This window comes from Sciurus carolinensis, chromosome 10 (assembly GCF_902686445.1).
Source record: "Sciurus carolinensis chromosome 10, mSciCar1.2, whole genome shotgun sequence".
NCBI lineage: Eukaryota > Metazoa > Chordata > Mammalia > Rodentia > Sciuridae > Sciurus > Sciurus carolinensis.
In genome coordinates, this window is record NC_062222.1 from 106,627,480 (window position 1) to 106,761,073 (window position 133,594).

The 133,594-nt window shown below is 35.9% G+C and overlaps 1 protein-coding gene, 2 non-coding genes and 1 pseudogene across 3 annotated transcripts; all 4 read right to left on the reverse strand.

Moving 5' to 3' along the window:
* Positions 1 to 25,565: 25,565 nt before the first annotated feature.
* Slc30a9 (solute carrier family 30 member 9) lies at positions 25,566 to 110,974 on the reverse strand. Its single transcript, XM_047566109.1, has 18 exons — positions 110,728 to 110,974; positions 99,484 to 99,657; positions 88,052 to 88,111; positions 85,488 to 85,587; positions 83,582 to 83,674; positions 83,133 to 83,215; positions 74,428 to 74,486; positions 67,852 to 67,919; positions 64,975 to 65,077; positions 56,847 to 56,902; positions 54,418 to 54,553; positions 51,562 to 51,601; positions 50,627 to 50,698; positions 50,071 to 50,178; positions 47,466 to 47,631; positions 43,664 to 43,793; positions 35,338 to 35,451; positions 25,566 to 27,041 (listed from the first exon to the last, which is right to left on the reverse strand). The coding sequence occupies exons 1-18, from the start codon at positions 110,837 to 110,839 to the stop codon at positions 26,997 to 26,999; spliced, it is 1,719 nt and encodes a 572-aa protein (XP_047422065.1). The 5' UTR covers positions 110,840 to 110,974; the 3' UTR covers positions 25,566 to 26,996.
* Positions 30,165 to 31,649, reverse strand: LOC124994802 (U6 snRNA-associated Sm-like protein LSm8; annotated as a pseudogene).
* Positions 66,197 to 66,322, reverse strand: LOC124995163 (small nucleolar RNA SNORA38). The gene has a single exon (XR_007110638.1). It is a non-coding gene; the product is annotated as a small nucleolar RNA SNORA38 (small nucleolar RNA).
* Positions 78,738 to 78,876, reverse strand: LOC124995169 (U11 spliceosomal RNA). Its single transcript, XR_007110644.1, has one exon. It is a non-coding gene; the product is annotated as a U11 spliceosomal RNA (small nuclear RNA).
* Positions 110,975 to 133,594: the final 22,620 nt, after the last annotated feature.

Below are 133,594 nucleotides of genomic sequence, written 5' to 3' on the forward strand. Positions count from 1 at the left end.
CTTTGTAAAAGAATAAAAATATAAGCTACAGAATGAGAAAAAAATTGCAAAAGAATATATTTGCAACAGTACACAAAGAACTCTTAAAACTCAGCTATGAGAAAACAATCCAGTTTTTTTAATGGGCCAAAGACCTTAAAAGACACCTCACCAAAGATACACAGTTGGTAAATAAACTTAGGAACAGATACTCCCCATGAGAAGTTCATTACGGAAATGAAAACTGAAATAGCCAGGAGATGTCACTACTGACTCATAAGAATAAGCCGAATGCAGGACACCAAAGCCACCAGCTACTGGGGAGCGTGAGGTGCAGCAGAAGCTCTTAGGCATTGCTGGTGGAACTGCCAAGCGGTACAGCCACTTTGGTAAACCGTTTGGAATTTCTTACAAAACTAAACATACTCTTGCCCTTACAGGCATGCTCCTGAACATTTACCCAAATAAACGAAAACTCACCTTCACACAGCCTGCACACAAGTTATGCACAAATGTTCATAGTAGCATACGGGGGTACTTCACTGATGAGCTGCATCCTGGGCCTTTTTATTTTTACTTACTTACCAATAAATAAATTACCAGCCTGGGCTTGAACTTGAAATCCTCCTGCCTCAAGCCTCTGGGTTTTGCAGGAGTTCCAGGTGTGTGTCATCACACCTGGCTCTAGCACTTTTATTCTTAATTGCCCAAACTTGGAAGCAACCAAGATGTCCTTCAGTAGGTAAATGGACTGAAACTGTGATCTATTCCAGAAAATGGATTATCATTTAACATGAAAGGAAATGAACTATCAAGCGATAAAAAGTCATGGAGGGCTGGGTGTGGTGGCCCACACCTGTCATCCCAGTGGCTCGGGAGGCTGAGGCAAGAGGATGGAGAGTTCAAAGCCAGCCTCAGCAAAAGTGAGGCGCTAAGCAACTCAGTGAGACCCTGTCTCTAAATAAAATACAAAATAGGGCTGGGGATGTGACTCAGTGGTTGAGTGTCCCCGAGTCCAATCCCTGGTACCAAAAAAAAAGTCATGGAGGAAGCCTAAATACATAGGACAACGTGAAAGGAGATAATCTGAAAAGCCTCTGTGATTCCAACCATAATACATTATTATGTATTATTAACAGCAAAACTGCAGAGGCAGGAAAAGGGTGAGAGGTTTCTCAGGGGCTGAGATGAGAGAGGGAGGGATGGATAGGTGGAGCACAGAGGGGTTTTAGGGCACTGAAATTACTCTGTATGACACTCTTATGGTAGATGGCTATTCATTTGCCTTGGTAGTTTTGTGACAGTTTCAGAGTCTCGAATGTGCTTGATGAAAGAAGAAACAGCTCTTCACATTGGATATGTAGATAACAATGAATAAGTGCAAGAAAATGATGGAAATCTGAAAGGAAAACAGGTAACATAAGTAGGATCACAATTCTCTCAAATGTGTGTGGGGCAGGGGAATTCCTAGTTCTCGTATTGTTCCAGATAGATTATCCTATTTTTTTATCATGGTATTCCATTTCCTACATAGCACTTATGCAATGTTGGAATTTAATGTATTTGTGTGGTTCTTTTATTTTTTAAGACAGGGTCTTGCTATTTTCCTCAGTCTGTCCTCAAACTCAGAGGCTCAAGAGATCCTCCTGCCTCCGTCTCCCGAGCAGCCAGGACCACAGGTGCTGTTATGGTTTTGATGGAAGATGTCCCCCAAAATCTCATGTGTGAGAAAATGCAAGAAGGTTTAGAGGAGAAATGGTTGGGTTATGAGAGCCTTAACCCAATCAGTGAATTAACCCCCTGATGGGATTGAGTGAGTGGTAAGGCAGGTGTGGTGTGGCTGGAGGAGGTGGGTCATTTAGGGCATGCCTTTGGAGTATATATTTTGTATCTGGCAAGTGGAGTCTGGCTCTTTGCCTTCTGATCATCATGTGAGCTACTTCCCTCCACCACACTCCTCTGCCATGATGCTCAGCCTCACCTCAAGCCCCGAGGAATGCAGCCAGCTACCTGAGGATTGAGACCTCTGAAACTGTGAACCCCCAAATTTAGCTCTAGTTCAGTATTTGGAATATTGTGAAACATATTTTGGCTTGAATCTGGAATGTCCACCAAATGCTTGTGCATTGAAAGCATGGTTCCCAATGCAACGAAGTTCAGAGGTGGGACTGATTAGATGACCTCGTTATTGATCTAATGGATTAATCCATTGGTTGCTGAATGGACTACTGGAAGATGGGAGCTAGCTGGAGGAAGTCCTTCACTGGAAGAGCGCCCTGGGAGGACTTACCTTCTGCCCTGCTCCTTCCTCTCCCTCTTTCTCTGCTTTCCAACTGCCATTGGTGAGCAGCATTCCTCTGCCGTGCCCTTCCACCATGACGTTCTGCCATGCGTCCATGGACTGAGCCCCCTGTAACTATGAGCCAAAATAAACTTTTCCTCCTCCAAGTTGTTCTTGTCAGGTATTTTGGTCACAGCAACAAAAAACCAACTAACGCAGTGCTGTAGCATATTTCTAACATCTTCATAGTGCACTATACTCATGTGTATATGTGAAAAAAATGATGTACATAACAAAAAGCTTTTGAAGATTTGAAGAGATTTACCAGAAATGACTTAGACTGTTCTACCTGTGCTCAGTGGACGGTGTGACCCAGCAGCATTTCTGGCTCCTGACAGCATCTCACTCTAGTCCCTCACTGTGAAGAATCTAGGCATATCCTGACCTGTGAAGGAGGTCGAAGACAGATGGGGAAACACTCAAAGATAATTCTCTCATGTAGCTTCAATGTAATTTGAAAAGCAAAAATATTTTAATTAAATTGGCACTTGCAAATTTAAATGTCAGTCATATGCACAATCGATGAAGACAGGTTTAAATTTTTCTGCACAAACAGCTAAAATTCACACTTAGCGCACGTGCACACACATGCAGCAATACGTTCATCTTAAGGTGTGTAGAAGCTGAGAGACAGGGAACCTCAATTCAAATCCCAGTCCTAGTACATTCTGGTGTATCATCTTGGAAAAATTACTTAAAGCTCTCTAAATCGGTTTCCTTACCTGTAAAATGATTCCTACCTCTTCAAATCAATATGAGAAGTAAAACAAACATCTTCTTGTTTTTGTCTCTTCGTTCCATTTTTTCTTATTTATTGATTCATTTTGGATTTTTTCAGGATTGTGATGATTTCATTTTCTCTGTACTATTAACTCTGTATGTGTGTGTATGGTTGCTACATGATTGACAGTATACATCTTTAACTTATCCCAGTCTACCTTGAAATATAGTCTTACAACAATGCCCTCGGGGGCTCTGGCTCAATGGTAGAGTGCTTGCCTAGCACTTGTGAGGTACTGGGTTCAATTCTCAGCACTACATAAAAATAATAATAATAAACAAATAAAGTTATAAAAGGTTTTTAAAAAAACACAATGCCCTTCCATTTCCCCCTTCCTGTCCTTTGTGCCATTGTTGTTATATATTTTAATTATACATACATGTTACAGGTTTTTAATTCAATTTCATGGTGGTCAAAGAACATCTATGGTGTGATTTAAATCCTGTTAACTTCATTAAGACTTGTTTTTTTGGCCAAGCAGATAGTCTTTATTGGTAAATATTTGAAGTGCTTTTCAAAAGATTGTTCATTCTGCTGATTTGGGAATGAAGGTACCATAAACGTCAACTAGGTAAAATTAGTTGATAGTGTTGTTAGTTGATAACTGATAATTATTGTGAAATGGACTTTTTGTGGATTTATCTATTTTTCTTTTCAGTTCAATCACTTTTTGCTTTGTGTATTTTGAAACTCACTATTTAGATAGAAAAATACTTAGGATTATTATGACCTCCTAAAAACTTTACTCCTTTATCATGAAATAGTCTTTCTTTGCCCCTGTTAATTTAAAAAATGTATACTTTGATAATGATGTATATCCATTCCAACTTCCTTTTGGTTTGGAATGCTGTAAGTTGCTCTATCCTATTACTCTTATGAGCATCATTATAATTACCATGAACTTTTTATAGGCTTTGTATAATTGGGTCTAACTTTTTAAATCTAATGTAATTATCTCTGTTTTTAAGGGTTTAGGCCATTTATATTTAATGTGATTTTTCATAATTGTTAAGTTTAAATCTTCCATGTTGCTGTTGCTTTCCATTTGTTCCATCTCGTTTTGATTCCCTCTTTTAGTGTTTTTCTGCTTTGTTTTGGATTTTTTATCATTAAAATTTTTTTAATTGTTGATGGACCTTTATTTTATTCATTTATTTATATGTGGTGCTAAGAATTGAACCCAGTGCCTCACACATGTAAGGCAAGCACTCTACCACCAAGCCACAACCCCAGCCCTATTATTTCATTTTATGTCCTCTGTAGGCTTATTAGATATACCTAATTTTCTCTTTTTTTAGTGGCTACTTTATAGAGTTTATAGGTTTAGAGTGAATATCTTCAACTTATCACAGTTTACCTTCAAGTAATTGCATGCTGCTGTAGGTATAAAAGCCTCAGTGTACTATTTCCTTTCCTTTGGCATATTTCTCTTTTTAATAAACACCACCTATTATATCATTGTTAGTTTTGCTAATAAGGTAATTTTTAAATAAGAAAATATTTTTATATTTAATTGCATATTTCAGTGCCTTCATTCCTTTGTGTAGATCCAGATTCTCTTCTGGTTTTTAAAGATACCATTCCATTTTCCTCTGGCTTGCATAGTTTCTTTTCTCCCCCCGCCCCGCTCTCTTTCTCTCTCTCCCCCTTTCTTGTACTGGGGATTTAACCCAGGGCAAGTGCTCTAGCACTGAGCTATACCTCCCAGCCCTTTTTACATTTTATTAGACAGGATCCCACTAAGTTGCCCAGGCTGGCCTCAAATTTGTGATCCTTCTGCCTCAGTAGATACTGAGTAGCTGGGATTATACGCATGTGCCCCTGGAACCAGCATGGCTTGCAGAATTTCTAATGTGAAGTGTGAGTGCTAATTTTAGGTAGTCAACTGAATCAAGGAGTGAAGACCTAGGGGACTGGTAAAGCATAATTTCTCCATGTGTCTGTGAGGGTGTTTCCAGAAGAGATTGACTTGTGATTCAGTGAACTAAGTGGGAAAGATCTTAGGGGGGTGTCAATCAGCTACTAGTCCATATGGAACAAAAGGCAGAGAAAGACAAATTCTGTACCCTTTCTAGGAGCTGGGACACACTTCTGGTGCCTACAACATCAGAAGTCCAGGTTCTTAGACCTTAGAATTCTGGAATTTATACCATCAACCCCCAGAGTCTCAGGCCTCTGTCCTCTGAACAAGAGTTACACCATTGGCAGCCGAGTTCTGAGGTTTTCAGACTTGGACTGAGCCATGCTAAGAGCACCACAGGATCTCCAGCTTGCAGATGGTATGTTCTCAGACTTCTCAGCCTTCAAAACCATGTGAGCCAATTTCCCTAATAAATCACCTCTTATCAATCATCTATCTATATTCTATCATCTGCCTGACTAATACAGGAAGTTTCCTGTATTTCATATTTAAGGGTCTCTTTTCTGAGCTCCTCTGTACACATACTCTTTTTTTCTCTGACTGCTTTTAAGGTTCTCTCTTAATCCCTGTCTTTCAAGTTTCATTATGCTGTATCTTGGTGTGATTTTCTTTACATTTCTGCTTGGTATTTGAACTCTTGAATTGGTGGATCTATATTTGAACTCTTGAATTGGTGGATCTATATTTTTAATTATATTTGGAAAAAATTCCAGTCCATATTTTTTCAAAGTTGTTTTCTATCATGCCTTCCTTCTCCTCTCCTTCTGGCACTCCCCTTACAGATTGGAAGGCATCTTGGAAGTCTCTCCCAAGATGTCCACATGAGATCCCTGATTCTGGGGCTGTGTTGAAATACAGAGATGAGGACCTTGAAGCAGGGAGATTATTGGTGGTGATGATGGATCTGGCAGTGGAAGTGGTGGATTTGGTAATAGAAGGTTTTAAAAGCAGAAGAAGAGGGCTACAGTTTTTAGAAAGAGCTAGGAGTTGTGAGGGAGACTTCAGGTTTCTTTGAGAAAGTTGTTCCAAATGTTAGTTGGACTGCAAAAATTTGCTACAGAAAGAATAATGTTCCCCAGTCAGAAAAGTTACTGCAGCTTAAATAGGAAACCCTTTTTGTGCAGGACTGCAATAGCTAGTCTGCAAAAACATGCAACTGTTGATTAATGCAATGTAATGTCAGTTGATGTGTATTTCTGAGGTCTTTGATTGGTTGTAGCTTTTTGTCCTTTCCATTACATCATTTCATTTACTTGTAGATAGTGGTAGTAGTACCAGGAATTTTTTAAAGGAATATTATTATTATTACTTTGGTACCAGGGGCACTTAACCACTGAGCCACATTCCCAAGCCTTTTTACTTTAACCAAGTTGCTTAGGCCTGGCTAAATTGCTGAGGCTGGCTTTGAACTTGTGATCCTCCTGCCTCAGTCTCCTGAGCTGCTGGGATTATAGGTGTGCACCACTGTACCTGGCAAAAAAGGAATTTGTGACTTAAAAAAGAAAAAAAAGGCAGGAAGATTCTCCTGGAATATCTGGGTGGTCCCAATGTAATCATAAGGATTCTTAAAAGTGGAAGAGGGAAGCAAAAGAGAGGTCTGAGGAATAAAATGTGAGGTCTAGCCGTACTGTTGCTGATTTGAAAGATGGAGAAAAGAGTCACAAGAAAGGAGTGCATGCAGTCTCCAGCAGCTGGAAAAGGCAAGGCAATGGGCTCTTCCCTGGAGTCTTAAGAAATAAATGCAGCTCAGTGAAATCCACACCAGTGAAACTCTAGTTGGACATCTCACTTATTGAACTGTATGAGAATAAATTTGTGTTATTTTAAGCCACTACATTTGTTGTAACTTTTTAAAAAATATTTTTTAGTCATCAATGGACATTTATTTAATATTTATGTGCAATGCTGAGAATCGAACCCAGTGCCTCACACATGCTAGGCAAGTGCTCCACCACTGAGCCACGACTTCAGACCTGTTGTAATGTTTTATAGTAACCATAGCAAACTAACAACACACATATATTAGACTGATTATTTTCCCACAGGTCACATGGATTCTGCCATTTTTTTATATATGTGCTTTATTTTGGATAGTATGTATTGCTTCAAGTTTCACTCATCTTGTCTTTGCAGTGGCTAATTTGCAATTAATTCCATCCAGTGTATTTTTCTTTTCAGATATGGTATGTTTTAGTCAGTTTTTTATTTTTATTTTTTTTTTATTATTTTTTTATTTTTTGCTGCTGTGACTAGCACAACCGTAGAGGAGGAAAAGTTTATTTGTGAGCTCACAGTTTCAGAGTTCTCAGTCCATAAGTGACTGGCTCCCTTCCTGGGGCTCAAGGTGAGGAAGGAAATCATGGCAGCAGAGTGTGGTAGAGGGAAGCAGCTCACATGGTGATAAGGCGCAGAGAGACTACCCTCTCCAGATACAAAATATAGACCCCATAGCCGCGCCCCAAGAACCACTTCCCCCAGCCACACCCCACCCACCCGCAGTCACCACTCAGTTAATCCCGTCAGGGACTAATTTGCTGATTAGGTTAAGGCCTCCAAACCTTCTTGCATTGTCTCACATGTGAGCTTTTGGGGGACACCACATCTAAACCATAACATGGTATTTTTTATTTCTTGAAGTTCCATTTTGAAATTATTATAAAATATTTATATAAATATATGTATATATACACACACACACATACATGTATATACAACCCCATATATGTATGTATGTTTATTCACATGCAGAATAGAATTTGAAAACGAATATGCCTCAAAGCCCTAGCTATGTGCCCTCAAGAAGGATATTTATTTTATGGTGGAACAATAATTACAATGAGCCAAGATGATAAAATTTGAGACTGATTTCTTTAATCAGAAATTTATATCTTCAGGTAAGTATTATTCTTTTAAAAATTTTTTTATTATTTTATTTTTTTAGTATTATTCTTAAAAATAGTAATTACCTTGAAAGAACATGAATTTATTTTAATAATGTTCAAGAATTATTAGGGTTCCTCCTACGAAATGAGCTAATGAGCCATGAACAAAATAAATTTTGTCATAGTATTCCTTATTTTTAAAAAATTTTTAAATTTGTTCTAATTAGTTTTACATGACAGTAGAATGCATTTGATAAATCATACATAAATGGAGTGTAATTTCTCATTTTTCTGATTGTATATATTGTAGGATCACATCAGTCAGGCAATCAGTCATACACGTACATGAGGTAATAATGTCTGTTTCATTCTACTATCATTCCTACCACCATACCCCTCCCTCCCTTCACTCCCTTATACCTATTATAACGTAACTCTATTCTTCCCTAGCCCCCCACTTATTGTGAATTAGCATATCAGAGAAAATATTCGGTCTTTGGTTTTTTGGGTTTGGCTTATGTTGCTTAGCATGATATTCTCCAACTCCATCAATTTACCAGCAAATGCCATAATTTCATTCTTCTTTAAAGCTGAGTAATATTCTGTTGTATATATATACTACATTTCTTTATCCATTCATCTGTTGAAGGATATCTAGGTTGGTTCCATAGTTTAGCTATTGTGAGTCGGACTGCTATAAACATTGATGTGGCTGCGTCACTATAGTATGCTGATTTTAAGTCCTTTTGGTATAAACCTAGGACTGGGATAACTGGGTCAAATGGTGGTTCCATTCCATGTTTTCTGAGGCCCAAAATAACAACCCACTTACCCATCCACCACATCCATCAGTCTTAGATCCAACTAATTTTAACTGCTTTCAAAACATCAAATATGGAACTGAAGAAATAGCTCCTCTTGGAGAGCGCTTGCCTAGCATGTGCAATGGCCATGGTTCGAATCCCCGGCGCCTCAGAGAGAGAGGAAAAAAAAAAAAAAAAACAACCAAAACATCAAATATATCTTCAAAAAAATGAAGCTATCCATCATTTCATGGAGTCTCTTAAAAAAAAAAGATTCCAAATACTCATACTGCAGGTAATTCTTAAGCAAGTAGCAAGTCTCCTAAACATATCCTAAGGATGATAACATTATTAGAATAATAATTTTAAATATTTATTAAAATACTATTGACATTATTTTGTGGTCATACTTTGAATACAATTCCAGATTTATTCTAAAGTAAAGGAGGTAAGAATATATTCTTTTACAAGAGAATTTACAATGACTTTTCTTTACCAAGCTGCTTCAGTTTTACCATCACAATAATGATCCGTACATCTTTAGATCTATTGTAAAATATGAGATATTCCTGAGCCAGCACACTGAAAATAATCTTAGACCTTTGCAGACTAAGTGTGGTTCATGGGCCAGCAGCTTTAGAAGCATCAGTAATCATCAGGAATATAGGGTCTCTATACCTACGGAACCACAAAATCTGCATTTAGCAGGATTCTCAAGTGATTTGTATGCAGGTTAATATTTGAGAAGCAAAGCTCTAGAGAATCTCATGAAAAGACAATGTAATTTACAATGCCAAAGAAACAATAAGGACATTTTTTTCTGATAAATAAGAAGAACATCTTTTTAGATTTTTCTTTAATCCAGGAGCTCGTACATGCTAGGTACACACTCTACTGCTGAACAACATCTCCATACATTTTCATTTTTTTTTTTTTAAATTTTGAGGCAGGTTCTCCCTAAATTGCTGAGACTGGCCTCAAACTTGTAATCCTCCTGCCTCAGACTCCCAAATTGCTGGAATTACAGGTGTGCACCACCTTATCTGGCAATGACTATCTTTATTAAGGAAAAAGTTAATTCCAGAATTATTTTGTTATGTACATCTTCAAAAGGATTGTGGCATATAGTTGGATCAGAGATGGATATCATGAAATTAAGTAAATTGGACTCTAATCTGAGACATGGCTAAACCCTGAGGGTTGGTCCTATTGCAACATTAGACTGTCTTCAGGACACAGCAAGTCCCAAGGCCTCAGAAAAGCAGGGGGAACTGGAGATCCTGGGAGAAACCTTACAAGGTAAGGGCAGTTCCAGTTCCATGGAACAAAATAGGTAGAAGCAGCTGTGACATCCATTTCTTTCCTTCTGCAGGTCCAAACTTTTTCCACTTAAGAATAAATGGAGAAATTCTATATCAAATATGACTGCCTGTAACATTTTAAATTGCTTCAATCTTAGTTTAACAGCCACCTTGCCTTTCATCTCTTACCAAATCATCTTAAGGCTACAACTAAAATTCAATAAGAAAATTACAATAAAAATCAGTTTCAGAGTTTGCTCAGATTTATTTAATATTTCTACTGAGAATGAATAAATCACAATTCAGAACTCCAGCAAGGAACAGTATCTTGAAGCCACACTTAGAAGGAAACAAGTTAAATATGCTGAACCACCAGAGACACTATTTATACCATTTCAAAATGGGCATGAGATTCTTATCCATTGTGATTCTGTAGATCCAGCAGAAGTGGAGCAAAATGGAATTCCTTTGTTATTAAAGACTGGAGACAATTTGTTTTATTTAATACCAAGGGAGGGTCCTCAGGAATGAAAATACATTCTGATACTCCTGTTGGACTAAGATTCTATCAGCCTAATTAGACACAGCTATCAACTGAAAATTGGCAGTTATAGTTTGCACATACACTCTCCCTATTGCCTAGAACACTCCACTCCTGTCCTTTCGTTGTGCCTGGCCTTATAAAGGGCACTACCTCAAGGTGACTTTCTACCCTTAATGCCTAGGTAGTTATCAGGTAGTGCTATGCCTAGTGGCTCGTAAAAAAATTATGTTGAGTGAATGCAATAATTGAAGACTAAGTCCAAGTGTTTTTCAGTTTGCATTTCAGATTACATAAAGAGTCAAGCAGATGACCATGTCAGGTTTCAACAATGTATGCCCTTATTTACCAGAGTTGGAAATCACCACGGGAGGCTTTAAAGTCTCATGGTAGTAAAAACAAAGTTTAAAGTGAAAGCACCCAGAAACCACTCCGGACATGGGAACTCATGCAAGAGATTGTATTGAGCGGACAGGCAGAGTGTGTGAGAGAGAGAGAGAAAATGAGAGAGAGCAAGAGAGGGAGCAAGAGTGAGGAGGAGAGAGAGAGAAAATGGCAGGGGAACCATTCTTAAAAGAAGTGGAATTTCACGGGCTAATAACAAAGGACCAATGGTTGGCCAGGAGGTTCCCAGGCTAACAATCTGGACCAATTGCTGGCTAGGAAGTTCGGGTGGGCTAACAAGCTGCGTTGTGAAGTGGTGTGGGGGAGGCAGAATAATGGTGGCAGCAAAATAGCAGATCTTATGCCAATACAAAGTACTTTAAGGAACCCTGTTCTTGTATTTTCCCTTCAAAACTTTTGGTTCTCAATGTCCAAGTGAAAGGAAGTAAAAATTAAGGCTCTAATTTGTAGATTCTCACACCTTAGTTTATGTTCCTCTAATGCTTTTATTTCCAGACTGAAAAATTCTCTGTCCATTCAAATTCTTATTATGATAAATAAGTTCATTGTAGGAAATCTGTAAATGATAGAGAAAAGAAAAACTGCCTATATATGAGCATTAGTAGTATTTAATATGTTTTCATGTTTTTCTATATACATAATTGGGATTATTGTGAAGATGCTAGTTATCTTCTTTTTATACTTTTACTAAAAATGAATCTTGAGTACTTTTTTAAATTAAAAAATAACTGCTCATAAAACTATTTCTTGGGGTCCTACTCCAATCCCAAAACTTACCAGTAACAACTTGTGTATTCTTACGTTTTTCTCTATCATAAGCATTTTGCCACAGTATTAAATGTTCTGCAAAAAAAATAAAAATAAAAATAAATGCTTACAAAGACTGCATCATAGAATAGCTTGCCTTCTCTATGTGGAATATGCTCCAAGTGCCCCTCATGGATGCTCAACCCTCAAGTCTTACCAACTCCTATATATACTGTTTTTTTCCCCATACATATACATGTCTATGATGAAGTTTAACATATGAATTTGGCAGAGAAAGAGATTAGCAAATAATAATATGGAATTACAACAATATGCTTTAATAAAATTGCCAGCATCATTACTCTTGTGCTTTGGGACCATTATGGAGTAAAGCAGGGTTTCTTGAACACAAGCACTGTGATACTGCGACTGTGGATCTGATTACCAAGATGGCTGCTGGCTAATGAGGGGTTTCAGTGTACAAAGCATGGATATGCTGGCCAAATGGATGATTCACACACCAGGTGGAACAAAGCTTGAAGAGTGATGTCATCATGAAATGTGATTTCATTCCGCTACTCACAATAGCACTACTTAAAACTCATGGCTTATTCCTGGAATTTTCCACTTAAAATTATTGGTCAATATTTTTGGAAAACCAAACCACAAATAAGAGGGGACTAGGGTATTCTGTCATACCAATATGCCCTAATTTATTCAACTATTCTCCTAAATTTTGACATAGTGAAGCAACTCTATCTTATTAGGCTTTGTTTCTAGAGGTGAATGACTAGATCAAGGGGTTAGAGCTATTTTCCAGGGTCTTAATATCTACCGCAAAAATACCCTCCAGGTAGGTGGCCCCAACTCAGCAGTTATGGGAGTGTCTATCTCATAAATCTGCTTTCACTGTGTGAAAATTAATCCACTTAAATGATAATCTGAAAAATGTGCTGTATTGTAATCATTTGTATGGTCCCTTCTTGTCAACTATGGAGACTGTGAGTGCCTCTATAGGCCAAGTCAGCTTTTTTTATCTTTATACTCTCTAGAGTCTAACATCATGCATGAACCACTCAATAACTTGTTGAGCAGTTATTGAAGGCCTACTATGCATCTTGTTTCTGGAAATCCACTCTTAGGGAACTTAGCCAAGATAAATATAAAATAAACAAAAGTATGGCATGCCAGGTAATAAATGCTATGGTCAAAAATAAAGCAAGGAAGCTGTGTATAGTGGCACATGCCTGTAATCCCAGTAGCTCAAGAGGGTGAGGCAGGAAGACTGTGAGTTCAAAGCCAGCCTCAGCAAAAGCGAGGTTCTTTCTCTAAATAAAGCACAAAATAGGGCTGGGGATGTGGCTCAGTCATTGAGTGTCCCAGAGTTCAATTCCTGGTTACTATCCCCCACCCAAACAAAAATAAAAAATTAAAAAATAAAGCAAGTAGAGAGGATTTGGGAGGTGAGAGTTGACGCGGTTTGCTGTTTCACACATGGTAGTGGAAAAGTCTGTTAGGGTAATGCTGGAACAGATAATTGACGAAATAAAGAAGCTTGCCGTGAGGGAAGAATATTTCAGGAAATGCAAAGGGCGTGAATTGAGAACATGCTTATAATATAGGAAAAGCAGAAATGAGGCCATTCTGGCTGGAACAATGAAGAAGAGTAGAAAATAAGGTCAGAGAGCAAAGGGAAGACTCATCATGGAGGATCTTGTAAGTCTGGCTGGTATTTTGTTATTCTGTATGAGATGAAAAGCCATAGGAGGTTTTTTGAGAAATGACATGGTTGGATATATTTTCAAAAGATCATGATCTGCTGTGCTGAAAATAGAATATGTGGGCGAGGATCATGATGGAAACCAGTTAAGAGATTATTTCAATGGTTCAGGGAAGAAATGATGATAACTGGCATTAAGATAATAGAGACAATGAGAACCATTTTGGAGGTAGAGCCAGTGAATTTTGCTAAGGTGTCAAACTTCCACTGCATGAGAATCGGAGAGGATCCAACCATGAATCCAAGGTTTTGGGCCAATGAAAGAATGAAGAGGCCACTTACTAGGAGGAAAAAGTTTTGGAAAAGGAAGTGTTTTGGAAGGGGAGGTGAGAAAATTGGCAGCTTTTCTTTTGGCTATGTCAAGTTTGACATAAGTCTGCCCCAGAACTAATGCTCAATGGCACTGTTTGGGGGTTGGTCATTTCATGTCTTTCATTCAGGCATCTAGGCTGAAAGAACAGCCCCTCTTTAAAACACACCATTCTCATAGAACTGCAAAAATACTAATGGTAGAATTATACAATAGTTCTCAAAACATCTGCTCAGATGTATATATGTCACTTATGCCCACATGCTGTTGGACAAAGTCTGTTGTGTGACTAAACCCAATGTCAATGGGGCAAATGAGTTATTTTGCCCACAGGGAGTTAACTGCAAATCATATGGCAATGAGATGATTATAAGACAGAAGTATATTTTTAACTAAGGACAGTGAATAATTGGGAACAATTATATAATAGAGCCCATCACCCAACAGATGTCAAGTAGGCGACAGGTGGAGAATTCACTTAGTGAATGAATACAAAGAGATAGAGCACCGGGTCACTCTAATGTTTGGAGGTAGAGAGAATGAGGGACTCGCAAGAGACTGAAAAGGAGTAGCCGGAGAGGTAGGTGGAGAGCCCAGAAAACAAATTGCAGGAAACCAAAGATTTGCTATGTCAAATGTTGCTGTCAAGCAGAAAGAGAATTTAAGATTGACCATTGTATTTAATAGCTGGGAAGTCAAGGACAGGTTAGTGGAGGGGCACTGACAAAAACCAGATTGGAGTGGGCTTCAGAGAAAATGGAAGGAAAAAAGGAAGAGGAGCAGCAAGTATAGACGACTCTTTTTTGTGTTTTGCTATAAGGGCAAGCACATAAATAGAAAAGTAAATGGAAGACATTATTGCTTTTTAGTTTTCTTTAAATAATTTTTTGTTCTTTTTTTTCTTTTGGTGGGGGAAGGAGATTGTTGTTTTTAGTTTGTCTTTCAAAGATGTAAGGAATAACAATGTTTATTAAAATACAGGAATTCTGTGAAGATCTACATAATCAAAATTAGGAAGCTTAAGTGAACCTGGAAAAGCAAATGCAAATTAGTTTTTTTATGGACATTGCCCGGGATACTTCCCAATAAGTAGTTTCGAATTATGACTGCAACGTCTTCACTACCAGAAATAGCCTGGCCATCTCTGGTCTGTGATGAATTAACGATTGCTTTGTTCTGAGCCAGGCAGGTGTTAGAGATCCCCAGGCCAAGGGGTGAAGTAACACTGCTGATCATGATGGGACATTCAGCCCCTTGATCATCAGGGATAACTCAGCTCTGTCATCAGTTTCCTTCTTCCAGAGGTTTTCAACTGGCATCTAAAGGAAATCCCAGCTGGGATTCTGACCCAGGTTTGTTAATACATAGGGAGGGTGTTGGAAGAAAATTGGATCGATTTGAGTAATTCCTTGGAAGTTCAAGTGGAGTCTATGTCAGGCCACCTATCACCCAATCCCTTAATTCTTTACTAACCACAACATGGTCTACTACTTCCAGGAATAAGCTAGAGTCAACTTCTTTTAAACAGAACTTAAAAACAGATACCAGCACACTTAGTACAGAAGGATTTCTCTAGATTGTAAACTCCTTTAACCTTTAAAAATATAGATTTAGAAATACTTACACTTCCAGGAATTTATTTCTTGTGATAAACTTGAAGCCTCTTCCTTTCTTACCACTGGGACCCACCGAGCCCAGATTTTCATCTTGAAGCCTTTTGGTAATGAATGATTTCATGCTTATTCAGCCCTTTGCTCAACCACCTAGCAAACTAACATGAACACTCAGAATCACGTAATTTATCAATCTAGGTAAGAATTTTTGATGGCTCAATAACACTTTTAGGGTTGACTTGTTTCTTAAATATTCAGTATGTTGATTATGAGAGATGAACTCAAGTTTGAACACTTCAATTTCGAGATGAGAAATTCACTTTTTACTAACTAGTTGGTAACCTTACGTTACAGCTCAAGAACTAATTATCTATATCAATAATTTCTGAAGAGCTAAGCTATAATTTCTTCCCCTGCCTCCAACGACAAAATCTAGGCACTATTTTTTGTTGTACACTCTAAAGATGCTCTCAAATATTAGATTATGATTACTTTAATCTACCACATCAAAAGTCCTAAAGAGATAACAGAAATGTTCTATATCTGCACAGTCCAACATAGTAGTCCCTAGCCATGGATTGCTGCTGAGCACATGAAAATATGGTTAATGCAATTGAGGAACTAGATTTTTATTTAACAAAGTGGCAAAGCGTAACACTATAATATACACCTTCTTGAAGTTACTAAAATATTAGTAACTTCAAGTGAATGCAAAAATCTGGAAATTGTGTTCTTTTTAATTACGAGGAAGGTATTGGCAATGTAGCTCAGAAGAAAAGCACTTGCCTATCATGCATGAGGCTGAGTTTGATCCCCAGCACTGCAAAGTGAATTACAAAGTTTATTAATGTGTATTTTGTCATCTTTATAGAACAGGGAAAATACACGTGTGATAAACATGAGAATATAGATGTCAAGTATTTGCAGGGATACATAACAAGCTTATAATATCAGTTGCCATTGGGTAAAGAAAATGGGGAGCTGAAGTCAGAGTTGGGACAATGTTCCCTACAAATGCTATAACTGTCTTAATTTTGAATCGTGAATGTTTTAGCCATACAAATACAATTTTAAAATATTTTTAAAAATTTGGGGGCTGTGGGTGTAGATCAGTGTGGGCTACTTGTTCAGCATGCATGAGGCCCTGAAATTAATCCTTAGCATCACAAAACTGCAAAAATGTTTGATTAATGCTATTTCACATCTTTCCTTAAATTTCTTTTGGTTCAAAACAATGACTGACAATTGAACTAAATCATCTTCAGCCTATGTTCTCTAAGATGGCCTATATATAATTCTTAAATGATTGGCAATACCTTACCTTCCATTAACATTTTGTTTCATATGCTTGTTGAGTAAGAGCCACACTGAATTCAAATTCTGACTTGTCCCATACTAGCTGAGTGGCCCCAGGCACTAACTATCTGTATCCTCATGTGCAAAAATGTGAACAGCAGCCCTTGGACTGGCTCTTGTGAAGATTAAATGTGTTGGTACACATAAAACAGGACCTGGCATAAAAAACTCAAATTATCCTATTGGTAACTATTTTAATACAAACAGGTATGTTTTTACTTTTAAGTCTATTTTAAAGCTTCTGTAAATACATACTCAAATACAAGGAATTCTGAATTTTGCTATACTAATTCTGAACTGTTATGCTTCTATTTTCAATAGATTTTGAATTTGAAGAGGGGATTATAGTCTCCCAAAATGCCAAATTACTTTGAATAATTAGTTTCTCTGGAAAAAATATATATAGTTGGAATTCCTACAGGTATAGAATCGAACTGTAGTAGAGGCTGTCTCTAGGCTGTACCTTTTGGTGTTTTTATCTAAATATATTAAACACATATCAGAAGAAATAGCTTTGTGGGCTGGGGGTAGCTCAGTGGGAGAGCACAAGCTCAGAATGTGAGGCCCTGGGCTGGTTCCCCAGCAACAAATACCCACAGCCTAAATAAAATATTAAGCAATCTAGTTTTGTCAAATTGTACAATATACATCACTAAAGGATATAACTTTCTGGACTTGTGTTTTACCAAACATATGATCTCCTAATAGTATATTAATACTTACAATGTGGTTTAAGAAAAACTTACAAATTAACAAGCATTCTGAATAACAAATTCTGTTCAAAAACATAGGCATGAGTTTTAGGGTAAAATGTACCACATAATACAGTTTAGTTTTTAGCACGTGAGGTAAAGATATGTCTATGTTTAACAAATATACATTTATGAGGGAGGAAAAATTCCAAATTAATAAGTGAGTTGCTCTTATTTACATATGATCTTTATTAAGGAAAAAAAGCATCCTGAGGGAGCAGGACCATCTTAATCTGCCAGTGAAATCAGACAGATGAAATACAATGTAATAGAAATGAAAATTTTCTTTTACCATAAAACCAAGTCTAGGGATGCAAGTAAAAAATGCAAATATAAAGGCTGTCACACCAATCTTCTGTATAAATGCCTTCCCAAGTTCCATTTCAAAGCAGGGATGAGGGATTTAGGGGAGACAATCTTTGAATCAACATTTTACCTTCAATTCTTTGCTTCACTGACTCCTGACAGTTTGGCAAATTGGGGGTCATCACATTTAAAAGAAATGCTGCCAAGGCTTGACAAATGCAATCTAAGAAGATAATATAAATTCCAAATGCCTTTGCAATTTTCTCTAGTTCCCAGCATTCTACCTCAAAAGTTATCAGATTTAAACTTAAGCCTTTCTTTAGAAGTTGTAGTTTTAGAACAAGCTCCGAGTCCCGGAGCCAGTGCAGCGCAGAGTACTCCGGCACGCAAGCAGCTTCAGGGACCAGGATAGGGCAGCCAGAGACTTCCCCAAGTAGCCTGGACCCCTGCGGTGGGAGGTGCCTTTCAAGGCTAGCTTCTCGGAGCAGACCGCCCAGTGAGAGGCTTTCTACATAGAACCAGCCACAAGCCCCCGAACCAACGGAGAGCTTCGTTCCGCAAGCAGCCTCTGGGATCAGGGCAGGGCAGCCAGAGACCTCTTCAGGCGGCTCTGCCCACTCCGGCTGCAGGCTCTCTTCACGGGGCGATCCAAGATGGCGGCCTAGAGGGAGACTGCACCCCCTGTCGCTCCAGAACCCAGGAGTTAAGAAGGGGAGGCATTGAGAGACTCGGACTGAAATAGAGCCACAGGTGAGTCTGCCCACTGGGTAAAGCTCGGCCCGGGTGGCAGGCCCAGATAGAGGTGGCTTATCGGAGCCGGGCAGGGCAGCTAGAGTCTTCCCAAGGTAGCCTTCCACACTCCGGCAGTGGGCTCCTCCCACACGGCCAGCTGCACGGTGCAGGCCCACAGTGAGAGCCTTTCCGCACAGAGCCAGTTCCAAACCGTGGAACCAGTAGGGGGCTAGGGGCAGTTTTCTTCGGATGCGCTGCTTTATCAGATTCCTCCAAGACATCAGGCTACTGAAGGCTGGGAGGTGATACACTGGAAATCTACCGGGACACTATAAGCCAATAGCGGAAAACTGCAATATCTCAGGGTCCCACTGACAGCTGACCAATATGAGAAAACAAGGGAAGAAAATGTCCCAAACAAACCTAGATACTACATCAATAAAACCCAATGACAGCACAGCAGAAGAAAGGTCAGAAAGGGAGTTCAGAATGTACGTAATTAAAACGATCAGGGAAGCTAATGAGGAGATGAAAGAGCAAATGCAGGCATTGAAGGAGGAGATGAAAGAGCAAATGCAGGCATTAAATGATCGCACCAATCAACAGTTAAAAGACCAAATACGGGAAGCAAGAGATCATTTCAATAAAGAGTTAGAGATACTGAAAAAAAAAAACAAACTGAAATACTTGAAGTGAAGGAAACAATAAACCAAGTTAAAAACTCCATAGAAAGCATAACCAATAGGATAGAACACCTGGAAGACAGAACCTCAGACATTGAAGACAAATTATTTAATCTTGAAAGCAAAGTTGGCCAAACAGAAAAGATGGTAAGAAATCATGAACAGAATCTACAAGAATTATGGGATATCATGAAAAGGCCAAATTTAAGAATTATTGGGATTGAGGAAGGCTTAGAGAAACAAACCAAAGGAATGAACAATCTATTCAATGAAATAATAACAGAAAATTTCCCAAATCTGAAGAACGAAATGGAAAACCAAGTACAAGAGGCTTATAGAACTCCAAACATACAAAATTACAACAGACCCACACCAAGGCACATTATTATGAAAATACCTAACATACAAAATAAAGACAGAATTTTAAAGGCCGCGAGAGAAAAGAATCAAATTACAATCAGAGGGAAACCAATAAGAATATCAGCAGATTTTTCAATCCAGACCCTAAAAGCTAGAAGGGCCTGGAACAACATATACCAAGCCCTGAAAGAAAACGGATGCCAACCAAGGATCTTATACCCAGCAAAATTTACCTTCAAATTTGACGATGAAATAAGATCCTTCCATGATAAACAAAAGCTAAAGGAATTTACAAAAAGAAAGCCAGCATTACAGAACATTCTCAGCAAAATATTCCATGAGGAAGAGATGAAAAACAACGATGCAAATCAGCAACAGGAGGCGCTAGCCTAAAGGAATAGCCAAATAAAGGAGAAACCAAATCATGTCAAAAACAAATATGAGTCAATTGACTGGGAATACAAATCATATCACAATAATAACCCTGAATGTTAATGGCCTGAATTCATCAATCAAAAGACACAGACTGACAGACTGGATTAAAAAGAAAAATCCAACAATATGCTGCCTGCAAGAGACTCATCTCATACAAAGAGACACCCAGAGACTAAAGGTGAAAGGATGGGGAAAAACATACCATGCACACGGACAAGCAAAAAAGCTGGAGTATCCATCCTCATCTCAGATAATGTGGACTTCAAACCAAAACTAGTCAGAAGGGATAAAGAAGGACATTACATGCTGCTTAAGGGAAGCATAAATCAGCAAGACATAACAATCATAAATATCTATGCCCCAAACATTGGCTCATCCACGTACATCAAACAAATCCTTCTCAATTCCAGAAATCAAATAGACCACAACACAATAATACTAGGCGATTTTAACACACCTCTCTCACCACTGGATAGATCGTCCAAACAAAAATTGAATAAAGAAACTATAGATCTCAACAACACAATCAACAATTTAGACTTAACGGACATATATAGAATATACCATCCAACAAAGAACGAATACACTTTCTTCTCAGCAGCACATGGATCCTTCTCTAAAATAGACCATATTTTATGCCACAAAGCTACTGTTAGCAAATACAAGAAGATAGAGATACTACCTTATACTCTATCAGATCATAATGGATTGAAATTAGAAATAAATGACAGAATAAAAAACAGAAACTTCTCCAATACCTGGAGACTAAATATTACACTATTATATGATGAATGGATAACAGAAGACATCAGGAGGGAAATAAAAAAATTCTTAGAAGTAAACGAGAACAAAGACACATCATATCAAAATCTCTGGGACACTATGAAAGCAGTACTTAGAGGAAGATTTATTTCATGGGGCGCATTCAAAAAAAGAAGTAGAAATCAACAAATAAACGACTTAACACTACAGCTCAAAGCGCTAGAAAAAGAAGAGCAGACCAATACCAAAAGTAGTAGAAGACAGGAAATAGTTAAAATCAGAGCCGAAATCAATGAAATCGAAACAAAAGAAACAATTGGAAAAATTAACAAAATAAATAGTTGGTTCTTTGAAAAAATAAATAAAATTGATAAACCCTTAGCCACACTAACAAAGAAAGAGGGAGAAAACTCAAATTACTAAAATTCGGAATGAACAAGGAAACATCACAACAGACACGAGTGAAATACAAAACATAATTAGAAGCTATTTCAAAAATCTATACTCCAACAAAACAGAAAACCTCGAAGACATCAACAAAATTCTAGAGACATATGAATTACCTAAACTGAACGAGGAGGACATACACAACTTAAATAAACCAATTTCAAGCAATGAAATAGAAGAGGTCATCAAAAGCCTACCAACAAAGAAAAGTCCGGGACCAGATGGGTTCTCAGCCGAGTTCTACAAAACCTTTAAAGAAGAGCTCATTCCAATACTCCTCAAACTATTCCATGAAATAGAAGACTCGTTCTATGAAGCCAATATCACCCTGATACCTAAACCAGACAGAGACACATCGAGGAAAGAAAATTTCAGACCAATATCCTTAATGAACATCGATGCAAAAATTCTCAACAAAATTTTAGCAAATCGCATACAAATATATATTAAAAAGATAGTGCACCACGATCAAGTGGGTTTTATCCCAGGGATGCAAGGTTGGTTCAACATTCGGAAATCAATAAATGTCATTCACCATATCAACAGACTTAAAGTTAAGAATCACATGATTATTTCAATAGATGCAGAAAAAGCATTCGATAAAATACAGCATCCCTTCATGCTCAAAACACTAGAAAAAATTGGGGTAGTGGGAACATTCCTTAACATTATAAAGGCAATCAACGCTAAGCCCATGGCTAATATCATTCTAAATGGTGAAAAACTGAAAGCGTTCCCCCTAAAAACTGGAACAAGGCAGGGATGCCCTCTTTCACCGCTTCTATTCAACATCGTCCTTGAGACTCTAGCCAGAGCAATCAGACAAACCAAAGAAATTAAAGGGATACGAATAGGAAAAGAAGAACCCAAACTATCCCTGTTCGCTGATGACATGATTATATATTTAGAGGAACCTGGAAATTCCACCAGAAAACTTTTAGAACTCATAAGTGAATTCAGTAAAGTAGCAGGTTACAAGATCAATGCTCATAAATCCAATACATTTTTATACATAAGTGATGAATCTTCAGAAAGAGAAATTAGGAAAACTACCCCATTCACAATAGCCTCAAAAAAAAAAAAAAAAAAACTTGGGAATCAATCTCACAAAAGAGGTGAAAGACCTCTACAATGAGAACTACAGAACACTAAAGAAAGAAATTAAAGAAAACCTTAGAAGATGGAAAGATCTCCCATGTTCCTGGATAGGCAGAATTAATATTGTCAAAATGGCTATACTACCTAAAGTGCTATACAGATTCAATGCAATTCCAATTAAAATCCCAATGATGTACCTTGCAGAAATAGAGCAAGCAATTATGAAATTCATCTGGAAGAATAAAAAACCTAGAATAGCTAAAGCAATCCTCAGTAGCAAGAGCGAAGCAGGGGGTATTGCAATACCAGATCTTCAACTCTACTACAAAGCAATAGTAACAAAAATGGCATGGTATTGGTACCAAAATAGACATGTAGATCAATGGTACAGAATAGAGGACATGGACACAAACCCAAATAAATACAATTTTCTCATACTAGACAAAGGTGCCAAAAATATGCAATGGAGAAAAGATAGCCTCACAACAAATGGTGCTGGGAAAACTGGAAAACCATATGCAATAGAATGAAATTAAACCCCTATCTCTCACCCTACACAAAAATCAACTCAAAATGGATCAAGGACCTCGGAATCAGACCAGAGACCCTGCATCTTATAGAAGAAAAAGTAGGTCCAAATCTTCAACTTGTTGGCTTAGGATCAGACTTCCTTAACAGGACTCCCATAGCACAAGAAATAAAAGCAAGAATCAACAACTGGGATAGATTCAAACTAAAAAGCTTTCTCTCAGCAAAGGAAACTATCAGAAATGTGAAGAGAGAGCCTACAGAGTGGGAGAATATCTTTGCCAACCATACCTCAGATAGAGCGCTAATTTCCAGAATCTATAAAGAACTCAAAAAAACTCTACACGAAGAATACAAATAATCCAATCAACAAATGGGCTAAGGAAATGAACAGACACTTCACAGAAGATGTACAAGTAATCAACAGACATATGAAAAAATGTTCAACATCCCTAGTAATAAGGGAAATGCAAATCAAAACCACCCTAAGATTTCATCTCACCCCAATTAGAATGGCGATTATCAAGAATACAAGCAACAATAGGTGTTGGCGAGGATGTGGTGAAAAAGGAACACTCATACATTGCTGGTGGGGTTGCAAATTAGTGCAGCCACTCTGGAAGGCAGTGTGGAGATTCCTCAGAAAGCTTGGAATGGAAACACCATTTGACCCAGCTATCCCACTCTTTGGCCTATACCCAAAGGACTTAAAAATCAGCATACTACAGAGATACAGCCACATCAATGTTCATTGCTGCTCAATTCACCATAGCCAGATTGTGGAACCAACCTAGATGCCCTTCAGTTGATGAATGGATAAAGAAACTGTGGCATATATATACAATGGAATATTACTCTGCAATGAAGGATGATAAAATTATGGCATTTGTAGGCAAATGTATGAAATTGGAGAATATCATGCTAAGTGAGATAAGCCAATCTCAAAAAACTAAAGGACGAATGATCTCGCTGATAAGTGGATGAGGACATATAATGGGGGGTGGGAGGGGTTAGCATTAGGTTTAGGGTTAGGTTTAGGGTTAGGGATAAGGAGAGCGGTAAGAATGAAGGAAAGAAGGACTGTATAGAGGGAAAAGAGGGGTGGGAGGGGTGGGGGGGAAGGGAAAAAAAAGTAAACATCATTGCCCTATGTAAACGTATGATTACACAAATGGTATGCCTTGACTCTATGTACAAATAGAGAAATAACATGTATCCCATTTGTATACAAAAAAAAAAAAACAAAGAAAAAAATAAAGAAGTTGTAGTTTTAGAAAAAGCATTATCCAAATTATGAGATAATTATGGGAACATTGAAAACGGTATGCTAAAAACTCCAAGACTTCCGACATTTTGTTATTTTGGGTGATTTGGGGCAAACGTGTACGTATAAAGGAAGGTATACAAGGATTTTGTTTTTGAAAAATTAAAAAGAATTTTCCAGTCTGATCCTAACTCACAGATTCCTCAGTCCTTAGTCCAGGAACATAGCTCTCTGAAATGGGATGCTAATGACCACCAAGATTTTTGGCTTAAAAATGGATCCCCACTTCTTATCTTCCCACTGCCATAGTCTGAAAATGTGCTTATAAAGTTTGGGGCTGGGCTGGAGATACAGCTCAGTTGGTAGAGGGCTTGCCTTGCAAGCACAAGGCCCTGGGTTCAATCCCCAGCACCGCAAAAAAATAAAATAAAAATTAAAGTTTGGGGCTGCTATGTGTAATTGACTAGAGATTGATTCACAGCCAAAGCTGAAAATAGGTATATCATATCTTGGGTCACAGACCCTTGACTGTTTCTCCATTCTGTCTGACATTACTTCTGTAATTATTCTCAAAGAATATTTCCCTTGAAAACGTTAAAAGTCATACACTTAAATGTTCAAATGCAATGGACCAGAGAAGGACTTAAAGCAAGAAATATGGAAAAAGACAAAGAAATTGGAAAAACGAGAGAAAGGCCCCAAATCCCCTGGTTTTAAATTTGGAATATGACTCTAGCTTAAATGATAAAAGGTAAAAGAAAAGGATAACACACATTTCACATTTCCTGATTTCACATCTAGTTATGTTAAGAGTAATTTTATTTGTCCGAAGCTGTATGTAATCTGGACTTTCCCATGTAGCAATGCCATGGAGAAACAAATGGCAAGTGAGAAGGGGATGGAGAAAGATGATAGAATGTATAGCATGGTACCCATAAAAAGGAAATAACAAAGATTAAAAAAAACAAAAAAAACCCTAGGGATGAGGAATCTGAAACTCTAAGAACCAACAATCAAATGATAAATGTCTGATATAATGTAAAACGTGTGTGTGTGTGTGTGTGTGTGTGTTTGTATTTATTTATTTTTTCCAGTGCTGGGAACTGAACCCAGGGCCTTATGCATGTTAGCAAGCACCTGACCACTAAGCTACATCCCAGCTCAACAATTTTTATATACTAAAATAAAACTGGAATATTACCTCATTTAAAATGTAGAGCATTGGGGCTGGGGTTGTGGCTCAGTGGTAGAGCACTTGCCTGGCATATGTGAGGTGCTGGGTTTGATCCTTAGCATCACATAAAAATAAATAAGATAAAGATATTGTGTCCATCTATAACTAAAAAAAAAAAATGTAGTACATTACTAAAAAAAGAACTATGCCAATTCTCACAATTTTCCAGTAAATGACATTTCTGGATTAAAAATTACCAAAACAAACCCTTTAATCAAAGATTTATTTTTTGTTTCCAGCATTACAATTTGTTATAATTTATAAACTTCATCTCAGTCAGTTGTAAGACCAGCCTCACACAGGTAGTTCAGTCTGCATGTCTCACCCAGCAAAGACCAGCAGCCACCACTCTGGCATGAGAAATGCTCACTGCTACCTGGACATTTTGAAGTGCATACGAGTTGTTCTGATGGAGACGGCTATATTTATTCACTAAAATTTTTAATTACCGAATTACATGCTTTTTTCACCTTGGTACCTTATGGTCATTAGAAAACTATTTACTTACAATATATGTTATAGCCAGTATATTATGCTGAATGCCCATTTGTAACTGCAAGAAACTCAGACACACTGATGACTACTCTATGATACAAAATCATGACACAAGTTTCAGTGTAAGAGATTTACTTCTCTCTCAAGCAAGAAATATCCCACAGTTCAAATTTACATAAGTAGTGCCTCCATTTAAATAAATTAAAAATGAAATGCTGCCCTGTCTGTAAAATTATAAATATTTCTAGTTCATTTTGCAGAATATTAAAATGCTTACAAATGCATTATCTCCCAAAAGATAAACATTATAGCACTGAAGCCAGTTTACCACCACCCACCCCTGCCAAAAAAAAAAAAAAAAAAAAAAAAAAAAAGAAGAAAGAGAGAGAAAAGAAAAGCAACAACCATTATACTGGCCCATGGAAATGTTTAGGATTATTTTATATCTCTTAACCTTAGAAAAATTAAACCAAATAAGGAAAAAAAGTTAAAAGAGAAATGAGAAATTTTACAAAATGGCAACTTCTATGATATAAAAAAGAGTACTGAAATGTCTTTACTTAATTCAGTAATAACTAAGCCATTTCTGGAATGAACATCTGGATAAAGAATTTAGGTTAGGAGAGCAAATCTCTTCTCAGTGCTTGGATCAAAATCACAAGGTGCATAGAAATAAATAATTTCTACATTGTATTAGGAAAGACAGATTTTGAAACATAGTGACTGTTTATAAATCCCAAACCACGATTTAGCCAGAATATTCAAGATTGGCAGATTTTGATGGAGTAAAATCTTCAGTAGGAATAAAATTAAAAGTTGTAATCCTATGGATGCCACTTATTTTTTACCAATGTGAAGAAAAGAAACATGATTGCAAGGTATAACACACTGACAGGCTAAAAAGAAATTATAAACAACTGAAGTAAACAAAATGTTCCCTACTGAAGCACAAAAACATGATTAGAAGAAAGTAGTTTTAGTTTTGTGGCCTGTTCAATTGCTGTTTACATAAAATATCTCCTCTGTCTTGAAAAAGGAAATGGCTTCTGAATGGCGCTGACTCCATTAGTATGGGAAGAAGCAGGAAAACGGGCTTTGTAGAGTGGCTTGACAAGCCTGTTTTCCAAGACTCCATCAAGGTTAAAGTATCTCCAAATCTACGTGCCGAACTTCAGGATTTCGTTTCTGGAAAGAAAAATGATGATGTTATTCACAGTAAAATAAAATTTCTATTTTTAAAAAATTCCTTTTGGTCACTAGAGCCACTGAAAACATTTGATCAAACTATTTTACTATAGCATACTAGAAAGAGAAATATTTGCGTAAGGGAAAAAGGTAAAGAGGTGAACATACATACAACAAACAGTACAGTAAATGGTTCTACCACCCAGAGTCTGTTCACGCATTGCCAAAACATTAGAAACACACTGTCTTTTGTGGTGAAAAGAAAATCACTGCAAAACAATAGTAATAAGAAACAATGAATTCATAACCACTCATCTGATATGTCAGTAACAATCCATACAGTCTTGGGGCAGGCACTGTGCTAGAAACTGAAGCTATGATCATTAAATATGACTTACTGACCCTGAAGGACTCAGATCAGCCATGGAGATAAGTGGAGCAATACCCACTTATGATATAAAGTATTACAACTAATAACAACATTCAATAACATTCGACATTTAGTAAGCACTAACTGACATCAAGTACTGTGCTAATGGCTGTATGTACAGATGTGTGCATTCTAAAATCCTCATTGTAACATTATTATTTCCACTTTATGCCTGGAAAAACTGAAGTTTGAAGAAATTAATTGAAGGTCACATACCTAGTGACAAAACTGGGGTAGATTCCAGGCCTGAATCCAGTCTCCTAACTATTAATAGTATACTAAACACTAGGAACAAAAATGAGAGTGCCATTAATTTTGCTCATGTAATCCAGAAAGATTTAACTGTGGATATAATATCTAAGTTAGGTTTGAATATGGTGAGTCTTCCAGACAGATGATTATGAGTGTTTAGGGAGAAAAATAAAAGAGCATGAGCAAAGACAGAGAGCCCAGAAAGTAGATATTGACACTATGGTAGAGTTGGCACAGAGGGCTCAAGAAGCACTAGAAAGACAGGCTGCAACCAGGTTGTTGAAAATCCCATATGCTAGGTTAAGGGATTTCAATTCTATATTAACAAACAGTATTTGTCTTCGATGGACTTATATTTAGTAAGGGATCTGGATAAATAAGCAGGCAAGTCAATACTCTGCTACCACAGAATAGAGTAAAGGTTCTGGGTTTCTTTCTCCTATGGGTAAATAAAGGAAGGACAGCCAACTCTATTTAGGGCACATAAGAATATAATCTAGTCTAAAACAAAATAGTAATATTGTGAGAGTGGAGGACAGAAAGGAGTACATAAAAGAACTATAGCTACACCGAGCAAAGAGGAAATAAATAATGTTAAATCAGGAAAAGCAGTATAAGACTTACATAGAAATATGGCATATAAACAAAAAGAAATACTATAAGTATTTTTTAAAAGCCATCTTAGAGAGTAGAATTAAAAAATAAGCAGAATGTACTTATCTCTGTTACAAGCGTCTCAGTTCTGTTTGGCTATGAACTTTGTGCATTATTTGATAAAAACTGTAAAACTAAATTAAAGAGGGGGGAAAGTGATCCCAATGATGAGTCAGGATTACTTTCTAGTTTAAAAAGTAATATCCTAGGGCCACCTGTATTACTTATCAACTAAAGGGATTCAGTTACAAAAATTAAAGTCTGAAGTGAACACTGGAGTTTAGCTCTGCCACAGCATTTTACTGACTGTACACAAGAATTTTTCTTGCAACAAAGTATTTGTTCAAGAGTGCCTAGGGGCACTTTCCTCTTGGATCCTAGGCTGAGAGTGGCCAGGGTCACCCAAACATGGAGAAGACTTTTGTTCTCAATTTTCTCCTTACCTGACACTATTCCCTGTCTCTAGAACTCCTTAAATGGAATAAAAAAATTTTTTTTCCCTCTAAACAAAAAAGAAACCCTTACCTATCCCAATATGATCTCAAACATTTAGCTGTTCACGAGAAGTCTGGCATCATTCTACCTAAAAACATTGTATAAAAAACATATACTAATAAAAATCTTATCTCAAGGAAAAGAACCTAAAAAGTTATTTCCTCTAATTTTTTTTTTTGGGGGGGGGTACTGGGGATTGAACTCAGGGGCACTTGACCACTGAGCCACATCCCCAGCCCTATTTTGTATTTTATTTAGAGGCAGGGTCTCAGTTGCTTAGCACCTCACCATTGCTGAGGCTGGCTCTGAACTCTCGATCCTCCTCTCTCAGCCTCTTAAGCCACTGGGATTACAGGCGTGGGCCACCACGTCCGGCAATTTCCTCTAATTTTTAAAATGAGGTTTTCAGACAGAAAACTAATCACATTTGTAAAAACTATGTGCACAATGCAAAACGTACACACACGGTTACTGAATGAATGCATAAAAAAAAAGTATTAATGTCCTTAAAATTCAGTGTTTACTTCCTAACAAGACATCCTGGGCATAACAGAAACTGGTATTTGTTACACAGAACTAAAGAATCAATAATTAGTGCCCCACTCACAATTTTCATTTTTTATTCAATAAATACTTTTGGAACTACTATGTCCCACATACAGCTCAATGTGAACTAGACCATTTTACTGATCAAATAATTTATTCAGACTTATACAGAGACAAGGTAGGTCATCATGTAGAACGCTTGCAGATCATGTGCAAGGGCCAGGGTTCGAATTCCCAGCACCGTGGAAGAAGGAAAAAAAAAAAAATTGTGTTTTTATTTGCAATGCTGCAGGCTGAAGTTAAAAAAAATTCTGTTAAGAGGATGCAACTAGAGGAGCACAGATAAAGGGCAGAGCATTTAACTGAAACATTACTTAAAGGAATATGCAAATGTTATGGCAGTCTCCCACTGAATTAATTCCAATAGAATTATTTCATCTCCTTAGCAGAAAAAAAAATCATTCCAAATATAAAAAACTTCATGAAGGGATAGGAAGAAAGGTCAATCCACACACTGAAATATAAAGGTAGGACAAAAGGAAAATTAAAGTGAATGGTTCAAAGAACTTCAAGATAATAAGATATTTTATAAAACAGTAAGATATATTTACAATTTTTTTCAATAAAAATGTAGAAATATTTTATTTGACATATTACAGTAAATCAATATGAAGTCAAAATTCACAATTACACATTCCTAAAAATTCCAAACATCTTCCTCAGAATAACTGGTTTCTGTACAAGATTTAGATGTCCAATGTATGTAGTTTTTCCTCAGTGTGCACAGAGTTTAGAGGTTCTGCTTGAATATTCCCCAAGTCAAGCGCAGAATCTAACTCTTGATCAATTTCTCCAATGACTGCAACATTGTCACCTCTCACAATGTAGAGCCCCAGTACCACTTGCTCTACTCCCTGTGAAGAGCTGAATACTCATTCATGGCTTTCATCCAAAATCAAATTAATAGTCTGGTCAAAACCTTTCAGTGTTCCCACAATCATTCTCCCATCAGAAGTAATAATAGCAACAGTTCGGTTGATGTAGTTCTCTAAGGCGGAAGTCATGTTACTCCGCCCGGAGGTTCCGGGCTATATTTTACAGTTTTATAAAAATTTTGTAACTCCCATTTTATAGTATCAGAATTTATAAATTAGCCTCTATTATTTAATATCTATATAAAATTGGGCAAGTTCCAGAATTTTTCTAAAAGTACATTTTAGTTGTAGACGGACACAGTACCTTTATTTATTTATATGTGGTGCTGAGGCTCAAACCCAGTGCCTCACACATGCTAGGCAAGTGCTCTACCACTGAGCTATAGTCGGAGCCCAAGTTCTAAAATTTTAAGCCAAAAATATCACCTATTCTAATACTTAACGGCATTACTCAGAAGAGATGGCTTATGGCTATGCAGAATTAGAGTATAAGGGGTTGGGGTTCTAACTCAGTGGCAGAATGCTTGCCTAGCATGCCTGAGGCACTGGGTTCAATTCTCAGCACCATACATAAATAAATAAAATGAAGTTCCATTGACAACTAAAAGGAAAAAAAATTAAAAGAGAAAAAGAATTAGAGTATTAAAGTATTCCTGAAGTTCAAACATTGAGCTTCAGTTGTCCCCTCTCCTTGGAGTCAAGACAAAGAAAGTAATTACTAACTAATAATTTGTTATTCAATAACATTAAGTAAATCAACAATAATTAAGAACTAAAATTAGAAGGAAACCACGAGATATTTAAAAAGATGGAATACACAATATACAAAACTTTAGTTTTCAAAAGAAAATCAGTTTATTTTCATGAGTAGGAAGAATTCTATTCATGTACTCCTTCTATTGAGTTGGCACCTCAACTGTGAAGAATTTTCCTCTGACTTAAGATTAATAATGCTGTGTTATCATAGCCAAAGATGGTTCCACCTGAACATGCAGGTTAAATTTGGCTGATTTGCAAGACTTATATAATTCCTGTTTTTTTTGGCAGTAGTGGGGAATGAAAGACTTATATAATTCAAGTACACAATTAATAATTTAATAGTGTTTAATTAAACTACAAAGTTAGCTAAACGAAAACAATAAGCTTTATCTTGCTATGATTACGAGTAAATAATACCTGGGAATGAACAATTTGTTAATTATTCTTAAATCTAACTTTTGATGTATTGTTTGAAGTATAAAGATTTAGTTTATTATTTTCCTTGCCATGTAACTAAAACTAAAGAAACAAAGTTTATTCTTTCTTGTGTTACCCTGCTCAATATAATCATAGTCCTACATTTTATAGAGAACAATGGTTCTCAAGGTCCAAGAATTGGTGGAGTCATGAGACCTTTGCAGGGCACTCTGTTAAGGTTTAGATGTGAGGTGTCCCCCAAAAGCTCACGTGTGAGACAGTGCAAGAAGGTTCAGAGGAGAAATGACCGGGTTGTAAGAGTCTTAACCCAAGAATCTTAACTGTGATTTAAATCCCCTGATAGGGATTAACTGAGTGGTAACTGAAGTGGTAAGGTGTGGCTGAAGGAGGTGGGAATTGGGGTATGGCTTTGGGTATATATTTTGTATCTGGAGAGTGGTTTCTCTCTCTGCTTACTGATCATGATGTGAGCTGCTTCTCTCTGTCACACTCCCCCACCATGATGTTCAGCCTTGCCTTGAGCCTGAAGGAGGGAGAGGCCTCCTATGGATTAAGACCTCTGAAACCACGAGCCCTCAAAAAACTTTTCCTCCTTTAAAATTGTTCTGGTCAGATCTTTTAGTCACAGCAGCAAAAAAGCTGAACTAAAGACACTTGTAAAGCTAAAACTATTTTCATAGTAAACAGTACATAACTAAAATGCTGATATTTCCTATGATGGCTTAAAAACAATGGCACCTTCATACAGTTCAAGGCAAATGGAACCAAACTGTACTAGTAGTCAATGTCAACGCACTTGGGGTGGTGGGGGAAGTCACTTTCACTTTAAAGTAGTAAAATGTGTCAATTATATTAAACCTCAACACTAGAGAGTATTTAAAAATACTGAGATAAAACTGAGACGTATAAAGCCCTCCTGTATCATCCTGGAGTATGTCACAAGGAAAGCACTCCTGTGATTGCTTGGGTTGTGAGTTGAATAAACTGATTGTTTTTTTTGTGTGTGTGTGTGTGGTGCTGGGGATTGAACCCAGGGCTTTGTGGGGATATACCAACTGAGCTATATCCCCAGCCCCGAAACTGATTTTTTTTAAAAATCACAATACCATTTGAAGGATCTGCATAAGTCATTATACCAATACTTTCCAAAATACCAATTTATGTTATAGAATCATGCACAGGTAAAAGATATATTTAGAGTACAAAGACAGACTGATGGATTTGAGTACAGCAATGCATACTAGAGAATTCTTCTTACCTTTAAAAAGAACTCTTTCTTTCCCTCAGTTATTGGGAGGTGGTTCCTAAACCCATGAATGTCCTAAGAGTGCCTTTGTTTATCTGGGGGTGTTGGTCATTTTGCAGTCTAACAATGAGACTTATGATGGGGACTTTTGGTCACACAGTATCTACTCTACCTCTGGTGGAGCTGGAGTCAACAGGTTCACTCAAGCACTCAACCATGGGCCCCAGTGAAATCTATGGACATAAGTCTCAGAAGAGCTTTCCTAGATGGCAGTACTCCATGCTGCCATCACATTCCATTGCGAGGAAAGTAATGCTGTCCATGACTCAACAAGAAGGAGACAACTGAAGCTCCAAGTTTGGAACTTTCCTAGACTCTCTGTCCTACGTCCATCTTCCCTTGTCTGATTTTAATCTGTATCCTTTCCCTACAATAAACCCTAACAATGGGGCTGGGGATGTAAATCAGGGATAATGTGTTTGCCTAGCAAACACCAGGCCATGAATTCTATCCCCAGTACCACCGCCACCACCACAATGAACCCCATAACTATGGAGGGTAACATCACTCCGTGCGTTCTGAGAGTCCTTCTAGTGAATTATCAAATCGTTGGGTAGTCCTGGATCACTCAAAAAACTCACAATTGGAATTTGGAAGCAAGGGTAGCCTTTATAGACTGTGCCCCTAACCGCACAAGTAACTTATGAGAAGTTCATTGATAAGGTTTCAGATTCCTCCAGGCTGCCAGATTTGGGTATAGCATCAAAAGAGGGGACATGGGAGTAGAAAGGATAGTAGAATGAATCAGACATTATTACCCTATGGACATATATAACTATACAACTGGTGAGATTCTAGATCATGTAAAACCAGAAGAATGAGAAATTATACTCCATTAAATATGATGTATCAAGTGCATTCTGCTGTCGTGTATAACTAATTAGAACAAAAAAAAAAATTTTTAAAAGACAATATTCCAATTATGTTAAGAGGCTATAAGAATATTTCTCCCTTTCTTCAAGTTCTTCAACCAAAATAATCAAATCACTACAGATTAAATACAGAGGCAGATATGGACTCTAGCTATCTTCTACTAGATCAGACATAGGGATTTTTTAAAAAATATAAAATAATATCACTCATTTACTTTTCTTCCCATTTTGGAAAAATTATTTTTCATTAAAATATTATGTGTATTAACATGGTTATGTAGAGGCAAATGGATAAATATTTATTACTTAGTTTTATGTACGATTTGCAAATATCAATAACTATAACTCAAACAAATAAAAGACCTTTGGGGTCCTCAATAATTTTTAAGAATGAAGAGTCCTAAGACCAAAATATTTGAGAAAAGCTCATTTACAAACTCTAAAAATTATGTCAAAGTTTGTTAACAAAGTCATCTCATTCAAAGTATTATTAATGTAATCAAATATCTAAATCCACAAAGAAAAGATAGTAAAGCAGAGTAGTTTTTTCTTAATTTTTTAACAAAACTAGAGAATGGTCAGTATCAACTTAAGAAAGTGCACTGCCTTCAACAACTATATTAAAGGTCATTTACAAGTGTTTATGCACTGCAAACAAACAGAACTCAAATGTCAATAAATGGCAATTTAAGAACACTGAGACATTTTTAGAGGCAACCTAATCAGATATTTCAGCAACATAACTAAAAGGTTGCAATAGTCTCCAAATGAATACAAATAAAAATATAAAATATCAGGTTACTAAAAGTAAGGTATATGTGTATTTTTAAGGTCATATTCTATTTGTTTTTAACTTCTGATCGCATTCCAAAGTGATCAGAAGTAATTAGTTGTTCTAATTAGTTATACATGACAGCAGATGTAGTCTGCATGTATTCTGACAGATTTGTTAAGGACTTTACTTTTAGTATGCTAGATACTAATCCTTCCTTATTTGTATCTATACAAATATCTTTCTTTAGTTTGTTATAGTACAATTTTCTTTTTGAGGCGGGGAACCAGGGATTGAACTCAGGGGCACTCAACCACTGAGCCACATCCCCAGCCCTACTTTTTGTATTTTATTTAGAGACAGGGTCTCTAAAAGTGCAGTGTATACATGCACTTTGTTTTCCTTCTATTTCTAGGAACTTTCAAAATGCTTATTTAAAAAGAAATAAAAAACCTTTGGCTGTTTTAGAAACTAAGCAAGGAGAATAGTGGTTAGAAGTACAGTATTTGGAACCGAATAACAAGTTCAAATCATAATTCCCCTACTTCCTTGGGTAGTTATCCAACTTTTCTAACCCAATCATTTTGCCTATAAATACTAACCAGTAAGGAGTTTCTGGGAGTAAAAGAGTGTGCATGTGGGGCTGGAGAGATAGCTCACTTGGTAGAGTGCTTGCCTCACAGGCACAAGGCTCTGGGTTCACTCCTGGGCCACAAAAAAAAAAAAAAAAAAAGTGTGTGTGCATGTGAAACATTTAGCCCAGAATATAATGCATAGTAAGTACTCAAAAAAAGTTGACATTATCAATACAATAATTTTATAACGAATATATCTTACTTTCAATTCCTTCTCAAGTCTATCTACTTCAGCTCCTAATGTATCAATAATATTTTCTCCATGTTTAAGCATAAAGGTCTCTAGCTCTTCAGGAGTTTTCACTTCTTGAATTTCCTATAAAGAAAATAAAAGCAGAAAAACAAAATAAAATTCAAAAACAATCATAGTGATACACTGATAATTCCTTTAAAAAAATTATAACGAACACCAGTAAGCTTAATGAAAAGTTTAAAAAACTTCAGGATACAGGCGATGGATCACCTATTTCAAAAACACTCAGTTCGGATCCAAGATGTCGCACTAGAGGGAGGCTGTGTTCCTTGTTGCTCTGTAACTCCAGCTTCAAGCAGAGGATATCTGTTTCTTGGTAAGGCAGTTTTTGCTGCTTATCGATCACCTGCTGTTTACCCCCTTTGTCTGCTGTGATCACCTGCAGTCTGCCAGCATATCGACACCTTTTTTGAGTGCAGACTGCTCACTGTCAGGCGCCTATCACCTGCCATTTGCCTGCCTCTCACCTGTCCATCGCCTGCCTTACACCTATCCATCGCCCAACGCACGAGGTTCACCTCCCGATCCTCCGACAACAGTCAGCAAACTGATTGCCGACCACCAGTGGAGCACCAGCTGCCTGCTGTTGCCTGGAAGTTCACTGTGACAGTAGCTGCAGGTTTGATTACACGGGGCTGCCGCCATTTTAAGACAACAGCCAGGTCCTGTAGGACCCCTGGCCGGACTGAGCCCCATCTCCAGGATGCCTCAGCCCGACCGATCACTCCCTGCCTCTGGGGCCCTCACATCCACTGACTGCTCCCTGCCACCAGGACACCCAGACCAACTGACTGCGCCCTATCACCAGGACTTCCAGACCAACTGATTGCAACTGGCCTCCAGGATCCCACAACCACACCAAACACACCCGATCTCCAGGACCCCTGCCTGACCAACTGCACCCCGCCTCCGGGACCTCCTGCTGAGCACCGCCATACCCTGAGATGCAGCTCCCCAACACATTTCAAAGCCAGAGCGGCCATCTTGGATAATCCTGGAAGCTGAAGCTCAATCTTTAGGTGGGGCAAAACCCATCGTGAGACATCTGCTGGAGGCTTGAAGCTCATTGTCAGGGGCTATTTGGTCTAGGATTGCATAGTGTCTGAATTGGGCACTACTAGTATTGATCTCCCCTTAAAGAAAGGGTTTTGGAAACCTATAGGGCCACTATAAGCCTATAGAGGGAAATCTGCAATACCCCAGATCTGCACTGCTAGAAGGGAAGATACATGAACAACATGAAAAAACAAGGGAAGAAAATGATCCAAACAAATCTAGATTCTATAGTAATAGAATCCAATGACAGTATGTTAGAAGAAATGTCAGAAAAGGACTTCAGATTATACATGATTAAGATGATTCGTGAAGCAAAGGATGAGACAAGAGAGCAAATGCAGGCAATGAATGATAATACCAATAAACTGAAAGAGCAACTGCAGGAAGCAAAAGATCATTTCAACAAAGAGATAGAGAATCTCAAAAAAAACCAAACGGAAATTCTTGGAATGAAGGAAACAATAAACCAAATAAAAAACTCAATGGAAAGCATCACCAACTGACTAGACCACTTGGAAGACAGAATCTCAGACAATGAAGAGAAAATATTGAATCTTGAAAATAAAGTTGCCCAAACAGAGAAGATGGTAAGAAATCATGAACAGAATCTCTAAGAACTATGGGACATCATGAAAAGATCAAATTTAAGATTTATTGGGATTGAGGAAGGCACAGAGATACAAACCAAAGGAATGAACAACCTATTCAATAAAATAATATCAGAAAATTTCCCAAACCTGAAGAATGAAATGGAAAACCAAATACAAGAGGCTTACAGAACACCAAATGCACAAAATCACAACAGATCCACACCAAGGCACATTATAATGAAAATGCCTAACATTCAAAATAAAGATAGGATTTTGAAGGCCGCAAGAGAAAAGCATCAGATTACATATAGGGGGAGACCAATACAGATAGCAGCCAACTTTTCAACCCAGACTCTAAAAGTTAGAAGGGCCTGGAACAACATATTTCAAGCTCTGAAAGAACATTGTTGCCACAACAGGTGTTGGCGAGGATGTGGGGAGAAAGGTACACTCATACATTGCTGGTGGGGCTGCAAATTAGCGCAGCCACTCTGGAAAGCAGTGTGGAGACTCCTTAGAAAACTTGGAATGGAACCACCATTTGACCCAGCTATCCCACTCCTTGGCCTATACCCAAAGGACTTAAAATCAGCATATTACAGAGATACACCCACATCAATGTTCATAGCTGCTCAGTTCACAATAGCCAGATTGTGGAACCAACCTAGATGTCCTTCAATTGATGAATGGATAAAGAAACTGTGGTATATATATACAATGGAATATTACTCAGCCACAAAGAATGATAAAATTATGGCATTTGCAGGCAAATGTATGAAATTGGAGAATATCATGCTAAGTGAGATAAGCCAATCTCAAAAAACCAAAGGACGAATGATATCGCTAATAAGTGGATGATGACACATAATGGGGAGTGGGAGGGGTTAGTGTTAGGGTTAGAGTTAGGGTTAGGGAGGGGGGCAAGAATGCAGGAAGGAAGGACTGTATAGAGGGAAAAGAGGGATGGGAGGGGTGGGAGGGAAGGGAAAAAAATAACAGAATGAATCAAACAACATTACCCTATGTAAATTTATGATTACACAAATGGTATGCCTTTATGCCATGTACAGAGAAACAACATGTATCCCATTTGTTTAAAACAAAACAAAAAAAAACAAATAAACAAAATATAACAGTACTGTTAAATAAAATAGAAATCAAAATTAAAAAAAAAAAAAAAAGAACATGGTTGCCAACCAAGAATCCTATACCCAGCAAAACTAACCTTCAGATTTGAAGATGAAATAAAATCCTTCCATGATAAACAAAAGTTAAAAGAATTTACAAATAGAAAGCCTGGCTACAGAATGTTCTCAACAAAATATTCCATGAAGAGAAAATGAAAAACAACAATGGAGGTCAGCAAAGGGAGGAACTACTTTAGAGAAAAACCACTCAAAGGAGAAACCAAGCCAACTTAAAAACCAAAAATAAGCCAAATGACTGGGAATACAAATCATATCTCAATAATAACCCTGAACATTAATGGCCTAAACTCATCAATCAAATGACATAGACTGGCAGAATGAATTAAAAAGAAAGACCCAACAATATGCTGCCTGCAAGAGACCCATCTCATAGAAAAAGACATCCACAGACTAAAGGTGAAAGGATGGGAAAAAACCTACCATGCACATGGACTCAGTAAAAAAGTGGGGGTTTCCATCCTTATATCAGATAAAGTGGACCTTCAAGCCAAAGTTAGTCAGAAGGGATAAAGAAGGACATTCATACTGCTTAAGGGAACCATAAATCAGGAAGACATAATGATAGTAAAAATTTATGCCCCAAACAATGGTGCATCCCTGTACATCAAACAAATCCTTCTCAATTTCAGGAATCCCACAGACCACAACACAATAATTCTGGGTGACTTTAATGCACCGCTGTCACCACTAGATAGATCTTCCAAACAAAATCCAACCAAAGAAACCATAGAACTCAATAACACAATCAATAACCTAGACTTAATAGACATATATAGAATATTCCATCCATCAATGAGTAGATTCACTTTCTTCTCAGCAGCACATGGAACCTTCTCAAAAATAGACCATATGTTATGCCACAAAGAAGCCCTTAGGAAATGCAAAAAAATAGAGATACTGCCTTGTGTTCTATAAGATCATAATGGACTGAGAATAGAAATCAATGACAAAATAAAAAACAGAAATTACTCCAACACCTGGAGACTAAATAATATGCTATTGAATGAAAAATGGATAACAAAAAACATCAGGGAGGAGATTAAGAAATTCTTAGAGGTCAATGAGAACGATGATACAACATATCAAAATCTCTGGGACGCTATGAAAGCGGTACTAAGAGGAAAATTCATTGCATGGAGCGCATTCCAGAAAAGAATGAAAAGTCAACAACTAAATGACCTAACATTACAGCTCAAAGCCCTAGAAAAAGAAGAACAGAATAACAGCAAAAGTAGTAGAAGACAGGAAATAATTAAAATCAGAGCTGAAATCAATGAAATTGAAACAAAAGAAACAATTCAAAAAATTGACAAAACAAAAAGTTGGTTCTTTGAGAAAGTAAACGAAATAGACAAACCCTTAGCCACACTAACAAAGAGAAGGAAAGAGAAGACTCAAATTACTAAAATTTGTGATGAAAAAGGAAATATCACGACAGACACCACTGAGATACAGAACATAATGAGAAGCTACTTTGAAAATCTGTATTCCAACAAAATAGAAACTACCGAAGACATTGACAAATTTCTAGAGACATATGCTCCTCCCAAACTGAACCAGGAGGACATACACGATTTAAACAGATCAATATCAAGCAATGAAATAGAAGAAGCCATTAAAAATCTACCATCCAAGAAAAGCCCAGGACCAGACAGATTCTCAGCCGAGTTCTACAAGACCTTCAAAGAAGAACTCATTCCAATACTTCTCAAAGTATTCCAGGAAATAGAAAAGGAGGGTACCCTACCGAACTCATTCTATGAAGCTAATATCACCCTCTTACCCAAACCAGGCAAAGACACATCAAGGAAAGAAAATTTTAGACCAATATCCTTGATGAATATAGATGCAAAGATCCTTAACAAAATATTGGCAAACTGTATCCAAAAACATATTAAGAAAATTGTGCACCACGATCAGGTGGGGTTCATCCCTGGAATGCAAGGATGGTTTAACATCTGTAAATCAATAAACGTAATCCATCATGTCAATAGACTTAAGGATAAGAATCATATGGTTATTTCAATTGATGCAGAAAAAGCGTTCGACAAAATACAACACCCCTTCATGCTCAAAACACTAGAAAAAATTGGGATAGTAGGGACATACCTGAACATTGTGAAGGCTATTTATGCTAAGCCCATGGCCAACATCATTCTTAATGGAGAAAAACTGAAACCATTCCCTTTAAAAATGGGAACAAGACAGGGATGTGCTCTTTCACCACTTCTATTCAACATTGTCCTCAAAACTCTAGCCAGAGCAATTAGGCAGACCAAAGAAATTAAAGGGATATAAATAGGAAAGAAGAACTTAAGCTGTCACTATTTGCTGATGATATGATTCCATATTTAGAGGATCCAAAAACCTCCTCCAGAAAACTTCTAGACCTCATCAATGAATTCAGCAAAACAGCAGGCTATAAAATCAACATGCATAAATCTAAAGCATTTTTATACGCAAGCGATGAAACAGCTGAAAGGGAAATGAGGAAAAAACAACTCCATTTGCAATAGCTTCAAAAAAAAAAAAAAAAAAAAAAAAAAAAAAAACAACTTGCAAATCAATCTAACCAAAGAGGTAAAAGATCTCTACAATGAAAACTACAAAACACTGAAGAAAGAAATTGAGGAAGACCTTAGAAGATGGAAAGATCTCCCGTGTTCTTGATTACGCAGAATTCATATTGTCAAAATGACCATACTACCAAAAGTGCTATACAGATTCAATGCAATTCCAATTAAAATCCCAATGACGTACCTTACAGAAATAGAGCAAGCAATCATGAAATTCATCTGGCAGAATAAGAAACCCAGAATAGCTAAAGCAATCCTTAGCAGGAACAATGAAGCAGGGGGTATCGCAATACCAGAACTTCAACTATACTACAAAGCAATAATAACAAAAACAGCATGGTATTGGCACCAACACAAACAGGTAGATCAATGGTACAGAATAGAGGACACGGACACAAACCCAAATAAATACAATTTTCTCATACTAGACAAAGGGGCCAAAAATATGCAATGGAGAAAAGATAGCCTCTTCAACAAATGGTGCTGGGAAAACTGGAAATCCATATGCAACAGAATGAAATTAAACCCCTATCTCTCACCCTGCACAAAAATCAACTCAAAATGGATCAAGGACCTCGGAATCAGACCAGAGACCCTGCATCTTATAGAAGAAAAAGTGGTCCAAATCTTCAACTTGTTGGCTTAGGATCAGACTTCCTTAACAGGACTCCCATAGCACAAGAAATAAAAGCAAGAATCAATAACAGGGATAGATTCTAACTAAATAGCTTTCTCTCAGCAAAGGAAACGATCAGCAATGTGAAGAGAGAGCCTACAGAGTGGGAGAATATCTTTGCCAACCATACCTCAGATAGAGCACTAATTTCCAGAATCTATAAAGAACTCAAAAAACTCTACACCAAGAATACAAATAACCCAATCAACAAATGGGCTACGGATATGAACAGATGCTTCCAGAAGAAGATCTACAAGCAATCAACAAACATATGAAAAAATGTTCACCATCTTTAGTAATAAGAGAAATGCAAATCAAAACCACCCTAAGATTCCATCTCACCCCAATCAGAATGGCGATTATCAAGAATACAAGCAACAATAGGTGTTGGCGAGGATGTGGGGAAAAAGGTACACTCATACATTGCTGGTGGGGTTGCAAATTAGTGCAGCCACTCTGGAAAGCAGCATGGAGATTCCTTAGAAAACTTGGAATGGACCCACCATTTGACCCAGCTATCCCACTCCTTGGCCTATACCCAAAGGACTTAAATCAGCATACTACAAAGATACAGCCACATCAATGTTCACAGCTGCTCAATTCACAATAGCCAGATTGTGGAACTAACCTAGATGTCCTTCAATTGATGAATGGATAAAGAAACTGTGGTATATATATATGTGTGTGTGTGTGTGTGTGTGTATATATATATATATATATATACACACAATGGAATATTACTCAGCTATAAAGAATAATAAAATTATGGCATTTGCAGGCAAATGGATGAAACTGGAGAATATCATGCTAAGAATGGAACCAGTCTTCTATGGACTAAGACCTCTTAAACTGTGAGAAAGAAAGAAAGAAAGTTAAACGAATAGTATAGGTTGAGCCTCCAAAAACCAAAATGCTATGAAATTGTTGAGTGGTGACACAATAGTCAAAAAGGCAATTCCGATTTTCACATTAGGGATAAAGCCATAAAGTTCACAAAGCCATAAAGTTCATGCAAATTATCTTAAAAACAAAAACAAAAAAACTCTGAAATCTGAAACATTTCTGAAATCTAAAATATTTGAGAAGGGATACTCAACCTATATAGCAAAATATTTTTATGTATTTTTTAGTTATTGATGAATCTTTATTTTATTTATTTATATGCAGTGCTGAGAATCGAACCCAGTGCCTCACACAAGCTAGGCAAGCGCTCTACCACTGAGCCACACAGCCCCATATAGCAAAACATTAATATTTAACAAAGGCATGTGGTGATATCTACACTGTTCATTATATTTTGTAAATTATATTTTAATCTACAGCAGTCACCCCTTATTTATTGGGTTACATTTCACGACCCCAGCAGATACAAGAAACTATATATATATATATATAAACTATATATATATAAATATATATATATATGTCTATGATAAAGTTTAACTTATTAAAGAATAACAACAAAACTAACAATGAAACAGAACAACTGTAACAACATACTGTAATAAAAATTATGTGAATGTGGCCCCCACCATCCCTCCCAACTGCCACAGTGGGGGTGGGTAGCATGTGTGGCATGTATCCATGCTGGATACAGGGATGATTCATGTCCCAGGAGGATGGCACAAGATTTCATCACACTACTCAGAAAAGCAAGTTAATGCTTATGAACTATTTATTTCTGGAACTTTCCATTTAATATTTCTGAACTATGGTTAACTGAAGTAAAAGCAAAACTGAAATAAGTGGGGGAGAAGACTACTGTATTCTTAAAAAAAAAAAAAAAAAAAAAGCACACGTTCTGTAGTCCGAGAGATCTAAATCCATACACAAGGCTCTGAAACTTTAGGCAAGTTAGTTAATCTCTGTCTTAATTTACTTATATTTTAAAATGAAAACTTTATTTCTTTACCTCTCAGGGTTAAGAATAAATGAGATAAAACAGGTAAAATGCCTGGCATATAACAAGCATTAACAATTTCACAAGTTTGCTCTTCTATTTCTTGCAACCTACTCTATAGTAAATAAAAGGTTCTCTGTCAAATTTTGGAATCTAATACACTGAGTTGAAATGACTTTAAGAGCTATAACAGAAAGATTTTATTTACTTAAAATGTAATTGTTCTAAGCATAGGCTATATAAGAAAATTATAGATAAAAAAAACTTACTTGTAGCATTTGGTCAAAATCTTGTTTTTCCAAATATGATCTTGTAACAACTCGTCCATCAAAATCTACTTCTGCCTTAAACCTCACTTTACCTAATCCCAGATCTGTGGCTTTAACATCATGAATTGCCCTGCAATCAATAACAATGCATACAAATTTATATACACATTTCACATACACACATATACACATATATGCTCTAATGGCAAAAAGTCTAGAATTCTTGATTTTTCACTACCCATGATGAATATGGACTAAGATAGCTTCAGAGAATTCACCACTAAGTATCACTTATTAAACTTCACTAGATGTTTAGGGGTTTTGTGCATAATTCCATACAGGCATACAATTATAACAAATATTTTATTATTTCCATACATATAAGTTATAAAGCTTATTAGGAATATCACCTCCAAACTGCTTTTCTAAAATGTTGCTGTTATCTCATAAACCTTTTGCTCCATAAATCCATTTAGTAGTAGTAGTAGTAGTAGTAGTAGTACTAACTTCAAGGCAGGCATTTTGAATGACTTTCATAAAACACAAGGCTATCTTCATTTTACAGATGATAAAACAGTCCCAGAGGTGCATAAGTAACATGCTCAAGGTAAGTCAGCGTGAACAACTGAACAGGATTCCCCTCCACTTTAGCTCTTTAGACACCCAAGCCTGAGTCTTTTTATTATACCACTCTGCCTCTCAGAAAGTAAAGTGGATGCTCAAGCATAACTACTTTTCATTCCTCCTGCCCTAACCCTTAAGAATTAAATCTTTCCTAGAAAACAGCTGGGAAAGTTTCTTCTTTCAATGGTGATCACCATAACATCTTTTCTTTACAGTACATACAAGAAATAACAAAACACTCAATGTTGAGTACACGGGTCTATTGGAGAACAAGCTTAAGTGAGACTTCAAGCACTTTGCACTTCACCCTAATTTCTGAGTGATCTTGAGCAAGTTAGTGAGTCCAAATTTTTTTGTTCACATAAAGAAGCTGTATTTATCAACGATCTAGGGTGAAATAAGAATAAATAATTTATAAAGTTACATAAACTCAAGTTAAAAATAAAACTTGTCCAGACTGGTAGGAGGTAATATGTAATTTATTAATTTATTTAAAAGGCACATCTACTTCAGTCCTCACAAAGTATTAATACATTTCATTATTTAGTTAAAACTTTAGTAGCTAGTGAATATATTCTGATTTTTTCCCCCTCATAATGTTCTGCACCCACCCCCTCAGTGCTAGTAATTAAACCCAGGGGTACTCTACCACTGAGCTACATCTCATCCCCTGCCCTTTTAAATTTCTGAGACAGGGTCCTGCTAAATTTGCTGAGGCTGGTCTTGAACTTGTGACCCTCCTGTCTCAGTTTCCCAAGTCACTGGTATTACAGGCATGTGTCAAAGCATCCAGTTCATTTCTCATGTTCTTACAACGTAACTAAATGCAGATAGAAAAGTGGGTCAGAGATGCTCCCCAAGGATAGAACCCCACCTCCTGTATCCTGTGCAATCCCCTCTCCTTGAATATGGGTTAGACCTAGTGACTTGCTTCTAACAAAGAGAATATGGCAAAGTGATGAGATGTCATTTCCAACAGTTGACTAATCTGTGACTTTTTTTCTGTTTCACATTCAATTCCTACTGCCTTATCAGCCTGCATGCAATGCTTAAGCCAGCTGGCATGCTGGGGAGGCCCATGTGGCAAAGAACTCAATCGTGCCAACAATTTCTAAGTAAGCAAGCCTAGAAGCAGCTCCTTCCCCAGGACACTGTGGTTATAATCTGAAAAAGTCTGAAGTAGAGAACCCATATAAGCAGTGCCTGAACTCCTGACTCATATAAAGAGTTAGATAATAAAGGCTTTTCAAACCACTTAGTGTTCAGTTAATTTGTCACACAGCAATAAATACTGCTACACTATTTTAAAAATTGCATGAGTTTTCTGTATTACTTTTATTTTTTCAGTTTAATCCAGATTTTCATTCTTGCAGAAATTTTCAGATTTGCCAATCTTTCAGATTATAGTCTTTTAGACATTAATTGTAAATAATATATGCAAAATTCTAAATGCATACATGCCAAACAATAGGGCACTGAAGTACATGAAACAAAAACAGAAATGAAGGGAGAAACAGACAATTCAACAATAATAACTAGAGACTTCAACCCTACTTGGATGGATAGAACAAATCAGGAAGATCAACAGGAAAACTAAAGTCTTGAACACTATAAACCAAATAAACCTAATAAACATCTATATATTCATTTTTCAAGTACACATAGAATATATCCAAGATAGAATATATAATAGGTCATAAAATAAGCCTCTATAACTTAGAAGAACAGAAATAATACGTATATTCTCTGATGACAACTGAATGAAATAAGAAATCAGTATAGGAAACTTTGGGAAACTCACAAATACTTAGAAATTAAATAACACACTCCTAAATAGCTCCACCCCAAACAAAATAAAAAACAAAAGGAAAGGCAGTATGTTGAAGAAGAGAAAACAACACCCCCTTTCTAATGTTCTGTAGCACAGTACAGTACCTGTAGTTGCCAATGATTGATTGTGTACTTCAAAATAGTTAATAGGTGTAGACATATAAGAAAATATCATATGTGTCCCATAAATATATATAATTATTACATGCCAATTAAAAATAAAAATACATGTCTTAAGAAAAAATTCAATTTATTAATTTTATTATTGTTCTAATTAGTTATACATAAGAGTAGAATGCATTTTGACACATGTACACAAATGGAAAAAAATTCAATTTAAAAAAAGGGGGGGAATAAGAAAGTACTTTGAGATAAATCAAAACAATGCAATATACCAAAATTTCTAGGATGCAGAGAAAGCAGTGTTTAGAGGAAAATGTATATCTATAAATATCTATATTAAAAAAAAGAAGTAACATATCAAATTAAAAATTTAACCTACCATCTTAACACACTGGGTGGAGGGAGAACAAATTAAACCTGGTGGTATTGGAGACTGAGCTCAGGCCTCATGAATACTAGGCAAATGTTCTACTACTGAGCTATAGGCCAAGCCCCCAAAATTAAGACTTTAAAGTTTTGTTTTTCCATTTCATTATCAAACCACTCTGCTGCAAAATTTCACTGAAAAAGCACCATGAGAACTCTTTATTATCTCTTCTGCTGGTCATCTCCTAAATCTTCAGTTCTTTAGTTTTACACAATTTAAAAGATAGGGATTTGGGTGAAAGCTCAGGGTAGACCACTTGCCTACCATGTGTGAGGCCCTGGGTTTAATACCTACCACTATAAAAAAAAATAAAATAAATAAGTAAATACATTAAAAACAAAAATATAAAAAGAGTATAAGGAAAAAAAATTTAAATACATTAAAAGTTCATTTTCCAAACCAATATAAATTACATTTACTTTGGTAATTATTTTCCCATGAACGAACATTATTTTACATTGAATGTATTCAATTTATAATTATAATACAAATATAAGGCAAATATAAAGGTTTGATATTAAGTTGTTCCACATTAAGGACCCAACTACTTTGCAAAACTTCTATTCTCATTAGATCATCTGACTATGCCTTATTTTAATAAAGACAGTACGAAATTTAAAAGGAAACTTATAAGAACTTTCCTAAGTGTTCTTGCTTCCTTTCAAGATAGTAATTCAGAAAAGTAATACATTAGAAAATTCCAAAGGTTACGAATCCAAAACTTCCTCTGGAAGCAAACATTCCATTTTTTTTCAATGTTTTTATAAGCTCCAACAACATTACTAGAATAAGGCTGACCTTACTGATGGGTCATTCTCCAGGAGTTCAGTAAGTCGCTGAACTTGCTCTGGTTGGATGGATCGTCCCAAGAGCGCTTCTGTGTTCGTGTAGATGAGAAATGCTGAGACCACACCTAATAAGGTGCCCACACCCAAAGAACCTAGGCTGTCATACAATGGATTGCCTAAATAAAGCACATAAGAAATCAGTGAATCAACATTTTCTATTATTTCAATGAACTTTAGAAAGCAAACAATCATAACTAATAAATTAAGGGATTTGAAATTAAATCCTAATTCCTTTAGTCACTTCTTCTAACAACTTCTAAAAGTTTTACTACACTACAAAATGGGGAATGATACAACCTGCTTTATATTACATAAGAGTATTGTGTAACTTAATTATCGAGGACCTGTTTCTTGCATCTGGTCATTATACAGGTCAGGGTTCAGAGTATTTTCAGAAGAGATACCATATACATAATAATATAATGAAGAGTTCATTTCTTTTAGATATATTGGTAGCACTTTGAAAAAAATGTTGTGGAATTAAATCTGAAAAAAACAAAAACTTCTTGTGTCTTCTTCCTATCAAAATCCTGTAAGAGAATTAAGCACTACAGAAAATGATATGGGTGACCCTTTTCTTATTCAACCAAGGATGATATATAGCTAGTACCATAAATAGTGGTTCTTAAAAGTTTGGTTCCTTTAACAGGTATATTGGTAGCACTTGAGAATTTGGTAGAAATAAAAATTCTCAGATGTCATCCCAGACCTTCTGAATCAAAAATTCTGAAGGTGAGGTTCAGCATTTTGTATTTCCCCAAGTTATCCAGTGTTGGTTTTTTTTTTTTTTTTTCAGTCAGTACTGGAAACTGAACCCAAGGAGTGCTCTACTACTGAGCCATATCCCAAGTCCTTTTATTTTTAATTCTAAGACAGGGTTTCACTAAGTTGCTGAGGATGACCTTGAACTTGCCATCCTCCTGCCTCAGCCTACTGAGCTGCTGGGATTACAAGCATGTACCAGCATTCCCAGCTATAGTTTAAAATCTTTATAAAAATTTTACCCACATGACTTCTATAAATTCTTTTTATTCCAGAGATAAAATATCATTGATACTATATTTAACAATTTTTGGGGGGAGAGGGTACTAGGGATTGAACTCAGGGGCACTGAGTCAAATCCCCAGTTCTATTTTGTATTTATTTAGAGACAGGGTCTCACTGAGTTGCTTAGTGCCTTGCATTTGCTGAGGCTGGCTTCAAACTCTCCATCCTCCTGCTTCAGTCTCCTGAGTTGCTGGGATTACAGGTGTGTGCTACCATGCCAGTATATACTTAACTTTTAATGCTTGAAAAAATGTGTTTATTTCACTAGAAATCTCAATTTATATACTAGTTTTATTAACATGTAGACAAAATATAACACGAAAAAGTAAACTCATTTATCTCTACTAAGTGTCTGATTCACATATAAAGCATAATCCATTGAGGTTTGTAGTTACAGAACTCAAGATCAAATACACTCTTTAGAAATCTAAACTTAAAGAATTATTTACTAATAATTTATGTTCAAAAAAAGTCCAAAACTATATAGGTTAGCCAGAAAAACAATCAACACTTTTAGAAATACTTTAGATCACAGTGAACGTAAGAAAATGCTTCTTTAGTCTCAAAATGAAACTAAAATGCATTCAAGTAGAAAGAACTATTTGTAGTTCAGACAACTTCAAGAAACACTGTAGAACTGGAAGCTAATCACCTAAAATTATTTTTCAAATGCAAGAACAAATGGAGAAAAATGGAAGAAGCTCCATTCTAAGAGAATTCCAACTCCACATATTAAGTTTTTCATACCAAATTTATTTTAATAGTTTTTCTGTCTTCTGACCTACCTGTATTGTACTAGCCCTTGAAAGACAACTAGCTATCAAAATGAGGATGGAACCAACTTATAATGAAGGAAATACAAAGGCAATTAGCACTTACTATTGACCAAGAACAGGAAAAAGACAAGCAAACAAGAGCCACAATATCTATTTGTTAGAACTTTAGAGTGGTTTTTTTTTTTTTTTTTTCAGTTCTCTCTCATATTATCTTAATAAACTAATGAAGTTACTAGGACAGATGTTTTTCATACTATTATAGGTCAAGTTACAGTCAGAAAGGTTTATAGTATAACAGAAATCTTTTACTAATACCTTTACTTGATTGACTGACTGCTACTGGGAATTGAACCCAGGGGTTTAACCACTGAACCACATCCCTAGTCCTTTTTAGTTTTTATTTTGAGATGGGGTCTTACAAAGCTGCTTAGGGTCTCACTAAGTTGCTGAGGCTGGTTTTGAACTTGTGATCCTCCTGCCTCAGCCTCTGTAGTCACTGAGATTACAGGAGTGTGCAACTGCACTGGCTTCCTTATTTTTAAATTAAAGAAACCTGCAACTCAGAGAAACCTGAACACTTTTATTGCCCAAACATCTTATATAAATAATTGGTTAGTATGGAATTAATATTTATAACTAGTCTAAATTTATTCAATGATATAAGAAAAAATCCCATATATGTGACAAATTAGTAGTACAAATAAAAATATCTGTAATTTAAGAAATCTTTACCTGTTATAGAAGTAAGGCCCATGCAAGTGGCTGCTATTGTCACTCCCAACACTGCGGCAGTATCCTCCAACAATATAACATTTGTACTAGGATCACGACTTTCCATTACTTAATCATTAAGGAAGACATAAGAAAATTTGTGAAATCTAACTTGATACTATCAGAGGACATTTTAGTAAGTATCTATTTAAAATCAAACTATAAATAAAGAGAAAAAACATAGCAGAACAAAATTTTAAAATCCTGTTTAATAAAAATATAATTTCTTTGGCTTAAATGTCAACAATAAATGATATGTAAAGTCAATTGACTTTTTCAGATTATGTAAGCATATACAGAAATACAGTAGTTCACTTAAGTCAAATTCAAATAGAAAGTACCCATATGTTCCAACTGCACAACATTTCTCCAAAGGGCTAATTTATTCAGTAAGAGTCACATAGGAAAAACACTGAGATATATTTTATATCCATCAATTTGGCACAAAGCAATAGTACTACATCAGTTTAAGCAAATAAACAAGTGGGGACTGATATGTGGCTTCTAAAACACATACCATACTTATAAAATGACATTCCTTTGGCCTGAGCACTCCTTCGAAGTTCATTTACAGCAACAAGAAGTGTTGCTGAAAGAAAAGCATTCATATCAGCAATGTAGAGGTTCCGTACCCCCAAACTTTAAAGATGGCATCTCAAAAGATAAATCAACAATAAGCACAACATTTTAATGGCAGGGTTGGCAACAAGGAAAAGTTGCATATTAACTAATTATCAAGACTCCAATTAATCATTATAATAAAATGAATCCCATATTTCTAAACCATAATCATAATATAATTAGTGTAACAACAGACTTAATTTACGGCACAGCCACTATTTGGCAGGCACCACCCAAGCACAGTCATTCTTGATCCTCTCAATCTTTTGAAGCAGGTGATTTTATCATCATTTTATAGTCCATCAAAGATGAGGGGCCCCCATAAGTACATATAAACATGATCTGTCAATTAAAACCTATATAATTTAAAAACCAGATGAAGAGAATGCTATGCATAGAAAGTGACAATGCTTCAGAGGTATAGCAGTGAATTAAGAAGTTGCATTTCATATTAGCATATGTCATAATACTGTTAGAGTTGTGTATTTCTGAAGTTTTAAATATTCTTATTGCAAAAAGAGACAATCTTCTGATTAATACTACTAAAAGCTAACTTTTTAAAACTCAGTATAATTATGTTTTTATATTCTACTTCCAAAGTTTTGAGCATTATTTGGTACTAAAGAACAAAATACACTTTCCTTTGTCCACATTCATTACAGGAACAATCATAGTACATTATACAAAGACTATTCTTCCTAAAAATAGACAAAGCTTAGATTCCTATTCCACAGTTTTCTTTAATCAACAGAACTTAGCAAATGATAGCAATGGAAGCTGAATATATATCACTAAATTGAGAATAAAGTGAGACTTTGTGATGGCACATACCTCCTTCAGACACCAATGATCCTGCTAAAATACAATATGCCTAGAAAATAAATATTAAAACATAAGTTCAGTATTTCACTAAAGAATCACAATTTTTCATGTATGAAGTTTGTAGTATCTAAAAGAGAAACAAATTTAAATTCAAGTTAGATGGTAAGGATCTTGATAGGAAACAATTCAAACAAGGGCAACGAAATATGACCACAAACACTGGAAAGCTGGAGCTGTGGACAGCAGATGCAGTTAAGATCCACACCCGTACTCAAGCAATTTCTGGATTTTGTTTGAATGTCCAGTATGAAAAGACTGCTGATTCAGAAAGGCAAGTAGTTATAAAAATTAATTATTTCTTTTGGTAGCAGTACTTCCTTAAAGTTCCAAGGCATTCTTAAATTTTTTAATGAAATTCAAACTGAACACCTATAGAATTTTCAACATACCTTTCTAGACATCTAGACATCTATTCCTGAAACAGAGGTTTTAAAAGTTTCAAACCTGGCCCAAAACTCTTATAATTCTGCTGTAGAAACTGGGATCTTCCAAGATTCAGAGACTTGATTGAGTATACAGAAAATGATAGAGTAAGAACAAAGGCCTTCCAGTCACAGATCTAGGCTCTTTCCACTGAATCTGATTGCCCACCTGAAATTAATTATTGCTACTATGGTTAAAATAGTGGCTAAACTTCCTAGTAACTCTTTTTTTGGGGTGGGTACCAGGGATTGAACTCAGGGGCATTCAACCACTGAGCCAGTCACATCCCCAGTCCTATTTTGTATTTTATTTAGAGACAGGGTCTGTTGAGTTGCTTAGTGCCTTGCTTTTGCTGAGGCTGGCTTTGAACTCTCACTCCTCCTGCCTTAGCCTCCCAAATTGCTGGGATTATAGGTGTGTGACACCGAGTCCAGCCCCAATAACTCTTCTTTTCTTTCACCTTCTTCTTGATTTAAGATATACTTATTACCCAATAAAATGAGAAAGCATATATCTGAGATAAGGATTCCAAAAGACCTAATAAACTAGTGCATGATGTGTTGAGTCTATTATTTATTTAACAAAGGGCCATAGTCTAATGTAACCCTATTTGGTTACTGAGAGAAACATGAGTTATCAGAAACTTTAAAATTTATACACAATTGAAAATATATCTAATTAATCTCTAACTTCAAAGGCTACTCTGCATCTATATAGTGATGCTGTATAAATTAGATGTTAGGACAAAGAGGCACTGTTACCTATAAAGTGGCCAAACCTTTGGAGGATATGTATGTTTGTTTACATTCATTGTATGAAAAGTATGGTAAGAAACTGACCAATAAAAACTGTGGGAAACTAGTCAATAAAAAATGTAAATAAGCCTAGTTTAGTAGGCTTCCTATTACATATCCTGTTTAATAGGCTTATTATTACACTGGTATAATAAGATGTTAAAGTGACACTGACTCTGTCCTAGTCTATGACCCAAAGTAGAAAAACAAAATAGGTTACAAGTATCCTGACATTCCAAATGAAGAACTGTAGCACCTCAGGCTTTGTACAGAAGGTGGACCTAATCTGGGGCCTCTATTCTCTGGACTACACCCTACACTAGCTCTATACCCACTTGACCATTTAAGAAGAGCTGGAAGTTAAGGATGCCAAAAGTCAAGATTTCTTTGGTATGGGCTGTTGAGATTACTCAGAAAACTTGGTATGTGTTCCCAGGAGTTGGAGATAGCAAATTATGTCTGAGGCTCACCCAAACAAGAAATCTGAAGGCAAGACTACTAACAGAAATTGGCTGTGTCAGCAGAGTAGGTGACTGTGTTTGGGGAAAAATTTGCACTCCAACAGAGGTGTGTTAAAAGATGTCTAGCTAGGTGTGGTGGCATACGCCTGTAATCCCAGCAATTTAGGAGGCTGAGGCAGGAAGATCACAGATTCAAAGCCAGCCTCCGCAATCTAGTGAGAATCTGTCTCAAAATAAAAAAAATAAAAACAGCTGTGGGGATGTAGCTCAGTGGTAAAATGTCCTGGGATTCAATCCCCAGTACCAAAAAAAAAAAAAAAAAGTTTAAACACAGGACCCAGACATGGAAAAAGATAAACTGCAACAAAGGTATTCTTGCCACATTCAGGTAACCTCAAGTATGTCTGAATTAGAGGGAATGCTATGTAATTTGTGCTTATCAGGGGAGCTAGTCAGAGTAGCCAAGCATTCTAATCCCCAGGAAATGCTCATGAAAGAAAAAGAAAGTTTTAAACATCTACAAAGGCCAGGGGAAATCAAAGTAAAATAGAACTGTTATGTCAGTACTTTTTTGTCCCCTATCCCAGCCTTGGACACTGCCTACGGGGAAGAGGAGAAGGGAAGGAGACATAGATAGGTAGGGCAATACAGAAGAGAAGGTGACTGTCCTTCTATCTTTCCAGTTCCTCAGTGCAGGCAGGCTTCCTACTGAATTGAGGCCTAGGAAGAGAAATGGAGATGTTTTAACTTTAAATGCAGTTCCAATTTATGACTAGTAACATGAGAGTGGATATTTTAATTATTGACATGAGACTATTCTTGAAACAGAATAGGTGTTTCTGTTCTTCAACAGCAAGTGGAGAAGTTAACAGAACTGCCAAAGATTCTAATCAATGAAGTCAAGCTTAAAAGTTTCCCATATAGAGATCCTTCTGTTCAATCACAAAATATGTAGATTTAGATGATTTGTTCTAAAAAAACACAGTGATATATTACCCTATATCACACAGTCAGAAAGGTATGTTATCCCTGTTCTTTAAGATCAATATGACGAAGGCATTCTACTGTGCTCAAGTCACTATGCCATATTACTTCAAAACTGAGGGGAAAAAAGAAAAGAGGATTACCCATAGAAGGGATTCCATTGGTTGAGGATGAAGCAATCCCATAACTCCATGGTACCAAGAGAGTCCTGCACCCATCATGAAAATACCAACACCACTAATTAGTGAAGAAATATAGCGCATATTTGAAAATCCATACCTGAAAAATTAAAAGAATATAGTTTGCAGAACTAAAAATGGTTTTCCTTCAAAATGTGCTTAATAGGTTGATGAAAAAGAAACAAAATTCTTAGAACATCAAAATGTTAAGAGTTTTATATTTAAACAAAATATAAGTGTCAAATGCAAAAAAGAAAAGCAATATATAAAGTGGGATCTTTGAAAACAATATAAAAGTAAAGAGAATGTAATTTAAATAAGATATTTTCTAATCCCTTTTCCATATAGTATATTTTGATTTACTAGGACTTCTTTACTATGTTTTTAAAATTAATTTTTGAAAAATACATTCTGATGTTTAATGTGGGATAACATTTAAATATCTTTGTAATAGAGCTTCTAATGGAATATTCTGGTCTTGTGGTGCAGCAATCTATGATTTATATTATCTGTAATTTGATGTTCCAAACTAAACAGTTTGGTACATACAATTTATTGCTGGTTCTGAATAGTTTAGCACACAGCAACTGTCAACTATTACTAGAACCAAGAGCTTCAGTTTTCTGGGTGGTTCCATGGCTAATTTCTTAAAATTGCAATTATTTTTCCAATTTTGTTTAAAATGTGCATTAATTTGTATGAGTGTAAGCATTAACACATGGAAGTTAAAAATATAACATACTATAGGAGAAAAAAGTCCCTTCTTCATAAGAATAATCCCTGGGAAGTTTACTCCCAAACTGAAATTTTATAGTACCCTTTTGGCTATGTAAATTCAAACAAAAATTCTTAATCAAAACTACTCTTGAAGTTTCTTTTTTTTGTAAAGAGTTAATCTTGCCATAGAAAAATTCCTAATTTTACCAGTTTGGTTAGAAAAATTTACTTCTAAAGTTTTCTACAAAGCAATATAGGATATACATATTTATTTAAGTTGAAGTAAATTAGGATCTGAATTAAATGGCATAACTTTTCCTTATTTTGGTACTGGGGGTTGAAACCAGAGCACTTAACCACTGAACCACATTCCCAGCTCTTTTTATATTTTATTGAGAGACAGGATCTCACTGAATTGCTTAGGGCCTTGCTAAATTGCTGAGGCTGGCTTTGAACTTTCAATCCTCCTGCCTCAGCCTCCCAAGCCACTGGAATTAAAGGCATGTGCCACTGTATCTGGCTAAATAGCGTAATTTCATTTAGGTGTTTTCAAGAAATTTCAGTGCCTTACTGAAAAATTTATCATGTAGACCTGCACTGTCCAATATGCTAAGTCATTAGCCACATGGTGGCTATTAAAATTAAAATTAAAATTAAATACGAGCTCAAACTTTAGTTATTCATTAGCACTGGCCTCATTTCCAGTGCTCAACAGTCACAAGTCGTGACTATCATACTGAACAGATATAAAACATTTTTATTACTGCAGAAAATTGTATTGGGCAGCACTAAAGTAGATTAAAAATAGCTTAAGAAGAAACTTTCATAAAAAAGTTTAAAATTTTTACCCTCTGATTTTAATCTTTGGCATATAACAATCGTTAGGAAAAAACTTTTGGAGATAGTAAAACATTATAATGATGTGTAATGCGCAGACTACAGAACTAGTTGTTCTCCATATTAGCTTACTGATAATTATAGCATATACAAAATGTTATTATTTAAAATAGGAGTGCTTGCTTTCAAGTAAGGAGGCATTTATAAAGTATAGATATGGACACCTTTATGGAAAGAAAAGTGCATTTTTTTTTCCTAAGACTGATAAAATTCTATTAATAAAGATTTTAGATGGTTGTTAGAAGAAACAGGAACAACTATCAAATAACTGATATGATTCAAAATAATATTTTAAGAAGTATACTCATTTTCAAATACATAATTTTGAAATATTAAAATATTTTAAAAATCACAATAAAAGGATTAAAATAAATATATATTTAATGAAAGGTATCAGCAAAACTTTAGACTGGGCAGCCTATTAGTCTAAATTTGAAATATGCTTCCTTGGACCAAAATAAAAGAGAACTCTTAAGGTCCAAATATTTGCTTTTTTAATCATCAAATGTGGAAAAGATCTTCGTGCTATGTTGCAAAGCATTAAAATAATTTAAACTCCATATTCAAATTGTACCTTGAATTTACTTAGGCACAACAGTAAGTCCTGCATTTTAGATACTACACTGGAAAAAAATGGATGGGATACATTGGATCTTTCAAACACTGCAGATAAATAAATTGCAGGAGGTTTCTGAAATTTAGTTCCTTTGATTTCAACAATTTGTCACCAAAAAAAAAAAAAAAAAAAAGAAGAAGAAAAAGAAAGGCAATATTCTTACGGATGAGTAGGATCTGGTGTTTGAACAGACTTACTGATGCCCAATGCTAGTAAACCCTATGGAGAAGAAAGAAAAGTGTAATTAACAAGTGGAAAATATTATATGACTAAGCCAATTTGGAGGGTGCAAGATGACAATAAGAAAACTCCCATAACATATGCATGTCCAAAGGTGCAGCAATTTTGATTTTCAGTATTCAGAAAAATAAATGAACCCAAAGGGGTTCAAAAATGACATTGTTTATAAAGATAAAAAACAGGAAAGCAACTTTAAAATCCATCAGTTTGGGAAAACAAGTGATAAACCTTAAATTACTTTTAAAACACTTTAAAAGAATGTGGATGGGGCAGAGCTTTTTATACTGACATGGAAAAAGCTTCTAGACATACCACAAAATGGAAGGGGGTAGAAAAGCAAGTTAGGCAGTAGAGTATAAAACAAACCATGTTCTGTAGTTTTTATAAACTACTTATAATATAAAGCGCAGAAAAAGGTCTGAAAGATACATTTAACTGTTTATAACTCAAGTTTGATTAGGATGGACTGTAGTATCTGATTTTTTACAAGATGAATACTTGTACAGCTGTATAAAAAACTGAGAAGTTTAGGCAGTATGCACTGTGTATACATGCATATATTTGTAGTAAAACTGTAAAACCATGCACAGGAAATACATCAAGGTACACAGGGCACTGATTATCTGGTGAGCAGAAGGGAAGGAATAAAAGATGAAGAACGTATTATAACTAAGATTATATATCTTGGCTGGTGGAGTAGCTCAGTGATAAGAGTATTTGCCTAGCATGTGCTAGGACCTGAATTCAATTCTCAGCATGCAACCACCACAAAATTTTATTTCTTAAAAACCAAAAACTATGCCTTTGCGCCATGTACAAACAGAGAAACAACATGTATCCCATTTGTTTACAATAAAAAAAAAAAAAACTAAACATGGTAAATTGCTAACATGTGTTTAATCCTAGTTGCCAGATTCCCAGACTCTCCCTCACTTCTTTAATTTCTGAATTTTATATATTGTTAAAGAGTTATCCACTGGAACCTCTCAATATAAGTATGCTTGCTTACAGTAAGTCTTGTCCATTCTACTTTGATGTGATTAGAAATCTATAAAAATATCTAACTTATTAGAACTATTTGTTTAGTAAGAAAGCCTCTACATGAATGCCCTATGTAATTTTATTTGACTGATTCAGGACCTTCCTTTTTTTCAGTATAGTACCAAATAATCAGATATATAAGGCTTCTAGATAACCAAATTCCTCATAGATGAGTCTTCCTTAAAAATTATGAAATATATTTTCATAATAAAATTTATAGAGAATAAACTACCTTGAAAATGGTTAAAACAAATAGACACTGGATTTTATGTTTTGATATTGGAAATCCTACCATAAATACATGGAATATTACAAGTTTTTTTTTTTTAACTGAATTCCCAAGGAAAGATGGGGTAAATTATCTAAAATACAAATGATGACTCTTCAGTATTTAAACAAAGAGAATGAAAGTAAATTAAAAGGAACATATAAATCTCTTAAATCTGTACATTAAAAGTGATTAATTCACATCATGCATATATGTGTATGTATATAATATAAACACACGTTTATAATATTTATGAAATATTTCATATAAGTATTTGATCATTTTAAAATCCTTAATATTTGGGTTGTCTACATAATGAAGTCTGGGATATCAATAATTACTTTATAAATCAAAACTTGTGCCACCTGTGTTATTTTAAAAATCAGACATCGTAGCTCATCTGTAATCCTGTTCTCCCTCAGAGGTAAGACAGAATCATAATAATGTTGGGTTAAGTGTCCTTCCAGACTTTTCCCTGCACATTTATCTCTCACACAAACACCCCTCACCTGTTAATGTATATATAACTAATACAACATCTATTTTGTTTACAACATAGTACTAAGATCTAGTGGCTAAGAAGCATCATCAGGGCTCACTGCTCCATAATCAAACCTTCCCTTAGACACTCCTTCATTACTTTACTATACAAGCAGCTGTTTAAATGCTGACTGGGCTGATCTTTCTAGTTGTTTTATGTGCATATAAAACAAGACAAAGAACTGTGCCTTCTTCTAAACACTTACTACAGGGCTGGGATTGTGGCTCAGTGGTAGAGCACTCGCCTCACACATGTGAGGCACTGGGTTCAATCCCCAGCACCACATAAAAAAATCAAAAAAATAAAGTTACCAATTTTCAATTTTCATTGAAAATTTCATGGGAGTTAATATTAAAAAATATTAAATAATGTGCTGCTAAATAATTTTAGCAGAAAAATTTTCAAAACAAACTATCAAAGAAATTGTGAAACTAAATTATCATTAGAGATACAGGTCTACTTTAAAGCTGGAGGTGTTCTGTTGCTCAAGAAGTGAACGGCATAAAAATACTGCAAATAATTAGATTTTCAGACATGTTATTATAGATATTAAAAGGAACAATTTTCAAAAGGATATGAGAAATACAATTTCCATCTACTGTGTGAGGCCTAATTAATATCTATTTCATTGAAGCCTTTTTGAAAAAACTAAGTCATATTCTTTACTCAGGAATACTCAAAGCACTTGATACCACATGGTCTGAAACTTTTTTTATTAATGTATGTACATATAAATAAAAATATGTATGTACATATATTTTAGTTGTTTAGTTTTCTTTATTTATTTACATGCAGTGCTGAGAATCAAATCCAGTGCCTCACACATGCTAGGCAAACACTCCACCACTGAGCCACAACCCCAGCCTTGTTTCAAACTTTTATTTACCTCTTGTTTATTCCTTTAAAAAAATTCACTTCTTTTTCTAGTTACAGAACTAATACTTGCTCATTTTAAAGAAATTTAAGCAGTACAGGAGAGGGTACTATTTAAGAGGTTGGAGCACATTTCAGACTATCTATCTATCTATCTATCTATCTTTTAATTTATCCATTTTTTATACTGGGTATTGAACCCTGGGATGATTTATCACTGAGTCACATCCCAAGTCCTTTTTATTTTGAGACAAAGTCTTGCTAAATTGCTGAGGCTGGACTCAAACTTGCAAGCCTCTTGACTCATTCTCCCACGTTGCTGGGATTACCAGTGAGCAGTCAGCTTCTATGTTGCTTTTGTGAATATGTTTGTGCCAGATTTCAGAAAAGGAGTGTGCATGCTTAAAGATTTGATCACAGTTTACATGTCTTTTTGCACTTTTTTTTTTTTTTTCCCCCAGTACTGGGGATTGAACACAGGGCCTTAAGCACTCTACCAACTGAGCTATATACCCAGCCCTGCACTTTATTTTTCTAGCATACAGACAGAGAGATGGATAAAACAAATCAAAAACCTGACAGACCATTTCGATAAACTCAATTCTTCCATTACTAAGCACCAACAACTATAAATACAGGAGCAAATCTATTTTATCTAATCCAAATCTATTTTCTCATAAATGTTTTAAGGTAAATTCCAAGCATCATACCATTTTGTCTTTAAAAATTTTGACTTTAAAAAGGACTTTTAGAAAATAAAGGCAGATTATATTTTGAAAAATTAATACTAATTCTAATATTAATGTTATCAAATATCTCCTCATAACATTTGTATATATGAAAAATTTTATTTTTTTTAATTTATATTTTTAAGGGGTACTAGTGATTGAACTGAGGGGTACTTTTCCACATCCCCAGTCTTTTTTATTTCTTATTTTGAGATGGGTCTTGCTGAGTTGCTGAGGCTGACTCAAACTTGTGATCCTCCTGCTTCAGCTTCATGGGTTGCTGAGATCACAGGAGTGCACCACTATACTTGGCTTGAAAATTTTTATTTTTGAGGAAAAAGTGACATGCAATGAAATATACAAATTCTAAGTTTATAGTTCTTTGAGTTTTAACAAATGTGCACAGCCCTGTAACATATTCCTATCAAGACAGAATCTTTCCATACATTCCCAAAAGTTCCTCTATGTCTCTTTTCAATCTTCCCCGACATCAGAAGCAACCATTTAAAAAAAAATTTTTAAATCAAAAATTAAAGTACAAATTTTATCATAAGTATTCTTTTGGGGTCACCTTCTTTCAGTATAGGAATGCATACATGCTACCAACTAGGTAAGTAGTTCATTCTTTTTTATTGCTAGATAATATTCCATTGACTGATTATACTACAATTTATTGATGTTGATGGGCCCTGGGTTGACTCCAGTTTTCTGGACATTATATGTAAAGCTGCTATAAATATTCTCGTACAAGTCTTTCATGGACATTCATTCCATTTCTCTTGAATAAATACTTAGGAGTAGAATTGCTGGGTCACAGGGAAGTTATATATTTACAGAAAACTGCCAAACATTTCAACAGTGTACCATTTTACCCTCACCAGCATGTCTAAGAGATACGGCTGCTCCATAGCTTCACTAACACTTGGTTGTCAGGCTTTCTAATTTTAGCCACTAGAGTGGATGAATAGAGGAGTCTTGCTGTTGTTTTAGTATACATTTCCTGTGACTAACAGTGTTATTAGCACTTTCTCATGTATCTACTGGCCACCATTCATGTATTATTGTGAAATACCTGTTCAAAACTTTAATCTTAAAAAAAATTGAGTTATCTTTCATTACTGAGTTGTATAAGTTCTTTTAGACACCCATCCTTTGTCAGATATATGTTTTGAGACTATTTCTCCCAGTCTATAGCTTACCTTTTTAGTTTTTTTGTTTGTCTATAGAAGGACACAATGCCTTTATTTTTATTTATTTTTATGTGGTGCTGAGGATTGAACCCAGTGCCTCCACATACAAGGCAAGTGCTCTACCACTGAGCTACAACCCCAGCCTGCCTTTTTAGTTTCTAAAGGGTATCTTTTAATAAGAAAAGGTTTTTCATTTTCATGAAGTTTAATTTGTAAACTTTTTAATTTTATGGTATAGTTTGCTTCCTACTTGCAAAAATCTATGCTTACCCAAGGGCCTAGAAGACATTTTCTTTTCTTCTAGAATCTTCAATTTAGCTTTTATATTTGAGCTATGACCCACCTCAAATTTGAACACAGTATGAGGTAGGGTCAAGGTTCCTTTTTTCCCCATCTGGAAATTTTCTAGTCATGTTTGTTAAAGAAGAATTTTAAAAAGTTTTCCTTTCTTCCCTGAATTGTATTTGGAATCTCACACAAAAGTCAACTGGTGCTGGGTGCAGTGGCACACACGTATAATCCCAGCAATTTGGGAAGCTGAGGTGGCGGGAACACAAGTTCAGGTCAGCCTCAGCAACTGAGAAGACCCTTCTCAAAATTTAAAAAAAACAGAGGTAGGGGATAGGGGCAGTGCACCGCTGAGTTCAATTCCTAGTCCCCCGCCCCCTGCAAAAAAAAGTCAACTGCCCATGTAAATGAGAATCTATTCTGTTTCATTTGTCAATTCTTTCTGCCCCCCGCCCCCCCGTCCCCTAATAGTGGGTACTGAACTTTGACTACTTTATCACTGAGCTACATTTCCAGTTCTTTTTTATTTTGAGACAAGTCTTGCTAAATTAAATTGCACAGGTTGGCCTAGGTTTGTGATCCTCCTGCCTGAGGCTCCAAAACTGCTGGAATGACAGGTCTTTGACACTATGCATGGCCACTTCTCTGTCAATTCTTATGCCAATACTTCATTGTCCTAATTATTAAGCTTTATATGTCTTGAAGTTCTCTGAATTTCAAGACTGCTTTAAATATTCTGGATTCTTTGCATTTCCATATAAAATTTTGGAATTTACTCAGCTTGTCAATTTGTATGAAAAGCCTATAGGGATTATAATTGGGATTGCATTAAATCCACAGATCACTTTAGGGAAATTTGACATATTAATCCCATGGCATCCAATCCATGTAAACACAGTATTACCTCTTCATTTCTTTAAAATCTTTTAAAATTTTTCCCAATTTATAATCTTCAGTGTAAAGATTTTGTACATCTTTTATATTTATTTTTTCAAAGAGAAGTCTTTTTTAAAATATTTTCTTAGCTATTGATAGACCTTTATTTTATTTATATGTGGTGCTGAGAATCGAACCCAGTGCCTCGCACACGCTACATAAGCGCTCTACCACTGAGCCACAACTCCAGCTCCTTTTATTAGATTTCTTATTTAATATTTTGTTATATTACTAATGGAAAATTTTAAAAGTCTCATACTCTCATTGATTTTCTGGTAGTAGAAATGCATTGATAGCTGCATATTAACCTACTATACATACTGATAATAAATGTTAAACCAACCTTACATTCCTGGAATTATATTCACTAGATTATACTTAGTTTTAAATAGTATTAGATTTAATTTGACTATATTTTAAAGATTTTTACAAGCATGTTCCTGAGGGATACTGGTCTCTATATTTTTCTTTTCTCTTGTAATGACTTTATAAAGTTATGGTACCAGTTGTGTCAGCCTCATTAAAGGAACTGAATTGAGTAATTCAGTTCTCTATTTCTGAAAATCTGTGTACTATCATTATTATTTCTTCCTTAGATGTTGATCAAGTTCTCTTGATACTATCCCATAGGTTACTGTGGATTTCTTCTTCTTTTTTAGTTTTTTTTAAATCTCTGGTTTTAGTATGTTTTCTACTGTTACAAATTCAGAACTGACTGTTTTCTCTGCATTATCTAATCTGCTATTAATTCTATAAAGTGAAATTTTTGACATTTTTCTTTTTAGCTCTTAAAAGCCTCAGTGTTTTCCATACTTCCATTTTTCTTCTCATTATGTTCACATTTCCTTTCAATGCAAAAATATTGGTAATAACTGTTTAATACCCTTGTCTGCTAATTTGATCATCTGTCAGAAAAACTGTTTAAATGACTGATTTTCCTCCTGATTATTGGAGTCACATTTTCCTGCTCCTTAGACCATCTAGTAGGTTTGGTTTTTTTAATTGTATGCTAAACACTGTACTCGTAATACACGTTATACTGAATGTTAGAATTTCCCTGTCTTCCTTAAAGAGTGTGGGGCTTTGTTTTGGCAAGTCATTAAAGTGTCTGCATATCAGTTTGATCCCTTAGAGCTTCTAGGGAGGTTTGTTAGGAAGAGTTCTATTAAAATAGCCTTTACAACTAAGGATAATTTATCCTCTACTCTTATGGTCTGAGCCTTTTGTGGACCTGGGTATCAATGGGGACTCTCTTATCTCATTTGTCAGAACTTGAATGTACTTTAGTCCTGTGTGATGCTCTAGGAATTACTCAATTTACTGCTCCATGGTGGTTTCTTGCCCAGACTAATGCCTACACCTTGCACATGTGTAACTTAACATTCAGCAAAGACTCAAGGAAATCCCCATAAAGACTTCCACAGAATTTGTCTTAAGTAGTTCCTTCCTCTGTTGAACTCTGCTTTGTAATGGAGCCACTTCAGATGCCCCAAACATTCATTTCTGTATTAATTCAATGTGACTGTTATTTCTCACTATTTTATATCTTTATTCAAAAAAACTTAATTTGTTGACTCTTACAGAGATTAAGAACTCATATTCAGATACCAGATTTCTACTCAGTAAGAATCTCTTCTATAAAAACTTGTAACCAAACACATTCCATTGTTGGGATGTTCTCAAAGCCTAATGATCTGCTTTAAAATATGATGACCCTCAGTATTACTGGGAAATTAGTTCCAAGATGCCTCAAGGATAAGATCCTTGGAAAACAAGTCCCTTATATAAAACAGTATGATTTGCACATAAATTACAAACATCCTCTCATTTAAAAAATCTCTACATTACTTATCATTTTTATATTACTTACGCCTAATACTGTGTAAATGCTATGTATATAACTGCTGAGCTGTTTAGGGAATGACATGGAAAAAAGCCTATACATGTTCAGTACTGACACAATTTTTTTTCTGAGCATTTCTGGTTCAATCTTAGGATATGGAACCCATGGATGTAGAATCACAGATACAGAAGGCCACTTGTACTTAATCACTCAGAAGTAAAACAATTTTCATTTTATACCATAAACCAAATACAGGAATCACTGTCTTTAAACCTATCAACTTTCAGACTAAAGCTTAAAAATGTACTTTAAAATTAGTAAGAAAAAAACCTTTTATCCTCACCTGGTTACAAGTATCAGATAATGAGTGTATAGCTTCTGAGAACATACTTGCTGAACCCGTATAAATCCAGGCAAGAAATTTAAAGAAGCAGTTTAAACCATTGCTAGGAGAGAGAGAACAATTTAGTATAGGTTTAGATTAAAAATTTCCACCAAAAGTTTATTTAATCACTATGTCCCATTAAAAGTAAATTTAAAAGAAATTATTACCATTCAGATAATAAGAGTACAAATCTGAAAAATATAGTTTATGGTCCATTAAGTACTCATAAGGAGGTCTGATATGTGTAAGCAATTACTTAAGTGTATTTTAAGAATGTGAGAGAAAAGAGGGTGTTCTGCATTTGGACAAGATGAAACTTAAAAGGAAATTTAGTGTTTTAGGTAGGTAAAAGAGAATCTGCACTTGATATTAACCAGTAGTCCAGCATTAAAGACAAGACTTTGGTAAGCGTCTGTGAAGCAAGGAGATGATAGAGTTGAGGACAAACCTCGATTATGTAGGTCAGGGTCATACTAGAAGACCCAGATGTTAAAATAAAAATGGTTTTCTCTGAAAACTAGGGGCTCAGATTCCAACAGTAAGGACTAGCATAAATGATATCAGGTACTATGCTAGTCACCTACCATGCTATTTCTAACTCCGTAATACAAATATTAAAACCCCCATTTTATAAATAAGGAAACTGTACATCTCTAGCCTCCAGCTATCCTTTCCCCTTCCCCCTCCTTCACTTCAGCTACTTTTTTTTTTTTTTTTTTTTTAAATGCTGGGGAATTGAAACCAGGAGCACTCTACCACTGAACTGCATCCTAGGCCTTTTTATTTTGAGACAGGGTCTTCCTAAGTTGCTGGGGCTGACCTCAAACTTGTGATCCTCCTGCCTCAGACTCCCAAGTAGCTGGCATTACAGGCAGAGGCCACCAACCTCAGCAGATAACTTACTGGGGGAAAAAAAAATCTCATATATTCTTGTGGTCTCAGTTTTCTTCACTTTATACTAAGTCTTTGATTCACTAAACAATGTCTCCTGCCTTCAACATCCTGTTAGATTGCTCCTATCAATACCAACAACTATTCCTTGTTATTCAAGCCCTAGAAACATGTTATTACTTTACCTCTATTTGTCACTTTTGAAACTCCTGGCTTTCTTCCTACCCTGTTCCTCACTGCTCCTCTCTCCCTTGCAGGCTCTTTTTCCTCCACTTTTTTTTTCCCTTTTCTATGTGGGATGATTGATCTTAAGCCCATGGGAATGCCCCCCAGACTTCTCCAAATCCACATTTCTTTGCCTCCAATTCTTATGTATCCAAAGACAGGGAACCAAAGGCACAACTTTGTAGGGGGTTTTCCTCTTCCTATTTCTTAAATGTCAGCATTCTTCAAGGATTTTTCATGAAGGCTTTTCTTTACCATACAGGTACTGTTCCTCATGTGATCTCAAGTACTCCTGGGCTTTAATTATCATTTGAGTATTAATAATTTTTTAATTCTTTTTTTTTTTAGATTTTTTTCAGTTGTCAATGGACTACTAATAATTTTTGAACCTAGTTCTCCCTCCTGAGGTTAGACCAATATACATTAACAATAATAATTAAGTATATTTTATACACTAGGTACTATGCTTATACCAGGTTATAGCTGTTATATATATTCCTCCAAAAAGGATAATTACTATCACTATTTTACTGGCAAAAAAAACTGGTCCTGTTGACACCTGGCCTAAGGATACCTCAAACTAAAATATTTTCTCTCCTCCTACTTAGCCCTACTTCCTAACATTTCTCTCAGTGAATGGAGCAATATTTACCCAACCATCTAAGACAGAAACTTGGGCACCATCTTTGACCATACCTTCTTCGTACCTACAGAACCCATCTCTGTCTCCATGTGCCCAATAATGACATTATCGTCTCGTTTATATTATTGTAAATGCCTTCCTCTAGTTTAGTGTCCCCCTGAACCTTACAGAATCATGTATTATATCTATATGTCCAGCTCTTCTCACTGTTTCTGATACTTATTTTTAAGAAACAAAAGAACTAGTGAATTATAGAATTAATGCTTTTAAGTTGCTTGGGGCCTTGCTAAGTTGCTGAGGTTGGTTTGGAACTTATGATCCTCCTGTCTCAGTCTCCAGAGCCACAAGGATTATGCCACTGTGTATACCTGAGCCTATGCAGCTTAAAATGGATTGATCAGCTGGGCATGATGGTACATGCTTGTAATCTCAGTGACTTGGGAGGCTAAGACAGGAGGATCAAAAGTTTGGGGCCTGCCTCAGCAAATTAGTGAGGCCCTAAACAACTCAGTGAGACCCTGTCTCAAAATAAAAAATACAAATGACTGGGAAACAGAGCTCAGTGATAAAAGTGCCCCTGGGTTAAATCCCCAGTACTGCCCCCAAAAAAGCAGGGGGAATCAGCAAAATGGATAAAAGGTAAATAATGTAACAGGAATTAAGACAGAAAAAAAAAAAAAGAAAAAATATCAATAATTATGTTCTTTGAATGTAACTGGAAAAAACAAACACAAATATATTATTCTTTAGTATCTGTAACCTAGTTGGTTTACTTATTCAAAAAATAACCTTGGCCAATTTAACATTTTTAAAAAGATCCACCAATTCCAGTGAAAATAAACAATTTTCAGACAGCAACTTCAATCTTAAGAATATTAAAAGTACACAGAGCACAAGCGTGAATGCCTGCCTCTATGGACTCATACTCTTCCCCCACTGCCTTACTACTAATAATACAAGCTTGTCTGATTCCTCCTAAAACAACATGAACCTCTGACTCTGTAGCTCACATTCAAGCATACACACATTAAAAATAATACATTTCTATTTTTACCAGTTTATTTTTCAGTACTTACATGCAAATGGCAACCATCACCACTTTTCCTGGTCCCTTAAAGAACACTGATGCTGTTCTGGAGCGTGGCTATAAAAACAAAAACAAAAACCCTCCAAAATCTCCCACAAAAGCACTATAACTGGTGACTCTGACACAGTAGAAATTTCTCTTCAATCAAAACCCCTCAAAAACTACGCTTTACTTATTTCTTTTCCCCCAGAATTTCCTCCTCAAAAATGGGCAGATGGAAATTAAAAATGCAACTGGAAAAAGACCTTAATTGTTTTCCCTGTTAATTCATGCCATACTTACTTCCAGAAAGGATCTGACTGGGCTACATAATAAAGTGATAAAAATATATTGAACTAAATCCAAGTACTCTACAAATTCTGCATTTCTTGACTTTAACTTTTCAAAAAGGAACAGCCAAAGCCAATGACTCTGCTATTCTAACTGAATTCCTGACTGTTCTCTCAAGACAAAAGACCTCGACTGAAAATAGTGTGTTTAATTCCAGAACAGAGCAAAGGAAACAAAGCAAGTAGGGAAATATTCAGGGGAAATATTTTCTTGAGCTGAATTTTCTTTTGCTACTCTTTTCCTTTCTTTGACTATACTTTGTTGTGTTTTTTTCCTCATACTTTTACCTCCTCCTGGAATGCTATTACCATACACTGCAATTTATTCTCTTCCATGTCTAGCCAAGTGTCACCTTTTTACCTAAAGCCTTCCTTGATAATCAACACAGAAATACTTTGCTACAAATTTATTATTGTACTTTGTATCTTTATTAAAGTATTTTATGTCTTCCCTTCCACCATTTAATCAGAAATACTTATTGTGTAACTACTACATGCCATGGCCCAGTTCTAGATGCTGGAATATGACAGTAAACAGGATGGGAGTTCCTGCCTTCACAAATCTCATAGATCCCGAATGCCGAACATCAAATAGTAATGAATATAATAGAGTAAATTAAAGAGAAGTAATATGGCAGTGGGTGGGGAAGAGCTGTTTTAGCTAAAGTAGTCAGGGAAAGAGGCTCAATTATGAGATGAGAAAAACTGTGAAAAGATCTGGGGAAAAAAATGATTGAGCAGAATATGCATTAAGTCCAAAGAATGGAACAGAAATAAACTTGGTTTGTACAAAGGGCAAAAATAAGACCAGTGTGGCTGAAGCATGAAATGCAAGGAAAATGGGAGGAACTGGGGCCAGAGACTCTGCAGACCATAATCAGGAGTTTGAATTTTATTCTAGCAGGCGGTGGGGGAAGGCCCTTAATGAATCACTCCCCTCCTCCTACTGGCCTCCTGAGAATGAGGTAGGTAAACTGATAAACTTGTGAGAGAATACTGGGCATGCTTAGTTCTCTCCTTTATTTTAGGATTTGGTACACATTCCGTTCTGTTCTTCCCCAGATCTATACTGAAGAAATAAGGGAGCAGGGAGCAGGCTACAGCTTACGTGATAAGTCCCAGAAAGAAAAGCCTTTAAAATCTAATGTACTGAGGCTTGGACCCTTGAGAAAAACAAATAAGGGTGAAATCTGAGGTTTTTAGAGGGGTCATGCCAAGTGAAACTTGGTTCTTGGTAAGTTACCATAACTTATGGCAATTTTGTCCCCTGTAGGCAGGCCCCAACAGGTCTTGAATAGAAATAGAGGCCCAGACTACTACAACTTAAATTCTATAGATAGAAGTTGGTCTGATATTGCAGAGAAAACTGAGAAAAGATTCTGATTCAGGCATTAGGGAAGCAAAATGTTTTGTTTTGTTTTGTTTTGTTTTGTTTTTTTTGGGGTGGGGGGTGTTTGTTTTGCACCTTTATGGTGTTTTCACCCAGTTCTGCAAGCCAGGATTTTAAAGAACATTTTCTAAATTCTGTAAGGACACCACAGCAAAAGGCCCTGCCTTGAAAAACAGTGTGAACTGTCTACACTTTTTGAAAAATATGTAGTATTCACCTATGACAGGTAGAGTTTATTATTTTATGATGTTATTTATTACTTTCTAATGCATCCACTTAGGACAAGTTGAAAGCTGCTGGTTCCACTGTATTGTAAGCACAGGCACCACAGTAGGCAAGTGTGCAGAGATGCAGAACATGAAAACCACGGACTCCCTGTGGCTTGTGGAGTTGTTTATTAATTTTATGGTGGGGCTAGTATGGATACATTTTTAATAACTGTGTGCTATCAAAACAATAAAGATTCAATGACTGTTTTGAAGGATGTTTTCTCTATTAATGGTAAAATACATGAAGAAGTGAAGTCTTGATTAAATGGCAATCACTGGACTTAAAACCTGTGTTTTATCACATTACCACCAAGAATGTTATCTGGAAACCATCAACTGGCTGTACAGCATTGTGTGATCCAATGTAGGAGCTGAATTACTGTTCCTCCTTTTATATACCACTACTTAGCAATGGTATTCCAGCTTTAACATTCTATGAGTCTTAGAAACTTGACTCTTGAATGGCAAGATAATGTTAGATGCAGAAGATCTGATTTCATTTATGATATAAGTGGTGCAAGAGTTCAGTATTTTAAGTAAAAATACTTTTACACACACACACTCTCTCTACCCTCTACTTTAACAAAGTTTTAACATCAGAACTTTTCTCTTGGGGAAAAAAATATTCCAGGGCTTGACTTTGATATACAGATTAATCTTGTACCTGTATATGAAAATGGGGGGGGATAAATGGAATAGGAAGAGGGGAGGGAGGGAAGGGATAATAGCCAAATTATACTGTTATACTGTGTACTGTGTGCATTATGAATAAGCAACAACAAATCCCATTAGTATGTGGGAAGAAAAAATAAAATAAAATAGAAAAACAGGAATTAAAAAAACAAAAAGAAAAACAGTCAGTTACTCCTAGTTCTGTACTGAACAACCTTCAAGACTAACAGAAGGTGGTGCACTCCTATAATTCCAGTGGCTCAGGAAGCTGAAGACAGGAGGCAAGAGTTCAAAGCAACCCTCAGCAATTTAGTGAGGCCCTAAGCGACTCAGTGAGACCCTATCTTTATATAAAATACAACAAAGGGCTGGGGATGTAGCTCAATGGTTAAGTGCCCCTGGGTTCAATCCCTGGTACCAAAATAATAATAATAATAATAATAATAATAATAATAATAATAAATTTTAAAAGGCTAAGAGAAGGAATTACACAAAACAAACCTTGTCTGTGGGGTTTCAACTTGCACTTAGATTTGTAAGCTATAAACTTTGATCTTGGTTCTAGATTTCTAAGTTCTGCTTATTGATAAATGTAGCATGTGTGTGTTTTATCATAATAAGAATGTGTTGTATCCTCTGGTTGAGAGAATAATTGTAAAAAATGAATACAAATAACAAAAACATGCTACCTAAGGTAGAAGATAAAGGTTTATTTGGAAGAAAAGTTTGAGAATTTGAGGAAAAAAAGAGAAGAAAGGGAAATGAGATCTTTAAGATCAGAACAGAATGCTACAAAAAGGAAAAACTAAAGAAGATTGTAGAAAAGGGGGAAATGTTGGTAGTAATGAGATCAGAAAGAGTTACAAGGAAGAAAATCTAACAGGAGAATCAAAATCTGAAAAAGAAAGAGATCATAGGGAACCAGGATTCACAACACTCTTGAGAAGCACCCTGTAAAAGCTACCTATAAATTCCATGATAAAAGCAGTTGGGTTGGGTGTGGCACATGCCTGTAATCCCAGTGACTTAGAAGGTTTTGGCAGGAGTATTTTAAGTTCAAGGCCAGCTTTGGCAATGTAGCAAGATGCTGTCTCAAAAAAAGAAAGAAAGAAAGAAAGAGAACGAGGAATGTAGCTCAGTGATAAGGTACCCCTGGGATCAATCCCCAGTACCAAAAGAGCAGTTGGAGAACTGTCCCCTTTTAAAGATCAAGATTACTAAATGCTGATAATTATTGATTATCTGATATCTACTTTTTCTGTTCTTGTTTATATTTGAAAAATTTTCCAATTTTAGTTTCCTTTGTATTGAGACAAGTGGGACAGAGTTCAGAGAGGACTAACAGGAAAAACAGCACAAATTACTCAACACATGACTGGTTCATTTCAAGTGATACAATCTACTCATGTGCAGATAAATATTTAAGTTGGAGATAAAGGTACTTCCAGTGTTCTGAAGGACTAACTCAAGAAACTCAAAGAATTGGAATACAAAGTGAAAGCACAAGACAGTAGAACATATCAAGGGAAAATAAGCTGGGGGTGGTGGCCACACACAACTGCAAGCCAAGAGGCTTGGGAGGCTGAGGCAAGTCAGAGAGACCCCATCTCTAAATAAAATATGAAAAAAGGACTGGGGATGTGGTTCAGTGGTTACACATCCCTGAGTTCAATCCTTGGTAAAAACAAACAAACAAATAAATAAATAAAAAGGGGAAAATGTATTAAATGGAAAATATAAAATTAGATTATCAGAGAGTTATCTATTGTTCTGGTAAGAGAATGTTTTGGCAGGACATTGTGACTTCATAAATCTCACTCTCAGAATTACTCGGAGACAAAAAATTGTCTTTTTTGAAAAGATTTCTTTTTAAGAAAAATATTAATTTCTGAAGCATAAATTAAAAACATAAAGAGGTATTTAATTCTAGAGAACAGAACTAACCTTATATGTTTTAGAGAAGGAAAGCAACGACCTTCAGTATGAGTGAACATTCCTAAGAGGAACAGGGGAACCACTGAGGGAAATGTTATACTAGTTTTATCCACCTACCACACTCAAAGGTATAGGGGGTGTAACAGAAAGAAATTCTATTCAAAGCCTGGCATATTCAAAATGCTGAAATGTATTAAATCTTCAAAAGATCTGGTGACACAGAAGTCAAAAGCTATTTAAAAAAAATTTGGTGAGGATGATAGTTCATATGAAACAGATATAAGGCTGGAAGTCACTTCCCAAGAGGCAGGTGTCTCTGGCTTAAATGATTAATTCCTTAACAGAGAGGCAGTGGCAACAGCCCTTGTAGCACAGGAATGACAATGTTGGTTCATAGGCACACAAAGGCTCTACTACTGAAGAAAGTCCACACCCTCATTGAAGCACTGGGGTGCCAGAAAGACAGGGTTCAAAGGGGAAACAGAAATTAAAGAGGTCTTAAATATAATGACTAGAAAAGAAGAACAAATCAAATAAGATTTAACTAGAATTGTCATCATTGCCAAATTGTGAACTTTGAAAAAAGGAAGCAGTGTCTTAAATGCCACAGAAGAGAAGACAATTTACATATGCAGCCTTTTCTCCAAATCTGGCATTAACTTCTTGACAGGAGATCTCTTTTAGCTAAGTTTAAATGGAAAGCCAGCTCTGGGCACAGACTGCTTTGCATCTTGGAGGGGTTAGTAACTTTGGAAAGAGCCATTTCAGTGGAGTGATGGGATGAAAGCCAAATTAGATTGAGTTCAGGAGATGGGAAGAAGTGGGATAAGAAAAACAAACTTCCCATATTTGTCCCAATATTATTTTCTTCTAGTAAGAAGGAAAGCTTGGTATTTTGACACAGGTGTATGTAAGTCAGAAAATTTGGTGATGAAAAAGGTACTCTGCTGGGTGTGATGGCACAAACCTCAGCAACCCAGGAGGCAGAGTCAGGAGAATTCCAAGTTCGAGGTCAGCCTCAGCAATTTGGCAAGACCTTTTCGCAAAATATAAAGGTCTGCAGGTATAGTTCAGGGTAGAATCCCCCTGAATTAAATACCCAGTATTTTTAAAAAATGATATATTTTTATTAATTTTCAGATATTCTTTGATTTATAATGGGGTTAAGTCCTGAAAAACCCACTGCAAGTATAAAATAAGTTGAAAATGCATTTGACATACCTATCTTACAACATCATAGCTTAGTCTAGACTACCTTAAAGTGTTAGCCCACAGTTGAGCAAAATCATCTCACACAAGGCCTACTTTAAAATGAAGTCCTGCATATCTCATATAATTTGCTGAAAAATGTAATGAAAGACTGAAAAAGAAAAACAGAATGGTCACATAGGTATGCTACCACACCGTCATAAAAATAAAAATTCATAAACTGAACCACTTTAAGTCAGATCATCCATACATCTGTTTTTTCAGCATGGTCAATAGCTTAAAAGTGAAGAGTGAGCAATCTTAAAGAAGAATGAAATTATGGCATCTGCAGGTAAATAAATGGAACTAAGAATATCATGCTAAGTGAAATAAGCCAATCTCAAAAAAACGAAAGGCTGAATGTTTTCTCTGATAAGCAGATACTGACCCAAAGTGCGGGGTGGGTAGGGAAGAAAGAAGGAATTCTGGATTATGCAGGAGTAAGGGGAGAGGTGGGGCAGTGGGGATATAAATCTTGCTAATATCTGAGAAAACAAAGTCTCTTTTTTTCTACATCTACATGCTTAGGAAACTTACCTCCAAATTTAATTCATTTTTAAATTTCAAGAAAATAAGTCAGAAATAAACAGTTATTCATGAAATTATAATGTGCTCAAGAAAATCTTAGATTATTACAGACATGCTAAAACTTCATAGTGGACTGATATAAGGATTTTACTATGCAATACACACCTACATTATCATTGGAAAAATATTCTTACCTTGGTGTTTCCTAAGAAATCTCTATATTCTCTTAATATCTTTTGGTTTCTAAACAGCCCTGTAGGAATTAAGAAAATAAATTTCAGTCATACATATTCTTACCAGTTTAGAGTAACACAAACTAGTCTCCTTAAGACTGTGTTAAATATGCTCTTCTAGCTGCTAGAAATAATATCAAGTTATTGTAAGAATAAATTTGAATTTGCAACCTGATTAAAAATTAAACAATGGACTTCAGCAGACAATTCTCCAAGGATGACATACAAATGGCCAACAAAAAGATGAAAAGATATTCAACATCACTAAACATCAGAGAAATACACCGCTCTGGAAAACAATATGAATGTTTCTCAACAACTTAAGAACAGTGACACACACCTGTAATCCCATGACTTGAGAGGCTGAGACAGTCCAGATCACAAGTTTTGAGGCCAGCCTCAGCAATTCAGTGAGGTCCTAAGCAACTTAAAAACAACCTACCTCAAAACTAAAATAAATAAAATAAAAATTAAAAAATAAAATATAAAATATAAAATAAAAAATGAAATGGCTGGGGATGTAGCTCAGCACTAAAGCACCCCGGGGTTCAATCCCCCATACCAATCAGTCAATCAATCAATCAAATTTCCATATAATCCAGCAATCCCACCTCTGGGAATACATATAAAAGAATATTAAGCAGGGCCTTGATGAGCTATAAGCACAACCATGTTCATAACAGCACATTAATTACAACTGCCAAGAGGAGGAGAAACCCAAATGTCCAACAGTATATGAATAGATACTACTCCACTTATGTATCTAAATTAGTTAAATTCATAGAAACAGAAGTAGAATAATGGTTGTTGGGGACTTGGAGGAGGGGAAAAGGAGTAGTAGTTATTTAATAGGTACAGGGTTTCAGATTAAAAAAAAAGCTCTGGTGGTATTTAACGAGAATGTGAATATATTCAATACTTCTGAACTGTACACTAAAAAATGGTTAAGATGGCAAATTTTATGGTTTTTACCTAATAAAAAAAGGCAGTGGTGGACTCTGGAATTGCAACAATATAAAGACATTTTTATAAAAATTTCCTGAATATTACCTAAAAAATATGAATTACCTAAGCCCAAGATAAAAACAAATTCTTCCTTTTTACCTTAATATTTAACAATTCAATAAAAAAGATTTCTATTACTGATTACTCAAAATTTTGTACTTTAAGTATATACTTTAATATAAATACAAGGCTATTTACGGTATCGGTATTTTAATAGTGAAAGACTAGAAAGGACCTATGGAGAAATAACTGAATTAATTATAATACCCCCCCCAAAATAGAGTATTTAAAAGATCTCAAAGCCAGACATGGTGATGCATGCCTATGATGCCAGAAACTTGGGAGGCTGAGACAGGAGGACTCCAAGTTTAAGGCCGCCTTAGCAACTTAGTGAGACCCTGTCTCAAAATTTAATAAAAGTCTGGGTCTGTAGCTTGGTGGAACACCTCTGGGTTCAATCCCCAGTATTAAAACAACAACAACAACACCAACAACAAAACTTTAAAAATGGGCTAAGGATGTAGCTCAATGGTGGAGCACCTGCCTACTATGTACAAGGTCTAGAGTTTAATCTCAGAACACCAAATAAACAAAGAAACAAAAAGATCTCTACACCCTGGGACACACTGCCAAGTAAAAAAAGCAGGAGCAGAAAGTATTTATAATATGCTTCATCTGAGTGTTTGTGTAATATGTATATTTTATTTTTTAAAAGGTCAAAATAATAATTAATAAATTAACATTATAAAAATGGTTACCTATGTAAGAGGGGGAAAGTAAAGTGAATAGGACAGGGATAAAGCTTGATTTCTTGTAATATTTTGCTCTGTAGATCTGACTCTAGAACCATGTAAATGTTTTACACAATTATAAAATAAAAATAAAATACCCTCTGAAAACCAAAAGCAAAATAAAATAAACGAGCATAATTTTGTATCTAATTGATATCATGTAGAGGGAAATTTCAAGTGACTTTAAAACTGACTGCACATTCCTTAGTGGGATATATACTAGAGACAGAAATGCAAAAATCTGAAATCATCCTGAAATATTACTATTATTTTGAAACTGTGTTATTCTCTTTGGGTGTGTGTGTGTGTGTGTGTGTGTGTGTATAGTAGAATAAATACAATATAATTAACAAATATGTTAATAAATTAGGAAACAATATTTTTAGTATACAAAATAAAAGTGAAAGGAAAAAAACCCAGTTTATTCTCTTCCAATTAAATAAACTTCAATTTTATTCTCCTAAAAAGGTGGAAGTGATTCCTTTCAGATGTGGGTGATTCCTAATCTGGGACAGGAATTTTCAAAGATGAGCCTGAAATATATTGTAACTGAAAGTAAGGATGCCACAGTACAAGACAAAGGACTTCACAGGTCAGCTTGAGGTGCTGCTACTGGTGAACAATGGGACAATCCGAACACTGATACTTTCTTTGCCTACTCTGTTTTTCCTTGCATGTCATCTCTCTTTCTTTCTCCTTGATCTCCTTCCACATGTATTGTTTCCCTTCTTGATAATAAACTCCCACATTCTCAAGAAACTTTCCCCTTTTCATTTCATTTTACTTTCATTTGTTCTTTTTAGATATACATGACAGAGTTGGGGCTCAGTGGTAGAGTGCTTGCCTGGCACGTATGAGGCACTGGGTTCAATCCTTAGCACCACATAAAAATAATTATAGATATACATGACAACAGAATGTATTCTGACATATTATACACATATAAAGTATATTCTAATTAGGCTACCATTCTTGCAGTTCTACATGGTGTTGAGTTTCACTGGTTGTGTATTCATATATGGACATAAGAAAGTTATGTCCAATTCATTCTCACCCCGCTTCCTTCCCTTCATTCCCCTTTGTCTAATCCAATAAACTTCTATTCTCCTTCCAACCCTTATTGTATATTAGCATCCACATATCAGAGAAAATATTTGGTCTTTGGTTTTTTTGAACTGGCTTATTTAACTTAGCACTATAATTTCCAATTACATCCATTTCTCAGCAAAAGTCATAAAGTCATTCTTTTTTATGGCTGAATAATATTCCATTGTGTATATACACATTTTCTTTATCCATTCATTCACTGAAGGTCACCTAGGTTGACCGAACAACCTAGTTTAGCTATTGTGAATTGACCTGCTATAAACACTGATGTGGTTACATCACTGTTGTATGCTGGTCTTAAGTCCTTTGGGTATAAACCAAGGAGTGGGAGAGCTGGGTCAAATGGTGGTTCTATTCCAAGTTTTCTGAGGAATCTCTAAACTGCTTTCCAGAGTAGTTCCACCAATCTGCAGTACCACCAGCAAAGTATGAGTGAACCTTTCCCCCACATCCTCGCCAACATTTATTGTTACTTGTATTCTTGATAATTGCCATTCTGACTGGAGTGAGATAGAATCTCAGTGTAGTTTTAATTCGCATTTCTCTAATTGCTAGAAATGTTCCCTTTTCTTCTGGTGTTACTAATCATAATTATTTCATAATTTCCACTTAGAAATTCCATCAAGTCATCTGGGGAAAAAAATGTCATTTTTGAAGCCTCAGTCCTATGCAGAAATGTAAAAGAATGTAGAATCCTCCTAAATATTCTTTGGACCTTCCAACTTTATCCTCTTATTAAGTTACTCCTTTGAAAGCACAAAAACAAGGTGGGCTAGAATTCTTCATTAGAATTCTATTTAAATGAGGTTGGTAATCTTTTTTCTATGAAGTGGTAGAGAGCAAATATTTGTGTTCTGGAGGTCAAGAGGCAATGTAAAGGATATTATAAAGACACTTATAGAAAAAGAGAAAATAAATTTCCACTAATTTTTTGACAAAAATTTAAAAATAATAAAAATATGGGAATACAATTTTTTCTGTAATACAAAGTCTACTAATGAGATGGGATGGACGTGAGATAACATTTTGCTTAACCTGGATTCAAAAAATTAATGTAAGGCTAGGGATATAGCTCAGTTGGCAGAGTGCTTGCCTCGTAACACAAGGCCCTGGGTTCAATCCCCAGCACCACAGAAAAAAAAAGTTAGTGTATGTAGAACTAGATATATAGCTGAGTAGTAAAGCACATGCTCAGCATGCATAAAGCACAGATCCCTGAGCTTGATCTGCAGCACCAAAAAGGAAAAAAAAAAAAAAAAAAAGTTGGTACTCTTTATCAGTTCCTTATCACCCAAATTGGTCACAAATGTTCATGTGTTGGTGATATGAGATTTTACTTATTTCATGAAAAAATACTGATGTCAATCCATAAGCATAAAAATTTTTAAATCAACCATCACCAGCTGCTCACCTACCAAAATATTATGCTTCTAAAATCTCTTGATGTGAATTTTGCATAAAGAACAGAGTTGCCCTATGTGTTCCAATCATAACAGAAGCCCTTTTTACAATATATGGTTTTAAATGAGCATATTCATTGCTTTGAAAGCACTTATAGAATTTTATTAAATTCTTTGATATTTGCATTTTAGCATGTCATTATCCAGCAGTTCAATCACTTCCAATTAAAGAGTAGGTGGAAGCTCTTCAAATGCACAATTCAATGGATTCAGAAATATAGAAATCTCCTTTGCACTTGTAACAAATAAGAACTAAAAAACATTTCTGGAACTATAGGCTGGACTTGGAAATTTTAACCGTTACACATTTCTTTTATTTAGCTTTGAACAGTATAGAAGTCTATAAAGCAGGTTAACATTATATATAATTCAAACGAGTCTGTTGTGAAATGACTTTACTACCAAATAAGTTTCATATTTAAGCACTGTTTTACCTTGTAATTTTAAAATGAATGCACTAAGAAACATCAAGTCTGTAACAAAGTTAATTTTCAAAGCTATTCAGTGACTGGTAACAGTGGTAGATGGGTGGGTTTTCTTTTTTTTTTCTTTTGGGTGGGCTTTCTTATTTAGAAAAATTTTAATCTTGAATATTTAATCCCAAGCTCAAAAACTTGGAAGTTAATCTGACAAACCACTGACTTGCCAAGGGTAGGGGTAAATCAGGATAATGAGCTTCTATTTGTGATGAAAATTTCACAGAACAGTGACAACAACTAAGATCACAAGAGCGAATGAAATTCAGGATGATACTGCTGACCTAATAACAAAAGAAAGATTAAGGTATTTTTTGCAAAGTACCTACTGATAACAAACACTTCCACTGATAAATGTAAATTGGTCCAACTAAGGCTTTTCTTCCTCCACACAGATTTTTATCAACATCAGCTATACACACCTTAGCACATTCTACTTCAGGTTTACAGAATTGATATTTTAACATTTTTTAAAATATTAATGCCTATAGTGCCATCAGACTATTCATAAAAGATAATTCTTTGGTTGCACTGACAGTACTGACTCCTTAAATAACAAAGATAATAACAAAGACTAAGCAGCATCTATAACATCTGTCAACTTATCAGGAGACAAGAAAACCCATTCAAAATCATTTATTTGCCTTGTTCTTTAAATGATTATTTATGTTGCTACCAATGTCAAACAACATTTGATCATATCCCATATTAGTCCAGTATTGAGGTAGGAGTTTAGGGATGTCAAGATGATGGAGATGGAGTACAAGAAAAAAGCTGGCTGGAGTACAAGACCAAATGAGTCATCATGATCCTGTTTAAGATACATCCCATTACCATGACAACTCCCTGCCAGTGAGGGCTTGCCCAAGGCAATTCCTACAACAGGTTCTATATTCTAATTAGTTGAAAAAATGTAACCAAAGGCAACAAACGGGACAAGTGCTTCAACCAGATCTACATGGAGAGGAGATAGAGGCAAAGCGCAGGATTTAAGACAAGACTTGCCCAGAAATTGGGGTCTTGAGCCAGTATCTCTGGCTGGGCCTACTCTGCTCACTCTATGGAACGTTACTTTCACTTGCACAAAATCTATGCTCTATTACATCTGCAGACTTGCTCAATTCTTTGTCCAGGATGCCAAAAACCTGGACCCCAACTAGACACCCCACCAGTATCAGTATTACCTATTAAAAAAATTTCCTAATAGAGGCTGGGTTGTAGCTCAGTGATCGAGTGCTTGCCTAGCACATGTGAGGCATTGGGTTTGATCCACATAAAAAAAATAAAGGCATTGTATCTATCTACAACTAAAAAAATATTTTTAAAAAATTCTAATAACTGAAAAGTATATCAAATTTTCTGGGGCTACCTGATCCCAATATGTTTTTCTTCCACTGAAATTAAGTGTTTTATGTCTGTGCATGTTAGGTGCAGCACTCTTTGGCATAACTATGGATAAAGACAGTCAACAACTGTTTTCTTCTTCTGAGAAGAAAAACCCTTAGATAGTAGGATTTACTTACTCCTCTAATACTTCTCAAAAATGCCAAACCAATGACTTAAAGAACTTGGATTTTGCAAGGAAATCTATATTTATTCAATATGTAAATAAATAAATATTACATATTCCAGGCCACATGTATCCCACATATCCTTTATTCCTCCCAACTGAACTGGCTAAAAAGATACAAAAATGTTTTCAATTTTGTCAAGAAAAGAAATCAGCTGGAGAAGGTCATTCACTTTCTTTATCAGAATTAAAGCTATATATGAGAACATCTTGGAACTTCAACCAAGAGCCAATTGAGGATTATTAAGACTGACAGGTTACCACAGTCAGTGGGTAACCTTTCTAAAACAGTTCAATCACTGCCATCACACAAAGTGACTAAAACACCCTAACCTTTAGTTATACACTGAAATATTTACAGATGAAATGATAGTTTCTGGAACTACCTTCAAAGTAATCCAGCAAGATGAGGGTTAATAAAGGAGAAACCAAGTTGGCCATGAATTGAAAACTGTAAAGCTAGGTTATTAATATTTGGAGGGTCACTATATTTTCCTTTGTATATATAGCTCAGTGATAGAGTGCTGAATATATTTGAAATTTCCCCACTAAAAAGGAGAAGGCAAAAAAAAATTTGACGTCAGAATGCTTCATATTTAGAACATTTATAATTGTGTTAAAAGCCTCCAAAGCTCACTAAAAAGATTTTTAAAAGACACAATCTAATAGATAAGTGAACAGAAGATATAAACAGAAGAATTAGGAAAAACCAATGAACATTTTAGAAGATAATCAATCTCAATAGTAATCAGAGAAATTCAAAATTAAAAAAGTGCCATCTACTATGAATGGAATACACAAAAAGTTAAAACACTGTTAGTATGTAGCATGGCACACTCATACTCTGTCAGTGTAAATGTAAACTGAAGAATAATTCTTCAGGATCAATCAAATTTTAAAATTTCCATGCCATTTGACCCTAAAAATCTATTACAAATAGTCCTACATAAATATTCACAACAGTCTCATGTGTAAGAAAGTAGAAGGGGAGACAGATGGGTTATGGATATAGCTCAAGTGGCAGCACACTTTGCCTAGCATGTGTGAGACCCTGGGTTCAATTCCCAGCATCATAAACAACAACAACAACAAAAAAAAAAAAAAAAAAGGGAAAAGTCAAATGACATAATGACATTTAATGATTCACCATCTTTTTTTTTTTTTTTTTTTTGTTAGTACCAAGGATTGAACCTAGGGGTGCTTAACCACTGAGACACGTTACCAGCATCCCCCAACCCTTTTTTTTAAAATTTTGAGACAGGGTCTCGCTAAGTTGCTTTGTGTCCTGCTAATTTGTTGAGGATGACTTTGAATTTGTAATCTCCCTGCCTCAGGCTCCCAAGTCACTGTGATTACATACATGCACCACCAAACCCTGTCACCAATGCATTCTTTATAAAGTTAAAAAAAAACCCTGCAGAACATGAATACCACTAAGTGTTTTAAAGAGAATAATACAGATTTCTAAATATAGACATGGAAAAAGTTATTAATTATATTCAAATCTAAATGTCCATAAAGAGTAAAATGCACAAGCATATGTATAAATTTTTAAATGCACAAGCATATACAGAAATTTTAAAATGCAATGGAAATATTCTGAAAGGATATACATCAAACTGTAAACAATAATTACCTCTAAGAAGGAAAATAAAAGAATATGATAGAAAATGAAAGGAGATACTTTGTTCTTTTTGTTTCTGTATTGTTTTTCATCATAATTATGTCACTTTTGTAATTAACACATATTTGCATAAATCAATCGTCTAAAACATACTTTATCCTAAATCTAAACTCTAAGGTTACTTTGACACTAACCTCCTACATTGTTAAATAACCTGAGAGTCTATCTACATCTATATCTCAAGCACCAAGAAGAGCTTCTTGCAGTGGGAATTTCATAAATATCTGCTAAATGAATTAATTAATGGTAGTTGAATTAATAAACCCTTTTGTAAGAAAGCAGGCATCTTCTATTCTCTCATTTATATAATAAGTATAATTTTTAAATCAGATAAGTTTTAATTGACATTTAACTTATAAAAATCACAAACAGTGGCTTCTCTTCCTCTCATCATCTTTAAAAAGCTATCAAGGAAAAAACAAAAAATAGATCCTTTTTTTAATAAATTAAAACCCAAAATGCAAACTGGTGTTTTCCAGAACCAACAAAGCCAAACACGCATAGTTATTACAAACACATTCTTACCAACAAATTACTTTTTAATTAACTTAGCTTTAAGTTGAATATACTTACTTTCTCTATATTCAATTTCTGCTTCCTTACGCAGTTTCTTCTCTCTGGCAAGAGCTTCAGGGCTTCCCCAAACTTCCAAAGATCTGTACACAGACACATGGTCAACACTGATGAACTATTTTAATGACTTTATGTAATTATATTCAAATCTAAATAAACTATAACTATATGAGAATCTTACAACAATACATAAAGTCTTTTTGGAAAAATACACACTAAAGGAACTTTTCTAAATTAAATCTAAACAATAAGCATAACTAAACTCAACAGCAAATTTTCTTATAAATTCTGTCATATATTTACATAACTAGTATATACTAGTACAAATTTTGCAAATAAAATTGTATTTTAAAATATGTCATTTAAAAAATTCTGAATCTATCTGAAATGTGTTTTTATTAATCCCAAATATGGCTTGCATTTTTATTCTAAAAGACATACTATCTTACTTTGCCTCCACATCTGATCTCAAGTATACAGTAAAGGATTCAGTATCTTCATGGGGACTTCGTCGTCTGATTTTCCGGAGCTGTTCTAGATCACTGGAGAAAGAAACATGTTGAAATTATTTAAAGTGCATATAGTTTATAAATTAAAAGGATTACTATGCTTTCTCTCACATGAGGAAACGAGTAAAATAAAGGGGGAGGAAAGAACAAGATTACATAAAGAATCAATCAAATACAAACTAATAGACAAGTGAAAGGAAGTCTAATAGAGAAGCAGGGAAGGCAGGAGGGAAAACGGGGCGTGGGGTGGGGGGTGGAGCATGAACTGAAATTGATTTCCATGCATGCATGAGTTTGTCTGGATGAACCCAATTACTATGTATAATCATATATAATTTAAATAAATAAATAAAGGGAGGGAAAAAAGGATTACTAAGGGCAGATAAAAGCAACTATATTTCTCTTCATCTTAAAAGAATATACTATATAGCTTTTAAAGAAGGGTCTAAAGGTGGAATTCCCATTTTTAAAAAAATGGTCTTTAGACAGTGAAAAGAAAAAGAATTATTCTTGACGATTAATATAGACATCAGAGCATAATATATAGAAATTCATTTCCCTTATAGATACTTGTATTTTTTATTTTATGGGCACACCACTGCTAATTTTTAATGTATGAAAAAAAGTCAAAAGTAAAAAGTATATGGATTAGAGTATCATCCTTCTATTTAAGAATTTCAATAAAAAATTTACAAGTCATATATGTTTGTATCTAAATACTATATAGTAATATTCATTCAAAGGTATCAAGATATTTAATTATTTTACTTTCTCTTAAACTCTGAAAGGTTTATATGTTCATCAAGTCACTGTTAAATAATTATTTTATATTTAATCATTGGTCTTCCTAAGGAAATTGTGTAATAGCTATGGAAAGACCTACAAATAAAAATTGGTGTCTAGGGAATGTCATTAAGTTCTAGAAATTAAATCTATATTTAAAACAAATGAACAGCCACAACACGTTAGTAAAAACGTTTGGGCCAGACATCCAAAAGATATGCATTCTAATTCACTCTCTACTAGTACATACTAGTACAAATTTTGCAAATATAAATAAGTTTAGTCTAGAATGTGGTGATAGCAATACCTGATTCACAAAATCCACAAAATTTTTGTGAGAACCAAATGAAGTATTCTATGTGAAACAATATAGTTTTACATCAATGTTATAATCAGTTATTTTAATGGTTATGAGAGTTATAAAATATATTATAGGAATATTTATTTCTTGATACTATACCATAGGGAATGTGATTATGAGGGACAAGGTATCCTTTTTCTCCAATTGGTCCACAAAGGAGGGAGAAATTTTGAAATCTGTGACAAATACAATTTCAATAACCCTAACAAAATAACTCCTAAGATTCTTTGGTGATACAGAGGTCCTGAAGAACTTGCCTTTGTGAATAACTGAAATTATTCATGCTAGGGCAGAATTCAGTTTAGTAAATTAATAATTTGTTTTTGTTTTTGTTTTCTAGTAGTAGGGAATGAGCCCAGTGGTGCCTAATCACTGAGCCACATCCCAGCCCTTTTTATTTTTTATTTTGAGAAAGGGTCTCACTAAGTTGCTTAGGGCCTCCTCACTAAGTTGCTGAGGCTGGCTTTGAACTTGAAATCCTCCTGCCTCTTGCTTTCTGAGTCGCTGGGACTACAGGTGTGTGCCACCATGCCTGGCACTAATAATTTTAACGTTTTTGAAACAAAAATATTTCTTCAATTTAGGAAGGAACCAAAGGGAAATTTTCCACATATGGATAGCAGCAGGTAACACATTCTAAGAAATACATGGCTATATTGTTTAGATAGGGCACAATATTACATTTTAAAAAAATTATTATACCTGGGTTTAAGGCAGAACTCATTCATTGCTCTGACTCCAGTGATGAAATTATTCTGAGTGTATTTTGATCCATATTCCCTTTTCTTAAGGACTGCTTTGACTAAATCACAAACACAGAAAAAATATGTAAGTATGCACAATGAAAGTCATATTTGAAGAATACATGTGGCTTCACCAATGAATTTCATAGGAAGTTATCTTTTCCCTGATACACCAAATGGCATCAGAAAAAAAAAATTTTATCCAAGTATAGAATAGGATAGAATTGCATCTGTAGCCATCTAGCTTTTATCTCCATAGTTCATCTGTAATTTATGTTCAAATGCCCACCTTTTGTCTAATGGATAGCTTGAATCCATACAACTGAAACTGTCTAAAACATAAAAACAATTTAAGTTATTTAGGGTCTAACTGAAAATGAAGTTTCAATTGAAAAAATTACAGGCTAGTTCAGGGCTTTTTCAAACTGTGGGGCAACACCAGCATTTTATAAAGTAAAAACAGAGGGTTGGGATTGTGGCTCAGTGGTTAGAGCACTGCCTAGAACGTGTGAGGCACTGGGTTTGATCCTCAGCAACATATTAAAAAAAAAAAAAAAAAAAAAAAAAGGTATTCTGTTAATCTACAACTTAAAAAAAGAGAAAGTACTTCTCAAAGTCTTCAAAAAAATAAAAATGAAGTCAAAACAGTAAGTAATCTAAGAATATTTAGTATAATTAAGTACTTTTGTGAAGTTTGATTCAGTTATGTATAAAAATCTGTCTTCTAGGTTATTAAGTAGTAATTCTTGTGACTTGCAGTCAAAAAAGTTTAAAACCACTGGACTATTTCACATACTATAAACTTTGAAACTGAAGTAAACTAAGGAACAATTTTATCAATTAAAACTTATGGTAAATTTCCTACTGTCAAGTATTAAAAGTGCCATAAAAAGTAAAAAATGGCCAGAGACACTGACAACAAGAAACCAATCTGGCAATTCATTATGTATAGTCAGTGAGTTAAAAATTACATTCTTCTAAGTTAGTAAGTTCTTAGAAAGCAAGACTTTAAGACATATGGCAAAGATAAACAACTTAAGCAAAAATCTAAGGAACAAAAATAATACAACAAAAACCCTTCATGAGTTCCACTTCAAATTATCACCCATTCACTGCATACTCTATGCTCTTACCTAGTGATTCCTAGTTTTCTGTTCTACTTCCAAATTAAAAGAACAAAACTAAACCTAAAATTATCTATTGCTTCAGTGATAATACGTTAACTACTAAAATTAAATGTACAAATAGTACTTAATAAGAATATTTTTAAAATAAAGTTCAACAAAAAAAACAAAGCCTTACCTGAAGAAAGCCTCTAAGGAAGTTTAGACTTCTTTTTTGCCTAAGTTTCAGGTATCTAAGCTGCCTTGCTCTAATAACCCTAAAACTCAAATTACATCTCAATTTAAAAAGATTAGTTCCTTTGTTTCAAAAAAAAAAAAAAAAAAAAAAAGTTTTTAGAATTTCTTCAAAACAGCTAGAAATTCCCATTGGTTATCATGACCCAAATTACTGCTAATAAGAATCTTTATTTAAAAAAAATTTTAAATGATAACTTTATTGTGATATAATTCACATATAAGAATCTTGATACCATACCACCATGGAGGACGTTTGACTATGAAGGGGGAAAGGGACACATCATCCCATCGGGATACTGCTATTCTGACAATGATTATTATTATTTTTTTTTTTGCAGTGCTAGGGATTGAACCCAGGGCCTTGTGTTTGCAAGGCAAGCACTCTACCAACTGAGCTACCTCCCCAGCCTGATTATTCTTAATTGTAACCATTTGCTATGTATAACCATCTTCCAAGTTACTCTAAAAAAGAGGTCTCATTTTTATTTTATTTATTTTTCTGATATTGGGGATTAAACCCAGGCACATTTTACCACTGATCTACATGACCAGCAAGAGGTCTCATTTTTTATCACCATCTTATCAGAGGGAAAACAAAGGCTCAAATAAGTCAAATAAACTGCCCAAAGTCAAATAACTAATAAGCTCGAGAGTTACAAACTGAACCCAGTTTTGTCTGACACCAAAGCCACAGTGTTCCTAATCACAAAGAGATACCTCCATAAAATAGCTGCTTTGGAGATGGGAACCAACAGTCTGTTTCATATAACAGAGCTGCAAACAGAAATTCCTCAGAACTCAATTATTCCTAGAAAAGACAGACAAGAATGGCCAAACTCTACCAGGATTTGAAAACGATGTAATTGAAGGTGTTGGCCTCTTAAGAGTTCTTTAATCACACTACTTTTCTAAAATATGATAAAGCAATCCATGATTTTTCTTCTTAATTTTTTAAAAATATTTGTGACACAACATGCAAAATAAACTTCAGTAGAAAATTAGCTTATAAATAGAACAAATTCTTGTGGTCAATCTACTTAAATAAAAGCAAAATAGAACCATTACCCTTGGAATAATATAACCATAAAAAGCTCCATATAAGCTAATGTTATGTATTTAATTCAAATTATCAATAAAGTAAAAATATAGAAAATATATTTACCTCTTACTTGAAGAGGTTCTTGCTTAAGTGGGGCTTTCAGTTCTGCACCAATATTTTCTGCTGTAAAGTTTATTAAGCAAATTTACATTAAAGGCTTTCATTCACAAACCTATAAACATAATTAATATTAGCCCAAACAATCTAGCAAACACAAAAAGACAGAATATCTTAGACTGTGTTGAATTTATTCTAAGACTGTAAGAGCAAACGTTTAAAAATTTATTCCCCTCATTCACAGATAAAATAAGAAAAACTATAAAATCATTTCACAAGCTAAAGAAAAAGCATTTAATAAAATTCAATATCATACAAATGTCAAACCCTTCTAGAAAATTAGGACAAAAAGAATTTTTTTCAAGATAAAAATAAACCTATAATATTGTATTCATGGTGAAAGTTCAGATGCATTCCTATAAAATGAGAAACAAAACAAGGATGCACAGTCTTTCCTCTTAAAACAGTTGGAGAGACACTATTCAATATAGAAAGGATGACTATAAAGTGTTATTGAGACAACTGTTTAATCCTCCATCATTCACACAAAAAATTGAAATAAAAAGAAATTGGAATCCCACCATAAACAAACGGAAATTCCAGGTAAATTAATTACTTAAATATTAGTGCATTTACAGCTACATGGTGATAAAATATTATTTTTGGAATAAAGGAAGATTATCCAAAAATGGATATGTACTGCTAACTTAAAATTCAGAAATCTATTCATCAAAGAATTCCATGAAAAATAAGAAAAAAAGAAAGAAAAATCTCAAACTGGGAGAAGATATTTCTAACAAATAAAAATGACAAAGAATTAGAATAAAGAGTGCTTAAAGAACTTATCCAGATCACAAAGAAAAAGATAGCATGTTAGGGGAAAAAATGAGAATAAAATTGCATAAAAAAGGAAATACAAGTAAATAGTAAATTTATGAAAGCTGAAGCTGAGTGCTTCATTATTAACAGAATCCATGAAACCACAGAATGACATTTTACAATCACAGATGAGGAAAAGTAAAAACATGAGATGAGATATTCCCACCAAAAGCTCCTGTTAATGCAAGAGGTGAAATAATTACATTAAGAGATATAATCTAACCAAAAGAATAATCCATCTGATGAACTAGTAATTTGAAAGGACTACTGTACTGGGTGGTAACTAGGCAGATGGGGCATGGTTAAAAAAAGTACCTGTCTGGGGATATGTCCTTGGGGATTACAACCTATCCTCCAGGATCCTCCCTACCTCTCTCTGCTTCCTGGTTGCCATGAGCTGACAGTTTTCCTCCACCAAACCCTTTCTTCTTGATGTTCTGCCTCAGCTTGGACCCAGAACAATGGATGAACTGAACCTCTGAAAACATTAGCCCAAAATAAATTTTTCCTCCTCTAAGTTGTTCTGGTGAGCTATTCTAGTCACAAAGCAATGAAAACCTAAGGAACACAATGACACTACCTAATGTTGGCAAAAGGAGGAGGAAAGAGAAACCCATACACTGCTGGTAGATTTACAGGCACAATTACCTTGGTTAAAAAAGTTAGTATTATCTAATATGGTTTAACATAAGCATTAATTATAACATAGTAGTTCTCCTAGATCAGTATATCTGGCTTCAAGAAACCCTTGCACAAGGGCACAAAAGAGGTATGTGAATGTTCAGAGCAGTACTCTGTTCTGTGACAAACTAGAAATGTCCAAATGCTTATAAATAAGAGAATACATAAATCATGTTATATTCATATACCACTTTATATAGCAATGAAAAATAATAAACATAATTATGCTTATCTTTCTTCAGGCCCTTACTGCATGCCAAACGCCAAACACTATCTAAGCACTTTACACGTACCATCTCATTTAATTCACACAATGGAACTGAACAGTGCAAGTTATAACCATCTCCATGAAAATCAATGAACCAGATACATACACCAATAGTTAGGATAAATCTTAGCAACAAAATTTAATGAAAAAATAAATCAAAAAATTACATACAATAAATTATCACAACTAAGTAAAAAAACACAAAACTAAACAGTTTGACATGTACACAAATGTGCAAAGCTATATTCCCCCTTTTTTTTTATATCAAGGGACTAAAACACAAAAATTAGGATAATGACAGAAATACAGAGGGCAAACAGAGATGTGAGAAGAATGTGATCAATGGTGCACGCCTCTAATCCTGGCGGCCCAGGAGACTAAGGCAGGAGGATTGTGAGTTCAAAGCCAGCCTCAGCAACTTAGCAAGGCCCTAAGCAACTCAGCTAGACTCTGTCTCTAAATAAGATATAAAACAGGGCCAGAGATGTGGCTCAGGTTAAGTGTCCCTGGGTTCAATCTCGGTACCAAAAAAAAAAAAAAAAAACGGAAAAGTTGTTAGATTGAGTGGTAAATTGTAAGATACTGATTTTATTTTCTGATAGTGTACTTGTATAAAATATTTTATTTAAAGATTTCCCCTTATTAAAATTTATAATCTCAGGACTGGGAATATAGATCAATAGTAAAGCACTTGCCTAGCATGTCCAAGGCCCGGGTTTGATTCCCAGTACTTTAAAGTAAAATAAAATGGCTAAAATTATATCCTCATTCAACAATTTTAAAAAGTTTCAGAGTTTAATCACAGATAACATTTACTAAGCATTTAGCATGTGCTTTATGTGTATTTCAATTAACTAGCAGAAAATCACTGACATGTCATAAAACAAGAGGTAAGTCTTGTGAAGAAATGGAAGCACCGAGAGGTCATAACTTCCCCCAAAGTCAAACAGTTGGTACTTTAAACACAAGACACAGACAGGATTGAAAACCAAGGCACTTTGATTAGTCCATGCTCTTAACCACTTTCCTGTATTTATGTTTAAAATATTTAAGCTGGCATAGTGGTGCATGACTATAATACTAGATATGTGGGAGACTGAAGCAGGATTTTAAGTTGGAGTCCAGCCTGGGCAACCTACCAAGCCTCTGTCTCAAAAATAAAAAAATAAAAGAGAGTTAAGGATTCAGGTCAGTGGTAGCCACCTACATAGAATGTGTGAGGCCCTGGGTTTGTTCCCCAGCACTAAATAAATAAATAGATTTATGAGTAGGTATTTGTTTATTTTTCTCATGGAAAAAAAAGAAAAGGATAGAACTGAATAATGTTAATAGAAACATGAAGATCACTGGAACCCCTTAGTATGAGTAGTTCCCTTGGAAGAGTGTGAATGGAAATAATAGTATCTGGACTTTCAGCAGGAGGAGGAGAGGAATCAAGAAAAGGCTGATTGTACTTGATGTAAAGGTGGGAATGATAAGAGTATACAAGGAGAAATGTTGGTGTATGTAATACATTAAGAGGATAATCACATGAACAAAGTCCTTGAGCAGAGGAGATAGCAGGGGATCCAGAATATAAGGGAAGTCTCTGAAAATATACAATGGATAAAGAAACTGTGATATATATACACAATGGAATATTACTCAGCCATAAAAAATAAAATTTATGGCATTTGCTGGTAAATGGATGGAGTTGGAGAATATCATGCTAAGTGAAATAAGCCAAGTCTAAATAACCAAAGGCTGAATGTTTTCTCCGATAAGTAGATGATGATACATAATGGGAGTGTCGGGGGTGAGAGGGACAAAAGAATGGAGGAACTCTGGATGGTGTAGAGGAAAATTGGGCTGGAGAAGGTGGGGGAAGGAAAGATAGTAGACTGAGACAGAATTTACCCTATATATGATTACATGAATGGTGTGAATCTACATTGTGTACACCATAGAAATGAAAAGGTGAACCCCATTTGTGTACAATGAATCAAAATGCAGTCTGTAAAAATAAAAAAAGATAATATGGTTATTGATGATTTTATGGATTAAATTTTCTATGATTCTTGTGCCCATTTGTGTGTTCTATTGTTTAGAATAGGTTCTATATTCAGGAGTAGGTTTCCTCCCATCAATGAATGATGTTTTTATTTTTGTAACCTACATATTATGATTGAATGTTAATTGTCTTTACCTCACATTTTGGGAGAACGTAAGTTAAAGTATATATGAAACATGTGTCTACTGTCAGTAAAGTCACATGTTTCGTTTGCTTTTATAAAAAAAATAACTTATGGTTTGGATATGAGGTGTCCTCCAAGAGCTCCTGTGTTAATGCAGGAATATTCAGAGGTGAAATAATTGAGATTATTATGACTAGATTAATAATCTAATCAGCATATTAATAATTTGAAATGACTACTATGCTGGTGGTTAACTATAGGCAGATAGGATATGGCTGAAGGACATAGGTCTCTGGGAGTATATATCCCTGGGGATCATATATTGTCCCCCTGGCTGCTCACTCTCTGCATCCTGAGAAATGAGCAGCTTTCCTGCTTTCTCCTGGCCTCAGGTTCAGAACATCGGTAACCACCGACATGGGCTGAAACCTCTGAAACCATGAGCCCCAAATAAACTTTTCCTCCTCTAAGTTGCTCTAGTTGGGTATTTTGGTTACAGGGACATGAATGTATTTAAATATGGAACATCATTAAGTCTGACTGCTTGATTGTGGTACTTCTACTATCTTACTATTTTTATTTTACCATCCTTTCTTCTTTGTTTTTATTTTTTATTTCACCCTTTGCCATTTATTAGATTGATCAAATTTTTCAATACCTTCTTCCCACCCTATCCCTACAATTGCTGGTTTGGAATTTATAAGATTATATACCTACTATTTAACTGAACATATTTTCTAAGCAATCATAACAGTTACTCAGCATCTCTATCTTCCTGTGGAAAAGAAAAAAAAACTTTAAACCACTGAACACTTCTTTCATCTTATTACTCTTGATTAAAATTTTGGTATTTCAGAGTAAAAGAATTTTTTTTATATTTTCTATTATCAATACTTAATCTAATCAACACATTTTATCCATTTCTTCTTTGTTGTGTCTTCTATATTTCATCCCTTCTTTCTTCCCCCTGGGTTTATTCCACCTCTTATATACATACTTGAATAGTTTTCTAATGTGGGTGGGTTGATCAGTGACATTCATCTTTACATGTGTGATAGCATGTTGATTTCTGCCTTCACCCTAGAATGATTATTTAGATCATTATAAAATTCTATGGTAGCATTCACTTTTCTTCTCTTTCTAGATAATACTCCAATCCTCCCCTCCCCCTCTTTTGTTTGCTGCATACTGTTGCCCATAAAAAGTCTACTTCAAAAGAACAATAACTGTCTGGCATGGTGGCGCATGCTTGTAATTCCAGTGGCTTGGGAGGCTGAGGCAGGAGGATATCCAGTTCAAAGCCAGTCTCAGCAAAAGTGAGGTGATAAGCAACTCAGTGAGACCCTGTCTCTTAATACAAAATAGGGCTGGGGATGTGGCTCAGTGATCTAGTGTCCCTGAGTTCAATCCCTGGTACTAAATTAAAAAAAAAGAGCAACAACTGGGGGGCAGGGGGAAGTAACAACTGTACACACAGCACTCTGGACTCTTTGGCAGCTTTTGTTTTGTATCTTGTTTGGGTTTTTAAGTTGTGATTTTTCTACGAGGTGTCTACCATGGATTTCTTTTTACTTACCCTGCTTAATATTTAAAACATACTTTTGGCCAGGCATGGTGGTGCATATCTGTAATCTCAGTGACTTGGGAAGCTAAGGCAGGAGGATCACAAGTTTGAGGCCAGCCTTAGCAGCTTAGTGAGACCCTAAGCAACTTAGTGAGATGTTGTTTATAAACAAACAAACAAATAAAAATAATAATGAAAAATAAAAAGGGCTGGGGATATTGCTCAGGGGTAAAGTGCCCCTGGGTTCAACCCCCGCCCCCCAAAAAATATACCCACACACATATATGTATATATGGATATAGATATATAGATATCTACACATACTTTTGATTAAGCATTCCTGTTATCCCAAATTCACAAAAATTTTCATCCATTATCTCCTTGTATATTACATCTCTACCATTTCTATTTTTTCTTTGAAATGCCTATTAAATATAAGCTAGAGTTTCATGTCTCCCTAAGTGCTCTTATTTTTCTGAAAAGCTTTGTTTTCCCTTGCACCTTCAAAGTGAATTTCAACCAGAAGAATGAGACGTTATACTCTACTTATGTATGTGTCAAAATGCATTGTACTGTCATGTATAATAAAAAAAAAATTTTTAAATAAATTTCAATTTACTCATTCTCCTATTGACAATAACCATTTAATCCACTAATTTTTTATTTCAGTAACTATATTTTCATTCCTAATATTTACAAACTGTCTTCTATTCATATTTTTTTTCTGTTTTATTTCAACCAGTTGGTGAATCAAAACTTCTCATTCTTTTTAATGAATGACTCCTCCATTTATACTGAGGATATTAAACTTATTTTAAAGCACTTCAGGCCATTATTTTGATTTCATCCAGAATTAAAATATATCTGTTCACTCTCCATGCTGTCATGCTCAGAACTCAATCTGATTCCTCTCTCTAGAATCAGCTCATATTCGCCTGTTTGAAAATTTTACCCCCTGGGTCAGCAGTGGAGAGGAAGGTAGCCCAGTGCTAGAGCACTTGACTAGCATGTTGGAAGACCCTGGGTTCAATCCCCAGAACTGAGTGGTGTCTTATCCTTCAATTCAGTCTCCAAGCCAGAAATAGCAGGTATCAGTTAATAGTCTTCTTCCTGCCTCTCTAGACCTGTATCTTTTTATATGGAACAGATTCCTGGTACAGGGATGGGTGGCTAAGTTCAAATACTGAGTGTGACCCTGATACCTGGCTATTCATGCAGCACTTGTAGATCCATCATCCCTAACAAACCAAACTCCTAGCTACTATTGCCTGCTTACAGACCCAGAGCCCAGATGCTTCTGTTCAATTTCTTGGATATAGCACAGGGTTTTTGCTGTTGCTGTTTCAATTTAGTGCAGCTATTGCTTCCATTTCTATTTTTTAAATACTATACCTAGCACTCTAGTGAGAAATAGGATGTGTGCCTCAAAGTATGCATTCATATCTTCATCAGAAATTCTATCTATCCACTGACTTACCTTCTTTCAAGGCTTATATGAAGGAATTAAATGTCAACAAACTAAGCACTAACAAAGGCCAAACAGAAATAAAAGCAAAAAACTTTCCATGTAATTTTTGGTATATTCCTTGGCAATTACTTTTCAGTAAAAACCATGGGAAAAAAAAAGTTACTGTATATAGTATATTATGTTTCAATTATTAAAGCATATATAAAAAAACCCAAAAAGATTTTAACTACCAACCAAATCTTTTTTTAAATATTTTTTAGTAAAAAAATAAAAAAATTAAAAAAAAATATTTTTTAGTTATAGATGGACACCCTTATTTTTATTTATTTTATTTATTTTTATGTGGTGCTGAGGATTGAACCCAGAGCCTCACATGCACTAGGCGAGTGCTCTACCACTGAGTCATAACCCCAGCTCCCTAACCAAATCTTAAGCAGGTCATGATAGCATGTTTTAGTCATCTTTTTCACTGCTGTGACTAAATGACCCGACCAGCACAACTGTAAAGGAGGAAGGGTTTATTTGAGGGCTCATAGTTTCACAGGTCCTAGTCCATAGAAGGCTGGCTCCATTCCGTAGGGCTCGAGGTGAGGCTGAACATCATGGCAGAAGAGCCTGGCAGAGGGAAGCAGTTTGCATCATCAGGAAGCAGAGAGAGACTCCACTTTCTAGATACAAAATATATACCCCATAGCCACGCTCCAATTCCCACCTCCCCCAGTCACACCCTACTACTTAATTAATTCCATCAGGGATTAATCCACTGATTGGGTTAAGACTCTTACAACCCAATCATTTCTCCTTTAAACCTTCCTGTATTGTCTCACATGTGAGCTTTTGGGGGACACCTCACATCCAAACCATAACATACCATACTTGATTAATTAAGGCTTAAAAACACTCCTACTTACTTAATAACTACAGCCCACAACATTTGACAGTGAGGAATTAAATAATTATTATGATTTATTGCTACAAAGCTAGAAAAGTCTAAATAAAGCCTCTTTTTCTACAGAATCTATATATCAATTTTTAAAAAATTTCCTTTGAGGAACAGAGAGCAAAGGCAGAGATAAGCAGAGGGGAAATGGTAGAGAGTGTTCAACACACTGGTGTCTGAAAAATCGAAGACTTCCACACCAAAGGTTTCAGAAACTGTCCTCCTTTTCACAATAATCATTCAACCAAATCACATAAAATAAAACAAGTTGCTATAAGATGGATACTTCTGAATATTCTCACTACAAACCGCCTAGATATTACTAAATATATAGTGTTGTGAAGCACAGACAAGAATGTTTTAGTAAATGGCTCAAACACAGGTATGAATACTTATTTGCACACCACCATCTTAATAAAATTCATGCTGTATCACAAGAGTAGAATCTTTATTTCAGTAAGTGACTAGATATTCTATCCACAAATATCCCCAGACATTTGTTTTGAGCTCAAATCCTGGCTGTTTGCCATACATCTGCTGTCATTAGGAAAATTAAAACTAATTTTACTAAAATTTAAAACGTCTCAATGCTCCTTAAAAATTTAAGGATGCCTTAGCAGGTTTCTGCTTCTTAATGAGCTGTTCCTGACTTTACCACGTGCTTTGAATTATTCAAAAATCAATCTCAAACCCTTAAATATACAAATTATCTTTCAATCAAGCAATTACTTTGTGCCTATGTGAAGGCTAACAAGGTCCAATTTGACCTCAGCAAATTGAAAAGTAGAGCCACAAATATAACTATCAATAAACAATTTATTTCTAATATAAGAAAATAACATATGCAGGCTCAAGTTGTAACTCAGTGGTAGAGCACTTGCCTCGCACGTGTGAGGCACTGAGTTCAATCCTCAGCACTGCAAAAAATAAAAATAAAAAAATAAAGGTTTCGCTCTCAAAAAGTACTTTAAAAAAAGAATGTAAAATTTTTATTACACCGAGCAGAGTAAGAATAAAACTAATCATGGATGTCAATTTTAAAGATTCTGTACAGTGGAATCAACATTTAATATTTTTGCCTGAGTCTCTGTTTACCTGAGAAAAGCATTATATTTTAACCCTAATTATATTATTTCATCATCTGTTTCTTCTTTATGAACTGTGTTCTAAACCACTTAATTCTAGAACTTAAGAGACTCATTACATTCTCCACTCCTTCATCTTATAATATCCAACTCTCAATGAATACTTATCCCAGCAGTTCTGGATCGCAAGAGGAAGAAACTAACTAAAAGTGCATGGTTAAGCCCAAAGGGAATTTTCCCCTATCACAGTACTTATCATACAATATCTTTCTGCTTTAGTAATAAAGAAATATAAACTCAGTTATTTCATTTGCTGACATATAAGAGGTACTCAACAATATTTGAGTGAATTAATGAATAAATCAATAAACAAAGTACTTTAAATGCTGCATGGCACATTACATACCTGGAATGAAACCTTTTTAAATGTGTCACTAATCTAGCAAAAAAGAATCCAAAAGAGACAAAAATGAAATGAAAACAAGACCTCTACAGAATAAATGAGTACACTAAAGCTAGCATTTCCCCTGATTTCCACTGAATTTTGTATTCGTTTAAGTTTCTACAGTCATAGTTGTATAAGGAACACAGAATACCGGAGAATAAGACTAGGTTCTGCTCAAGATGGGTTGGGAAATGGGGTATGGTGGCACACACCTGTAATCCCAGGGACTCTGCGAGGGTGAGGCAAGAGGATCACAAGTTTGAGGCCAGCCTCAGCAACTTAGTGAGGCCCTAAGCAACTTAGCAAGACCTTTCTCAAAACAAAAATTAAAAAGGGCTGGGGATGCAGCTCAGTGGTAACGCACCCCTGGGTTCAATTTCCAGTACCAAAAAAAAAGATGGAGGTGGGGGTCAAACAGGAGACACCCAGATACAAAGCTACATATATGGTTTAACAGTGAACTAGAAATAAATAGTACACACAGAAAGCAGTAATAAACAGGCTTACCTCTAGTGTTAAGTAGTATGAAAGTAAAAAAACAAAAATCCCAAGAACAAGTGGACTCTAAACCTTCACACATGCAGATGAATCTACACCAATAACTCGGTCTAAAAAATCTAAAGCAGAAAATCTAACTTAATGTTATCCCAAGTTGTGTCCCCAGCAGCTAACAGAAGCAGAAGCAAAAGTTAATGTTCTAGGCAGTACAGCATCTTCAATCCAGATGAATATCAAATACTGTTTCAAGATACAATAACTGCATGGAAAATGAGCAAATCGCAGTTACAAAACACAGGTACAACATCATTAATGGAAGATAGCAAGGAAAAGGACAATATTGTGAAAAACCAGAAAGAATTTTATATAGCAGAACTTTCAGTCACATTTGATGTGTATAAAGTAATAAAAGAGGAACTTGAAAACAAGCAAGGAATGAGAGCTTTAGCAAGGTGAAAAAATTTTTTCTAGAAATCAAATATATAGTTGTTGAAATTGGAAACCTAATATACATAACTAACCAATACATTAGAGGCAACTAAAGAGAAAATCAGTGAACTAAGTAAATCTAAGGAAATAATCTAGAATGCAGGCCAAAAGATAAAACAGAAAATATGGACAAAAGTTTAGAGACATGGAAAACAAAATATAAAAATATTTTTTTTCCCCCAGTACTGGGGTTTGAACCTGGTCTCTATGATTGAGCCATATCCCTAGTCCCTTTTATTTTGAAATAGGGAGTTGCCCAGGCTGGTCTGAAACTCCCCAGTCACTAGGATTACATGCATTGTTCCACCACACCTGCTTCAGAAAATCTAACATATTTCTAATTCGACTTCCAGAGAAAGATAATAGAAAAATGGGAAGAAGTAATATCTGTCAAAACTTGTAGGAAGTGTTATGGTTTACAAGCCTACTTCAGAAAAGGAAGGCTCATTACTAATGAGCAAAGTATTTAACTGATAGTTAATAAAAGAATGATAGAATAAACCTACAGCAAGCAGAAAGGAGGCTATAATTAAAGAACAGAAATTATCAAGTAAGAAATAAATATGAAACATGATGACTCAGAGTAAAAAAATACATACTTGAAAAATAATAAAAGCCAAAGCTTTGGCACAATTTACTTAAAAATAAGACATTAGGAATGAAAAAAGAAAACTTACCTGTGCAACTGAGATAAACAGAATATTATGAACTTTATGTCAATATATTAAAAATTAAGTGAGAAATTTCTACAGATAATATAACTTACCAAAACTGAATCAAAAAGAAACAGAAAAAGTGAACAAATTAAAGCAGCAGTTTAAAACCTCCCACTAAGAAAATATTAGTCTAGCTACTTTTAAAAACTCTATCAAACACTCAAGGAACACATAATTTTGCACAAAGCATTTAAGCATACAGAAAAGAAAGATCTAAAAATTTATACATACCTGTTTCATCAAATGATGGTACTTTTTCCACTCTGAGAGTTTGGGATCCCTGTCCTTCTTTCTGAATATTTGTAGAGTACAACTTTACTTGACTCAGACTCAGTGCACAAATATGTGGGTGACTATAGGGGACCATGTATGCAAAACTTCCAGCTGTCACTAAATTCTGCCATTCTAAAAGAAAAAGAAATTTTTAATTTCAAACCAACTCCCAGATGCACAATTAACAAGCCACCTTCACTGGAGGTATCTCCCTAGGTATATGTCAGAGTTGAAATTAATTTTGATTTTTTTTTTCTCTAATTTGTAAATTTATGTGGAAACTTTAAAAAATACTTAAAATCAAAACACTGATATTTGGGTATTTTGAAAAAAGTATCTAGTATATGACAGATACTCCTTGTTTTATATGCTGATTGCATACTGAAAAAAAAGTTGGCACAAAATATTTTCCAAAACAGAGAACTGCAGGGGAGCAGGGTGTCAGGAGGGATTCCTACTCAAAAGTATTCCCTGTGCTCTTTTCCCTAGCTGAAAATTTATTCATCTTTCATAATCGATATGTAAATTACATTAGTCAATCATTCACATTGTCACTTATTTTTAATCAGATAGTTAGATCAACATTTGGTGAGATATCTCAGAATGTGGTAATTTTAATTGAGGAAAGAACAGAAGACTAATTATGAAGCACTTCAGTTAATGCATCTGGGTTGACTACGGGTTTTGTAGGACTGAAACAGTAAAGGAAAATATATTCCACGTTGCACTGAAGTGATAGAAAAATAAATGTCTTTACATTCCTATGACTCTCTTTTTTAATCTGAGTACTTAGAATTTCCCTTTTAGAAAAAACTCAAATTCTTTCTGGATACAATTCATATTTTCTGAAGTTTTAGATGAAATAATGAAATCATATTAGAGATAATCTAGTTTTTCCAAGTGGAGGGTTGAGCATTTCAGAGTTGAAACTTTTCTAACTGCTTAATAATGATCATCCAGGGGCTGGGGTTGTAGCTTAGTGGCAGAGCACTCACCTAGCATGTGTGAGGCACTGGGTTTGAGTCTCAGCACCACATATAAAAAAATAAAATAAAGATTCACTGACAACTAAAATATATATTTTTTTAAAAATGGTCATCCAAAAATCTTAATTCATGTATGTGCATATGCAAATATATGCCTTCTGAAATAAAGAAAAATATTTTCTTAAAGGCACATAGAATACATTAGAAATACATTTTATTGTGAATGTTGAAGATAATTTGAAGAGCCCAAAGGACATAAGCCAATGTTATTCACTCAAGTTTTAGACTGTGGAATTTATTTTCTTAGAAAACTTCCTGAAAGAAAGTATGTTCCACAATTGCATTTTCATTTATTTGGCAAATTGCAGAAGGTCCACTATGTTTTTGGTCATTTGCCTCTATGTCTTAAATGCTGAGTAAAGAAAACATAACTATAGAAGATTCCTGCGCAAAGACATGAATCAGCTAGCAAAATTAACTAGAGTTAAGAAAGGGATAAAAAAATCTCCTAAGAAACTCATGCTCAAGAAAAGCATCTTCTCCACTGGGGCCACTGGCATTCTGACTTTTTAGTCCTATTTAAAATAACGTTTATAATTATTCCTCAACAAGGACTATATGGCTCCAACACTTTCTCATCCATTGATGAAATACTTTTAAAGAGTTTGTGCTAAGGTGTTTAGAGAGGGATTACCCCACTGTCTAAAACATCCTTCCTCAGAAGATGACTTTGTTTCTATGACTTGATGCTAGCGTTTTTCAACATTAGTTTTTAAAACATTTTGCTAAAGTCCAAACAAACAGAAAGACAATAAAAACAGTACAATAAACTTTCACACATTTGTTACCTACTTTCAACAATTATCAACTCATGGAAAATCTTGCCACATCTCTAACTGCACCAATATCTACATACTACCATCTTAATCTGAAACAGACCTCAAACATCAAATAATTTCATTCATAAATACTTCAGTATGTATGTCTCAGAGGCAAGTTTAAAAAAAAAAGTCACAATACCATTAAAAGTTAAAAAAAAAAAAAGTTCAACATCAAATAACCTCAATTTCTAATTTCCAGTTTTTACACGAACAGATCCAAATAAGGTCCACATACTGTGATTAAGATATCTTTTAAGTCTCTTCAAAGTTGCAGAATGTCTTTTTTAACTGCGCTTTTTATGTTGAACCAGTTGTCTTGAATTTTTGTCCTGGTAGTTTCTTGGAATTCAGATCTTGCTAACTGAATTGCTTAATTTATTCGATATATTTTAATCCATTTCAGTCATTATCCAGAGTAATGCTCAAATTGTCCCATTCTTTTTTTGTGTGTGTGTGGTGCTGGGGATTGAACCCAGGGCCTTGTGCTTGCGAGGCAAGCACTCTACCAACTGGGCTATCTCCCCAGCCCAAATTGTCCCATTCTTGGCCATTCTCTTCAAATCCTTTTGACACTATTCTAGTAATCTTAACTCCCCAATGAACTGTTCTGAAAGTTCTTAATTTTTATCTTCAGATAGAAATTCAGGTATCCACAACTTTAAAAGTATACATTTGGCATCAAGACAAAACTGCTTATATTCTAAAACCTATTATATTCTAAAGGTTAAGACTCAATCAAACAAATATAATAACTAACACAGCAGCAGCAGAAACAACCACTTGCTGAATTACTGAACTCATTAATTCTAGCAGGCGGTAATGTAGTAAAAAATCCTGCCCACTATTACTTTCCTTTCTTCAAGGTGACATCTAAAATAAGCTATGCATGGAATATCAGTCTTTAATTTGACACTCAGTATTCTACGAACCTGGACAAGGTCTTTCTTATGGCTGTATATGTAAGGGCTGTTTTTCATCAAGGTTTTGCAGTATCAGTCTAGTCACAAAAATCACTGAACAGTCACAACATTCTCTGCTTTTATTTTACTATTATCTCCTCCATAGTCCTGATTACCAATGCTACTGATCCCTAGGTGTCCTCTCTTTCCAGTCTGGTTTGACACCCATCACTTACTCTGGCTTTCAGAAAAAAAAAAAAAAAAATCTGGCCTTTGTGTTTAGACTGCAAACAACAACAAAAAATTCCTTTTCTCCCAAACTTACAATCTATGGCATATGTTGATTCTGCAGAAACTAAAAACAAAATCACTAAAAACAAAAAAGACTGCTAGCAGTTCGAGCTTATTTCTGTCTAATTTCAAGATAAGAATCAAGCTTATAGTGTTTTCCAAGTGTCAATCTCTTTACTGAAGAAAACTGGTTCAGTAGTTTCACCTCCCAAATTTTGAAAACACTGACATATAAAAATTAAATAATTGTTACAATTATTAAAGAGGTTACTAAATGTGAATTTAAAAGGCATAGAGAATACAAAGACCATTCTTCATGGTATTATTTGTTGAGAAAAAAACAGAAACAACTTAAATGTTCCCTAGCAGAAAAATGATCACATTATGGCAGGTCCCTATATTTTCATTAAAAACTTCTAATAAGGAATAAAGCAAGAGACTACTACACTATGATTCTGACTACTAAAAATGTGATTGGTAAAATATCTGGATTATGTATAATTTTTACTTTATACCTTCTACTTTTCTATATTTAAAGAATATCTACAATAAATTAAAAATATATCCATTGCTAAATTATTTAGGACTTCTTCAAGGGCTTAACATCATCACCACAACTTGTGATACAGTCTATATAATATTAACATACGGACTGTCTCTTTTATCCTTTCAGCTACCCAAAAATGCAGGCAATGCCTGCTTACTCATCTAGCAAGCAGAAATGTGACCTAGACAGAGTAGTTCAGCCTTGAGGACTATGATGTGACTTCTCTAGGACAGAGTAAAGAAACAGGTCATCTTTTTTTTGAGTAAGAAAACAAAGGGCGATGATAACTTCTTACACTGCATCTTGGTATGCATCGCTTTTTCTTTTCTTTTTTTTTTGGCGGGGGGGTGCCCGGGATTGAACTCAGGGGCACTCAATTACTGAGCAATGTCCCCATCCCATCCCTATTTTGTAGTTTATTTAGAATCAGGGTCTCACTGAGTTGCTTAGTGCCTTGCTTTTGCTGAGGCTAGCTTTGAACTTGTAATCCTCTTGCCGCCACCTCCCAAACCACTGGGATTACAGGTATGCACCAATATTGTGATTATCTTGCTTAATTCTTCTTGACATTAGCTTAGAAAAAATAAAAAACATCTAACCTTGAGGATTTACCAAATACCATTCATTGGACTTAAGGCTTTATACATACTATCAATTTAATTCTCCAAAACACATTTCAAAACTATTTCTCTCCATCTCCATTGCTAACTATCATGGTCCTAATACAACACTGCTGGCCTCAATAACTTAATAGTTCCCTACTCATCTCCTCTATCCACACTCCATTCTTTCCAATCCATTCTCCACCCAGGAGTCACAGTGTATTTTTATAACATTGCTTTTTGTTTTTAAACCTATGGCCTAAAAGGATCTAACAACTCTCAAACTTCACTTCATCCCACCTACCTTACCCCAGGCACAGATTTCTTTTTGCTCCAGAATACTACTCGATTCCACTTGCTTTGTGGACTACTTGCTTCCCCAGATCTTCACCTGGCTTGCTCATTTTCATCTTTCATGTGTTGGCTCAATCACCCCCACCCCCCGAGAAAAGATGGAAGTCCAAGGCCAGCACTAATGAAATGGCCCCTCCTGGCTAACTTCCTAGTCCATCACTCTGTTTTTTTTCTTTTTTTCTTTTCTTTTTTTTTTTTTTTTGTAAACAAATGGGATACATGTTGTTTCTCTGTTTGTACATGGAGTAAAGGCATATCATTTGTGTAATCATAAATTTACATAGGGTGATGTTGGTTGATTCATTCTGTTATTTTCCCCCTTCCCCCCACCCCTCCCATCCCTCTTTTCCCTCTATACAGTCCTTCCTTCCCCCATTCTTGCCCCCCTCCCTAACCCTCACTCTAACCCTAAAACTAACCCCTCCCACGCCCCATTATGTATCATCATCCACTTATCAGCGAGAACATTCTTCCTTTGGTTTTTTGAGATTGGCTTATCTCACTTAGCATGATATTCTCCAATTTCGTCCATTTGCCTGCAAATGCCATAATTTCATCATTCTTTATGGCTGAGTAATATTCCATTGTATATATATGCCACAGTTTCTTTATCCATTCATCAACTGAAGGGCATCTAGATTGGTTCCACAATCTGGCTATGGTGAATTGAGCAGCAATGAACATTGATGTGGCTGTACTCTGTAGTATGCTGATTTTAAGTCCTTTGGGTATAGGCCAAGGAGTGGGATAGCTGGGTCAAATGGTAGTTCCATTCCAAGTTTTCTAAGGAATCTCCACACTGCCTTCCAGAGTGGCTGCACTAATTTGCAACCCCACCAGCAATGTATGAGTGTACCTTTTTCACCACATCCTCGCCAACACCTGTTGTTGCTTGTATTCTTGATAATCGCCATTCTGATTGGGGTGAGATGGAATCTTAGGGTGGTTTTGATTTGCATTTCTCTTATTACTAGAGATGTTGAACATTTTTCCATATGTTTGTTGATTGTTTGTAGGTCTTCTTCTGTGAAGTGTCTGTTCATTTCCTTAGACCATTTGTCAATTGGGTTATTTGCAGTCTTGGTGTTGAGTTTTTTGAGTTCTTTATAGATTCTGGAGATTAGTGCTCTATCTGAAGTATGATTGGCAAAGATTTTCTCCCATTCTGTAGGCTCTTTCTTCGCATTGCTGATAGTTTCCTTTGCTGAGAGAAAGCTTTTTAGTTTGAATCTATCCCAGTTGTCGATTCTTGCTTTTATTTCTTGTGCTATGGGAGTCCTGTTGAGGAAGTCTGGTCCTAAGCCGACATGTTGAAGATTTGGACCTACTTTTTCTTCTATAAGATGCAGGGTCTCTGGTCTGATTCCGAGGTCCTTAATCCATTTTGAGTTTAGTTTCGTGCACGGTGAGAGATACGGGTTTAGTTTCATTCTGTTGCATATGGATTTCCAATTTTCCCAGCACCATTTGTTGAAGAGGCTATCTTTTCTCCATTGCATATTTTTGGCCCCTTTGTCTAGTATGAGAAAATTATATTTATTTGGGTTTGTGTCCGTGTCCTCTATTCTGTACCATTGATCTACCTGTCTATTTTGGTACCAATACCATGCCGTTTTTGTTACTATTGCTTTGTAGTACAGTTGAAGTTCTGGTATTGCAATACCCCCTCAGCCGAGTTCTACAAAACCTTTAAAGAAGAGCTCATTCCAATACTTTTCAAAGTATTCCATGAAATAGAAGAGGAGGGAACCCTCCCAAACTCATCCTACGAAGCCAATATCACCCTGATACCTAAACCAGACAGAGACACATCGAGGAAAGAAAATTTCAGACCAATATCCTAATGAACATTGACGCAAAAATTCTGAACAAAATTTTAGCAAATCGCATACAAAAACATATTAAAAAGATAGTGCACCATGATCAAGTGGGTTTCATCCCAGGGATGCAAGGTTGGTTCAACATCAGGAAATCAATAAATGTAATTCACCATATCAACAGACTTAAAGTCAAGAATCACATGATTATTTCAATAGATGCAGAAAAAGCATTTGATAAAATACAGCACCCCTTCATGCTCAAAACACTAGAAAAAATAGGGATAGTGGGAACGTTCCTTAACATTGTAAAGGCCATCTATGCTAAGCCCATGGCTAATATCATTCTTAATGGTGAAAAACTGAAAGCATTCCCCCTAAAATCTGGAACAAGGCAGGGATGCCCTCTCTCACCACTCCTATTCAATATCGTCCTTGAAACTCTAGCCAGAGCAATTAGACAGACCAAAGAAATTAAAGGGATATGAATAGGAAAAGAAGAACTCAAACTATCCCTATTTGCTGATGATATGATTATATACTTAGAGGAACCAGGAAATTCCACCAGAAAACTCTTAGAACTCATAAGTGAATTTGGTTTTTTTCTTTTATAGCATCTTAGATATGATTTCTTATTTGGGGTATCTGACCAATAAAGATGGAAAATGTCTCTCTTGTTCAGCACTATACTACCTACAATAATGCCTGGCATCTTTCTGCAGAATGATACTCACTCACAAATACCCTATGAGGCACATACTAGAGTTAGTTTCCCTTTATATCTAAGTATAAGAAATTCTGTCATTAACTTGTTCTACAGAGAATCATGCTGTCAGCCTGTCAAAATGATCTTTTGTAACTATAAACATCTGCAGTTATTTAAAGAGGCTGAGAATAAATTTAAATTCTCAAACTATTTTTCTTTGGTAAATAAATACCAACAGATTAGAGATAGGAAAGGTTTAATTTCTATTTTTTATTTTAAAAGTACACTTTTATTAATCTTAGATATAAGCAAAACTATGTTTCTGTTAATTTGGTACACAGTAAAGAAGCATCTTCCCAATTTTTTTGTCAATAAGACAAGGTATAAATATGTATAAGAATAAACACGTGCTTTATGTAATGCCCAAGGAACTTTTCTTTTAAAAAAGGATATATTTACTACAGAAACTAAGTAACAGTTTTATTATTTAGCAGTGTATGTTTACCGTAGATCATATGAAAAAGATGATAAAATATTTTTGGAGAAACCCACTGTTATTATTATAGTATATATTCTTATTGTATTTTTTTCTATAGCTCTACCTAATAATACATTTTACCCTCATTGCTTTTAAAAGAATGGTTGCATATATGGCCATTCTATCATAAATGTACCATAAAATACAACTTTTCTTTTTTTCCTTTTTTTTTTTTTTTTTTTTTTTGTAGTACTTGGGATTGAACCCCTGGCAAGCTGACCTACAGCCCCAACCCACTCCAACTCTTTCTTAACTCTAAATAAGTTAGGATTTACTACTATAACAATTAACTTCCATACACATTTTAATATATATATATATATACATATATATATATATTTTTTTTTTTTTAACAACTTAGTTCCATACAAGAATTCACTTTGTGGTAAAACGAGGGCCTTGAGTATGATAGAAAAGTGCTCTACCACTGAAACACATCCTCAGTCCTGTATTCTTTAGATCTTTTAAAGTGGAATTGCTTGGTCAGAGGGCACAGACCTTTTAAAGTTCTTTTTAAACAAAGAATAAACTTCCAAAACACTATTAAACTATATGTTTCCAACCCAGTATTAAGAGAGCTTCTATTTTCCCTCATTCTAAATATTGGGTATCATTATGAAAGCTTAGCCAAAAAAAGACAGGCAGGTAAGTGAGTGGTAAATTCTTCAAAGGAATATCTGCACTTTTCAGTGAGTATGGAACATCTGTGCATTCCCAACAGCCAATTAAACTTGTTTATTGATTTCTTTTAAAAATTTTTTTCAGTTGTTGATGGACCTTAATTTATTTATATGAGGTGCTGAGAATCAAAACCAGTGCCTCACACATGCTAGGCAAGTGCTCTACCACTGAGCCACAACCCCAGCCCGCTACTGATTTCTTATTATTTCCTTTGATCATGCTCTCGAGTTTTGTTTTTTTGTTTGTTTTAGGTACCAGGGATTAAACCTGGGGGGTGCTTAACAACTGCACCACATCCCCAGCCCTTTTTATGTTTAATTTTAAGACAGGGTCTTGCTAAATTGCTGCGGTTGGTTTTGAACTTGTGATCCTCCTGCCTCAGTCTCCCAAGTTGCTGGGATTAAAAGTGCACCATAGCACTTGGCTGTAAAAATTTCTATAAATTAGGGATACTAACTAAAGAACTACACTATCCAATAGTCTCTGTGTACTGAGCACTTGAAGTGTGGTTAATCCAAACAGATTGGTTGAAAGGGCAAACCACTGGATTCTGAAGACTTAATATAAAAAGAAGGTAAAATAGCTTAATAATTGAGAGAGGGAGGGTCTGGGAATGGAATCCAGAGACTTCCACATGCTAAGCTAAGTGTTCTATCACTGAGTTACATCCCGAATCCCCTATAGATTGATTTTTTTAAATTATCAGATTTTATTTAGCATGCCAATATAATTTATTCTGGTAACAAATTAATATGTACAGTTATAAAAAATGCTTAGTGCTATCCAAGAAAAATGCTTCTGAATATGTAAAGTATACACAGAATCCTTTCAATAACTGACTTAATTTTTGAACTCCAAGAATAGTAACATCAAGTTATTGAAGAAAACTGGAGTTTCCATTCCCTGTAATTCATGATTCAGATACTTTAGAGTTTACAAGGCTTCAACTGCCCTTTGAGTTCCTGCAATCTCCCATGCCTGAAATGCGAACTGTCAGCTATATGTAACACAATAATTTCTAAGATGATTTTATGTTGAAATGTTTTGAATATACTGGGAAAATTTATTACTTTCATCTATTTTTACTTTTTTAAATGTGGTTACCAGACAACTCAGGAGTGCTTGCCTTGCAAGCACAAGGCCCTGGGCTCAATTCCCAGCACTGCAAAAAAGAAAAAAAAAGGAATGCCTCATCTTTACTCGATCAAGCAATTGTTTTCTTCAAGGTTTATTCCTCTCTTCATTCTCTGCCTCAGTCACATATGCATAGGCATTTTAGAAGCAAAAACTGAACTTTGTTTTCAAAGAAAAACATCTGTTTTTTGATCCCCCCCCCAAAAAAAAAGGTTCTCCAAATAGTCTTTTCTTCCCAAGGGCATCCAATTCAAATAGTACTTTTTCTAAATGGCTTTTAAATTTGATTATAGTTATGGCTCCCCTTTCAAAAATGTTTCAGTATTAAACTAAATTCCCACAAACATGGTTATTTTTAAAAATCCAGTGTTTTCAACACACTTTAATTTTTGTATTAATAAACATTTCAAAGAACTTTGCAGAGTCATCCTGACTAGTTACAGAGGTAATTATTATCTGTGTTTCACAGACAATTTCAAAGAGCATACAATTTTTGACATAATGACCAGCTAAAGAGAACAGGGATTGCAAATTACACTATTTCGATTTTTTACCAACACTAAAATGGTAGTTTAGACTTAACAACCAGTATGTGTGATTTCATTGTAAAATGCCAAAACTGATCAATAAAAACAATTACTTGAGAATTTTTTTTGGAATATAGTATACAACCAGATGATTCATTCTGTTCATTAGAGAATTAGGTATACTGTCATTACAGAAAAACTCCATAGTTATACTTTTCTATCACTACCAAACCCAAGAACAATACTGTTAAAATAAATCCGCTTAAAATTACAAGAACCAAATTGTACTTATTGCAAATAAAAAACCAAATATATTCTAACTTATTTGCACAGCATACAACTTAAGCCAATTAAGAACCTGAATTACTGCAACTTCCATCTTCTATTGGACGGTCACAAGCATGCTATAAATTTTTCAAATATTAATTTTTTTGAAATGTTTCTGTAAATAATCTTTGCATTCCCAGGTATCTGGAGGATTCTATTTGGGATGAATTTAGTTCTATCTTCTCCCTCAGGGTTCCCATTCGTTCCTGGCGTCAAACTACTGCAAACAGAAGCTCAATGTTATTTTGAAACCTCTCCAACAACTTAAATCTGAGTCGGAAAAAAATCCGAACCACCTTTTCCCCATCTTGGGTTACTGCTCCAGAAAACACTTCTTCACCAAAAGGACTGTTCGATGGAACTGAAGAGTGCTTTTGTTGTGCGGTCCTAAACGGGATTCATTCAATGCTTGTGGGATGCCCTCATACTTCTTAATCAGTAATGCTGTGTGACACCCCCACTTTTCTTTTAGGAAATTTAACAAAACAAGTCGAGAGCAGCGAAAGAATATCTAAGTCAAAAGTCTAAATGAAGGGGAGTCCGTGAGCTCAAACAGCCCAGGAACTCTGAGTATCCGCCATTTCCGACTGACTCGGGGGCTCATCACCCGACACCATGAAGCGCACGTAATGTTTTGTTTGGTACAAAGTGGTCAGCTTCAGAGGCGGAAGCCCGCCGGCCTCGGCTGCGCTGGGACTGCGGACAGCACCAGGATCAGGGGTACCTGTCAAGGCCCTTGCGGAATGGGCGGGCTGATGGGTAAAGCGGAGTCCCGAAGGGAAGGTTCTGGGGTTGGGGAAGGGCAAGGTGACTATTGCCCGAAGCGAAGTGCGGAGCGCTAAGTCCAGTCCGGCCCAGTTCGGCCCAGTCCGGCCCGGCCAGTGGAACCAGCGGCCAATGCGGGACACTCACCCTGGCGTTCGCTGGAGCCGCGGGCCGCTGCCGTGCAGCGCAGATGAAGCCGGCACAAGGAGGACCAGCTACATCTGTAGGCCGCAGCGGCGGCGGCCAAGCCCGGTAACATCCTGGCGGGGCAGAGGCCCCCACTCGGACACCGCCTCCTGCCTCCGCGCCGCCGCCAGCACCAACTGCCTCCATAGACTGGTCACCAGCAAACACGGATGCCGGCGCCGCCGCAGGCGGCCTCAACGACCCGGATATTGTAATGATATTTAGTGACGCCCGTGGAGACGGCGGAAATGACGTAACGCGGCGAGCGCGAATCGCGAGCCTTCCTAGCGTAAACCTCCCGCGCGGAGGGGCGTGGAAGTGGGCGTCGCCCTGTGTTCTCTTCGCACCTGTGCTTTTGCTAAGCCTGGGAGAAGCGACAGGTTTTGGGAATGATGCCTGCTTCTTCAACTTCTTTTCTTTTAATTGGGCTTTGAAGCCTGAGCCATGGTGTTGGAAATGGAGGCAGACTCGTCCTCCTCAGTACTGCCCTCTGGACTCATGTACATCGTTCTCCTTGTAACACCGTTATATAACCAATGTCAAGAAAGCAAATAGTACAAATTGGGAATTACTTGGCTAATTCGTGCACCTCAGATTCTCGTCTGTAACACAGTAAAATTAGAGAGTTTATGTGTTCTTGATACTTTGGGGAAAAGGAAGGTGTGGAAATTTCAAAACAGTCTGGTCCCAGGGAGAAAGAAACCTGAACAACATTCAATACAAGCTTAACTCTTTTATTTCTGATATGATCGTTAGAGCCTTAGCTCAAATTCGAGAGGTCTTTGATGATCCAACATATGACTGGTGTGATCATTCTCTACCTCGTTGCCAAATGTACTTTTCTTCAAAATGCTTACCACTATTTGAAATTATGTGTTTATTATTTTGTTTTCTATCTCCCAGAATAGAAAATAAGCACCATGATACTGGAATTCTCTTTGTTTCTACATTGCTGTTTCCAAGGGGCTAAAACAGTGACTGGCACAAATTAATTAAATGGAATGCATAATGATTTGTTTTAATCTGAGTGGCTTAACTGTATTACTACAAAATAACTACTTTGAGAGGAAATTAGTATGTTCCTAATTGTAAGAGAATCAACATAGTCTTTTATATCAATTAAGTATAATCAGATAAGTGAATAAATTATTGCAAGAATGGAAAGTAAATTTAACAGAAATTCAACTTTATAACTGGCGTTGTGGCCCACGTCTATAACCCCAGCGACTCCGGAGATTGAGACAGGAGGATCACAAGTTCAAGGCTAGCCTCAGCAATTTAGCGAGGCCCTAAACAACTCAGCGAGACCCTCTCTCAAAATAAAAAAAATAAAAAGGGCTGGGGATGTAGTTCACTGGTAAAGTGCCCCTGGGCTAAATTCCCAGTTTAAAAAAAATTTTTTTTTTCAACTTAATGATAAAAACATAAAGGATTCTAACGTTATAGTAAATGTATGTAAAATATTCATTATATGAATTATATCCATTCATTATATTCACTTATGAGTAATTCTTTCTGAACAAAACTATCCTAACACTTTGGATTGTTAAAATGGTCCTGGTTTCCACTGTTATAACGATCAAAGTAAGTACTTAAGTTTTGTTTTTTGCGCAATAGGATTTTTATTCTTTTAAATCTAGTTTCTAATCTTAGAGGAGAATACTTTTGCGATAAACTTTTAAAATACATTTTGTGTAGATGTTAAAATAACTTTAATAACAGTCATGTGGTGTATAACATAATTCTGATACATAGTAAATTTTCGCCACGTTTTTTCCTACCCTCCTTTCTTAGTATAGCCATGTGTAACTTGATGTAGACAATTTTTACAAACCTCCAGTAGCCTTGATTTGCAAATAAGTTTGAAAATAATGTATCATACTGTTATTTTGTTTAATCCTCCAATGTTGAAATATTTCTATATTGCTCTTTACAGCACATTATCATATACTTGTCCTGCTGGATAGTCTTCAAAATTTTCTCAAGTCTTGAAAATTAATGTCAGTTTGAGAGTTCATTAGGAAAATTTCCTTTTAATTCTTTGAGTAAAATGCCATCCTTACTAAGAAATTTTACTTTTATACTCCATGACACACATTCAGCAGTTGCCTATATGTACTAAACAGTTAAGATTCCAGCATCATAGGGGTGCATAACCATTGAGTCACATCCCCAGCCCTTTATATATATATATATATATATATATATATTTTTTTTTTTTTTTTTGAGACAGGGTCTCATTAAGTCCTTAGGGCCTTGCTAAGTTACTGAGGTTGTCTTTGAACTTGGGATCCTCTTGCTTCAGCTTCCCAAGTTCCTGGGATTGTAGGCATGTGGCTCTGTGCCCAGCTGAGACAGAAAATTTAAATGCATAATTTCAAATAATGATAATAGTAGTTACATTGATTATTTACTGATTGCCTGACCCTTTAGGTCTGTTATACCCTTCCTAACACCTTATCAAGTTCTAGATGAAGAAACTAAGGCACAAAGATCTTGTTTTTAAGAACTACTCTTGACTTTAGAGTCAATAGGTACTGTTCTTTGAAATATTTGAATGACAGTGTAGTCTCATTTTTTTATGGAAGGCAGACGAAAAGTGAGGATTTCCCCAGATTCTCTTAAACATCATTTTATGTGTATCAACTGATTTTAGTTTGTATGACTTTCATGAAGATTCCTGATATAAACAGATGCCCAAATGTAGGAAACTATTACGTCAGATAGAAGGAAACAGGCAGGAAAGAGGTCAAGTGGCATTTTTATTTCCATACACCATAATTTCTGCAAGGTTCCCCATTAACTCTGAAGTTCCAACATTTTTCAGAAACTTGCTTCTAAAACTGAGTTGACTATTCCTTGGTTTCATACTGTTGATAGCTTTGGGGAAATGATGATTCAGACCATGAGACAAACTTGGCTGGTAACCTGGAAAACTGACTTAGATAATCCATTAGAAAATAAATCCAGTGGCTCTATCCTAAGGCACACCAAGAACACAAGTTTAAATTTACCACAGATACATTAGTTGCCATCGTGTTCTTTTTCCTCAGGTGAAGGAGGAGCTTGCCCATGAGAACACTTTTATTCCAAACATGTGGATAAAAATGATAACCGTCTGGTCACAACCAAGGGTGTCACACTCTGCAATGTGACCATGGTCATAAGTAAAGTGAACGTGCACAAACACATTTTGCACATATAGGCAAACCTCTCCTGCATGAAGGAAGTGAAACTTGGAGTTGATATGGTTTCAGACCAGGTTGCTAATCCTCCCTTCCATTTTCCAGAAGTCAAGAGATCCCTCCCCCATTTCTCAAGCAGAATGTACTAGAACGTGAGATCAGATTCTGGTCTCTTGACTCCAAATCTCTATATATATGTGCTTGAATAAGGGAGGGGAAAAGAAAAGGGTGGGCTGTTCTGTGTTTCCCCACATCTGATGTTCTAAGAAGTTGCTTGTGGTTTTTTGGTCACAATTTTTTATGTAAAATACCCACAAGTACACACACACACACACACACACACACACAACTTAGAAGTTAGTGAATAAAATTGGGATTACAGTTGGGGAAAGACAGTTACTAAATACTCTTGGGGGCAAAAGAAGCTGAACAATTGGGTAGTATTTATCTTTGAGAGAAATAAACTGGGGATGGAATTTTTTGAGAGGGCAGTATTTGTGGAGTCATTTCCTTCCCTGAAACCACAGTCAGGGACACCAAGAGAAATTCAATTTTTTTTTTTTTTTTTTTTTTTTAGAATTTAATTTTTTGTGGAGGTATATGCAGAAGATGCAATTCTTAAGGGCACACATTTTCACTAGTGAACAAAACTATGAAACCAGTACCAGCATTGCTAGCTTCCCAGAAGCCTCTCTGGCAATCACTGTCTCCTACCCTGAAACTGTGCCATTAATCCTGCTTCTAACAAATTAATTTTGCCTATTTGTGGACTTCGTGTGCATGGACTGTATGCTACAGACACTTTGGGTTTGGCTTCTTTATCTCCACATTGTGTTTGTGGGATTCATCTATATTGTGTTCTTTCTTTTTGCTAGATAGGATTCCACTGTGTGAATATCCCAAAATTTATCCATCCTACCATTGATCAGCATTTTGGTGATTTCTAATTTAGAGCCATTAACAAATTATGTTGGACTTATATATGCATTTCTAATGGATACATTCCTAGAACCAAAATTACTGGATCACAGAGAAATGTACACTTCCAGCTTTAGCAGTTACTAACACTTTCCCAAAGTACTTTGATCAGTGCATACTCCTAACAGCAGTTTTTGAAAGTTCTGTTTGCTCACAACTGCATCAATTTGTTAGTCTTTTTTATATTCACTATGGTGGATCTGGAATGGCATGGTCTTGATTTTAATTTGCATTTCCTTGATGATAAATAAAGTTGGACACCTTTTAAAAAATAAATATTGGCCTTTTGGATCTCCTCTTCATATTCTAGTCAGGACTCTTAACCACATTTCTTTTAGATGTGTCGTTCATCCTCTTCATGTATTCTAGAAGCAAGTTCTTCATTGGATATATGTATCACAACATCTCTTACCTGGATGATGGTTTTGTTTGTTTGCAGAACCAAGAATGGAATCCAGGGCCTCATGTAAGCTAAACTAGTGCTCTACCACTGAACTAGCTATACACCCGAGTCCTCTGACCAGTCTTAATAAAAGGAAGTACTAGTGTTAAATTATCAGTTTATTTCATTAATGGCATATTTTTTTGTGCTTGGTTTAGAACCTATCACATGGTATTAGTGGAGTTTTTGTGTCTTCAAGACAAAAAAAAAATCTAGTGTCAGATGTGTTGGCTCATGCCTGTAATCCCAGCAACTCAGGAGGCTGAGGCAGGAGGATCCCAGGTTCAAAGCCAGCTTTAGCAACCCAGGGATATCCTGTCTCAAAAAATAAAAAGGTTTTAAATTTTTAAAAAAGCTGTGGCAGGGGGTGGGAGGATGCAGCTTAGTGGTTAAGCACCCATGGGTTCAACCCCTGGTACCTAAAAAAGAAAAAAAGGAAAGAAAGAATGGTATCTTCATCCCCCATTTGGATGTATGCTTAACCATCCAACTTGCCAACCTGCCCTATGCTATGAATTTGGCAGGATTTTTTTGAGCACTGGGGAGAAATAAGACTAAAGAGCATTTCTTTTCTTTTTTTTAAATCTGGTACCAGGGATTGAACTCAGGGGCACTTGACCACTGAGCCACTTTCCCAGCCCTATTTTGTATTTTATTTAGAGACAGGGTCTCACTGAGTTGCTTAATGCCTTGCTTTTTCTGAGTCTGGCTTTGAACTTGCAAATCCTTCTGCCTCAGCCTCCCGAGCCCTTGGGATTACAGACCCCTTGGGATTACAGACATGCGCCACTGTGCCTGGCCCTAAAGAGAATTTCTATGGTATACCAACTATGCATCCTCTCTGATCCTACAGACCTCAACATTGGGATCAGAGAATAAATAAGACTGAGGCCTAAGGTCTTGTTATAGAACTAAGCACAAGGCCAGAGGTATGTATGTATCAGAAGAAAAATGTTCACTACTGCCAGTAGGGAGTCAGCTGACAGATACAAGTCTTGTAAGGGGGCTGCTTTGGGTTTGAGTTTCTCCTCATGGGGCCTGCTGGGATCCCCATGCCTCTTCACTACAGTAAACTAAATAAGCTACAATGAAAAATAAACAAATAAATAAATAAGCTACAATAACCTACACAAAGGGGATAGTCACCTTACCATAGTCTAGTCCTTAAGATACTGCCTGACGGGGCTGGGATTGTGGCTCAGTGACAGAGCGCTCACCTAGCATGCATGAGTCCCTAGGTTCGATCCTCAGTACCACATAAAAATAAAATAAAGGTAATGTGTCCACCTACAACTAAAACAAAATATTAAAAAAAAAAGATATTGCCTGTGCCTCCTGACCTCACCATTGAGAGAGCAGGCATGTGGAAGAAGGGTGCATGCAAAGAAAGTTGGAACACAGATCTAGTTTTCCCATAGGGTAGATGAATTTTTTGAACTAAATATGAGATCATTTTAAATGATTAGGACTAAATTTCAATTCCTGAAATGAAAGTTATAAAACTAAGGAGACTGATAACTGATAACTAGAGGCACTGAAATTTAAAAAGTGCCAACCATATAAAATAGACTAATGCTAATGCTTTTTGAGTTGAGATTTTCAGTAAAACTGGCTACAAATATTTGTTTTGCCTAATATATAGTAAATACCTTTAGATAGGGATTGTTTCTTCTTCATCTTTTTATCTTTAGTTTTTAGTGGATAGTACAGTACATGGAACACATGGTGTCCGCAAATGACAGAAAGAATAAAAATTCTAAGAACTACGTAACTGTTCACATTCTCCTTTAGTCCATAGGCTTCTTCACTGAGAGGCAAAAGGGGTTAATTTTACTTTTGTGACATCAACCCAGCTTCCACTTTTTAGAGAAAGACAGTTTTCAAGGCACTTCCACTTCTTTTTCTGATCAGCTCTCCTTCCCTCTCAGTAAACATATAAGACTTTCTAAGAGTAATAAGTCTATCCCCTTAAATGTTACATGACTTTTGACCTACATTTCTAAGAGACTCTCAGCCTCTAAGATCATTTCTTTTTCTTTTAGGAATCTCCGTACTCTGTCCCAGCATTCCATTCAGTTTTCCTCATAAATCATCTTCCCTTTCTCCACAGGTACCCTTACAACCCTCACGCTTCTGCCCTTCAGGCCTTTCCAACCTCCCTGTCTCAGCTCAAGGCCCCACATACCCCAAACCCAAATACAGGCTACCTCTGCAGCAGTGATTCTCAACCAGGGGCACCCTCTGGCAATGTCCGGAGACTTTTTTAATTGTCATAACTGGATGCTACTGGCATCTAGTGGGTAGTGCGCAGAGATACTGCTAAACATCTTACAATGCAAGGGCAGCCTCTCACAACAAAGAATTAAATCCCCCAAAATGTCAAGAGTGCCACTATTGAGAAACGATAACAGTTCAGCACTATAAAAGCAATTATCATCAGCTTCCACCAAATGTGTTTGGATGTGTGTTTATTTTTAGATTTCTAAATCTTTATGTGTGTGTCTTAATAATTTTTCTCAACCACCAGCTTTCTCTATGTCCAAAGCCACTTCCCAAATTCAGCATCACTGTTGGGAATCAAGGGAAAGGAATAGGGGACATTATTTCTCACCATTTTGTGTTAAATATTTATCTATACAAGAGGACATAGGAAGGTAAACAGGGCTAGATTCTTAAGTCTCTTCTATTCTTACACTCTTGCAAAGTCATCTTCCAAAAAACAAAACAAAACAAAGCCATCTTCCAGCATGGACACACCTCATTACAGCTTCTTTGTTCTGATCAATTTTACTACATTTTCTCTCAATACTTCCAGTATTTTTTTTTTTTTCTTATCTTTGGGTAGCTTGGTGAAAATACTTTTGTCTGACATCAATCCAAATATAAGAAATTTCTGTGAAATTTTACACCATCTGCTCCAAAAATATCTAGGTCTTTATTTTTTTAGGTTTTTTTTTTTCTTCTTTACAAAAAAAGTTGAATTGAGTCAATTCTGGTATTAATTTTAGTTATGCCATATCAACCTTTGGACACAAGCAACCCTACAGAAATTGGAATGGGAAAAAAATCTTATCCCTGCCCTGTTTTCTGATTAGGAAGAAGACAAGCTTGGAAAAGGGAGGCCAAAGCATGGTTTGTAACAAGCAGAAAATATGACCTTGAAGTTGAGGTCTCAACTGTGCCTATAAAATGGTAAATAAGCTTTGGCTTAGTTACAATAAGGAATAAATCAATGGAAGTATTTTACATTCCTCTGCACAACAGAAGTGAACTAAGGAGTCCGGAGTCTTTCCAAAGGGTTAGGATAAATGGAAGAATTTAACAAGTAGAAAAGAATAAACAAAATAAATTAGGAGCAAAATGCCTTTTAAAAAGTCCACCTTTTACAAAGTGTCAAAAGAATAATTATTAAACCCACATCTGGGGCTGAGGGATATAGATCATTGGTAGAGTGCCTGCCTCACATGCACAAGGCCTTGGGTTTAATCCCCAGTACCACAAAATAAATAAATAAATAAATAAATAAATAAATAAATAAATAAATATATAGATAAATATCTTTTAGAAGCAAAAACAAAACCAACATATATCTGATTCAAAGGAATTGCAATCAGAGGCTAGAGTGCAAAAAAGAATTATTAATTTGCACTGTAGCATCTGCTCCATGTTATTTCAGCAACAGAATTGTACAATGACGACAGTGGATTCCAAACTTGAATACCTAATAATTTAACAGAGTAATTCCTGCTCCCTACTTGAAATAGAAAAACAAAAGATGATTACATAAAAAGGTGACAAACTAATTTCAATACTATTCATAGAATTCAATATAGCAATCGACCTGAGAAGCAGGCTTCCCACTGAGAAGCTGAGAAGACAGTCCAATATTTTACATGCTTTGATGTATTTTCTGACAATGGGCTCACACCCTTATGCCCTTTTCATGAGTAAAGCGTCTGGTTGGTGCTCATCCCACCCCAGCCAAGGCCTACCAGTCACAACAGACACTATCCTCTAGGCAGTGGGTTTGGGTTTATTATTTACTAAGAGGTCAAATGACTATATGAAACTAGTAGAGAATAAAAGCAAAGTCAAGAATAAAGAAAATAAAAAGGATTAGGGATATAACTCCAGTGCTAGAGTGCTTGGCTAGCATATGCGAGGTTCTGAGTTCAATCCCCAGTACCACAGGCACATACTGCATTTGAGCCCAGGAGTTGGAGGCTGCCCAACAAAGGGAGACAGTGTCTTAATAAAAAAAAAAAAAGGCCTCGTTGAACTGTTGTGCTAGTGGAAACAAATTCTGAATATGTTTTTAATTACATTCAGTCTGTGAGCTGCAATTTTTGTTTTTAATGCTAGAACTTGGTGCTTTGGAGGGCATTTATCAGATTTTGTGCCTGCCCAGCACATTTTGAACATACCTTCAATATCTGGAAAATTTCCTACTTTGCCATCCACCTCAAGTAGAATGCTATTTTGCTTTCCAGGCTCTTTTGCAGCTATGGCCCATGCATGTGACAGAGGCTCCAACCATCAGAATATCTTTGAGAGGTTTTAATTTGAAAGTATTGAAAAAAGCAAGGCATCCCATGGAATATATTCTGGTGAAGGGTTGTGAGGCAAATTATACCCAGGTCTCAGAGATGGTAAGGACAGGCGTCTAGGGGAGTGCCCCAGCAATAGTGATGACTGTTTCCAATGATTCCACATTCTTTCCAACTTTTAGCCACCCAATATCTTTCTAAAAATTCCTCTTATTTAACTGACAGGGAGGGGATTCAAACATTCAGTTTGTATTTATTGTCTAGTGTGTTCCAGGGGGCTTTTACAATGAAGAAAACAAAATGATTCTTGTCCTAATGAAACTTACACTCTAGTGAGGAAGACATGATAAAATTTTTAAAAAATGTATGATAATGCTGTTATCCGGTAAGTACTATAAGACAATGGCAAGCATTAGTGAAAAAAATAAAACAGGGAAGAAGAAAGGCCAGGGTAGAGGTGGGAATGATATATTTAGATAAGGCAATCCAGAAAGGTTTCATCAAGTGTAACATTTAAATCTGAAGAGGTAAAGGAATGAGTCAAATGGATATCAAGGACAACATTCTAGGTAGGAGGAATTGTGTGCTCAGAGCAGGAGTCTACTTGGCAGAGCATAAAACACAAATGAATGAGGGGGGAAATAGGGGATGATAAAGAGGCACTTGCAGAGCTGGGGATGGAGCTCAGTGTTAAAGCACTTTCCTAACATGTGCATGGCCCCAGATTTGAGCCCCAGCACAGAAGGGGTGAGGGATAGGGGGATGGTAAGGCATGCATAAGCCACTGCAAGGACTCTGAGAGTGGAAGCCACTGGAAGTTGTTGTTGTTTTCCCTCAGGAGACAGGTTCTGATGTGTGATTTGACAGAATCATTGTGGTTCCTGCAACAAAAACAGAAACTAGGAAGGGGGGAGCAAAAGCAGAAGGTAAAATAAGGAAGCTATTGAAATACTCTAGGTGAGAGATGAAGATGGTCTGCTCCGTGGTGAGAATTGAAACAGGTGAAAACAGTCTAATACTGAATACATTTTGAAGGTATATTGAATATATTTTAAAGGTATAACTGACACAATTTGTAAACAGATTGATTTTGAGATATTCTGATGTCAATGCTTCTGACAACTGGATTAGCATACACGATTCCCTCAGTAATGATAGAAACCCACTTAAAAGCTCACACTATCTGATGCACGTAATAAAATATATCATCACTATGTTGAAATCATTTATTTTCAGTGCTTACTATGTGCAAGTCATGGTAACAAACATTTTAAAGCAAATTTAAAAAGCACTTTAATATTCTTTCTTTAACCCACAACAACCCTGAGGTTAAGTACAGCCTTTTATAGAAAGGAGACTGAAAGCCACAGAAATAGGTAACTTGAGGCAAGGAGGAATTGTGTGCTCACAGCAGGAGTCTACTTGACAGAGCATAAAACACAAAGGAATGAGGCAAGTTACCTAACTAGTAAGTGAGTCAGGCTTGACCACCACTAGATCCTTTAACTCATAGATCAAAGTACCATTTATCATAGCTACTCTAAAGTGGTATTCCATCATCTCCTAAATTTCACTTTTTTAAAAGTTTTATTTTCTACATATGTATCTTGAACACTAAAGCTCATGCTATAGACTGAATTATATACACCCCCAAGTATATATGGAAACCCTAAACAATATAACTGCATACAAGATGGAGCCTTTAGGAGGTAATTAAGGTTAAATTAGATTATGATGGTGCCTTAAGCAAAAGGACTGGTGGTCTTAGAAGAAAACAATCTCTCTCTCTCCATGCATAATGCACTAAGAAAAGGCCATGTGAGCATGAGAGATGGTCGCTGCCTGCAAACTGAAAGAGGCCTCAAAATGAAATGTCTCTTGCTAGCACCTTGATCTTAACTAACAGTCTTAATGTTGGCCAATTAAATACACACACAAAATCCCCAGAATGTTTAATAATTTTATTTTCAGGTCATATAGTTCAAACCACACAAAGTCCACCAGTCAGTGAGATGAAGTCACTTCTTAAAAAATTTTTTTCTAGTTGTAGATGGACACAATACCTTTGTTTATTTTTATGTGGTGCTTATTAGGATTGAACCCAGTGCCTCACATGTGCTAGGCAGGTGCTCTACCACTGAACCACAATCCCAGCTCTCACTTTTTAAATCTATTTAACTTGTTCCAAGTGCTATTTAGAGCCATAAATGGAAGTTAGTTCTAGGCCCTGGGGAGCAACAAGAGGTGGATGCTCACCAGAGAATACTGATGACTTCTTTCATATGTGATGTGCTGTAAGAATAAAATACATGCCAGATTTCAAAGACAGTATTAAAAAAAAAAGAAATGCATTAATAACATACTAATTTCTACTGAAATAATATTTTGGATATATGGAATTAAATACCTTTCAAAAATAATTTCATCTGTTTCTTCGTACTGTATTTTGGCTTTTTGTTTTGTCATCCTGGGAATTGAACCCAGGTCCTTGTGCATGCTTTATCATTGAGCTACATCTCCAATTCCTTTTTTACTGTTTTTAATCTGGTTACTAGAAAATTTTAAATCTCATAGGTGGATGCCTTGCATTATATTCCCACTGGACAGTGCTGCTACATACCGTCTCTTGGTCCTTTTAATATACTCATTCCTTAAAATGTCAGTCCAACTCTCCTTGGATCATGCCTCCAAAGTATGCTAATCTTTCTGTGCTCCATCTGGCTCCATCTGATTGATAGTGGTGAGGTTTCAAAACTTGGCCAACATGCCATGAGCAAAAGAGGAAAGTCCTCATGGGATCTGACTCCTACATAAAGTATCTAATGAAATTAGATTCCTCATTACACTGATACCTTAGGTAACATTATTTAAAAACCATCCTTCTATTAAGGTAGTCTGTAGAGATTCAACATTTTGGAAAATAGGAGTGGTAAGGAAGAAAACCCCATTCCATCATCCATACCATTAATGATTTGGGTCCTGTATCTCGTTATTTTCCATCTGAAAGCAGATGTTCACCGTGGTTAAAACCATATTACCTGAGGTCACAGACCCTACATAGTTAACTACTGAAATCTGAGTGCTGCTCTTGCCATTACAACACAGTATCTTGCATGTAACCTCCAGAATTTTAAACTTCCTCTGACAATTCAAATTTTAGAACTCCTGGGTATGGGGTAAAATGATGGGTTGTCATCATTACAAGTATCAATTATTACTATCCATTATTTGCAGAATCATTATAGTTGTTTTGTTTGGGATATGAGGTCATGAGAAATTATATTACTCAATTCAGTCAATGGAGCCATCCACAGAACTGTTCTAAATTACTGATGATGATGATGACAGCCAGAATGTACTGAGTCCTTATGCAAAACCCTACAATAATATGTATCTTAGCTCATTTTATACAGGGTGCTGGTATTATGTCATTTTACAAAGGAGAAACAGGCCACACAACTAAAAAGTAACCGAAGCCAGGCCTGTCAGACTTCAGAACCCTAGAGACAGGCCAGGTTATACTGTTTTCCAATGATAAGGTTTTATCTGTGCTTCCTAGTGGCTTCATTTAGGATAAGAATCAGGGAACTCTCAATTTCTGGCATATTCCCTAATGAAGATAGAATTGTAATTCTGGGCCATATTCTCTGCACAGAAAAATTGAGCTTTGAGTATTTCACAGACCAGTTTTGCATCCTAATGTGTTAATTTGGGATAGTTTAGAACGAGTGTATTTTGGAGAGGACTTTTTAATCATTTGCTGATCTTGAAGATGTACTTCTAGAGAAAACTCTTAAAATTACAGAGGTGGATCTGATTTTGCTAAGTAATAGCACTTTTAGCTGTTGTCCCCTGCACAAGCTCTGGAATTGTGAGGATAAAGAAAACACAAATGTTGACATAAGGCTCTGTACTTAAATGAGAGAGGAAAAAGAATGTCTTGACAGGTCCAAAATTTCATTTATTTGTTTCTGTACCCAGGAGGGGCGCTGAACCACTGAGACTCATCCCCAACCCTTTTTCTTTTGAGACAGGGTCTTGCTAAGGTGCTTAGGGCATCACTAAATTGCTGAGGGTAGCTTTGAACTTGGTGATCCTCCTGTCTCAGCCTCCCAAGTCTCTGGGATTACAGGCATGTACCACTGCAATAGGCTCATTTCTTTCTTTGTTGTTGGGGATTGAACCCAGGGCCTCATACACACTAAACATACACTTTACCACTAAGTTACATCCCCCAGGCTTCAATGTTTTTCATTTTTTCTCAGAAAGGTATTGATTTTCAACATGGTATCACAAACTTTAAATATGACTTTGGGGGCAGTTCTTTAAATTCCAAGAGCACCAGAATCTCTAAAGGTAAACTGAGAACCACAAGAGAATGTAAATTTAGCTGTTTGAATAAGTGTTTCATGTACAAATACTTTCACATACACTACCTCAAACAAATCTCAATATAATTTTCTACTGGCCACATTCTACAATTGAGAAAATTGAGGACCACAGAAATAAGAGAACATCCAAATATTGGAACTACTATTTGTGGACTTTGATGTTACTCTTTTTTTAATTAATTAATTAATTAATTAATTAATTTTTTTTTACGTTTACATAGGGTAATGATGTTTATTTTATTTTTCCCCTCCCCCCACCCCTCCCACCCCTATTTTCCCTCTACACAGTCCTTCTTTCCTTCATTCTTACCGCTCTCCTTAGCCTAACTCTAAACCTAACCCTAAACCTAATGCTAGCCCCTCCCACCCCCCATTATATGTCCTCATCCGCTTATCAGCGAGATCATTCGTCCTTTAGTTTTTTGAGATTGGCTTATCTCACTTAGCATGATATTCTCCAATTTCGACCATTTGCCTACAAATGCCATAATTTTATCATTCTTCATTGCAGAGTAATATTCCATTGTATAAATATGCCACAGTTTCTTTATCCATTCATCAACTGAAGGGCATCTAGGTTGGTTCCACAATCTGGCTATGGTGAATTGAGCAGCAATGAACATTGATGTGGCTGTATCTCTGTAGTATGCTGATTTTAAGTCCTTTGGGTATAGGCCAAGGAGTGGGATAGCTGGGTCAAATGGTGTTTCCATTCCAAGCTTTCTGAGGAATCTCCACACTGCTTTCCAGAGTGGCTGCACTAATTTGCAACCCCACCAGCAATGTATGAGTGTTCCTTTTTCACCACATCCTCGCCAACACCTATTGTTGCTTGTATTCTTGATAATTGCCATTCTAATTGGGGTGAGATGAAATCTTAGGGTAGTTTTGATTTGCATTTCCCTTATTACTAGGGATGTTGAACATTTTTTCATATATCTGTTAATTACTTGTACATCTTCTTCTGTGAAGTGTCTGTTCATTTCCTTAGCCCATTTGTTGATTGGATTATTTGTATTCTTGGTGCAGAGTTTTTTGAGTTCTTTATAGATTCTGGAAATTAGCGCTCTATCTGAGGTATGGTTGGCAAAGATATTCTCCCACTCTGTAGGCTCTCTCTTCACATTTCTGATAGTTTCCTTTGCTGAGAGAAAGCTTTTAAGTTTGAATCTATCTCAGTTGTTGATTCTTGCTTTTATTTCTTGTGCTATGGGAGTCCTGTTAAGGAAGTCTGATCCTAAGCCAACAAGTTGAAGATTTGGACCTACTTTTTCTTCTATAAGATGCAGGGTCTCTGGTCTGATTCCGAGGTCCTTGATCCATTTTGAGTTGAGTTTTGTGTAGGGTGAGAGATAGGGGTTTAATTTCATTCTATTGCATATGGTTTTCCAGTTTTCCCAGCACCATTTGTTGAAGAGGCTATCTTTTCTCCATTGCATATTGTTGGAACCTTTGTCTAGTATGAGAAAATTGTATTTATTTGGGTTTGTGTCCATGTCCTCTATTCTGTACCATTGATCTACCTGTCTATTTTGGTACCAATACCATGCCGTTTTTGTTACTATTGCTTTGTAGTAGAGTTGAAGATCTGGTATTGCAATACCCCCTGCTTCGCTCTTGCTACTGAGGATTGCTTTAGCTATTCTAGGTTTTTTATTCTTCCAGATGAATTTCATAATTGCTTGCTCTAATTCTGCAAGGTAACATCATTGGGATTTTAATTGGAATTGCATTGAATCTGTATAGCACTTTAGGTAGTATAGCCATTTTGACAATATTAATTCTGCCTATCCAGGAACATGGGAGATCTTTCCATCTTCTAAGGTTTTCTTTAATTTCTTTCTTTAGTGTTCTGTAGTTCTCATTGTAGAGGTCTTTCACCTCTTTTGTGAGATTGATTCCCAAGTATTTTATTTTTTTCGATGCTATTGTGAATGGGGTAGTTTTCCTAATTTCTCTTTCTGAAGATTCATCACTTATGTATAAAAATGCATTGGATTTATGAGCATTGATCTTGTAACCTGCTACTTTACTGAATTCACTTATGAGTTCTAAAAGTTTTCTGGTGGAATTTCCAGGTTCCTCTAAATATATAATCATGTCATCAGCGAACAGGGATAGTTTGGGTTCTTCTTTTCCTATTCGTATCCCTTTAATTTCTGTGGTTTGTCTGATTGCTCTGGCTAGAGTAGAAGCAGTGACAGAGGGCATCCCTGCCTTGTTCCCGTTTTTAGGGGGAACGCTTTCAGTTTTTCACCATTTAGAATGATATTAGCCATGGGCTTAGCGTAGATTGCCTTTATAATGTTTAGGAATGTTCCCACTACCCCAATTTTTTCTAGTGTTTTGAGCATGAAGGGATGCTGTATTTTATCAAATGCTTTTTCTGCATCTATTGAAATAATCATGTGATTCTTAACTTTAAGTCTGTTGATATGGTGAATGACATTTATTGATTTCCGAATGTTGAACCAACCTTGCATCCCTGGGATAAAACCCACTTGATCGTGGTGCACTATCTTTTTAATATATATTTGTATGCGATTTGCTAAAATTTTGTTGAGAATTTTTGCATCGATGTTCATTAAGGATATTGGTCTGAAATTTTCTTTCCTCGATGTGTCTCTGTCTGGTTTAGGTATCAGGGTGATATTGGCTTCATAGAATGAGTTTGGGAGGGTTCCCTCCTCTTCTATTTCATGGAATAGTTTGAGGAGTATTGGAATGAGCTCTTCTTTAAAGGTTTTGTAGAACTCGGCTGAGAACCCATCTGGTCCTGGACTTTTCTTTGTTGGTAGGCTTTTGATGACCTCTTCTATTTCATTGCTTGAAATTGGTTTATTTGTGTATGTCCTCCTCGTTCAGTTTAGGTAGTTCATATGTCTCTAGAAATTTGTTGATGTCTTCGAGGTTTTCTGTTTTGTTGGAGTATAGATTTTCGAAATAGCTTCTAATTATGTTTTGTATTTCACTCGTGTCTGTTGTGATGTTTCCCTGTTCATTCCGAATTTTAGTAATTTGAGTTTTCTCCCTCTTTCTCTTTGTTAGTGTGGCTAAGGGTTTATCAATTTTATTTATTTTTTCAAAGAACCAACTATTTATTTTGTTAATTTTCCCGATTGTTTCTTTTGTTTCGATTTCGTTGATTTCGGCTCTGATTTTAACTATTTCCTGTCTTCTACTACTTTTGGTATTGGTCTGCTCTTCTTTTTCTAGTGCTTTGAGCTGTAGTGTTAAGTCGTTTGTTGATTTCTACTTCTTTTTTTGAATGCACCCCATGAAATAAATCTTCCTCTAAGTACTGCTTTCATAGTGTCCCAGAGATTTTGATATGATGTGTCTTTGTTCTCGTTTACTTCTAAGAATTTTTTTATTTCCCTCCTGATGTCTTCTGTTATCCATTCATCATATAATAGTGTATTATTTAGTCTCCAGGTATTGGAGAAGTTTCTGTTTTTTATTCTGTCATTTATTTCTAATTTCAATCCATTATGATCTGATAGAGTACAAGGTAGTATCTCTATCTTCTTGTATTTGCTAACAGTAGCTTTGTGGCATAAAATATGGTCTATTTTAGAGAAGGATCCATGTGCTGCTGAGAAGAAAGTGTATTCGTTCTTTGTTGGATGGTATATTCTATATATGTCCGTTAAGTCTAAATTGCTGATTGTGTTGTTGAGATCTATAGTTTCTTTATTCAATTTTTGTTTGGACGATCTATCCAGTGGTGAGAGAGGTGTGTTAAAATCGCCTAGTATTATTGTGTTGTGGTCTATTTGATTTCTGGAATTGAGAAGGATTTGTTTGATGTACGTGGATGAGCCAATGTTCGGGGCATAGATATTTATGATTGTTATGTCTTGCTGATTTATGCTTCCCTTAAGCAGCATGCAATGTCCTTCTTTATCCCTTCTGACTAGTTTTGGTTTGAAGTCCACATTATCTGAGATGAGGATGGATACTCCAGCTTTTTTGCTGTGTCCGTGTGCATGGTATGTTTTTCCCCATCCTTTCACCTTTAGTCTATGGGTGTCTCTTTCTATGAGATGAGTCTCTTGCAGGCAGCATATTGTTGGATCTTTCTTTTTAATCCAATCTGCCAGTCTGTGTCTTTTGATTGATGAATTCAGGCCATTAACATTCAGGGTTATTATTGTGATATGATTTGTATTCCCAGTCAATTGACTCATATTTGTTTTTGACATGATTTGGTTTCTCCTTTATTTGGCTATTCCTTTAGGCTAGCGCCTCCTGTTGCTGATTTGCATCGTTGTTTTTCATCTCTTCCTCATGGAATATTTTGCTGAGAATGTTCTGTAATGCTGGCTTTCTTTTTGTAAATTCCTTTAGCTTTTGTTTATCATGGAAGGATCTTATTTCATCGTCAAATTTGAAGGTAAGTTTTGCTGGGTATAAGATCCTTGGTTGGCATCCGTTTTCTTTCAGGGCTTGGTATATGTTGTTCCAGGCCCTTCTAGCTTTTAGGGTCTGGATTGAAAAATCTGCTGATATTCTTATTGGTTTCCCTCTGAATGTAATTTGATTCTTTTCTCTCACGGCCTTTAAAATTCTGTCTTTATTTTGTATGTTAGGTATTTTCATAATAATGTGCCTTGGTGTGGGTCTGTTGTAATTTTGTATGTTTGGAGTTCTATAAGCCTCTTGTACTTGGTTTTCCATTTCGTTCTTCAGATTTGGGAAATTTTCTGTTATTATTTCATTGAATAGATTGTTCATTCCTTTGGTTTGTTTCTCTAAGCCTTCCTCAATCCCAATAATTCTTAAATTTGGCCTTTTCATGGTATCCCATAATTCTTGTAGATTCTGTTCATGATTTCTTACCATCTTTTCTGTTTGGCCAACTTTGCTTTCAAGATTAAATAATTTGTCTTCAATGTCTGAGGTTCTGTCTTCCAGGTGTTCTATCCTATTGGTTATGCTTTCTATGGAGTTTTTAACTTGGTTTATTGTTTCCTTCATTTCAAGGATTTCAGTTTGTTTTTTTTTTTTTCAGTATCTCTAACTCTTTATTGAAATGATCTCTTGCTTCCCGTATTTGGTCTTTTAACTGTTGATTGGTGCGATCATTTAATGCCTGCATTTGCTCTTTCATCTCCTCCTTCAATGCCTGCATTTGCTCTTTCATCTCCTCATTAGCTTCCCTGATCGTTTTAATTACGTACAATCTGAACTCCCTTTCTGACATTTCTTCTGCTGTGCTGTCATTGGGTTTTATTGATGTAGTATCTAGGTTTGTTTGGGACATTTTCTTCCCTTGTTTTCTCAAATTGGTCAGTTGTCAGTGGGACCCTGAGATATTGCAGTTTTCCGCTATGGGCTTATAGTGTCCCTGTAGATTTCCAGTGTATCACCTCCCAGCCTTCAGTAGCCTGATGTCTTGGAGGAATCTGATAAAGCAGCTCATCAGAAGAAAACTGCCCCTAGCCCCCTACTGGTTCCACGGTTTGGAACTGGCTCTGTGCTGAAATGCTCTCACTGTGGGCCTGCACCGTGCAGCTGGCCGTGTGGGAGGAGCCCACTGCCGGAGTGTGGAAGGCTACCTTGGGAAGACTCTAGCTGCCGTGCCCGGCTCCAATAAGCCACCTCTATCTGGGCCTGCCACCCGGGCCAAGCTTTACCCAGTGGGCAGACTCACCCGTGGCTCTATTTCAGTCCGAGTCTCTCAGTGCCTCCCCTTCTTAACTCCTGGGTTCTAGAGCGACTGGGGTGCAGTCTCCCTCTAGGCCGCCATCTTGGATCGCCCCGTGAAGAGAGCCTGCAGCCGGAGTGGGCAGAGCCGCCTGAAGAGGTCTCTGGCTGCCCTGCCCTAATCCCAGAGGCTGTTTGCGGATCGCCGCTCTCCGCTGGTTCGTTGCTGGAGTACGCTGCGCTGCAGTGGCTCCGGGACTCGGAGCTTGTTCTGGTCAGAAAGGCTCTCACTAGCGGGCCAGTTCCTTTCCGAGAACCTGGGGAAGCTGGCTGTGTGGGCGGGGCCCACCGCCGGAGTGCGCAGGGCTGCCTGTGGATGACTCTAGCTGCCCTGCCCGGCTCCGATAAGCCACCTCTATCTGGGCCTGCCACCCGGGCCGAGCTTTACCCAGTGGGCAGACTCACCCGTGTCTCTATTTTAGTCCGAGTCTCTCAATGCCTCCCCTTCTTACCTCCTGGGTTCTGGAGTGACTGGGGGTGCAGTCTCCCTCTAGGCCGCCATCTTGGATCGCCTGATGTTACTCTTGATTCTATATTTTTAACTCCTTGATAATGTTAGCATTTGGGTTATTAGGTCCACAGTGTATGACTGGCAGTGTTAAAAAAAAAAGTAGGGGAGGCCGTTGGTGATTGAACCCAGGACTTGTGCATGATAAGCAGTCTCTCTACCCTCAGCTCTAAAATTTTTTAAATTGAAATGCCTCTACGTTACTCAAGTACTTCCAGTTAATTCTTTCCACTATTTTTAAGTGCTGTCACTAGCTAATTTACTTATTTTTGTTAGAGCCCCTAAATTCATCTATGTGACATTCTCTTTAGGTTTACTTTTCTGGGTAATAGTAAATAACTAGTTGAAAACTTGGTCATCCATTTAATTAAGGTAACCCAAATTTGTTTTGTACCCTTTAGATGGCTTTTTTCTTTTTTTTTTTTTTTTGTGGGGGGTGGTCGGGAGGGCCTGGGGATTGAACCCAGAGGCACTTTACCACCAAGTCACATCCCCAGGCCTTTTTTTTTTTTTTTTTTGGTGTGGTGCTGGGGATTGAACCCAGGGCCTTGTGCACGTGAGCAAGCACTCTACCAACTAAGCTATATTCCCAGCCCAAGACCTATTTTATTTTGAAACAGGGTATTGCTAAGTTGCCGGGGCTGGCCTTGAACTTGCAACACTTCTGCCTCATCCTTCCCAGTTGCTGGGATTACCAGAATGTGCCAGTGTGCCTGGCCCTTGTTTATCTTTGAACCTAGAGGCGCTTAATCACTGAGCCACATCTCCAGCCTTTTCAACTTTTTATCTTGAGACAAGGTCTTGTTAAGTTGCCTAGGGCCTAAGCCAAGTTACTGGGGCTGGTTTTTTGAACTTGTGATCCTGCTGCCTTAACCTCTGGAGTCAGAAGCCTTTCTTAACACTGATTAGGTGGTTTAGTTTAAAAATAACTGGAAATAAAAATATCAAGTTAAGCCATGTGTCTCCCAGTTCTCCCTTAAAAAAAAAAAAAAATAGATGGACACAACACCTTTATTTCTTTCTTTTATGTGGTGCTGAGGATCGAACACAGTGCCTCGCATGTGCTAGGCGAGTGCTGTACTACTAAGCCACAACCCCAGCCCTATTTTTTATTACATGCATAATGTGTTACAAAAATTGCTTTTCAAAAATTTACTGCCAGAAGGCAGTTTGCTTATAATTAAAATAAGATTCTACTTTTTAAAGGTTGAGAATGAGGGCTGGGGAGATAGCTCAGTCATTAGAGTGCTTGCCTTGCAAGCACAAGACCCTGGGTTCAATCCCCAGCACCACACACAAAAAAAAAAAGTTTGAGAATGAGACAACTATTAGTATACAGGAAACTAGTACTATACAACTATTAGTATAAACCTGCTTCAAGCTTATTTCTGCATTTTAATATCAAAGATTGTTACTGAAAGCATATTAGTTCTATGTAAATATACAATTGTAGCTGCCACAAAACAATTTTAATGTAAGTATAATGAACATGCAAAAAACTCAAAAGTCAAAATAAGACTAAGAATTGACTTTGATGCAATATTAATAGGTAAAGAAAAAAACAACCTCTGGGAAATTACTGGAGAAATGTCTAATTACTTTGAGGAAAATACTTTTATTTCTAGCCATATAACTAAAAATATAAAAGTGTCAAATTAAAATGTTTCCTAAAAATTGTTCCAAATTTTAAGAAGTTTTTTTCTTTTTCCTTTCTTTTGAAATTAAGGACCACCCTCAGGAAATGGAAATACAACGTTCACACAAAAAAACACATTAATTCAAAATTAAGTAAAATAGCCTGAAAAAGGAGTTTAGCCTTCTAGGTAAAGTGGTAAAACAGTAATTTATAAATATTTCAGGAGATGTAGTAAATAATGTTAATCACTTCTTAACCACTAAACATGAACCTGATGTTTCAAAGCATCAAGAATCATTATTTCAAATCACAGAATCCCTAGTATTATCACTGTGTCTTTCAAGAGTTAATGATGAAAGATATACCTATTTTATTCTAGATCACTGCTAGTTTTATTTATCCTGAGGGATCTTAGTAAGTTACTGGAATGATATAGTCTATTACTATTAGAACTCTACATAGTATTGGTTGCAGAGCTTTAAGCAAAGAATTAAGAAATTTTAAAATTCTACAAATTAATGTTTTTTTAAAAGAAGGATATACAAAAAGTAAAGTTGGTAATAAATTTGCCTAAATTCTGAAATCTAATAATGTGAAACTATTTGTTTTAAAGGCAATTTAATGAGGATGATTCTATACTAAGTCCTTAATTTAGTGGCACAGCCCCAAATTACTCCCTTGTTTGGTTAAGAGCACGCCCTTTCTTTTGCAAAACTGACCTGCTCCTTATTCTATCAAAATTCCACATTCAAATATTTCTAAGGAAAAATAACTGGATATCCTATCTCCTTTAGAATTAAAATGGGCCAAGTGCGGTGGTGTACACCTGCAATACCAGCAACTCAGGAGGCTAAGGCAGGTGTATCCCAAGTTCAAAGTCAGCCTCAGCAATTTAGCAAGGCCCTAAGCAACTTAGCAAGAACCTGTCCCAAAATAAAAAAGGTTGGGGTACAGCTCAGTGGTAAAGTACCCCTTGGTGCAATCCCTAGCACCATTAAAAAAAAAAAAAAAAAGTATTACAATGGAAAAGCAAAATCTATCACTTCGCCAAGAGGATAAAACTATTAGTTCTGTGTCCTCTGAGGCTAGTAATACAGGTAAAGAAGTCCTCCCTTTACTAAAATGTATTATTTTCCCTTTCCTTCCTAAAATACTTATTGTTATAAAGTCACATAAACCTTCTATCAGGGTATTACTCTTAATCCCTTCAATTAGCCTAAAAGGCATGCTATTTACTAATTTTTTATACTGACGTTCTAGAGACACATAAGGGAATTTTACTGATAAGCAAAGTAAAATGTGAAATGATTTATACAAGCAGAGGGGAAAAGTAAATGGAAGATGAGACTAGGAAAGGACTGGCCACAGAAGACTGTGAGGGATGGGTGATAAGAATGGGGAGGTTTGTTGTACTGTTCTATTTTTATGCATG

Coding starts and splice junctions, on each gene's coding strand:
- Slc30a9 (XM_047566109.1), bottom strand. CDS start 110,839: ATGTTACCGGGCTTGGCCGCCGCCGCTGCGGCCTACAGATGTAGCTGG. Junction 51,602..54,417: donor CAATGGAATCCCTTCTATGG/GTAATCCTCTTT, acceptor TTTATTTTCTAG/GCATATTGTATTTTAGCAGG. Junction 43,794..47,465: donor GAGAATGACCCATCAGTAAG/GTCAGCCTTATT, acceptor TATTGATTGCAG/GGCAATTCATGATGTTAAAG.